At 41.0% G+C, this 144,179-nt stretch overlaps 2 protein-coding genes across 3 annotated transcripts; one reads left to right on the top strand and one right to left on the bottom strand.

Moving 5' to 3' along the window:
* Positions 1-4,179: 4,179 nt before the first annotated feature.
* On the bottom strand, positions 4,180-28,908 carry LINS1 (lines homolog 1). Of its 2 annotated transcripts, XM_060005513.1 has the most exons (7): positions 28,815-28,908; positions 13,041-13,535; positions 12,849-12,938; positions 11,872-12,013; positions 10,823-11,413; positions 9,441-9,612; positions 4,180-7,590 (listed from the first exon to the last, which is right to left on the bottom strand). In XM_060005513.1, the coding sequence occupies exons 2-7, from the start codon at positions 13,437-13,439 to the stop codon at positions 6,705-6,707; spliced, it is 2,280 nt and encodes a 759-aa protein (XP_059861496.1). In that variant the 5' UTR covers positions 13,440-13,535; positions 28,815-28,908; the 3' UTR covers positions 4,180-6,704. The 2 variants fall into 2 exon arrangements, with proteins under 2 accessions (XP_059861496.1, XP_059861497.1); XM_060005514.1 differs by lacking the exon at positions 28,815-28,908 and having other exon boundaries at positions 12,849-12,962; positions 13,041-13,145.
* Positions 28,909-29,298: 390 nt separating this feature from the next.
* Positions 29,299-78,288, top strand: ASB7 (ankyrin repeat and SOCS box containing 7). Its single transcript, XM_060005515.1, has 6 exons — positions 29,299-29,723; positions 29,894-29,988; positions 36,629-36,753; positions 38,660-38,921; positions 60,088-60,693; positions 74,960-78,288. Exons 4-6 carry the CDS (start codon positions 38,711-38,713, stop codon positions 75,097-75,099), a joined length of 957 nt encoding a protein of 318 aa, XP_059861498.1. The 5' UTR covers positions 29,299-29,723; positions 29,894-29,988; positions 36,629-36,753; positions 38,660-38,710; the 3' UTR covers positions 75,100-78,288.
* The last annotated feature ends 65,891 nt before the right edge of the window (positions 78,289-144,179 follow it).

Here is a 144,179-nt window from a genome sequence, read left to right on the forward strand (position 1 = left end):
TGTGTTCACTTTGTGGGCCTCAAGGGAGAAATGTGTCTGGCAGGAGGTCTAAAGCACTGTAAAAAAACCCCACATGCTATCATGATGCCACAGACAATCCCAATCCCCACTCCTAGACAATATCTTTAATGTAAACCCATGTTTTAAACTCTACGGCTTTCAATGATTAGGTAGACTCTTGTCTCAAACCAGACTAAAAACACCTGAACTTTTCTCACTGGAAAGGAAATCATACCCTGATCACATTCCATTTCTCAGTTCTTCTAAGTATTAGAAAACTGTACTTTCTTTGAAAAAATAGCTAAAGTTCCAAAGAGAAAAAAAACCCACAAGCGATCCAGGGTATATATAAACATGTATTTTACCCAACACAGTGAGTAACTGTACTACAGTTTAGTCAATCTACTTGAAAAGGTTAATGCCAATGGCAAATTTAGAAGGGGATCCCTGTTTTTTCTATATCTTAAAAAATACTAGTGAGCTGTATAGTTAGGAGGGGATACATGGGGTTAACTGTAAAGGCTTTGATCTGCTTTGTTCAGCTCCACTTTCCTTAGAATAATTAGAAAAACTTACAGTTGGTTTGCTAGTCTGACCTATAATAATATAGTCAGAAAGGGCATTTTATCAACCACAATTTTCAAATGAGTATTTTAATATAAAGCAAGACAACTCTATACGGTGTCACAAATGACAATTCATAAAAGACCAATTAAAGTTCAGTATTTAGGTCAAGTTTTTCCAAACCCCTGGGCAGCCCAGGTGGGCTAAATGCAGCATGAGTGGGCCACATGTGCCCTGAGGAGAGGTCAGGAGGCAGGTCAGAGTCCCAGCAGGTGCTTGGTGACCACAATGTTGCCTCTGGGGATGGCATTCAAGTCAGTGATGACACAGTCATGTCACAGGTGCCACAACAAATCCCAGTATTCAGATGGCACAGAGAACACAAATAAGTTGAAAATCACTGTCCTGGTGGTTTCTACCTCCTCTCTGTCTCCTCTCTCCGGGTCCAACTAAAGCTGGTTTGTCACAAGTGAACAACAGCTTCCTGATGGTCAAAACGCCCAGCGTCTTCTTCTCAGATACTAAACTCCATATACATTTCCCTTCTCAAAGCCCTACCTGACCTTAGTTTCTGCAAAGTATTTCTTGTTCTCTGGCCTCTGTAATTTTTTTCACTTTCCTTCTTCATCCAGATCTCTTTCCCTTCCTCTCCCTAGTCTCAGGGAAATCAGACCTTCTGTGATTTTCATAATGCATAGGCAAATGACTCCTATGTCTTGCTCTAACGCTGATCTTCTCATTTTCAACACAGGATTTCTGTCTGCTGGGCATGAATATGTGCTGAAGACAGTGCCCAAGTCACTCTGGTGAAGATGGAACTCATTTTCCTCGAGACTGTAACGATCTACTTCCCCTATTTCTGTGAACAGCAGCAGCTGCATCTCCACCGTGCATGTGCGAGTGAGAAAACACCTCCTGTCTCAGGCTGATCCTCTCCGTCCTTTGTAAAATTCAGGTGTATTTTTTTTCCAGTTATATATTCACACATTGTTGAAAGACTCAGTCTTTCAGTTCTGGAAATTTTTCCTGGATTACTTTAGTACTTTTCCCTCTCTGTTTCCACTTCTCTGTCTAGAACTTCTGCTATTCAGTTATTGAACCTCGTGAACTGTCCTCAAATTTTGTCATTTCTCTTTATTTTCCAATTTTTTTCGTCCTGCTGTTTTCCTCAACTTACATTTCTATTGAGTTTTTCATTTCTGCTATTGCATTATTCATTTATAAGAAGTTTGTTTCTCCTGAATATTTTTTTATGTATTATCTTTCATAACCATTTATCTCTGAGGATATTACTAGATTAATCTCCTCCTTGCCTAATCTGTCTTGTTTTGGCCTCTGTCATGTTAAGAGGCTTTCCGCAAACGCCTCGTGATCCTTGGCTGTTCACTCCTATGTAAGAGTTGGGCACATAAATGCCAACTAGAAACTCTGCCCATGGATGGTTTGTGACTGTGGGCTTCATAGTTGGGAGACTTGGCCGAGTAATTTCTTTGGGGAACCCCCCCTCCTCCACACACACACACAATGTATCTTTAGATCTTTCCTCTTAAATCTGTGTCTGATTCCACAGAACTCTCTTCTAATTTCCTGGGGGAAAAGGTTAGGGGTGGTGGTGGTTCTCAACATTCAGTATGTGTCTAATCAATCCCATTTCAGTGTGGTAGCCCTGTCCTCAGCTGTGCCTGCTGTTCCTCAGTCCAAAGACCTGCTAAGGATTTGGCTTTCTTGGACTGCTCAGTCAGTGCTTGTGTGTCTCACTGCTCCTTTACTCATGTCTTAGTGGGTCTATGGAGGGAGGGGGCCTGATGCAGGCATTCAGCAAGAAGGCCTTGCTCCCCCTCTTCCATTCCCATTGCCCCTGATGCCAGTGGGACTTCCCCAGGATTCTTTTCAATCTTTCTACTTGTCTGCCTAGCCAATATATTGCTACAGAAGTCACTTTCTTCAAACACAAAACTAGTCACTTACTTGAAAACCACACTGGCTCTCCACTGCCTACAAAACAGTCAAAACTCCTTAGCACAGCACACAAGGTCTTGGATGCTCTGACCCCAGCATAGCTTGCCAGCATGACTTCTCTTCATACCACTTACCACACATAGTACAACGTTAGTTTTAATAGTGCACGTGTACCACCCTCTGCTTGAAGACAGGCAGTTATGGAGAGAAGGTTGGAACTAGACTGACTAGATCCACTGTCTCGGCTCTGCCACTTTACCAAGTTAATCTCATCTGCAAAATAGGGATCATAATAGTACCTATTACTGTGAGGATTTATCAGAGCACTTGGAACAGCAACCGGCATATATGCGTTAAAGATTTTAGGTCTCTGCACACCTGTCTGCCCCAGAAGACTATCAAGTCCTTGGAGAGGATCTCTTCTCATTTGCTTAACATTTGTGGTGTGTTTATAATAATGGGGCAGACATGATGCTGTTCACAAGGGACAATGTAAAAAGAGCATGGCAAATGGAGACGGTTGGCAAATTATTAAAACATAATGTGACAAATGCTACAATACAGGAAAGAGCACAGTGAAGAGAACATAAAGCATGTAAGATCTAATGGTTCAAAACAGGTGGAGAAGGCTTCACAGGTCCAACATTTAAGATGGGGCTTGACCAAAAAAAAAAAAAAAAAAAGATGGAGCTTGATGAATGAATATCTAAGGCAAAAGGTGGTACTCCTAAGACAGTGAGTGGGGCGAGAACCACAGGTGAGACTAGAGGAACAGGTTGGGGCCAACTGCACAAGGCCCTGTATAACCTGTTTGAGTCTCTATTTTGTTTCAACCACTGTTTGTCAATTTCACCGTCCTAGCACACTGGGAGTGCCATAGACAATTTTGAGGAGTTATAAGTATTTTGTTACTAATAGCTGAAATGCAGCTACTTGGCAATTATTTAAAAAATAAATTAGAACACGCTTCCAAATAATGTTGAAGAAACCAGATATAAAAGAACACATACTCTATGATTCCATTTACATAAAAGACAAAGCTAGGCAAAATTAATCTATGTTGTCTCAATTTAGGGTATAGTTACCTTTACCGGTGGATAGTGACTGGATGGGGATCCAAGGGGGACCCCTGAGTGCCAGTAACGTTGTTTCTTGATCTGGATACTGGTTTCACAGGTATGTTGTTTGTGAAAATTCATCAAGTCGTATACACGTATTTTGCTGTATCTGTTGTATTTTAAGTTAAAACAATAAATTAGATTCATGACACTTAGTGGTCACTTGGACACACATGCGTTTACTTGAAGAAGAGGTGGAGTTACAGACTGGAAACTCATCGTGCAAATATCACTAGTTTTGTGTTCCTTTATGGACTACCTCAGGACAGCTCTGGTACTCTGAACAGCCAGGAAAGTTATCACATGGCCAGAGTCAAGTCACCTTCACCAACAGCAGGGCTTCAGTGAGGGTGGGAGGAATTGGCTTACACCTAAGGGTTAGTTATATTGAATATATGTAGTGTCTCTGAAATGCCAACATTCTGCATACATAGGAGACTGCCTTTTCCTAATTTTAGATATTATAACAAGGGACTGATGTTCCTTATTAACCTTATAGAGAAACACAGGTCAAAAACACATCTTTATAAGCATGACTTTTAATGCATTTAACATTTATGTACCCTTAGGAACATAAAGAATCAAGTTTGTTTTTTTCCTTTCCTTAAAAAAATTTTAACTAAAAAAAAAGGTACCCAATTAAAAACAAGTAAGAGTAGAAAGAGATATATAATGAGAAGTCAAATTTTCTACTTCAGATCTGTTTCCCAGGGCAACCACTATTAGTATTTTCTTATATGTTCCTACATAAATATTTTATAAACACACAAAGGCATATATAAATGTGTGTGTATTACTCCTTCCCCACCTTCTTTTCTTAAACAAATGGGAGCCCAGTATACTCACTTTTTTTAACTGTAGATGTTTCATTTCTGTAAACATGAATACAGCTCATTCTTTCCACAAGTATATATAACTGAGCATACATACTATGAATATATATATTATGACTTACTTAACCAGATTATTTCTAGTCTTTCGCTTTTATAAACAATGTGGCATTGAAAATCCTTGAAGATACATACTTTTTAATTTATGTAGAAGCTGCCCCAATGTATACCCCCAACTCTGTTACCAAACAGAGTTTTTGACCTCTGCATTTCTCTTTGGTTAACATTAGTATCTGTTATTTTGATTAGCCATCCTCTGTTTAGTTCCACTGATCTTCCCATTTCTACCTGAATGAGTACTACCCTGTTTTGATTAACACAGCCTTAAAATATATTTTAATGTCTGATAGGTTCAGTCTCCTTATATTTCTCTATAAAAGGATCATTTAAAACATATTTTAAGAACATTTCAGACTGTCTTAATGACAGACTGACCAGCGCAATATAGTTATGCTCTCAGTATATAAATCCATCACAGACCTTGGAGATATTGTGGATTCAGTTCCAGATCACCACAATAAAGCAAATATCACAAGGTGAGTCACACGGATTTTTTGGTTTTCCAGTGCATATGAAAGTTATGTTTACACTATACTGTAGTCTAGTAAGTGTGCAATGGCATTATGCCTATACATCTTAATAAAGAAATACTTTATTGCTAAAACATGCTAACCATCATCTAAGCCTTCAGCGAGGTGTAATCTTTTTGCTGGTGGAGAGTCTTGCCTCGATGTTGATGGCTGCTGACTGATCACGGTGGCCGTGGCAATTTCTTAAAATAAGACAGCCATGAAGTTTGCCCCACTGATGGACTCTGCCTTTCATGAACCATTCCTCTGTAGCAAGCAATGCATTTGACAGCAGTTTACCCATAGTAGAAGTGCTTTCAAAATTGGAGTCAATCCTCTCAATCCCTGCCGCTGCTTTATCAACTAAGTTTATATAATATTTTAAATCCTTTGTTGTCATTTCAACAACCTTCACAGAATCTTCACCGGGAGCAGATTCCATCTTAAGAAACCACTTTCTTTGCTCATCCATAAGAAGCAACTCCTCATCCATTAGTTTTATATTTGTAACAAATAATGAAAAAGTTTGAAATATTGCAATTACTAAAATGTGACACAAAGACACAAAGTGAGCAAATGTTGTTGGAAAAACGGCACCAAAAGACTTGTATGACACAGGATTGCCACAAACCTTCAATTTGTAAAAAATGCAGTATCTACAAAACACAATAAAGTGAAGCACAATAAAATGAGGTATGCCTGTAATGACGTGAAAACTTGAATTTACTGCCTCCTCTCAAAAAGACAGAATATAATTATCCATATCACAACAATTTTAAATAGGAAAATTACCTATTAAAACTCTTTTTAAAGAATACATTTGTGTTCGTAGACCACATATATACATATAGAGCTAATCACCTCTCTTTAAAAAACTGCTGAGATTCAAGTTTTTTACATATTACATTACACGTAAATACCTCAGGGGGAAATAATAGCCATACTGGCTTAAACAGCATCCCTCCCCAAATTCACATCTACCCAGAACCTGTGAATGTGGCCTTATTTGGAGATAGGGTACCTGCTGATATAATTAAGCTAAGATGCGGTCACACTGGATGAGAGTGGGCCCTAACCCAGTGACTGGTGTCCTTACAAGAGGGAAACTGGATACAGATAGACACACAGGGAAAATGTCATGTGACAACAGAGAAAGAGACTGGAGTGATGTCCAGGAAGTCCAGGAATACCAAGGATTGCCAGCAATGGCCAGAAGCTAGGAAGAGGCAGGGAAGGATTCTCCCCTAGAGCCTTGAGAGAAAGTGTGGCCCTGTAGCCATCTTGATTTTGAACTTCTAGCCTCCAGAACTGTGAAAGGATAAATCTCTGTTGTTTTAAGCCACCAAGTTTGTGGTAATTTTTACAGCAGCAATAAGAAAGTAATACAATAACTATCCCAAATTTGTGTAAGTTGAACTACCATAAATTTTGAGTGCTGTACTTGTATCAAGTGACTTATCATTTGATATATCTTTTTCAGTCACTAGGCAGCTTCCAAAAGGCAAAGGAAAAGCATGTTAGAAAACCCTTTTGAAGTTTTTTGTTTTTTTTTTTTTAGTTACCTCATTAAGGCACAATTATATTACGGAAAACCAGTTCCTGTTTTACAAAGGAGTCATACTTCTATTATATATTGTCTCAATATGTTTTAACAACTTCAAAAGTGCTGTTGGATTATATGGGAACAGATTTTTCTTCTGCAAACGATAAATGGCACCTTGTAGCTCTTCAAAGCACTTTACTGTTCTGTAAGATATTCCCACTTTAGAAACAATGTTATTTGGGCCTATGTCACAATCAACAGAGAAGGGAGTATTAGATTCCTTGGGAACCAGAGACCTCGACTGAGACTCCAGGATAAGTTCTTTTTTATCCCTACTTGTTCCAATTGTGTCCTGAATTTTCTTCATTGCTTCTTGGTGTAAAGATGTTAGTCTACTGTTTGCTAAACGCTGGTCTGTGGATTCTTCTTCAGAATCATCAGAGGTTTCATAATCTACCAGACTTTGAGAAGTTCGTTGGGGAGACAGATTATTAGCCTGGAGTGTGGCCTGGGCCTCCTCAGACATCACAGCATGGTTCAGTGGTTCAGAAGACGCTTCAGAAGCCCAGGAGACCCAAGCATGAGCATCTCTGTGATTACCAAGAACAGCCAAAGGACTAGGCTCTGTTTGGTTGCTGCTTCTGTCTTGGACAAGTGAGGAGATACAACAACAAATATTTACATTATCTTTAGATTCAGTTATATCAAAGTACTTGCAAATGGTGAAAAAATTATCCCAGTCTTTTTGCAATAATTTTAAATACCTAACAAAATACTCAAGAAAACAGGTTTCTGATGAAATCAAAAAATCAAGAAGAACTGTAGAATCAAATCCTATATTTTTTAATAAGAATAAAAAAATACAGTGTGGATTATAGCCATTTTCATGTGTGTGATGGTTCCACATTTCTTTTTCTTGGGTCAAGCTTTCAGTAGCTTCACATTCTCTGAAAACAAAGAGAGCAGAGACTTCAGATTAATGACTGTTTACAAATACAAGTTTTGACAGATGTAATTCACAAACCATAAATTCTCCTATCAGATTTCTTTTTAATGTATGCATTATTTTAAAAACAAAAAAAATTTCAAAACAATCTTTTTCCACAAACTCCATATAAATCTGATTCAGTAAAATAAATAAAATCCATTGACTTTGGTAGTTCTAGTTTTTACCTGCCCAATTAAAGTCCTCTGTCTTCCTGTCTCTTGACATCAGAATTCCTTGCTCCTACAGGTAACTAATTCCCTGTGGTAAGGTGGGAATTAACCTCCTTCCTTTCCTTCCACACTTGCCTCAACAGGGGTGGGAATGTGACCCAGAATGACCAATCAGAGTACCCAAGCTCCTGGCCACCATGATTCTAACATGAATCTGTGACCCACGTAGGCTAATCAGATCTCTCCAGGACTTCTGCTGGCACCATTAAAGATTATAACTGTAAGGCTGCTGTAAGCCTGGCACTGCTGGTGGCCCTGTCTGAGAATTAATTCAGAGCCGTGAGATAGAAACAAAGAGAAATAATCAATGACATGGTTTGAGTCATATACAGTTACACCTGATGCCAGTTTGACCCCTTAGAATTCCCAATTAAGAGCCAATAAATTCCATTTTTTTTCGCTTAGACTAACTTATGTTGATTTCTATCACTTATAGCCAGTCACTCTTAACTAATACAGTTACATTAAAAAAAATACATGTGACATGAGCACATGCCTCTGCGAGCACACTAAACTCAAGCTAAGAAAGTTAGAAATTCACATACAAAGTAAATTTAATTCAGAGGCTTCCTCTTTCTTGATGAGTAAGAAGTCAGCTTTGAATACAACTAAGATATACTCTACGAGGCATGTGCATTCAGACAGAATTTGTATTTGACCATTTCTAAGCCTAATTCAAATCGCATGCAGGAATTCTGTGTTCTTGATTAGAACCTTTTGAAAATTGGCCCCAAACTCTTACAGTCTGAAAGCAGCCACTGCCAGCAGTGTCATAATACAAGTAAGAACTGGCAGCACAACACTGCACCGACAGTCATTAGTAAGAAATCCCTTTCTCTGAAGCCAAGAAAGAAATGGAAATAAAGCAAATACTTTAAGGTTTTAATAAAGCAGAAGCAGAAACAGTGTAAAAGGTCTTCAGTTATTAACTTCATTACCAATTACAGATATTTGCCACAAGAAGATTGACCCAAGATTGACCAAGTACAGCTGTTTTAATAAACAGAAATAGGATCAGTATAAAATGTCATCAGTAACGTAAGTTCATAATCAATTTCAGATATCTGCCTCAAGATGATATCAATCCCAGTTCAACTGTACATTAAAATGAAAATTTACAACAGCTCCTTTGATTACTTACAAGATTGTACTCACCTTTAGAAAGGCAAAAATCACCTTACAGAAGTTCAATACAGACAAGTTAGTCTTAGAGGTGAAGAGAGTTCTTAAACATCAATTAAATTAAGACTTAGACAAGTGTATTAACTTATTCCTGATCACACAGGTAAAGCAAAGGTGGTGACTCAGCCAGAACCCATGCTGTCTAATATCAGTCTAGTTCTAATCCCTAGATCTGCCTAGCCAGCCAAGTTTTCATAATGAGAACTCAAATGTAATCTATTTTCATGTAGGGCAGGGTTAAAGAAAGGAATTGGAACTTATAAGGAAACCACAAGATTGTTAGGGATTTTTTTTTTCCCCTAATGATGGAAAGTAAATAGTATGTCCAACACATTATTAAAAATGTTTTCTGCTTTCCTGGGATGTAGTTAATAAAATTACTTTAAAATATACGAACCTGGTCAACTTCAGGTAGATGCCCATTGCTGTTTTGGCAGCCTCCAGCATGTCATCGTCTTGTTCTATGAAGACCCTAGACAACCACTCACAAAGATTGTGTGATTGCAGAGACGGCTGAAGGTGAGGCTTTAAGAAGGTCAGTAACTCAGACATGAACCTCTGTAAATCAACTTCAAAAAAATGCAAATTTCAAAGAGCAAGCAACAGTTTATGAATGCATTTATAATAACTTGCCTATATAAAAATTTATAATATCTAGAGTATTTTAAAATTCATTTTCATAATTCACACTTTCAAAAAGTTTGTGAGTTAGGGATTATCTCCACTCTGTATATTAGGAAACTGAGCTTCAGAGAAAAAAATGACCCAGTCAGTAGGATACAGTTAAAATGTATAGCCAGATCATCTACTTCCCACGCTGCCAAATAACTAATTATCTCTGAGAAATAAAAGTTACATAAATTCTTGCTAAAAGCATATAAATGAATGAGTGGTAGACAACAGAAATCACTTCACTGGATGTCACATGGTTTGTTACTAGAGGCAACAATGCACCCAAACAAAAATAATTTGCCCTCAAAATAACAGAAAAAAATTTTTTTGTTTGTTTAAAATTGTTTAAAGTATTAAAAGAAAGTACTACTATTAAGCACAAAAGTCAAAAAGGTTTTGAGGAGTTTTAACTGCAATTTAAAATTCTTGACATATAACACGCGCCATCTAGTGTTGTAAATGATAACTGCACAGGATTATATCTTGCAATGTTGTTACTACAAGTTAAATGTTACCTAAAGCAATTCAGGGAAGTCACTGCTTACAATTCAGACCTTTCACTGAAACTCTATGCTGCTTGCTTAGAGACGTTTACTATTCATTTTTCTCAAATGAAACAGAGCACCTACACTGAATACTTTAAATGGCTCTCTTTAGACTCTAAGTTAACATCCTGGAAATTTTATACAAAAATTTCTTCATCAATATAACTTCTGACATAATAGTTTCGATTCAACTCCTAATTGTCAAAAATCTGTATTAGTAGATATACCAATTTTATGAAGGAAAATATGAATAATATACTACAAGTATCTGAATATGAATTGACTTACATTGCTTACTTTGAAGTGACTCAACAGCATCTTTATTTTTTAAACACAATTATTAACTATACTATGCAAATTCAGTTTAGAGCACAAAACTGAAACTTTATTTCTTAAGGTAATTCTAGTTTTTTCTTTTTTTGAAGAAAATTAATAAATTATAACTAGAATAACATATAGCTTAAATTGTAAAATTACAGTCCTGAGATTTGATAATTACGAATAATTTTACTTCAGTAAATAATTCATTACTTTGCATACAAAAGGAGTTTGAGAGAGTTACCTTTCATTTCATTTGCTGAAGCACCATTTTGAAACTTGATTTCTAAGGATCTAATGATAAGTAAGCTCGCTGCTCTAAGGATCACATGATCTGGACCAGGGACACATTCACATCCAGGTTGGACTTCATCGCCTCCAAAGCAGGAAGGTTTTCCATAGACAGACAGTGTCCTCAAAAAGCCCAAATCCACAGCTTGCAGAACAGCATCAGCCAAAGCCAACAGGTCCACATCTAAAGGATGATCTGGTGCCATGAAGGTAGGGATGGATCCCCGACAAAGGTCTTCACCCACTTTGCAGAGAAGGCACTTTTTGATGAATATGATGAATTTCCTTTTGACAAAAGCCTGAATAGGCCAGGTAATAACGTTGAACACACAAGAAGGTTTCAAAAATAACATCCTCTGGCAAGTGAAATGTAACTTCAGGTGGATTCTGGAGGCTATAAGAAGTTCAAGCAATTCCAGGAAACATATCAAGCTGTTTATTAGTTTAGAAGTATCTTGGTGGTTTTCAAAATGCTGAGAAAATAAGGAATTGTAAAAGACTTCAAAAATAGTGTCAAAAGGAGTCAGGAACTGCTTTAGAATTTCTGTGATTAAAAAAATAGTAATTATAAGCAACAGGAAAAACAAAGACTTCTTAAAAAGCAATTTTACAATTCAATTTTTATAATTATTATCCTTTTATAAGATGAAAAAATGGATTGGATTGTTTATCTCTAACATGAACAAATGAAGATACACAGACTAAGTAAGAGCTAATAACCATGGCTAATACCCATTTTACAAATATCAGTAACATCAGATGATGCAAAGGATATATAAAAATGAAAAGCTTTAATTTCAATTTTTAATAATAGTGAAGTTTTACTTTTTTTCCTTTTAAAAAGGTATCCTCAATCAAAAAATATGGGGCAAAATTCTTTAGTTTTTCATACTTCAAGACAGATCAGACGTTGTAAAGTAAGTTTTACTCTTCATTATATAACTATAATGCTCCTTGGGAACAAGATAATGACCACTGTTTACAGGGAAACATAATTCATACCTGTTTTTTGTGAACATGTATCTTTAAAGATTTCTTTTATTACAAAGGTAAGCATCCAGAGGCAGTGTACTACTTTATCACTTTCAGTATATTCAGAAAGATTTTTTTGGCAAAAAGAAATCCAGGAATTACTCAATGTTATCTAGAAGTTAGAAAAAATTTAAAGAAGTTATAATACAATATTTTCTTTACAATTACAAATTACCTATTATATACAACTCAATACAACATTGCTTACTCCCTTCCAAAAAAAAGTATGATAATATTTGTTAAAACAAGGACACAAATATCCTAATATTCCTTAAATCAAGAAATTCAATATGCCATAGAAATAAAAGATCAAAGGGAACATGAAAATATTACCAGTGATTATTATCTCTGGTACCTGGAATGATATGTAATTTTTATTTTGGTCTTTATACATTTTCTCTTTTCCCAAATTTTCTACTGCAAATACTGCCTTTTTTAATTCAGGAAAGAATGTTATTTTAAGAAAGGAACAAGCAATTATAGCTGAAAGAAGTCAGTAAATTTAGATTTGTTTATTAACTAATTCAGAGATAAGAGAAAAATCTGATAATTTGTTCATATTTTTTCATTATGCTGAGGACCACTCTTAGAATTTATTTATATTAAACCTGTGAAAATGGTCTTAGTCTCAAGCAGGGGTTCCTAAACCTTTTTTTGGAGGGGAGAAAGGAGGCCCACCTACTTCTTTGACAATCTGAAGAAAGTTATGAACTCTCTGATGTGAAACCCATCTTTTGGGTTAAGAATCTGATTTGTGAATATTTACAACATATTTAAGACTCTAATCCTTGATATAAGCCATCATCATATTATTCTATTCTTACACTTTTGTGGATTTACACGTTATTGTGTGAGCAAATGTTTTATTGATAAAATATTGAATGCCAGAGAGCAATTTTAAAGAAACTATAAAAGAAACAGTAACATAATTTGATTACTTATCTTACCTTTTCCTTCAATTGGAAATACAGAAGTAGTGCAAGGCACTTTGCAGCCATGTGAGATAACAATTTATCCGAGTTTTGGAACATACAGGTCTATAAGAAAACAAATAAATTTACCTACTGTTACTGAATGTTAAAACTTATATTTTAAAAATCTAGATCTTAAAAAAAAAAACCAAAAGCAAATGGGCTTACTAATTTAGAATCGATGTCAGATGATTTTAAAAGCATTTTAATTATATCTCTATATTTCTCCTTTGCATGCAATTCAGTTTCGACAGATAATATTCTGGTCATCATCACTTTAATCACTGTTAACTGAAGGAGCATTATTTCTCGGGTACTGTTCATCTGAAAATGTCTCTGCAAACACACAGGTGCTACAGAAGGGGTAGCCAAATTGACAGAGGATGGCTGATGCTTGCCGTGAACATCAAGGATGTTTGAGCAGTCTGAGGAGGTGGTTGTAGAGCAATCTTGATCTGGAAATGCTGGGTTGAGATAAAAGATGTAATCATGGCTGTCATTTTCAAGTGTGGCTCCAAGAAGTACTTTCCTGTATAATTGTTCTAAAACTTCAAAGAAAGCTTTCATTTTGATTGCCAAATATATCTTACAAGAAGGTCGACAAATCCAAATTGTAAATATTAATCTTAGAAATGGGATGAATCTCTGTTTCTTCAATAAAACCTAAAATAGGAAAAATAATTTAAAAATATAAGTGTTATATACATTACATTACAAGGGAAAGGCATCTGTTTCCACTTAAACATTTAGTCTCTCAAGTTAAAGGTAATACTGATGGCTTAATTTCTAAAAATGGAAAATTGGTAATAAGATTATTTTAAAACAATAAAAATAAAATTTATGTTTTTCATATAGATTTAAGATCATAAAATTATTTTTAATTTTATTACAGTAAAACTTTAGCTTTCCTCTAACATTTTTCAATGGGCTGTCAGAGTTTCTCAACCTTGGCACTATTAACAGTAGGAACTGGGTAATTTTGCTTTGGGGGAGCTGTCTTGTGCATTGTAGGAAGTTTTAGCAGCATTCCTGGCCTCCACCCACTAGATGCCAGTAGCATGCCCTTGGGAGGCAAAATCATCCAGGTTGAGAACCATTTGGCTAATTACTCAAATTCATTAACTTTTACCTTCAACTTATAGATGAAAACCTAAAGTTAGATTGCTACGTGGTCAAACTATTATGGTTATTGCTGATTAACTCCCAACTTAAAATTATATGATAATATAAAGAAACCCTGGTTATCATTTATAACATTAAATTAAAAAATTTTAAATGCCATCCCAAGAAAAAGACAAGACGTTAAGCAAAACCAATCCAAACGTGAGCAAATTGTATTTTGTATTTGCAGCTGGATATAAATTTAGACATCCTGGTTGCCCCAGGCTCCTTTGACCTGATGGAGACCAGAAAGAGTGGGGAGAAAGGAAAGGATCAGACATGGCTTTTAAAGCAGAGAAATGGGCAATCAACTGATAACTGAATATTAGAGAAAGCATGTAGTTACTATACAGCAAGCGTGGCTAGGAAAAATGAAAGACTTTGGTGCAAGCAAAAGAGATTACTGAATATCCTTTCAATGGAATACTGGAGCCTCTGGGAATTATCGGATCCTACTAGGGCTTGGTCTTTTCACTGCCTTTGAGCTATTTTACACCTTGGTAAATTGTAGGTGACTGATAGCAATGCAAATAATTCTTGTCTGAGGACATGCTCATAATTGTCTGGTGAAGGGGCAACCCTTCCTGCAGTGGGAAAAGCCAGTTTTGCTTCCATCGGTAAACTCATTTCAACATTCCTTTACTCTATATAAAGTCAACTTTTCTTTTAAAATGGTTGTGACATTTGTCTAGTTCTTTCATTAATTAACTAGTTAAATAAAATCGTTGTTCCACGTTCATTTTATATGGGTCATGATTTTGTCCTTTTAAAATTTATATTTAACAAAATCCACAAAATTCCCTCCTTTACCCGGACCCACTTATAAATGCCCATCTTTAACCTCCTTCCTTCCTCACTGGAAGAGACCTCATAGGGAGGGCTGTCACTTTTATCGGGTCTCCCTTTTACTATAGGGCTACTGGCCTGCCCTTGGTCTTCAAACCTCCCTCTCCACTGGTTTCTTCCCCTTGCTTAGCTTGTGAGGAATTTCAATTCCTGGTCACCCCTACAAGACAAAGCCACCCTGTTCTAGTCCTCCAGTGCAGAAATAAATATTAAGAAACCTATAGATTTTAAGGTTACAAATGAAGCTTCTGTAAAGTTTTCACTGAATTCTATTTTCAAACCGTGGTGTGTATCTCACACAATTTATAAACATAACTTAATACGGTAATATCAGTAACCTTGTTCCATCTGATAATGTTAAAATTTACCTGAGCCCTGTGCTCCCAGAAAGCAGCCATGGTTAAGAAGCACTGAACCTTCTGTGTTCCAAGAAAGGGCTGACTGTATTTCCAGATAGGAGCCACCTTCACCCTTCCTTACTGACTCCCTAGTTTTATAAAACTCCCCATTTTTTCCTTCTTTGAGAGGTTTTCCATTAATATACATCCTCCCTGTTGCAATACTTGAATAAAATCATCTCCTTAATTGTCTGGTATATTTTGTCTGTCACATACTAGAAATTAGTTTTCATATTCTACTTCGAAGATGAATTCCATCATACTTATTTTACTTTATATTTTAGTTATAACATTTCTTCCCAATAAAACTACTGACATTTTTATATATATCCTATTACATAAAATAGTCTGTGACAATATTTTTTATTTTAAAACTAATTTAATCAGTAAATCTATCTAATTAGGTTTTAATATTATATGCTCAACTCTATTAATATAATTTTCAACCACAAATGGAATTATTTTTATTTCAATGTTATAGCAATAAAAATACTTCTAATAATATTCCTATACATCTTAAGTCCTTAAATTTCACCACAAATGAGAATAAAACTGCTATTTCAACTATTTTTCAACCTATAAAAAGACCCATTTCAAATGGTTCAATCATTTCAGCACACAAAACTAAAGTGAATGCCAATAAATAGGTAAACAAAAAAGCATTTTGGGGGTTTGGCGGGGGGGTTGGAGGGAAGGATGGGCTGTTTTCTATCACGGTGGGACCCAGGACCTTGATAAGAGTGGTTATGAGAAATCAGATTGAAAAGTTATAAACTTGAAGATACAAAGAGTCAAAATGATGCTTTATAGACAGAAAGAAAAACAAAAGCATCAGCTAGGGGTCACAAATGCCAGGCAGATAACAAATGAACGAAGACAATAGGTGCTAGGCTGCTTCTACTGTGACTATTATAAACCCTTCCTAATTACAGTGTCTTTTAAAATATTAATGCTGGCCAAAGAAACCTGCATTGAAACAAATGTCTATGGTAACCCACTGAGAATTGAGAACTGCAGTTGTTGTTTTAAAGCAATCATAGCACTAAAGGAAAGGACAAACTCTGAAAAAACGAACTAGGGGATTAACCAACCACACTTTTTTCCTCGTAGTGGCTGCTATGAGATTGGGACATCTCAACCTGCATTACCATGCTGGTCTGGAGGAAGGCATACCCCTCCGACACCAAGCTCTTACGAGACATCGCCAAAGCGAAGTGTCTGGAGAAGGATGCTCAGAATGCTGAGAGGCTGTGGAGCCAGCTATCCTGGATAAATGAGAGAGATCTGTCTAGCCTGTAAAGGACACAAACGTTAGGAGAGACCTAATTAGGAAAAGTGAATGAGCAGTGCTTCTCAGAGTTCTTTCAGAAAATGCCTCCTGGAAAAGGAAAGTGAATTCCCACGTCAGGGGGCCTAAGGGGGTGCCCATTACAAACACAAAATTTGTTTAAAGTCTCTCTTTTATTGTTTAAGGACTGTAAACTATCTGAATTTTGCAGTCAAATCCTAATAGAATCATGCTTAATATAAAAAATATATTCCCCACCCAGCTTCACATAAAATCAATGATTTAGGGATAATAATTACTGAAGTTTATCGAGCGCCCACTATGTATCAGAAACTGTTTTAAGTGAGTAATAGCTTCATAACAACTGTAATAGGTGGGTACTTAATTACCACACCCATTTTATGATAAGGAAACTAAGGCAAAAAGAGATCAAGTTACAGAGCCAGTTAAGTGGCAGAATCAGGATTTGAACCCAGAAAGTCTAATTTCACAGCCAGTGCCCCTTCTCAAATTTCCTCTGATGTTCCAAAGCCTCAGGGCAATGGGTGAATAGAAGTTCTCTAATAAACTTAAGTGTAAGGAGTAACTCGCACAGCCTAATCTTGAACAGTTTCTATAGGTACTCCCACAATAACTTAAAGCAGAATACTGATCCTCAGAATCATTTCTACATGCTGCACAAATTCTAAAATCAAGGGCAATTACTATACAACTTCCCAACTATGCAACTTCCCAGTGCAAACTACAATTAATTTTTTCAAATGATACTCAGCAACCAAAGGTTGAAACATTAATTAGGACACCCATTTGATTGATTTTTACATTAAATTACTTTTAGTAGCTACATCAAACCCAGGGTGAAAAGCCTAACTATCATACTTTGATATCAGTTCATCAACAGTTTAAAGGCAGTATAAATAGAAGTGACTAAGACTTTGATTTAACTTCATTTAAAATAATTTCAACCTTTTACAACAATTAACTCAAGATGGATCACAGGCTTAATACTTAAAATTAACCTTTTAGAAAAAAAAGGAGAAAATCTTTGGGATCCAACGCTAGGCAAACAGCTCTTAGACTTGGCCTTCAAAGCCCAATCCATAAAAGTAAAAACTGATAAACTGGACCTCAACAAAATTAAAAACTTTTGCTCTGTGAAAGACCCTATTAAGAGGACAAAAAGATAAGCACAGACTGAGAGAAAATATTTGCTAACCACATTTCCAACAATGGACTAGTATCTAGAATATATAAAGCACTCTCAAAACTCAACGTTAAAAAAGATAATAATAATTAGGAAATGGGCAAGAGACATGGACATGTTCACTAGAGAGGATACAGAGCAAGTAAGTACACAAAAAGATGTCCAACTACATTAGCCATTAGGGAAATGTAAATTAAAACCACAGTAAATACCACTATCAATATGATTGAAATAAAAATTAGTGACACCAAATTCTGGCCAGAACATGGAGAAAGTGGACCACTCTACATTGCTGGTGGGAACACAGAATGGTACAGTCACTGGAAGACAGTTTGGCTGTTTCTTAGAAAACTAAACATACTCTTACCACGTCGTTCCAGCAACTGCACTCCTCGGTGTTTCCCCAGAGGAGTTGAAAACTTATGCCCAGAAAAAAACCTGCACGTGCATAATTGCCAAAACTTGGCAGCAATGAAGATATCCTTAAGTAGGTGAATGAATATATATAAACCGTGGTACATCCACTCAATGGAATATTATTCATGCTAAAAAGAAAGTGCTATCAAGCCATGAAAAAGACATGGAGGAAACTTAAAAGCGTATTACTAAGTGAAAGAAGTCAATCTGAAAAGGCTACATAGTGTATGATTCCAATTATATGACACTCTGGAAAAGGCAAGACTATGGAGACGGTAAAAAGATCAGTGGTTGCCAGAAGTTGGGGGATGAGGGGAGGGATGAATACATGGAGCACAGGACTTTTAGGGCAGTGAAATTACTCTGAATGATACTACAATGATGTGATTATACATTTGTCTATTATAGTCTAAACCCATAGGATGTAAAACACCAAAAGTAAACCCTAATGTGAACTATGGATTTGGGTGATTATGACGTATCAATGTAGGCTTATCAACTGTAACACATGTACCACTGTGGTATCCCATCTGCAGATGCTGATAATGGAGGAGACTATGCATGTGGGGGGGGCAGAAGGTATACAGGAAATCTCTGTACCATCCTCTCAATTTTGCTGTGAACCTAAAACTGTTCTAAAAAATATAGTCTTTAAAACAAAACAAAAAAGCTAAACATGCTACCATATGACCCAGTAATTACACTCTTGGGCGCTTATTCCAGCAAAATAAAGACTTATTTTCACACAAATACCTGTATGTGAAAGTCCGTAGTAGGTTTATTCACAGCAGCCCCAAACTAGAGACAATCCAGTTGTCCTTCAACGGATGAATAAACTGTGGTACATCCATACTACTCAGTAATAAGAAGGAAAGAACTATTGATACATGCAATAATTTGGATGACCCTTAAGGGAATCATGCTAAGAGAAAAAAGCCAATGTCAAAAGGCTGCATACTGTATGGTTCAATTCTTGAAATGACAAAATTAGAGAGCTGGAGAGCACATCAGTGGTGCCAGAGGTTAGTGAGGGCCCCTCCCACTTGGTGGGTAGGGTCATAATGGCCTTGTGATAATAGAACTGATGGGGAACACGCTAACCTATATATGCGATAAAATTGCGTTGAACTAAATACACACACGTAAATTAACAGAAGTAAAAGGGGAATCTGAGTTGGAGCAGCAGATTGATTGTATCAATGTCAATATCCTGGTTGTGATACTGTACTACAGTTTTGCAAGATGCTACCATTGGAGGAAACTAGTTGAAGGGTACACGAGATCTCTCTGTATTATTTCTTACAACTTCACGTGAATTTACAATTAGCTCAAAATAAAAAGTTAAATTAAAAAAAAACAATTTCAGCTATAGGCATCAGCCTTCTGATCCTTAGCAACAATATGCATAAGACTTCATTAATATCAACTAAAATATAAATGTAAACTCATTAGAACTTTGATTTTAAAAATTTCTAGACTGAAAACTGAGAATGGTATTTAAAAATATTTTCTTAAAAAGTATTTCTAAGAAATAGAGCTTTTAAGTGCATAGTCTATTCACTAGAAGACATTCTCCCACAACTTAATTTTAAAATTATCAGAAAACAAGCTGCTAGTAATTTACTCCTTTGTCTAAAAAAAAAAAAAGATGACATTACTTTTAGGGAGTTTTTTTTTTTACATAAACTCTACATTAAATTCAGAATACAGAAAAATAATTACTTTCATGGTCAGTATGTAAAGTAAAAAACTGCTTTTCTTTCTATGAGAAGCTAATGGTTTGCTAAGTGACTAGAATCTCTCAATACTGGGCTTTGGCCTAATGGAACAATAGGTTCAAATCTGACCACAGCCAGACAGGTTACTTAATCTCTCTCTCCAATAACAAGGCTGCTGTGATTCTTGAGGCAGAAGTTGAAGCACTCTAAACAAAGGCTGCTTCTAAGATTCCAGTTCCTTCCCCCAACTGAGATGGCATTTACTTTGTCCAAAAAATTAAAGTGGGTCTGGTTAGACTCCACAGAAAGTTGGGAGGGGGCGGGGAACCTGGGTGGCAGTGCCAAGATTAGGAAAGTCTGAGAGGGCAGTGAAGGCACTGAGAAGGCCCAGAAGATGAAAGGACAGAGGTTCCCATCATCCATGTCCACCATCAGGGCCATCATAGCTGGCCAACTCTGATTTCAAGAGCACCTCTCTACCCTATTGACAAGAGGGGGAAGGATATGTTCCAACAGCACATCCTGTGTTAGGCACCTTCCCTTCGCTCTGCTAGTTCTACTCTTCCCCTTTCTCTGCGTCCCAACATGCTCCTGTAGTAGATGGGGGGGGGGGAAGGGGGGAGAGGGAGAGCAGGAGACTGTTCTTTCCAGTTTCAGGAATGGCTCCTTCTACTTACCTCCAGGCCTAGAGCAGGTACTGGCAGTTACCAGCCCCCAGGGTACACCATCCCTTGCTCATTTCCTTAAAACAAGTTTTAGCTGCCTCAGAATCACTTGCCAAGGCACGTAAAAGCAGACTGCAGGCCTTACCCCAGGAGTTTCAGATATAGCAGTTCTGGGATGGGGCCCCCAAATTTTTATTTCTAACAAGTTTCCAGGTTATTGCTAAAACACTAAGAACACTTAGACCCTGCCTCATGTTTGTAAATCGTCCTCCTATTAAACTCTTGTTGGCAGGACTCTGATCCAGGTCAGGCATTTTTTTTAGCATAAAGAAAAAACCTGATAATTAAGTTATAGATAAAAGATAAAATGTATGATTAAGACAATACTTAAAAGTGTTTTTCTGTCAACGTGGTATACTGGTAAGAACCTGGGATCTGGGATCTAGAGTCATATGTCTCTACCACATCAGGGTCACCATGGGGCAAGCTACCACCTCAGCTTCAGTCTCCTTCCATGTTCAAGGGCATAATGACGCTGGGAGGGTTAAGTTAAATGATTGTCTCCGTAATAATCCCCAGTGCACATCTGTCAGTGTTTCCTACGCCCCAGGTGGCCCTGCTAAACAAGATAACACACGGCAGGAATGACTCCAGGCCCTGCCCACCCCACTCCTTCCTTTTACTTCCTTTGCACTTCTATTTATGGTGTGAAATTGTTAAAAAAAATGAATGAACATGATTTATTTTGAGAAAAAACAATGCTCCTCCCCCATTTCTTAAAGGAGTGGCAAGTTAAGAAAGGCGCAAATAGAAGACACCGTTTACCAGATTCTTTTTTTAATTGAGGTATAATTGATATATAACATTATATTAGTTTCAGGTGTACAACATAATGACTCTCTCTCTCTCTCTCTATATATATATATATTGCAAAATGATCACTACAATAAATCCAGTTAACATCCATCAACATAGTTTCAAAAATTTTTTTGTGTGATGAGAACCGTTAAGATCTGCTCTCTTAGCAACTTTCAAATATGCAATACAGTATTATTAACCATAGTCACCATGCTGTACATGACATCCCCATGACTTATTTATTTTATAACTGGATGTTTGTAACTTTTGATCCCCTTCACTCATTTGCCCTCCACCTCCCCCCACCCCACCAATCTCTAACAAACACCGATCTGTTTTCTGTATCTATGAGCTTGGTGTTTTTGTTATTTTCTTTATCATCCATCGACACATACTTAGGTTGTTTCCATTAATTGCAAGCAAACGAATCAGGCAGCAAATGCAAAGGCAACCTACAAAATGGGAGAAAATATGTGCAAACCATATATCTGATAAGGGGTTAATATCCAAAATATATAAAGAACTCATATAACTTGATAGCAAAAACAAAAAAAAACTGATTAAAAAATGGGCAGAGGATCTGAATAGACATTTTTCCAAAGACATACAGATGGCCAACAGGTAACACTAAAAGATGCTCAACATCATTGATCATCAGGGAAATTCAAGTCAAAACCACAGTGAGATACCACCTCATACCTATTAGATTGGCTGTTTATCAAAAAGACAAGAAATAACAAGTGTTGGTGAGGATGTGGAGAAAAGGGAACCCTTGTGGGAATGTAAATTAGTGCAGCCACTATGGAAAACAGTATGAAGGTCCCTTAAAAAAATTAAAACTAGAACTATTATATGATCCAGCAATTCCACTTCTGGGTATTTATCCAAAGGAAGTGAAAACACTAACTTGAAAAGATATATACATCCCTATGTTCACTGCAGCATTATCCACAATAGCCAATACATGGAAGCAACCTAAAGTGTCCATCAATGGATGAATGGATAAAGAAAATGTGATATCTATATATTTATATATCTATAGATATAGATATTATTGTTCAGCCATAAAAAAAGAACAAAATCTTGCCATTTGTGACAATGTGGATGGACCCTGAGGGCATTATACTAAGTGAAATAAGTCAGATTAAAAAAGACAAATACCATATGATCTCTTTGATATGTGGAATCTAAAAAAAAACCCAAATTCATGGATACAGAGAACAGACTGGTGCTTACTAGAGGCAGGGGGTGGGGTGTGGGAAAAATGGTTGAAGGTGGTCAAAAATAAGTAAGTCATGGAATGGAATGTACAGCATGGTGACTATAGTTAACAATATTGTATATTTGAAAGTTGCTAAGGGAGTAGATCTTAAAAGTTCTCATCACACAAAAAATCTGTAACTATGTGAGAAGATGGATGTTAACTGGACTTATTGTGGTGATCATTTTGCAGTATATACAAATATTGAATCATTATGTTGCTCACCTGAAACTAATGACTTTCTCCATCAAGGTTGGGTCCTCCTGAGATACTCTCAGTCTCCCAGCACCACTGCTGTCTTACAGAATGTGTCACAATTGTACTTTAAGTTATCTGTGCAATAATTTGTAACACTCCTGCCTTAAGAGGAGTCTGGTTCATCACTTCTTCCCCAGCTCCTAGCACAATGCCAGGTACACAGTAGTATTAACAAATATTTATTGAATATGTTCATGGCTGAATATTCTGCTTCAGTCAAGTTCTCAGGGATTTATTAACTTCATTCATTTAGTGTCCATGAGTAGTGTGTATGTCCAAAATAATCCTAAAATCAGTTCCAAAGTTCATTTTAGTACTGTTTTGATCTCAAAAAAATTTTTAACTGCTGTGTAATTTTTAACTTATGAATTTTAAAATACAATAAAAATTTCATGTCAATAATTATAAATGCAGTACTATCTATAGCAGGGCTTGAGTTCTGAGCTCATTCAGTCTTTACTGTGTTACACACCTAACAATGTGCTCGAGCTGCACACGTTGAAGTCACAATAAAGTGCAAATTAAAACTACCCTTGAGGGAAAAAAATCCCTTAAATTAGCAGAATCAGGGCTACAAGAAGCTCAAGAGCCAGTAGTTAGCTTCCTTTCTTTCAGCATTTTTTTTTGCTGGGACCGTGAGGTCAAAGCGGAATTTCTCTATCCATCCCCATCCTCCTTTCCTGCCAGGTACTGCTGAACAAAGTTAGGCTAAAAGGCAGATGATGGGACTGCGTGTCTGATGGCCCTATTTACAACACACAGGTCCCGATCTCCCTGCAGTCCCAAGAATGGTGTCTGCTGTCATCAGGGCATAACCTGCTTACCCTCTCCACCAATACTGCGTGCTTTAAGACACAGCCTCCTGGGCAGTGATTCTTGACTTCAGTCACACACTGAACTCTCTGGGGCACTAGGAAAAATGCCTGAGCCCTAGGCACCAACTGAATCAGAGTTGCTGCAGTGGGGCTTGAGCATTTTTCCAACGATCAAGTCCGCTTCCATGCAGGGTATAAACTCAATTCAGGTTGAGTCAGGGTTTTATGAACTAAAACATCATAAGCGTTGATCATGAATTATTTCATTTATATGTTGTAAAATTAGTGTTTCCATTTGTGTGAATTTGATATCACCTAACTGAATGGAAAATGAAGTATGTCTGGTGAAATCTAATCAATTTTAACTTGTTAAAAAATATTATGCAATCTAAACTTTTAAATCAATGAAAAGTTATAATTTAAGAATTATCAAATTTGAGAGCACCAATACAAGAAAGCAACTTAGAATTATCTAGTAGCACATTCTGTGAAAGTGTGGTAATACCATGTTCCCTGGTTGTGATATAACTGTATCTGTCAGTAATCTTAAAAATTGTTGCAACCTGACCAAAGGATTTCAAGTGAAAAATAAAAGACCAGAGAAGTGGAAAAGCTAGGAAAAATTAGGATTCAACTCAGATACCAGTTTCTGTTAAGCAGCTCATAGACCTTCATGTCTTGGTTGAAGCAGCATTTTGCAAACACACTATCCAAACTGCGTGGGTGCTGAGGATGCTTTAAGACTGAATGTGTTCTCCATAACTATTCACATATTTATTCATTCCTTTCATTCCTTTTGGAATTCAAAACTGCCTGATTCTATAATCAGTAAACGTTATAAAACTGAACTTATAACTTACATTCATACTAGTAAAATACCACTTTTAATAGACTTTTTTACATTGGAGTCCCACTGCTACGAAAATTTGAAAATCACTGGACCAGGAGATTCCTAAAGCCTCTACGCAATTCCAGAAACCAAGAGTACTAGGGATGTCAGGTAGCAATCCAGGTTCCCAAGAAGGAAGCAGTAATTATTTACACAGAATGCACAGATAAAGTCTAGAAATTCATGGCATGAGGTTTTTTTTTTTGGCCACGCCATGTGGCTTGTGAGATTTTAGTTTCTCAACCAGGGATCGAACCTGGGCCCTCCGCAGTGACAGTGTGGGAGTCCCAACGACTGGACTGCCAGGGAATTCCCCATAGCACAAATACTGTTGGAACCGTGTGAAATGTCTGAAGACAAAAAGAGTATGCAAAACTACAGTTGGGGTCTTCCCTGGTGGCGCAGTGGTTGAGATTCCGCCTGCCGATGCAGGGGACACGGGTCCGTGCCCCGGTCCGGGAAGATCCCACATGCCGCGGAGCGGCTGGGCCCGTGAGCCATGGACGCTGAGCCTGCGCGTCCAGAGCCTGTGCTCCGCAACGGGAGAGGCCACAACAGTGACAGGTCCACGTACCGCCCCCCCCAAAAAAATACAGTTGGTGGTGGTACTGAAGTTGAGGTATTGTAAGTTGTTTTCCAAACTTTTTGTGATGTTATTTTGTTTTTATAATAAACCAGTAAGAAATCATGGCAGAATTGAAAGATCAGAAGTTGCTAATATGTAATATCATTTAATATGTCTGAATATAACTGGTTTCTAATTATAATTCAGCTATGTACTTCAAGGAGGAAGGGAAATTTAGAAATTCAAAGTTATGAAATATTGCTGAAAGTATAAAGATATAAAAAATAGCTTATTTTTATTTATTTATTTTATTTTTTTTTGCTGTATGCGGGCCTCTCCCGTTGTGGAGCACAGGCTCCGGACGCGCAGGCTCTGCGGCCATGGCTCACGGGCCCAGCTGCTCCACAGCATGTGGGATCTTCCCGGACCGGGGCACGAACCCGCGTCCCCTGCATCGGCAGGCGGACTCCCAACCACTGCGCCACCAGGGAAGCCCTAATTTTTTAAAAATTGGAAATTATACACCAAAAATATGTAGTAGCCTTCAAAGTAGTTTTTTTATGAAGTTACCTCCAAATAGAGTACCTCTGTTCCAGGCTCTTGTTGAAATCCCTTTGGAAACTGCTCGCAGAGTTTTGCACTGTATATTCTTTTGAATATACAGTTAGATATGATACTTTCTGGGTGGATTTGGTTTAAAGGAACAGCCAGAAGTAATTAAAAACTTTTCTTGTATAATTTGCAGCCTGGCTTTTAATAATACACAACTTTAATTTTTTCTAATCTAAGCAAATGTTTAGCAAGAATGTTCTTTTAAGAATTTGTATTTTCTGAAAAGCCTTACACAGGACAAAGGAAAGAAGTCTTTAGGGCTCACCAGATGTGAATATTAATTTAATCATCAATCCACAGAATTTCAGTGCCTTCTCTATCATGCATGAGGGTTCTCACTTTATAATACATCTTTTCATTCCCCTCCCCCTGCAAGTCTTCAAGTTTTCTTCTTAAAAGGGGCTTCTGCTTACAATTTCATCAGTAGACTTGCTGGCCAAACGGGTATATTCTTTAAAGGAAAAACGGGCACATGTTCACACAGATAATAATTGTGTAGTCCTTCCATTAAAAGTATTTTTGCCTTTTTCTAAACACACACTAATCCTTGACAAGTCAATTTCTCTTGGACTTCCTTCTTCCTCTCTGGAGATTCCTTCTCAGACACGCTTGCTGGACCCCTTTCCTTCTACAGTCATTTCTGGGTATGAGACTGGTTCTGGACCCCTCCGGGATACCAAAATCAGTGGATGCTCAAGTCCCTTACATAAAATGGCATTGTATTTGCATAGAACCTATGCACATCCTCCCTTATACTTTAAATCATCTCGTACTTACAATACCTAATACAACATAAATGGTATATAAATAGTTGCTAAGCTGGTGGCAAGTTCAAGTTTTGGTTTTTGGAACTTTCTGGAATGTTTTTCTTTTTACAAATATTTTTGATCTGAGGTTGGTTGAACGTGGAACCCTTGAATACAGAGGGTTGACTGTAGTCCCTTAAACGTTTCAGGGACTTTCAATGTCTTCAATTAATATCTACATGCTAACAACTCAGAACCCACAGTTAGGTCTAGCTCTCTTCTGGGCTCCACACTCATGTATCTAAATGCCAGTGGAGAGCTGTACTCGGAGTTTCCACAGCACCTTCAATACAAACTCAACTCAGTCTATGGCCTCTCAAACTTGCCATCTCAGTGTACGGCACCTGTATCTCACAGTCACCCAAGTGAGAAACCTGGCTATGTTCCTGGACCCTTCCTAACCTCACTTCTCTCTATCCTCACTGCCACTGTTACAGTACACCACTCCTACCCTGGACAACCACAACAGAGTCCGTGCTAAGCGGCTGTTTCTTCGCCCACCCTACACCAACTTCTTTCTGAAAGACATCTCAACTTTCATTCGGATAAAGTCCAAATCCTTGAACATGGCTTAGCATGTCCTTTGAGATCTGGCTCTTGGGGTCTTCTCACCTCTGTGCCCCACAAACTTAGCTCCAGGCTTTCTCTGAGGGCCTCAGAAACTCTGTGCACTTTAAGGATTCCCAAGCTTTCCTTGGCCCATTCTTTCTAAATCACACTCAACCATTTCCCTCCCACTCTCAACCTTCAACTAGGAAACCTCCAGTCTTGGGGAGCCCTCCACATATCCAAGTCAGGATTAGAGGGCCCTGCCAAGTGCTCCCTCAGCCTATACACAGTATTTCTCTCACTGAATTGTCCATAACTATTTTCTAGTTTGGTTCCCCTATGCTTGACTACGAGCTTCCCTGGGCAGGCCTGAACCCAGTTTGCCCACCTAAGCCAATAAGTAGCTCATGTAGAAGGCACCAAAACTAGTATTCTTGATAAATGAATGATAATGTACAATAAAATACGAGGATATCAATTTAAAGTGTTTGCAGTGACCCCATCTGCCACAAAACATCTTAATATATTTTATTAAACAAAAACAGCTGATACGTTGAAATGCATACTTCCTTTATACAATTAGGCCTTTCTTTGAGGACATCGGTGGTAGTCAAACGTCTGGTGTACTGGGTGGCTTAGTTTAAGATAATGTCAACTACTGCCTGGATTACTGCAACAGTCTTTCACATTTGCCTTAACCTCACTCCCCGCTGCAGTCTTCTCCACTGAGCAGCCAGTGATCTTTTCAAAACATAAACAGATACGATAACTTTCCGACCACCCGCTACAAGGTCTTGCAAGATCCGCAGCCTGTCGCACCCCCCCTCCCCCACCCTCAACTTCATTACTAACCATGCTCCCTCTTACGCTGCTTGACTACCTGGCCTTCTTTCTTGCAGCTCCTGTCAACAGCAAAGATTATTCCAGCGTCAGAAGCTTTGCCCTTTTGATGTCTCTGCCTGAAAAATTCTTCCCTCAGTTCTTGGCATGGCTAGCTCTTCCTCACTCAGATCGATACTCAAATGTCACTTCCTCAGAGACCTTTCCTATCTAAAATAGCCATCGCGCCCTAGCCAATCTCGATCCCATTATTCTGCTTTTCTTTACATAACCTATCCCTATCTGATAAATAATTTTGTGTTTGTCGGTCTCTCTGTTAAAGTGACGAGGGCAAATGATTGCATCTATCCTATCTCGTTCACCGTTGTCTCCCTAACGGCTAGAACAGTGACCGGAGGGTAAATACCGGCTAAACGAAAAAAATGCACTTAATAAACACGTCCATCTCCCATACTTTCCACTCTTTTCCCTTTCATTCACAGGAATTCGTGAGGGTCGCTGTTCTGGCAGGAAAGCCCTTGAAGCGTTACCGTCACCCCACAGAGAGTCCTCTTTGCCACGATAGGCGAGGCACGCCCAGCCTGGGAGCTAGCGGAGCCTCAGGGACCGAGAGAGGAGCCCAGGACCCGGCAGTCGCGTCTAAAAAGCTCTGAGGAGAGCGGCGGGACAAGGCGCCCCTCTCCTGGCTTCCTGGGGACTGACGCCTCCGCAATCCTAAGCCCTGGAACAGCCTCTCAGTCGGCCGCACACACGCCTCCCCCGCCGCCGAGGTCAGCGGCTGCGCCCACTTACCTGCCAGGGATCTGACTCAAGCCACTCTGCTTTTGCACCGCCATTCGAGCAAACCCCGGCCCCTACCGAGACACCGTAGTTCACGGAAAGTACAAGGCGTTTCCTCTTCCGCATGCGCAGAGGACCTGTTCGACCTACAGTGTTTCTTAGCAACCGCTTCGAGTCCATCCGCCAGGGGCGGAGCAGCGGAAGCCACGGGGAGGGGGAAGTGACTGAGGCCAATCGGAGACGAGTCCTAACCTCGATCGGCACGCCTCCTCTTATTGTCGCGAATGCACAGGCGGCTTTACGGCAGGCTAGGGGTGGGTGCTGCTGGGGTAAGGAGGAGGGAAGGAAGCAACCAACCAACCAAGTCGCCTCCACCCCCCACCCCCACCCACCCCGGACCTAGTTTACGGCTCCGGACTCAGGCTCCAGTGCGGCCGCTGATTGGCTGCTGAAGGCTTGGTCCCATCCCAGTGACCCCAAAGTGCTGGAGGGAGGGGGCGGGGGTGGATCAGTGCAAAGTGCATCCCGAAAGCCCCCTGCCTGGATCCCCCGCGGCTGGCACTTCGGACCCTGAATGACCTGGGACCTCGCTGCCCCGAGACCTCCTGTGTCCCCTCGTAGCTGGGAGCCTCCGGCCCGGAGCGCGGCAGCCCCCTGCTCCGAGCCCTCAGACGGGCACTGCCCCCCCCACCCGAGCCGGGACTTCCTCCCTGCACCCCTGCCCCGAGGCTGCCCGGCGGCCAGGACCGCCGCCTCCAGTCTTTTCGGCAGTCTGGATGCTAGCCGGGCTGGGGCCGTGAGGCATCGAGGAGGATCAAGAACACCCGTGTCCGGCCCTGCCTGGGCTGTTTCTTCAATGGAGAAGTTGGTGAGTGTGGAGGAGGCTGAAAGAAAGAAGAGAAGCAGCAGCTGAGGAGACAGGTAAAGTCAGTTACCTCCCCTGAGGGGAAGGGGGCTAGCCTGGGAGGGAGGAGAATCACTGCTTCTTCCTGCTTGCCTTTTACCAGTCTCTTCCTCTGCTCCCCCTTCCTCAGAGCCCCCTCCTCCTCGCCCCAGGGGTACTGCACCACTCACAGGTTTCTGATTTCCAGGTTTGAGCTGGCTAGGGGAGGCGAGAGAGCAGGAACGGGGCTGCCCACCCACCAGAGAAGCAGCAGAGAGCCTCTGACCAGCATCCTCCATAAAGGTAATAAGCCAGCCCTCCCCTCCCCCACTGTTTATTCCTGGCCCCAACTCATTAAGCCGTGCTTTATTTTCAGGATGGTTACCTGGGAATGCAACCCTTTCCTGGCTCCCAGTTTCCCAGCAAAAACAAAAACACTGTCCGTGCCCCAATCCTTAACATTTTAATAACTTTTCTTTCCCAGGAACATGTTTTCCCCCTTTCTCTCTGTACAGTGTGTTTCCGTGTTTTGCTTTATCTTTTGGTGCACTGTACCATTTACCCAGCTCAGAGACTTTGAGACCTTTTTGTAGCTCCCCCTGACCCTCTTACTCTCATAGGAATTCCTCAGTTCCTTGTTAATGGCTTGTTAGTTCTGAATGACTCTGCTTTTCAGTTAAACCACAATTTTCTGTTTTCCCCTGTCCTTTCCTATCATCTTTCCTCTACCTCCATCAGAAAATCTTTTGAGTTACCTAACTGACAGGGGTTTGGTAGAGGATGGTACAGTAATACCTTGAAATTTGTAAGTTTCAGAAAATAATGTGACTTTTTTTTCTCTAGTAAAAAGTGAATCTGTGTACCTTAGTAGTATGAATGGTATGAAAGCAATACTCCCTCCCGAAGCACTTATGTATAATTAATTCTTTGAGCTTTTGTGTGTTTCTGTGTGACAGATGTGGATGGGCTCTGAAACTCTTATAAAAAGATAAATCGTATTTGTTATACCTCATTTTCTAATACTTATAAAACTTTACAGAATGTCTTGTTAATCATTTGACAGTCAGGAATTTTAAAACAAAAGAATGTTTTGGTGTGTTTAGAATCTAGGGTTTTATTTTGGCACTCTTCATAAGATTTCTCATTTCAAAACCTTTACAGAGAATTTGTTAAATTGAAATTTAAGCATCTAATTCATGTGATCACATTTCTGCTGCTGTATTTCGTTGCTGCTTCTGAAAATGCACTAAAGGTAGGTTTAGGACATTCATGTAAGTCCTAAAGAGGGGATGTGAACAGGGAAATTATGTAAGAGTTAATTCAGAAATTAGCCAAATGAATAGCTTCTCCAACATCCAATAGCAGGAGTATAAAGTGACTTGTTAATCTCAGAGTTATTTTAATATCTCAGATTGTTTAGGGAATTTTAGGTACAAAGAAGTACTTAAAATAGCAGAAGTTGTTAGGAAATCTTTGACTTACTCTGTTCTACTGGACTTTCTGCCTTCCAGAAAAGGAAATTAATGTCTTTCCTGATTCTTCTAATTGTCAAGGTACAGCTAAAGAGACTTTTAAGGGGCTCTGAGGGTTTGCATATTCTTGAAACCTGGAACTGGACACCAAAATGAGAGCGTATGCTACTGAATGGGATTTAAAATCAGTATCTACCAATGACTATTACACAGTGAGCATTTAGGGCACCCTTTGTATGTATATGTAGGGTCCACTTCATTTCAGTAAAAGCTAGGTAGAATGCGTCTTTCATTATTTAAATATGTGAATCACTAGAGAAATGCCTAATGATTCCTTTAGAACTTTTAAAAAATGCTAAAATACTTGAAATATGTTTTTAAGGTAAAAATGAATTATGTATTTTTTATTCAGGCCTTCTCAGTTAAATATATTTCTGCTTTAGATTGAACTCTAGCATGTTTTCATTTCTGAGGGATATTATCACCTGTGCTGAGTCAAGTATGTAAGGTAAAGAGAGGAACACTGCTTTCCTCTGGTTTCCAGTGAGTTCATTCTCATTGCTTAAATAATGTTTCGTTGATCCTCTCAGCTTTTAATGATTTTTCTAAGATTACAGAATATATATAAATTGTCAGCATCTGTTCTTAATATTAGCATGATTGAGAGTATTTGGTCTAGGTTATGCCAGTCATGTAAAATATTTAATTTAGTACTTCGTTACCAACATCGCCAGTTAGGTAGTTTATCTTTTTCAATCTGGTAGTTAACTTTGTGTTAATTCTGTTGTCGGTCACATTGTTTTGAAAGGAAAAAAAATTTTAAATACCCAATTTTTTTGGTAACCAAGTAAGATTTATGGTCACATAGGAAGAATCACTGATTTTAATTGAAGTGTTGTATTTTGAGTATGCTATGGCCAGTATTTATTTTCTTCATACCTAAAGTGGTGCCATTCACAATTATGACACGTACAATATCTCTTTATTTGATAACACAGAAGTACATACTGTCCCTAAAAAGTCTAAAGTCAGGTAGTTTCTATAAGCATATCTAATACGTGACTTTTAGCCTTTCATTTCATTCTCAACAGAAGGCATGCCTTATGTGGAATGCTTGTCTCATTTCTTACAAACTTAGGTACCGACATGAGGTTGCTAAGGTGGTAATGCCAGACATGGGTTAATGAGATAAGATTGACAAGACTTCATCATTTATAATACTTGTGATTTATGCTTTGAATTGGGTCTGGGTAAGTGAATTACGAAATTTCCTCTATTGCCTTGTCCACGTTTCATGAAATTTGTTGGTCTTTCTGTTAGAACTTAGGAAACTTATAGATTAAGTCTTGCATGATAATAACTCCTTATGTTATTTGGAGGCCCAGTAATTTGAAGGGATACCCTCACTTGTTTTGGAACATAAACACTATGGTGCTTTGTTAAGTGTTACTAAAATAACACTTCTACTTCATTTTGGGTTCCAGGCTCTTAGTTATATGAGTAGACCTCGTTAACATCCATCTCACCCATGTTGCACACTTCGGACATTGTAGTGTTTCTGCACCCATCTTCCTTCTTAGGACTTGTGAACTATTGGTTTTTTTGTTTTTTGTTTTTTTTTCTCTCCTCAGGGCCAGTATCCTTGGAGTTGCTGATTTTCTTTCCTTTCCAGCCTGTATCTCTGTTTACTCTGCAAAGAAATGCTTATTTCTTCTTTTGAGTAGCAAGCTGTTATCTTGTTTCTAGTTTGTGTGAAATCTGAAAGCACAGTTCTAATGTGTGTCACTTAATCAAAAAAATGTGTGGCCTTTTAGTGAAAATAATATGTAAAAAGCCATTAATGACTAATCATTTATGCCAAAGGAAACTGGGGACACGTGGGCAAATTCGGTGGAAGTTATATAATTTTAGACAGATCTTAAATATATTTTGTTTTATAGCTATTTTATTCTTTATTCTGTGAATATAGATTTCTTTTAATTATATGAAGCAAGAAGCTTTGGTTTTAACTTAATGAGGTTCACTTGGCATCTATATAGAAATTAGATGGCAACATTTTAATTCCTAAATTTATAGTTTCTAATACAGTCAACAGTATAAAAGCTCGGATGCCTAGATTGTTTTCTTTTGTAAGAAAAGTGTAGAGTAGAAAAGATGAATTTGTAAAATTTAAACACACCATTAACATTGGGCAGTAAAATCTTATCTAAAAGTGATATACATTGGGAAGCAGCTCATTTTGATACATAATTCTGAAGTCTTCCTTGTTAGTATGTTTTTTTTTCTTTTTCTGACTGTGAAACCTAGAATGGGATTTCTAAAGATTGCACCCTCAGAGTTTTAGTCATTCTGAGTCAACTTACATTGTACATATGTTTATTTAGAAAATTGCCTCCTTTGCCATATTTTTTTATTTTATAGGTCACTACCATGAGCTATCAGACTTTCAAACTTGCACTTTTTGAGGGGGAATAGACTTTTTTCCATTCTCATCTCTGGGCTTCCTTTGTAGTTTTTAATAGGTAACTTTACCACTGGATATTATATTTACTAAGTTCAATAGTCTTTTTTCCCTGTACTTATACATACATGGATGGTTCTACTCTAGTAAGTACAAACTCTCATAAAATTACACCAGGATGAAATTAACTCATCTGATGCTTTGAACTATTAGGATGTTTTGCTAATAAGTCATTGGCCTTCATAATTTAAGGTATGCAGTTGACAGGGGTCATGTGTGCATGTTATGTGTGTGTCTGTGTTTTTTCCCATAGAGACCGAAGCGCTGTTTTGGTTTAAACCTATGGTTATTATTTATAGAGCTTGGTATTGTCAGAAAAGAGAAAAAGGATCTTAACCATTCTAGGAGTATTTGATTCATTTGAAGTATGCAGAACTCTCTATTAAAGTTCTACCCAGGAATAATACCAGTGGCCAAAGCCTAGTAGTATGCCAGGCATGTGTCAGGCACTCAGTAGACTTTCATTTGTCTAATTGAAGCAGACCATGTGGGATTATCACAAGTTACTATTGTTTGTGCATCTTTCTTATAAGAGAGAAATAGTTGAGTCACTTTGACTTTTAACAAAGCCTTTCTTGATATTATTAATAAATTAATACCATTTCATATTCTTCTCAACCCCCACCTCACATGTCCTCCCCACCACTCCACTGCATTCATGGAAGTGATGATAGCTATATGGAAAGCAACAACAAGAACAAGGACTCTTAAAGACTCAAGACCGTAGAGGGTCGTCTCCACTTTTCTTGGGAGGCAGGGCGCACTTAGAAGTAAGGCTTCAGTGGTGTTCATTCTTGCACTGTAGGTGTAGCTCACATGTGAAGTAATCACATGTTCCTTTGTGGAAATGCTGCAGGCTCATCATTGGAGACATTGGTTTGCATTTTTTATTTTAGTACAGTTCTAGATTTATGGAAAAATTGCAAAGGTAATACAGGATTCCCATATACTGCACACTCACCTTCCCCTAATTAACATCTTATATTAATAGATACGTTTGCCACAATTAATGAACCAGTAATGAACATTCTTATTAACTAAAACCCATACTGTATTCAGATTTCTTTAGTTTTTACCTAATATCTTTTTTTCTGTTCTAGGATCCCATCAAGGATATCACATTCCATTTAGTCGTTTCTTTAGGCTCCTCTTGGCTATGACTGTTTCTCAGACTTCTTTGTTTCCTTGCTTTTGATGACCTTGACATTTTGAAGAGTACTGGTCAGGTATTTTGTAGAATGCCCCTCAATTGGAATTAGTCTGATATTTTCCTCATGATTAGGCTAGGTCTATGGGTTTGGGGGAGAAAGAGCACAGAGGTAAATTGCCATTCTCATCATATCATACTAACAACATGACTTGGCACTCTTGATTTTGACCATGATCACCTGGCTGAGGCAGTGTTTTTCAGGTTTCCCACTGTAAAGTTTCTTCCCCCCTCCCCCATACTATCCTCTTTGAAAGGAAGTCACATTTAAGGAGAGAGGAGTTGTGCTCCACCTCCTTGAGGGGAGAGAATTTACACAAATTATTTGGAATTTTGCACAGGAGATTTGTTTCTTCTCCCCCTTTAAAAATTTAATTAGTTATTTATATCAATACAGACTTATTGATATTTATTCTGTACTTTGGGTTAGACTCTAATAGTACTTTGACTATCTTCTTGTTCGAATTGTTCCATCTTGGCTATTGAGAGCTCTTTTGGTTGGCTCCTGTGTCCCTTTGACATACCCCCATCATTGCATTTTTCTTGGAGCACTTCCTTGCTTTTTGGCACTGTGAGATGCTCTAGGCTCATCTTCTATATTTCTTGCCCAGTCTTAGAATCAGCCATTTCTGTAAGGATAACTGTGCATTTTTTACAGCTTGCCATGTAGGAGTTGTTCTGATCATGCCTAGTTCAGTTAGAAGTGTTAAGCAGAGTTTTAAACCAAATATTATTTATTTCCAAGTGCATGTTTGTAAAGTCTTTGGCCTTCCTTGAAGAAATTTGACAAGGAAAAATAAGGTGTGAAAAGAGGAAAGGTTCAAAGTAGACCATACTAATTTGGATTGGTTGAAAATTCTGGTCTGTAGCCACCACCACCTATGACTGTCACTTTTCTCCATAGCTCATCAGGTTGCCAGGCAGCTTGACCATTCCTTGTTTAAGTGATGGAGGGCTTATTAGCACATCCACCCCACTGGGATGGGGTGGCAGTTCTCCCAGTGAGTAATTCCTAGAGGGATTCTGGTGTAATGCATGGAAGTCACTTTGCCTGTGTTCTTAACCTTAATGGAATTCACAGATCTAGGATTTATCTGACATGGAGAAAGATCCCTATTCTTTTAGTTGTAGAGAATTTTTTCAGAATCCATATGGAGAAGCTGGCAAGACTGTTAATCTTTTACCTAGTTTGGTGTATGCATAAAGGAATAAAAAAGTTTCAAAATTATTAACGTGATGCCTTTTGCATGTATGAAGAACCAGCATTTAAAGAAAATCTCCTTTTAGTTGTCATAGATTTCATTTTGACCCTGGCCACCTATTGTATTGAATGCAAATATATTCTCATTTTAATTGTTTAGAAAGAGTAAGAAACTTGCGATGTCAATTAAAAAGTAATTCAGTACTGAAAATATATTTTGAATAGAGCAAAAAGAAGAATTTGTGTTTGCATCCAAATTCCAAGTGTGTGATTTATTATTTTCCTTATTCATTAAAAAAAAAAACCCTGCCTTTTTAGAAAAAAAAAAATTCCTGAAAATAAGTCATATCCTGTACCACCTTGCGGGTTAATGTAGATTTGAGATCATTTTTTCTAAGCATTGATTTAAGTTCTTTCTTTGCTCTGTAAGTTTGTTGTAAAGTGCTAAAATATAAGCTCATCAAAAGGTAGACTACTCAGGCAGCTATGTTTCTTTGTTTTTTTAGAAAATTTCCCGTGATTGTTATTTCATTCGTTTTTAGGTTAAGAAAGAGCTCATTGACACTGGAATCTGGACACACTCTGAGCCCCCTACTCACGATGCTGTATGTGCACAATGGTTATTAGGCAATCCACGTATCAGGAAAAGGGGCATTCTTCCCGTAAGGTAAGTGACTGAGGGTCATAGGTCATCTGTGCTGTTCTGGGGGAAAATCCATTTAGCTTTTATTTCTCCTTCAGATCACCTAATTCATACTAAACACAGCACTTGCTAAAAGAAAATCCAGGTTTGTTTTGATATTGTTTGAATCTTTTTCCTTGCATAGTATGCCTTAAGTGCCAAGGTGATCATCCCAATTAAAAAAGAAAAATCTGTTAAAGATGATTGTTTTGAGTATATGGTAGTAGTTTCTATTAACTCCTTCTAATGGTCTTCATCTTTCCTTATAATGCTAAAAATAAGCAAAAACCTATTCCAAAAGGATTCTTGGTTTCAAAATTTCTAAGACAAGAGACTTAATTTTAGTGTCAGTTGAAAAAGTAAGTGAAGAGATGGGGGAAATCACGTTTATTAAGAAAACAAATTGTCAGGAAATTTCTAATTTCCCAATTTTCCTTGAGGAGATAGCCTGATATTTTTAAATTATATTACTTAGTAGTGATACTTAGGAGTTTTGTAATAACCATTTTCTATGTATGAAACAAGGTAGGATATGTGATTATACTATTAAGCTGTGATAATATGACCTAAGTTATGACCTAAGTTAGGCTTAAGTTGACCTTTGTACAGTCTATAAGGAGAAGTTTTACAAGGTAAACTATTATTGGTAACAAGATTATCCCAAGATGTCTAACCTACATATGAGACCAGAATGTCTTTAAAGGACTTTCACATAATTTTTTATTTTTAGAAGTGGAAGCTACTAATTAGGAGGTGAGTTTAATCTATACCTTAAAGTTAGCCCAGATGGAATGGCTTCCTAGAATTACGTAGTTTAAGTTTCTGTATGTATTTAAAAGCTTAAAAATGCACTAAAAAAGTTTTTGTATACATACATATAAGATGTAACTTTTCACCAGTTCAGTTTGGACTTCCCTGTTTGCATGAAGGAGATCTCATTTTACATTGAGTTTGAGTACGCACCTCGTTTGTGACCTATTAGAGAGTGTTAGAATTCTATATACTGCTTTTACCTTTTTCATGTGGTTAATCAACAGATTGATTAGATTCCTTTAGTTTTTAAATATTTTGTATGATCTTGCTACTTTGAGTATTTGTAGAATAAAACTTCTGGAAAATGGAAATTAAAAAAGTGCAAAAGAAATGTGGCAGAAAAAGAGTAGTAGTAAATCGTGCCTCAGAGGACATAAAGTGGGGAGGATAGAAAGAGACAGAAACAAAAGGAAAGTAAATATAATCTACACGTTTTCCTCTAATTTACTTAAACCCCACCCACTTCCCCTTCCCCCCAACTTTCCACTCTTTGGGGCTAAAAATAAAATATCGTTGAAATACTTTAGGGGACCAGCCTAAAGGTTTTTGCTTTTTTAAAATTTTAGACTACTTCTCATAGCTGGAGGTCTTTAGTCCTAATCTATGAATTGTCCATTTGATACTCGATATGTACTCACTGATCTGTGATAGAATCCTTGAATGGTTTATAACTTAAATTTTCCGTGTGCATCAGGTAAATGCGAACTCCTAAGACAAGTACTCATTTGCTTCCTCTGTTGTCTCCATCTTCAGCTGCCTAGCATCACTTTCCATTTTACCTAAAATAAATGTTGTGTTCATTGGTGTTTGCTTTGAGTTTACAAAAGGCTGCAGAAGAAATTGCCTGTTTTGGCATTTTAGGGCTTTATGCCTCACTTTCTTTTTGAAATCTTTTATAATCTTAGGGAAATAACTGAAAGTTTCGGTCAAAACTGATACATGTTAATTTGTTATAGTAGTATGAACTGTCATCACTAAAGTTTACATGATTTAGCAATGGAAACTTCTGTGCTATTTAATGAACACACTGTCAGGTGTCAAGTATTCTAAATTTTATGTATTCTACCTACCCTTCAAGGCTGATCCCTGTGACCTAATGAATCCTTTGTAAAAAGTGGACTCAGCTAGGATGTTACACCACCATTGTCGAAGGAACCCTGAACTCCAGGAAGAGTTGCAGATTCAAGCTGCAGTGGCTGCCGGGGATGTTCACACGGTACGAAAGATGTTAGAACAAGGCTATTCTCCAAATGGCCGGGATGCTAATGGCTGGACCCTGCTTCATTTCTCTGCAGCAAGAGGAAAGGAAAGATGTGTTCGAGTATTTCTAGAACATGGAGGTGAGTTTATTAGAAGCAAACCCTTTTTTCCCAAGGAGAAACTTAAAATGAAATTCTATTTAGTTTAAAATATATGAGTGCTTGTGTATATAATTTCTAATGCTTCTTTTTGCTAATACTGTACTTCTTATTCTCTCCTTTGTGAAGATGTGTTAAAATTATGCTGAGTCTTGTTTAAAACCAGATTGTCTAAAAAATCAGTTTGTTGAATGTGCTTTTCTCCCCTTGTAACTCTAGTTTCTATACAGCCAGATTTCCCCAGATTATTTCAACCAAAAGCAGCCCTTCTTCAGGTTGTCAAGTTGCTTTGTTTCAGAAGCAGAAGTGGCTGTGGTCCCAACAACTGCTCAAGCTCCCCCTTTTGAGACTTGCTCAAGCTAACTGAGCTGACACAGGCCCCCTGATAATACCATGGCCTTCAGGATACCCTACCTTTTGAATTTACCTCTTCATAAAAAAATTTTAGTTGCTTTTATTACTGTTTTAGAGCACTTGCCTTTTCTAGAATTGTACATAGTTTCTAAGTATCCTACAAGATTGGTTAGCTGAGGTCTAATTTTGTGTAAACATATGCAGTTGGAAACTACATTTGACATTTAATGTTTTTGCTTGAAAAACTGTCCATTCCTGTAATTAATAGTAACTAATAATTGTCTTAAAGTAGTTTACTTTTTTCTCCCATTATATTTTCACTTAATTTATTTTCCTAAAGATGAACAAGTGTATTTTGTCATTTGTACCCATATTATTTTTGTAAATTATGGTGTAAAACAGCTTGGTTGGGACTCAGGATCCATTATGTACCATTCTAGGGCCTGGATTGCTTATTAACAGTCATTTAGTTCCATTTCTATGGTGTACTTTGTTACAAGACTAGTCAAACTTACTTGCAAACTAATTTGAAGTACAGAAAATGTTAGAAGTCACACAGCTCTCATTAGGGTCTTGTGAATTATGTGAAGATAGGAATACAAAGGCTATGAGCGTGGACTTACTGCAAAGTCCTGCTATACCTGAGACTAGGAATCATCACACATCCGAGTGGCCCTGAAATAAGAATTATATCCCCGAAATAGTTGACTGTTGACAGGACACCACCATTTGCTAGCCTGTGCCTCCTTTGTAGCCATCCTCCATCCCTCCCTGCCACCCTTGCTCATATCTCATTTCACCTTGAAACTTGAAAACCTCAGCTCTAAAGGCAACGAAGGAGAAATGTAAGAGGAATGCCAGGAGAAAGAGCTGAAAAAACTAAGAAGTGGGTGTAGGATCAGAATACTTAAAATTCTGGCAGTGCTTAGTAATATTAAGACCAAGATCAGAACTCACATTTTTAAATTCTACCTAGTCCTGTTACTTTTCTGTTTCTGCCAGCCTTGCTTTTAAAATATTTTAAATATTAATTAAGAAAGAAAGTTCAATTACTCAGGTAATGTATGAACTTGTCTCCTTAAAACAAATAAAATACATTTTCAAATAAATTACAAATAAAGCCAAAGTCCCCTTTGGCCAACTCCCAATCCTTATCTGCCTACCCCTGCCCAGACGTAACTCATGGGTATGAGTTTGGTTTGGTCCTTATCTTTCTAGATCATTTCCTAAATGTACTTATAGAAAATATGTCTTATTGTGTTGTGTGTGGTTTTTAGAACATAAATGATATCATACTGACTGTATTATTCTGCAATTGTTAGTTTTTGCTCAGCTGTATATAACTTAAGACTTTTTAAATATTGGGTTGGCAAACTTTTTCTGTAAAAGGCCAGATGGTAAAGATTTGGGGCTTTGCGAGCCCTCCTGTCTCTGTTGTTAACTACTCAACTCTGCCTTTGTAGCATGAAAGCAGCCATAGACAATATGTGGATGAATGAGTGTGGCCATGTGCTGATAAAACTATATTTATAAAAACCAGTGGTGTGCCAGATTCGGCCTCTGGTCCCAGTTTGCTGAATCCTATTTCCTCACCATCCCCCTCTCTCTTTTTGTGTATGTATGTGTGTATAGATATTTTTAACAGCTTTTATTGAGATAGAATTCACATACGTTACAATTCACCCTTTTAAAGTGTACAATTCAGTGGCTTTTAGTGTATTCATAGAGTTGGGCATCCATTACCACAGCCAATTTTAAAACATTTTCATTACCCCAAAAAGGAACCTTGTACCTATTCAGTATTAATACATATAGGTTTACTCTGTTCAACTGCTAGATATAGTATTTATTAGTATGGATATACTATCGTTTGTTTAAACCATTCTTTTTTATTTTTTGAGTGGATGAAATTTTCTCAGTAGGACATTTTATTAAGAAGGTAACACATACATATATATACATGGTTAAAAACAAAACGAAAGGTGATACGGACTGTTCAGTGAGGGGGAAATGTCTGCTCTTCAGCACTGGCCTCTCCTCTCCTTCCCAGAGGCAGTCACTCTTACTGGATTCTTTTGTGTCCCTGCAGAGATAGTCTGTGCATATAAGTGTGCATATTTTCCACCCTCCATCTTCTAGCCTGCTTCTCTTTTGTTAATGGTCTGTTCTGCATCTTGATTTTTTTTACAAAACAGTTTCTCTAAGTGATAGATCCTTGTCATTGATTCCATTGTATAGATGTAATTTATTTAAACTTATTCCCCATTGTTGGACATTCTAATTTTTCATTTTTCTGCTTCTAGAAACAGTATTACAGAGAATGTCCTTGACTAATCTTTTTACATATGTGAATTTATCTCTTGGATAATTCCAAGAAGTACAACTGCCACATCAAAGGGTTGTTAGGTTTTGTTGTTGTTGTTTTGATGGATATTGACAAATTGTCCTCCAAAGAAGGTTGTTAATGGCTCTGCCCTTAACCAGGTGGGAGGGTGCCCAGTCCCCTGCCTTTGCCAGGAGTGTATCACTAAGTGGTTTGCTCTTCCTCTGTGTGATTTGCTTGCCTCCTTTTTTCCCGAAAATGACATATGAGTAACAAAGCATTGCAAGACTGGGCTGCTTGCTTGTCTTTTTCTTATGACTTGTAGGAGTTGTTTATGTATTCTCTGCTGTTAGTTATATGTTGCAACAGTCTTCTCCCAGCTTGTAGCTTTTCCGCATTGTTGTTTTGCTTGTTTTTTGGGAGCAGAGTTTGCATTTTAAGTAGGTAAACTGTATTTTTCTTTTGGCTTATGGTTTGTGCTTTTTGTGTCTTGTACATCATACCACAGGGTCATTATTTGCCTATACTTTTTTCTAAAATGTTTCATGGCATTTAGGTCTTTAATCTATCCAGAATTGGTTTTGGTGTATAACATGAGGTGGTCAGGTACAATTGCATACATAAAGGTAGCCTAAATCATCCTTTCTTTCCTCATTGTTATGTCTTGCCAACTCAGGTATAAAGTTTTTATATACACATGGTTCCGTTAGTTCTATTGTCTGTTGTTATACCCCTGGGTCAGTATAATATTGTTGTAAATTATTATTATTCTCTAATACGTTTTAATATCTGGGGGAGCAAATCTCCTCTCCTCGTTCTTTAAGGATGTCTTGGCTATTCTTAGCACTTTACATTTCCATATAAAATTGTAAAACAACAAAATTACATATTTTGCAGAAGCCCCTCACTTATTCTTGTATAGCACCTTTTACTTCCTCCTTTTACCCTAGTACAATAAGAGATTCAGGGAGTAGTTTTTAATAGCACATTATGTATCAATTTGGAAACACAAATAGGAGAGGAGACTTCCTCCTCCTTGCTCCCGTTGGCCACATGTGATGCTTAGACTTGCTCTGTATTTAGTCTAGGCCTGGCTTCTGATTTCTAGACCAGTGTACCCAGCTGCCTGTTCAGCTTCTCCACAGTTGTGGCTCACAACACAGCGCAGCATGAGCTGCTGCTTTGACCGTGTTCTTTTGCAGTAGATGGCACTACAGCCTATGACTGCTGTGCCAGAAATCTAGAAACCATCCTTCTAAATAGTTGTCAGATCTTTTCACTTCCTTTCGTTGGAGGCACTGCCCCACCTTTGGGCAAGGAAACCTTGTTCCTCACCAGGACGGTTATGATGTCCCTGTCATCCCTGCTTCCAGTCCTGCCCCCTTCCAACCAGTCTCTAAATGGAGTGATCTGTTAAAAATGGCAATTAAAATATTTCCTTTTAAAATCCGTCGGTGGTTTCCCACTTCTCTTGGGACAATATTGAGTCCTTAATGTGACCTACACGGCCCTGCAGCGTCTGCTCCTCTGCGATATCTTTCCAGCTTGTCTTTGAGCCGCAGCCCATCTGCATTCTTTCAGACTCACTGAGCTCAGAGGCGTGTGCCCAGGACCTGCTGGGGTCCCTCTGCTCCCTGCACTGCTGCCACCTTCGCCTGGCTCCTGCCTGCCTCTCCCTCACCTCTCCCTACACTTTCTCAGGGAAGCCTTCCCTTACCATCTGGACTTGGTCAGATCCTTCTATCGTGTGATACTATCGGGCTCTGTACCTTTTTATTGTAGTTCCTATCACAAGCATAATAAATTATTTTTGTAGTATTCTATTTAATTCTATTCTTGTTAGTCTGAGGCTTCATGAGGACAGAACCTGTATCTGTACTGTTCTCAATGAGAGAGAGAAAGAGGAAACAAACACCAGTTATCTAAAATAATTGTTCCCCAGCCTTACAGAGACAAGGCTGATCCTTTTCTTTTTTCTTTTTTTTTTAAAGAAGATATTGGGGTAGGAGTTTATTAATTAATTAATTAATTTTGCTGTGTTGGGTCTTCGTCTGTGTGCGAGGGCTTTCTCTAGTTGTGGCAAGCGGGGGCCACTCTTCATCGCACTGCGCGGGCTTCTTACTATCACGGCCTCTCTCGTTGCGGAGCACAGGCTCCGGATGCGCAGGCTCAGTAGTTGTGGCTCACAGGCCCAGTTGCTCCACGGCATGTGGGATCTTCCCAGACCATGGCTCGAATCTGTGTCCCCTGCATTAGCAGGCAGACTCTCAACCACTGCGCCACCAGGGAAACCCCTGATCCTTTTCTTTTTATTAAAAAATATTGATTGAAAATGGGCCAGGTGGGATTAGAAAAGTCCCTGAATTCATCATACCTGCTCTTTTCCTTAAACCACAGTTTCTTTAAGAGCTTATAAACTTCCAGTTAGATTGATCCCCTCCTGTTAATACGTTTATTTTGTGATGGACATTAAGGTGAAATGCAGTCAAAGATTCAAATATGGGAAAGTGAGCAAAGAAATGCACAAGAAACAAGGGTTCACCTTCCTCTTTTCCTCTCTCTCCCCTCCCCCACCTCTGTGCCTGAGATAGAATTCATATAGATAGTTAGATGAGGATGAGGTGGCCAGTTGGTCACTTATTCTTATATTTATTCAGCAAATATTTATTGGGCACGTAACATATGCCATGCTCTGGCCAGGCCCTGAGATATGGACGTAATCATTGTGCTCGCCTTCTGGCACTTCATAGTTTAGTGGGTGGATGGATTTGTAGCCAACATTTGTTGAGCATTTAGTATCAGCCTAATTCTTCACAACTATTCTGTGAGGGTAAGTAGTAATTTTTCCACTGAGAAAACTGAGCCACAGGATGGTAAGTAATTTGCTCACAGTCATTCACTTCATAAATTGTAGAGCCAGGATTCAAACCCATTGTCTTAACCATGATTCTGTATGACCTGTAAGAAAACAATGCAGTCCCAGCAGAGTGAGCTAAGCGCCGTGTATAAAAGACCACCCCATTTGTTGGGGCAAAGGTGGTGGGAGTGGCATGGAAGGCTTACTAGAGAAGGCATGGTTTGCATCAAGTTCTTGAAAGGTGAGGCTGCATGGGGTGCTGGAAGGGTGGAGGTGTGGGGTTCTTTCAAACACAGAAGACACTGAGTAAAGGGCTGAAGAAGAAAGGGAGCATGTTTGGTTTTAGGAACTGAAGAAAATTCAGTATGATTGGAGCATATCTGGTCATTTCTTTGGGGGACAGTGGTGAGCCATTTGACAGAGAGGAGTGGGAGAAACAGCTGTGTGTTGTAGAAAGCTCACTGGGTGTAGTATTGGAAGCTTAGTGAAAGGGCCCAAGACCTCAGGCACTGCTGCCTGGTCAGGACTGCAGCCTCATTTCCTTGCACCCCACACGTATTTATTGAGCACTGCTATGTGCCAGGCACTGTTCTGGGGCTGGGAATACAGTAACAAAGTCCCTGCTGTCGTGGCATTTACATTTCAGTAGTTGACAGTAAATATATGATATCAAGTCATGAAGAAAAAGGAAGCAGAGAAGGGATAAAGAGGTACAGGCTTCTGTTTTAAATTAGGTATTCAGGGAATGCCTCTAATGTGACATGTTAGCTGAGGCCTGAAAGAAACGAAGACCAAACCATGTGTGTATCTGGGAGAAAAGTGTTAAAGTAAAAGTGTTAAAGTAAAAACTCTAGGCTGGGAACATGCTTAGCACTTTCAAGAAAAAGTCAGGAAGACGGTGGCTGGAGCAGAATAATGGGAGAGGGGGGCAAACAGGGCTAAAGAGAGTCAGCTGACATGTTCTGTAGCTCCTAGAAGGCATGGAAAAGACTTTGGACTTTGTTCTGAGTGAGAATGGGGGTGGCATTGACTACTTCTCAACTGAGCAACAATATGAACTTACTTAAGGGCTCACTCTGGCTGCTCTGAGGAAGATAGATTGTGGAGGAGCAGAGGAGAAGTAGGAAAACCTGTCCGGACGCTTTGGAATAGCTCAGGTGAGAGATGTTCGTGGCTTGGGCTACATGATAGCAGTGGATGTGTTGAGAAGTGGTCGGATTCTGGATATATTTTGAAAATGGAGTCAAGAGTATGTGCTGATAGATGGGCTATGAGGTGAGAGGGAAAGAAATTAAGAATAATAGGTTTGGGGGCTGAGGATCAGGAAGAAAAAAAAGAGTTGTCATTTACTGAATGAGCAGGGGAAAGATAGCCAAAGCAATTGAAAAGAAGAAAGGATATAGATATTTAATATCAGCCATTTACCCTACCAGAAATTTTTAATCTCAAGTACATTAAAGGAGCAGATCTTATAATTAAATGTGTACACCTGCACCATGAAACCACCAATGAGTGATCACACAGAGCTTTCAAAACTCAGAGCTAAGAGGTTGCCTGTCTCTGTGCTGTGGTGACAACCATGTGACCACAGAGGGAAGCCTGGTTGTGGAGCAGGTATGTGAAGTACGCTTGCTGCTGCTTGGGAGAAATCCAGTTTCATTGAGGAAATGAGCAAGTTTGACTTGAATCGCTAATACTGGCTATATTCCAAAAGGAAAAAAAAAAGGGAGGCTCTCTTTAGTTTAATCTAAACCTGTGCTGTCTATAGCACGTGTGGCAGCAGGCATACCTCAGAGATACTGAGGGTTGGTTCCAGACCACCACAATAAAGCGAATATTGCAACAGAGGGAGTCACATGAATTTTTTGGTTTCCCAGTGTCTAAAGAAACAATGTACATATCTTAGTTAAAAAATACTTTATAGCTAAAAAATTGCTAACCATCATCTGAGCCTTCAGTGAGTCATAATCTTTTTGCTGGTGGAGGATCTTCCCTCATGTTGATGGCTACTGAGTGACCAGGGTGGTGGTTGCTGAAGGCTGGAGTGGCAATTTCTTAAAATACGACAAAAATTAAGTTTGCCACCATTGATTAACTCTTCCTTTCACGAATGATTTCTCTGTAGCATGCAGTGTGTTTGATAGCATTTTATCCACAGCAGAACTGCTTTCAAGATTGGAGTCAATTCTCTTAAACCCTACTGCTACGTTATCAACTAAGTTTATGTAGTATTCTAAATCCTTTATTGTGATTTCAACAACCTCCACAGCATCTTCACTGAGAGTAAATTCCATCTCAAGAAATCACTTTCTTTGCTCATCCCTGAGAAGCAGCTCCTCACCTGTTAAAATTTTATCATGAGATTGCAGCAATTCAGTCATATCTTCAGGCTCCACTTCTAATTCTAGTTCTCTTGCTAAGTAATCTGCAGTTACTTCCTGCACTGAAGTCTTGAACCCCTCAGAGGCATCCATGAGGGTTGGAATCAACTTCTTCCAAACTCTTGTTAGTATTGATATTTTGTCCCCTTCCCATGAATTATGTATGTTCTTAATGGCATCTGGAATGGTGAATCCTTTCCAAAGAGTTTTCAATTTACTTTGCCCAAATCCATCAGAGGAATCACTAATTATGGCAGCTGTAGCCTTAGGAAATGTATTTCTTCAATAATAAAACTTCATAGTCGAAATTACTCCTTGATCCATGGACTGCAGAATGGATATTGTGTTAGGCATGAAAACAACATTAATCTCATTGTATATCTCTATCAGAGCTCTTGGATGACTAGGTGCATTGTCAATGAGGAGTAATATTTTGAAAGGAGTCTTTATTTCTGAGCAGTGGATCTCGACGTCGAACTTTATATATTCAGTAAACTGTGTTGTACACAGATGTGCTGTCATCCAGGCTTTGTTGTTCCATTTATAGAGCATAGGCAGAATAGATTTGGTAGAATTCTTAAGGGCACTAGGGTTTTGGGAATGGTAAATGTACACTGGCTTCAACTTAAAGTCACCAGCTACATTAACTCCTAACATTGAAACTTTGAAGCCGTGCTTTGACTTCTCTTCTCTAGCTATGAAGGTCCTAGGTAGCATCTTCTTCCAATATAACGCTGTTTCATCCATATTGAAACACTGTTGTTTAGTGTAGCCACCTTCATTAATTATCTTCTGGATAATTTGTTGCAGCTTCTACATCAGCACTTGCTGCTTCACCTTGCATTTTGATGTTATGGAGTTGGCTTCTTTCTTGGAACCTCGTGAATCAACCTCTGCTAGCTTCAGACTGCTCTTTGGATGTTTCCTCACCTCTCTCAGCTTTCACATAATTGAAGAGAGTTAGGGCCTTGCTTTGAATTAGACTTTGGCTAAATTAGGGAATGTCATGGCTGGTTTGATCTTCTATTCAGCCCACTCAGACTTTCTCCATATCAGCAAAAAGGGTGCTCTGCTTTCTTATTATTCCTGTGTTCACTGGATTAGCACTTTTAATTTCCTTTGAGAACATTTCCTTTGCATTCACAACTTGTCTACCTGTTTTGCACAAGAAGCCTAGCTTTTGGCCTATCTCAGTTTTCAACATGCCTTCCTCACTAAGTGTAATCATTTCTAGCTTTTGATTTAAAGTGAGAGACATGTGACTCTTCATTTGAACAGTTAAAGGCCTGATTTCAATATTGTTGTGTCCCAGGGGACAGGGAGGCCTGAGGAGAGGGAGAGAGACTGGGGAACGGCTGGTTGGTGGAGCAGTCAGAACACATAACAGCATGTATTGATTAAGTTCGCTGTCTTATTATGGGCGTGATTCATGGCAACCCTAAATAATTAAAATAGTCACATCTAAGATCACTGATCACCATAACAAGTAGAATAATGATGAAAAAGTTTGAAATATTTTGAGAATTATCCTAATGTGATACAGAGACAGAAAGTGAGCAAATGCTGTTGGAAAATGGCACCGATGGACTTGATCTAGGAGGGGTTGCCACAAACCTTCAATTTGTAAAAATTGCAGTCAGTATCTCTGAAGTGCAATAAAGTGAAGTGCAATAAAATATGTGCCTGTATTTACATTTAAAGTAAACAAAAAATTCAGTTCCGCAGTCACGCTAGCCACGTTTCAAGTGCTCAGTAGCCACACGTGACTAGTAGACATATTAGACCTTGTAGATACAAAATGTTGGCCTATGCAGATAAGTGATATTTTGCTGCTTTACTTTCAAGTATCCTGCTTCAAAATGATGAACACTTAGGGTTTTATAATGTCCAAAAATATTAGTGTTTCTAAACACAAATGTGATGCATATAATAGTACCTCTGTCCAAATCCTGGTAGTCCTTCTGACCAGGTTAGTGTGCTGTTGGAATTATGGGGAAGAGTCACTACTATAAGAGTGTGAATTTTAAGAAACCCACTATTACTATATTCATTTTCCCATTTTGAATCTTTCTGAAAATTCTAATACTACACTGGACATTTCAAGAGAGTAACATTAAGAGACCCTATATTAGCTAGTGTGTTTATTTATCTTCAGATTCAGTGTTTATGCAGACTGACCTGGAGGGCGGTCAGCTGAAGCTCTAGAAGTTAATTCCATAAAACACATCCCTGGAGGAACCTGAGATGAGACACCTGATAAGTGTCTCAGGTCTCCTCTTGGTACAGTAGGTAAAATCCTCTTGATGAAACACAAGAAAATAAATGAAAGAAATAAGTGATTAGAAAAATCCATAGCAGAATGGTGAGAAATTATTTTTAGCTTTTCAAAAATGAAAGATTTTACAAATGGTAATCCCAAATGTGATGAAACAGGAACATTGATGGTAGAAGTTTATTAAAGCAGTTGTGGGAAGAAGTTTAGTAGTATGTTAGATCCTGAGAAATGGGAGATTTTTTTGCCAATATATCTACTTCTATTAATTTATTCCAAGGAAGCAGTCTTAAGTACAGGAATTATTTTCTGTATGAAAATTTTACCCTTTATTATATATAATTTTAAAAATGGAGGCATTTTCAGTGCCCAAATATAGAGGAAAAATTAAGTAATTAGACTATGATTACAATTACGAGTAATTTTTTAAAATGTATAGAAGGAAAGCTGAAAGAAGTCTATCATCAGTGTTGACAGTAGTTATTAGAGAATGCTGGTTTTTGCTTTGATGCTTTTCTAAATTTTTAGTTTTTCATTAACAAAAAAGTAATATTACTTGGGGAAATTCTGTTTGGGAACATTATACCATCTGACTTTCTGGCTCTTTGTTCTGTGTTGAATTATTAGCCAAGTTTTAGGTTTTTGTCTAGATTTTTTATTTCCTCCATTGTTGCTTTTTTTTCCTATAAAAACATGGCACAATGCATAACTGGTTTTTAGAACTCCAAGCAGTGCCTGTGCCTGTGTAACTTAGCTAATTGCATTTGGTGCTTTCTAAAACTTTTAAGAAGAGTAATCACATAAATAGTAAATTATGGTATAATACTTATACATATATTTTGTAAAATTCTGACTTTCCTGCTTTTAGGATTTTGTAATGTCCAAAAGTATTTGAGCTTTTAGACACAAATGGGAAGCTTATAATAACCTCTGTACAAATCCTGGTAATGTTTTTGAACAGTTCAGTTTATATATTCCAAGCCTCAGAGTAACCAGTAAAAAAAAAAAAAAAGATAATGCAAAGAAGTATAGCTAAACTGTCAATGGAGACATTAAAATGGAATGTTAAAAAATGTTCTGATAGTACAAAGAAAAAAAATGGTAGTAAAGGGAAGAAGAGGGACAATAGAGGAGACAGATGGAAAACAAATAATAAAATGGTAAATCTAAACTCAACTATATCAATAATTATATTAAACATTAAGGGACTGAACAATCCAATTAAAATTTAGAAATTATCAGAAAGGTAAGTAGACAAAACTCAATTACATGCTGACTACAAAGATAATACTTTAAATATAAAGGTACAGGTAGGTTGAAAGTAGATGAATGGATGGGATATATCATGGAAATATGTCATGCAAATGGCAAGCATGTGAAGGCCCAAGTGGCTACATTAATATCATATAAAATAGATTGCAAGACATAGACTATTACCAGAACTAAGGAGAGACATTTCACAGGGACATATGGGGCACTTCATTAGGAGGAATAATAGTCATAAAATGTGCATACATCCAGGAAGAGAACTTCAAAATACGTGACGCAAAAAATTTGAAGGGAATTTCAAAATATGTGTTAAAGTGAGAAATGGACAGTTTCACAGTCTTGAATGTTGGAGATTTCAACATCTCTCAGCAATTGATAGAACATCTAGATATAAAAAATCAATAACTATAGAAAAATCTAAAAACCATTATCAAACACATTGACCTAATATTTTTGAAAATTGCATCCAGTACCTTCAGAATATACATTCTTTTGTGTGCATGCTGTGGACACTAGGATAAACCATATGCTGGCAATAAAATACGTGTCAGTAAATTTTAAAAGGCTGAAATCTTAAGGGTATATTCCCTAACTGCAATGGAATTCTGTTAGAAATCAACAACAATAACATGTCTAGGACAAACTCAGACATTTAGAAATTAAACAAATTTTGAACTGAATGATAGTGAAAATACAATATATCAGAATTTGTGGGATGTACTAGAGCAGTGCTTAGGAATTTATAGCTATAAATGTTTGAATAGCAGAGAAGAACCATCTTAAATCAATTACTGAAGTTTTTACCTTAAGAAACTTGAAAAAGAAGAAATTGAGCCCAAAGTGGCTGTTGCCATTTACCCTCTCTGCTCCCCAACAGTCTCTGTGTCACATTATCATGGGAGCTGGAATCCTCCTCGATGATGGAAGGGACTGACCTGATTTTGGAGCCCATGGAAATTCCCCATGCCTGGAGCATTGTTGAAAATAACTGTGGTCTTGATCTAGGTGGCAAACAAACTGGGAAGGCCAACAGTAGTTGGCCTTTCTTAGGCTGTAACTGAGGCTGTAACACCAGTTGGGGCAAGCAACAGAGCAGCCTCACATTTAACAGGAGACCTGGCAAATGAGACAGCCATGTGGGCTTTGATAAGCTACTACATATTTCTGGGAATTTGGAAGGCTGATACATACTTAAGAAAGGCCAGAGAGGGCCCCAGTTATCTACTCACCCCTGGCTGAACATGAGACCAGAAAATGGAAGCTGTAAATTGTAAATTGTCTGTTTATTGAATGTGTGTCTCAACCTATACACAGATCTCTTGGGCAAAGGGTGGAAGCCTTACTGGCTCAAATTGTTTAAGCACAACCTCTGACCAGTTACTGGTCAAACGTAAGTTATTCCTAGGAGCGGCCCCTAGAAGCCAGACTTTAATAATAACAACTGAGCAGAGACGTAAGTGGCTGTATACTATAAGGGAGACAGACTATGTAGAATTAGTCTAGGCAATTCACTAAAACAAATAGCAGCAACAGCCCACCTGGAAGAGGTGAGGTTCAAAATCCAGGGGTGCTATGATATAGTCTAAAATCTTCAATTTTCAGTAAAATTATGAGACATGCTAAGAAACAGGAATGTATTGCTCATACACAAGAAATGAAACTAGCTAATAGAAAGTGTTTATGAAGGGGCCCAGATGTTACACTTAGTTAACAAAACTTCAGAATAGCTATTATAAATGTATTCAAAGAACTAAGGACACCATGTTCAAAGAATTAAATGAAAACATGTGACAGTGACAAATCAAATAGGAATGATCAATAAAGAGATAGAATACATATAATTTTATATATGAAAATGGGAATGTATGTATATACATATATATAAATAGAAATTCTAGAGTTGAAAGTACAGTAACTAAAATGAATTCATTAGAGTGGTTAACAGCAGATTGGAGCTGGCAAAAGAAGGAATCAGTGACCTTGAAAATTTATCAATAGACATTATCTAGTCTGAGGAACATATAGAAAAAAGAATTTTTAAAAATATCAACAACAATAAGATATGTAAGACATCTTATGGCCAAAATAACTTATGTTTGACCGGTAACTGGTCAGAGGTTTTGCTTAAGCAATCTGAGCCGGTAAGGCTTCTACCCTTTGCCAAGGAGATCTGTGTATAGGATGAGACACATTTAATAATCAGACAATTTACAAGTATGCCCCAGCTTCCATTTTCTGGCCTCATGTTCAGCCAGGGATGAGTAGATAACTGGGGTCCTCTCTGGTCTTTCTTAAGCATGCATCTGCCTTCCCAATTCCCAGAAATATGTAGCAGCTTATCAAAGCCCACATGGCTGTCTCATTTGCCAGGTCTCCTGTTAAATGTGAGGCTGCTGTGTTGCTTGCTGCAAGCAGTATCACAGCCTCAACTCAGGGCCCCATAGACCTGTGGAACATTATCAAGCATACCAATATATGCATGAGGCATAATGGGAGCCAGAAAAGAGAGGGGAAAGCGAGAAAGGGAAAGAAAAAAATATTTGAAGAAGAAATGACTGAAAACTTCCTATATTTGATGAAAAATGCTAAACTATACATCTGAGACACTCAGTGTCTCCAAGTAGGATATTCATCTAAGAGATGTAATTGTCAAACTGGGGAATGTTAAAAACAAAGAGAAAATCTTGAAAGCACCTAGAGAAGTGATGCATTATGTACGAGGGATCCTCAATGATAAGATTAACAGCTGATTTCTCATAAGAAACAACAGTGGCCAGAAGACAATGGGATGACATCTTGTAATTACTGAAAACAAATAACAGTCAACCAGCAATTTTAAATCCAGCCAAATTGTCCTTCAGAAATGAAGGTGATAGGGCTTCCCTGGTGCCACAGTGGTTAAGAATCCGCCTGCCAACGAAGGGGATATGGGTTCGAGCCCTGGTCCAGGAAAATCCCACAGGCCACGGAACAACAAAGCCCGTGAACCACAACTACCGAACCTGCGCTCTAGAGTCTGTGAGCCACAACTTCTGAGCCCTCACACCTAGAGCCCGTGCTCCGCAACAAGAGAAGCCACCACAATGAGAAGCCTGCACACCACAACAAAGAGTAGCCCCCACTTGCCGCAACCAGAGAAAGCCCACGTGCAGCAACAAAGACCCAACTCAGCCAAAAATAAATTAATTAATTTAAAAAAAGTAAAAGCCAATAAGAATATTTTAAAAAAAAATTTTAAGTGAAGGTGATATAAAGATGTTCCCAGATAAAGCGAATTTGTTGCTCTCAGACCTGCCTTACGAGAAGTACTGAAAGAAGTCCTTCCAGCTGAAAGAAAAGGACCATGTGTAATCCAAATTCACAGAGCAAATAAAGATCACTGGTAAAGGTAATTATGCATGTAAAAAACAGTATATTTGTTTTCTATTGCTGTGTAACAAATTACACAAATATATGACAATACAAGATATTACCTCACAGTTTTAAGGTGTTGGCCAGACTGTTCTCATCTGTAGGCTTAAATGGAGAAGAATTTGCTTCCAAGCTCATTCAGGTTGTTAGCAGATGAATTCCCTTGGATGTACAGGACTGAGGGCCTCAGCTTCTTGCTGGCTACTGGCTGAAGGTTGCCAGTAGTTCCTAGAGATAACCTGCAGAGTCTTGGCCTGTGGGCTTTCCCATCAAGTCTCCTTAGTTCATCAAGGCAGCAGTGAAAGTTGCTACAGTGAGTCTGCTAGCAAGATGGAGTCTTGTGTATCATAACATAACCACAGTAGTGACATTCCGTCACCTTTGCCAGATTCTGTTGGTTAGAAGGAAGTCACAGTTCCTGCTCATACTCGAGGGGAGAGAATTACACAAAGGTATGAGCATCAAGAGGCAGGGATTATGGGAGGGGCCCCCTTAAAATTGTGCTGCCAGAGACAATGGAAATATATTCCCCCTTTTTCATCTCTTAAAAGACAACAACATAAAACAGTAATTATAAAACTATTGTTGGGCTTATATAAAGATGTAATATATATGACAATAATAGGACAAAGGAAGGGAGAGGAAAGGGGGCTATCTTGGAACAGTTTCTATATACTGCTACAATTAAATTCAAAGTAAGAATAGGAATGAAATAACAAAGAGAAGAAAAGAAATCCGTGGAATTGAAAATGGACAAATGATGGAGAAAATTTATGAAACAGAAAAAGCTGGTTCCTTGAAAAGATCAGTAAAATTGATAAAATCTCTAGCTAGACTGATGAAGAAAACAAAAGACACGTACCAATATCAAGTATGGAAAAAACTGTTTTCACTACAGATCTTATAGATACTAAAAGGATAATAAGGAATATAATGAATACCCTTCTGCCATTTAGAAGAAATGAACAGATTCCTCAAAAGACACATATGGCCACAACTGACCCAAGGGAAAAATAGAACAATCTAATAGTCCTACATCAAAGAAATTTAGTTCATAATTAAAACTTTACACTAAAAGTCTTTAGGTGGACCCAGCTGCCTTTTCTGTTGAAATATTTCAAATATTAAAGGAATAAACAATAACAGCACTACCCAAACTCTTTGAGGAAACACTTCCAAACTTATTGTATAAGGCATATAGTACCCTGAAACCAAATAAAGACATTGCAAGAAATGAAAACCACAGACCAGTTTCACTCATGACAAAAGTTAGAAATAACCTTAACAAAATACTATCAAATCTCATCCATCATTATATAAAAAAGAATATTACATCACGACCAAGTAGTGTTTATCCCAGGAATGCAAGCTTTGTTTAACATCTGAAAATATGATGAGTAATTTACCCTCTTAATAGAATAAAAGTAAATACCAAATGATCCTTTCAATAGATGCAGAAAATGCATGTGACAGTATAGTATACCCATTCATCATAAAGACTCTCAGCAAGCCAAAAGCAGAAGACAACTTCCAAACCCTAAGGAAAGACACCTGTGAAAAACTACAACTTACATCATAGTAAATGGTGAACTGCTGAATTCTTTCCCTCTGAGATTAGGAACATGGCAAGGGTATATGCTTTTACTACATTTTGTCAACATTTTATTGTTCAAATAAGGGTCCTGGGATTGGAAAGGAAGAAGTAAAGCTGTCTTTATTTGCAGAGAACATAATTGTATGTTTAGAAAATCATAAGAAATCTCAAAAACATTCTAGAACTAAAAAGTGAATTTAGCTAGATTACAGAATACACAAGTTGGTATACAAAAATCAATTTTATTTCTCTATACCAGTAATTAACATTTAGAAAATGAAATGTAAAAACAATTCATTATGATAGCAACAAAGTTTAGTAATAAATGTAATGAAAGATGTGCAGTACTTGTATGCTGAAAAGTACAAAACATTGCTGAGGGAAATTAAAGAAGACCTAAATAAATAGAGAGGTATTCTGTGCTCATGGTTTGGAAGAATAAATATTATTTAGATAATTTGGGGCAGATTTACATTTTTAGAGTTGGTAGAGTTCCAGTCAACATTGTAACAGGCTTGTTTGAAGAAATTGGTAGGTTGATTCTAAAATTTATTGCCCAAAACAGTTTAAAGAAGGTTTGAGAATGTTACCTGCTATCAAAACTTACTATAAAGCTGCAGTAATCAAGACAATCTAGTACTGGTATATGGATACACTTTTAGATCAGTGGAACAGAATAGAGTTCAGAAATAGATCCACACTTGTATGGTAAATTGTTTTGTGGCAAAGGCACCAGGATAAATCATCGAGGAAAGGTAGTTTTTTAAACAAATTGTGCTGGATTAAATAGATATTTATATGGAGAATAATGAACGTTGATCTGATCTTACGCTGTACACAGAAATCAGCTAGGAATGGACCATTGCCCTAAATATAAGAGTTAAAAGTATAAAACTTCTAGAAGAAAACAAAACCTATGTGACATTGTGTTGGGCAAAGATTTCTTAAACAGGACACAAAAAGCACAAACCATAGAAGAAAACAAATGACAGTAGATTTCATCAAAATTCAGAACTTTTGCTCTTCAAAAGACACAGTATAGGAAATGAAAAGGCAAGCCATAGACTAGGAGAAAATACAAAACATATCTGACAAAGGGGCTTGTATCCAGAATATATACACAATTGAGTTTTAAACTAATAATGAGAACAACTACACAATAAAAATGGGTAAATGATTTCAACAGACACTTCACAAAAGAAAGTATATGAATAAGCCCAGTATCAGAACAAGCCCAGTATCAGTAGTCATCAGGGTAATGTATATTAAAATCCCAATAAGTTACCACTTTATACTCAATAGAATTGATAAAATTAAAATTACTAATAATGCCAAGTATTAGTGAACATGTAGAACATTAGGAACTCTCATACATTGCTGGTGGGAGTGTAATATTGTATAGTCGCTTAGAAAAACAGTTTGGCCCTTTTTTAGGAGGTTAAATGTACATTTAACATATGACCAGCAATTCTCTCCTAGGTATTTAGCCAAGTGAACTGAAAACATATATCCACAAACAGACTTGTATATGAATGTTCACAGTAGCCTTATTCATTATAGCCTAGGAATAACCCATTTATCCATTTGCTACTGACTATATAAATAATAACTATATATCCATATTATGGAATACTGTTCAGCAATACAAAGGGATTAAAATTTTTTTTACATCTTTATTGGAGTATAATTGCTTCACAATGGTGTGTTAGTTTCTGCTTTATAACAAAGTGAATCAGTTATATATATACATATGTTCCCATATCTCTTACCTCTTGCGTCTCCCTCCCTCCCATCCTCCCTATCCCACCCCTCCAGGCAGTCACAAAGCACCGAGCTGCAAAGGGACGAACTTTTGATGAACCACAACAACATGTATGAATTTCAGAAACATTATGATAAGTGAAATAAGTCAAATACAAAAGCCTAATACTCTATGATTCCACTTATATCAAATTATAGAAAGGCAAAACATTAGTGGTTGCCTGAGGTCTAGAGTCTGGGCAGGAAATTGTCTATAAAGAGGCAGGAAGGAACTTTTTGAGATGATGGGAATATTTTGATTGTAGTGGTAGTCACATGACTGTATACAATTCGTCAGAGTTCATCAACCTGTATACTTAAAATGGTTCAGTTTTATTGCACCTCAGTAAAGCTGTTGGAAAGAAAGAACCATATTGGTAGGGAATGTTTGTCTGCTTTTATTTATATATGCTTTCAAACTTTTCAGATGGGTTTCTTGAGACTGATACAATTTGTATTAAATAGGTTGCACCTGGGGGGAGAAAGCTTGCTAAAGCAGACAAAGTTATGAGGTGATGGGGCTACCATGTTAGTGTTCAGCGAAGGATTTTCTGTTGAAGGAACATTTGAACAGACACAGATGAAGTGAATTCAGTTAAGTCAAAAAAGGTCTCTTCACATGTGCCCTGCACATTTCTTACAGAATTTATATCTAGGTGTTTTGTAGTTTCTGCTACTATTACAAATAAGATCTTTTTCTTATCTTATTGCGTTGGCTAATAATCCTTAAATTAATTTTTGTTTTCATCTTTGTCTTATATTTCCTATTTGTTAATTTCTTGAGGAAAGTAACTATACAGATTGTATATGTTGTTAACCTACAGTCTTCCTTCTGTGCTGTGTTTCCAGTGTGTGCTCAATTAATGGATTTTAGTGGTTTTTACTTAGACTAAGCAGATCATTGCTGTATTTGTTAATCTTTGTTTTTCCTAGCTCAGTATAGCACCAAGTTGTAAGTAGAATCTAAAAAAGACCTGAGGTGGAAAACTAAAGATGCCAGTGCAATTTTATGTAACATAATTTTAATTTTACTGTCAAACAAAGCGAGTATAGGATGCACATGAGACTGTTTGCTGGCAACTTTAAAGGCACCCATGGTGGATGAAAGGTGGGAGCAGTGAAAAAAGGTATTCTTGAATTTCACTAACAGATTAAAAGAGAATGTCTGGAAGCAGTTGATTGGTCAGGTATAGATTAGGGATGGCCATCTTGGCAAGATTTACGGTTTTATTTGAATAGAAGGGGTTCTTTTATATTTCATGCCTGTCTTAGTCTACTTTAGGTAAGTGAGGTATCTGAAAACAGATTTGAGGGCTCAGCATCATCTGTCAAAATGGCAACAGTAGCTCATGTTCATGCCTTACCAGTAGATGGCAGCAATGTGCATTGTTTAAATATTCTTGCTCCTTTTTTTTAAATTAAGTAGTGAATAGGTACTGTATATTTTTCTTTTAGTGAAGACCAAGGCAGATATGATACCCTCATTTTCTTTAAACACATAAAAGTCATATTAGTGTTGTGTAATATCAGTTTATATGAAATAATCTTAGAAATTCAACTGATATAGCTTACCTAAAAAGTGTTAACTTTTTATAACTTTTGTTGTAACTATTTCTTAATTGAAATTTGTATTCTCCACAGTATTATTACTATTTTAGATACAGTTTTCTGCCTCATAGGTTTTTCTAAGAGACCAAGCTGTCATAAAATGTTTTAGAACTAAGCAACATTTTACTAAACAAAATGCAAGTGTTTTGTTTAATCACATGACTGTGGAGGCTTTTTGTTTGTTTGTTTGAAGAACACTTATGAATTTTTCTCTTTCATGAACAAGCTAAAAATTAATGGTGACTTTTATAAGAAGAAAGTATTTTAATCCTTGGTAGTTAGGTCCAACCAGTTATCTTCACACAGAATTGCTGGCCTCCAGGAAGTGACCTCCCTATAGCATATGAGGGTTCTTGCCCCTTTTCTGCCCTTGTCCAGGAAGGCTAGTGGGATGAGAGCTGTGTAGAACTGACCCTCAGCTTTAGGAAAGACTGGGGGCAGGTGACAAAAGTCTGTGAGTTGAGGAGTCATACAGCAGATAAATCATTTTAGTTTCTTTTCTTCTCTTTTATTTCTTTTTTTTCTTCCAGAAATCTGTCGATTTAGGAGAGAGGTTTGGAACTGTTTTAGAAAATAATATTTATTCAGTGCTGAGGTTTCTCCCAATTTTTCACACAATGTGTACTGTTTAATTCTTAAAAACTGCAAAGTTCTTGTAAAACGAAGAATTCAGAATAGAGTTTTATCTTATAAAAACATGATTTATCAAGATCACTTAACATATATCTTACATGTTTTGGAATTCTTACAGATCACAGAAAACCTTTTTTTTTTTTAATTTTTACCTAATACACCCTAAAACAACACAGTCTGCCAGACCACAGTACATCCGTAATTTAGAGCAGCAGATGTTGCTACACATGCTTCTTTTTAAGACCAAGAAGCAGCAGAAGAGAAAATAAAACAAAAAGTTCAAAACAGAAGAGCAACATGAAACAGTACAGAGATGAGGGAGTTGGGAAGCCAAGGGCAATTGGTGAAATTAGCAAAGAGAGGGGATGTGGTGATCTGGACTCTGTGTTTTTTGTATATAGCTTTTAAATGCTTTGTAAGTCATATACTCATCCTATTAATCGAGGTTTGATAACTTTCTACTAAAATTTTTTTTCCATTAAAACGGTATTTCAATTAAGCTGAGGCAAGAAGGAATTAATATTCATTATAGTGTTTAATCATTTCACATTTCATATGAGAATTGGCTAAGATGTGCTGTGCCATGGCAGAGTTCGTTGCTTTGTCTCAGAGTCTGCTAATGTTTTCATTTTGGTTTTAACTCTAGCTGATCCCACAGTTAAGGACTTAATCGGAGGCTTCACTGCACTTCATTACGCAGCCATGCATGGCCGGGCTCGGATTGCACGCCTGATGTTAGAATCTGAATACAGGAGCGACATTATTAATGCAAAAAGCAATGATGGCTGGACTCCCCTTCATGTGGCTGCTCACTATGGTAGGGACTCATTTGTCCGACTCCTACTGGAGTTCAAGGCTGAGGTTGACCCGCTCAGTGATAAAGGTACAACGCCGCTTCAGCTCGCCATTATCCGAGAGAGGTCAAGCTGTGTGAAAATCCTCCTGGACCACAATGCCAACATCGACATTCAGAACGGTTTCCTGTTGCGATACGCTGTGATCAAAAGCAATCACTCTTATTGCCGAATGTTCCTTCAGAGAGGAGCAGACACAAACTTGGGTCGCTTAGAAGATGGACAAACTCCTTTACATTTGTCTGCCCTTAGGGATGACGTGCTTTGTGCACGGATGTTATATAATTATGGAGCGGACACGAACACAAGGAACTATGAAGGACAGACCCCACTGGCTGTTTCAATAAGCATTTCTGGAAGTAGTCGACCGTGTTTGGATTTCTTACAAGAAGTCACAAGTATGTAATTTAATTATTACTACTATTACATTTTTTTTAAATTTTGCATCTTCTGAGGAGCTTAAGGTATTTTTACAACTTAAAATGACCAGACATTAATGATTCTTATTAGCCTTGCTCATTCCATTCTTCTGAACTGAAAAGAAAGCTCTATATCACAGGATTTCATTAAAAATTCAGTTATGTTACTAGAAGTAAATGGGGGTAGATAGGGTGTTAGAACACCCTCGATGTTAGATGTTAAGATCGATGCTAGAACAAGGCAGTTCCTACTGGTCATAAACATAGTCTTTCCAGGCTTTCCTGGAATTGAGACTGAGGAATTAGGAGAATTTTGGATCTTAGCATCCATAGCTATGGAAGTGTCCTAGAATTTGTGCTTTATTGCTAAGCTGTTGCTCATGTTTTATTGTTGCTTTTCTTCTTCTTTACAATGTGAACACACATGAAATGGAACAGCAGTGTTATTTATCAGACATCCTAGTAATGCAGGTTAAGGATGATAGAAATCAGAAAGTGTTGTAAAGAAAAATTTGCTCCCAGTGGAAAATTTGGTGCCACTGTCTCTGGCCCACACAGGACTGTATAACTGACCTGTTTTTGTGTGGGCACTTTTTTTTAAAGCCAGGAAAAGTGTCTGACCCATTGTGTGTAGTGGTGCGTGTGTTCGTGTTGTTTTTCGGATAGAGGTATTAGTTTGTGTGGAGTAGCCACCCTCTCCTGTCCGACTTCCTTGTGACCAGTCGAGTATGTGTCTCAGAGCTTAACATCACACATGAAGCCACAGTCTATAAACAGAACATTTGTCTGCCACACTTTTTAATGAATTCCCCTTCCTTACCTAAGTTTTATGTTTCATTCATTGTTATGGAAGAAGAAACACATTCTGGGTACCAGGTACTGGAGGGTGAGGAGTTTACTTGACCTGCTTGTAAATAATCCACTGCCCCCCTGAGAGCTGAATTTGGGAGTAGAAAACTTATGAAGAAATGAAATGTAATTTGTATTTTGTTTATTCATAAGAAAGGAAGGATGAAATTATTACCACTAAGTATATTCAGACTCAAGCATAAAAAGAAATCACACTCAGGATCTAACTCATGCTGTCCAATAGAACTTTCTGTAATGATGGAAATGGTCTCTGTGCTGTTGACTGTGGTAGCCACTAGCCCCATGTGGCTGTTGAACACTTATTATGTGGCAAGTGCCACCCAGGAACTGAATTTTTAATTTTATTTAATTAATTTAAATTTAAACATCCACAAGTGCCTAGTGGCTGTCGACTTGTACAGCACAGATATGCCTGCCTTGGGAGAGATGTTTTGGGCTATCTGGTAGGTGGTCCCTTGCAGAAAGCTTTTGAGGCACACTGATGTACCCAGAGACAGGAGATGTTATGTGTGCTGATTCCTCCCCAGCTGACCCTTCAGATCCAGGCCACATTTTAGGAAAAGACTACAGCAAAAATTCAAATGCTGATTCTCTCAGCAAATGTTCTAGCAGTTTTCATTTATATAGACCAGTAGGGGTGTTGGTGTAGTGAAAGATAAGATTACTCTTGAACTTGAGGTTAGAATTCTGTCGTGGTATGTAGCCTATAACGTATATCTTATTCTTAATAAATTTTGAATATATATTTGTTGTTGCTGCTATTGTTGTTGTTTTAACTTAACACTAGAGGCTCATGGTTAAATTACCTTGTCTGTCTTCAGGAAGGCATGTTACACACATAAATGCCACAGCCTTGTTTGTTAAATACTTTGCTCCGTGGTTAATTGTGGTAGACTAGGGCTAGACTATGTTAGACCAGCCATGACTCTACCACATATTAGCTGTAACTTTGGGTGGGTTAGCTAACCACTTTGTGCCTCTGTGTCCTCATCTTAAAATTGGGGTAATTATATCTGTCTTACAGGCTTGTTGTGAGGATTGAATGAGTTAATATTTATAAAGCACTTAAAACAGTACCTGGCACATTTTAAGTGCTATATATGTTTTTTTTTTAATAAAATAATTAATTAAGTGAGGGTAGATGAACAGCAAGAGCTGGCTTGCTACCTACAGAGTGAACCCCTTAGATTCTTATTCTACCCTAGCCTCTATTTTCAAATCTATAAACTGTTGTGTGGTCTGCATCTGGAGACAGGCAGCCAGGGGGATGGGGGGAGCTGCCCCTTCATCCCCCGGCCCTTGGAGCTGCTCAGTTCCACCATGGAATGCTGCTGGTGAGCAAGAATGTTGAGTTAAAAAAGAGATTCACACATACCTTTAAAATTAGGACAGATAGAAAAATCGACGGGACTGCCTCTTTGTGTTTGAGTTCTCCACTGCACCTAGAGCAGAGCCATACACCTCAGTAAGTGTGGGTTGGCTGATTGGCTGCATCTGTAAGGATGGTAGCTGAGCAAACTTGGGATGCTTTTCAGAAGTGAAGGACCATCTGTCCTTGGAAGGCTGCAGTTATCCTCTGTCTTCAGGTGATGCAACATAATTCATTACTTCTTGACTTTGCTGTCAGTGGTGTTTCCTGCCAAAAGCAAATTAAGTGTTTCTGCTTCACCTGTGCATTATTTATTAGATTTTCTTTTCCTAGTGAATAATTATGTGCTAGAAGGACCAACTGTAGCTGATGCCCTCTGGAGGTCTGTACTGGCTCTCTTGGAAACCAGAGTGAGGACTTCCCTGGTGACGTAGTGGTTAAGGATCCACCTGCCAATGTAGGGGACATGGGTTCGAGCCCTGGTCCGGGAAGATCCCACATGCCGCGGAGCAGCTAAACCTGTGTGCTGCAACTACTGAGCCTGCGCTCTAGAGCCCGCAAGCCACAACTACTGAGCCCATTGCCACAACTACTGAAGCCCACACGCCTAGAGCCTGTGCTCCGTAACAAGAGAAGCCACCGCAATGAGAAGCCCATGCACTGCAACAAAGAGTAGCCCCCCACTCGCCACAACTAGAGGAAGCCCGCGTGCAGCAATGAAGACCAAATGCAGCCAAAAATAAATAAATTAATCAAATAATTTTTAAAAAAGAAAAGAAAACCAGAGTGAAAGATGGTTGGGTGGTTCAGGGAGCCATCAAGTCAAATCCCTGAGCTCCTTTCAGTCTTTACTGCTGCTGAGAGCTACCGCTCTCTAGGCCCCGAGTCCTTGGCCTCACATCTGAGAACTCAGACTCCTGAGGTGTAAGGACAGCAGAAATACCACTTGGTGGTCTTTATTCAGGGCCATTTTACTAGAGAGCAAGTTATTTAAATTGGAAGAACTCAAGACAATCATAATCCTAGAATCTAAAAGCTACTGTGGCTTTTTAGAAAAATTGCCAGAAAAACTCTGATACACACACTCCATAAAAACAGAGCAGGTCAAGTGGCTTAGTTATAAGGTAGTATCTGTGGGTGCCTTGTTGGTCACAGTAGAGGGAGAAGCCACAAAGAGGTGGTGTTAATTCTACAGACAGACTTCCAGAAACCTCTGCCTTCTAGAATGGCTGGAACTCAATGTGGTCACCTCCAGAAAGCCAGTCAACTGAAGGAGCAGCTTTTTTGTGCCCTGGAACGGTAAATACAGCTAAGAAGAGTCAAGGATCCTACCTGGAGAATGAGGATCACCTTGCTGAGGGAAAGGTGTTTCCTGCTTAGAGAAGCCAGTTTTTGGTCTTTTAGTTCTTTTACTAGATAAAAAAAGAGTGGCGCAAATAAACTAAAGGGACAACAACAGAGAGAGCAATGAAGATGTGACTGATGACAGGTAGAAATGGTGATGACAGACAGCAGCAGACGTTCTGATGGAGGTCCATTGATGGAGGATGATGGAGGTCCGTTGATGGAGGTCTATTGGAGACAGTCATTCTGAGGGTCATGCAAATGCATGCAGTTGATTAAAGTAGAATAATTTGTACGTAGCATTTGCACAGACACCATTTGGAGCTAAGAGGATTATGGAAACTCTGGCATATAGGAATGGGCAAAAATTCTCTAGCTGAAGATAAAGAGCAGAGATTGTAGGAATGTTTGCCCAATTCAAAAGAAAAAATTAACATTTATGCACAAGAAAGGGCACAAGAAAGAGCACAAGAAAATGTTGTTAAAAGAGGTGCAACGTTAAAACTTCAAGAAAGACTATTTCATAAGTAAAGCTTACCCTGAGAAATGGTTAAATAATAATAGAACTCTCCTTGAGCAATGGGATTTTAATCTAGTGCTCTTTTCCCCTTATCATCTCCCTGCCCTACAATGTAAACTTTCCGAGTCAAGGAGTTACTCAGAATATGAAAGTTTTTTAAGAAAGAGAGATTTCATGAGAAAGCAGTTTTGCCCTCTCTCCTGTTTCATGCCCTGCCCCCCACCCCCAAATACCCACACCTTGGTGAGCTAGGAGGACTGCAGTGACTGGAGTCAGAGAAACATTTATTCTCCAGGTGGGGTAAGACTCTGGTGAAGTCTCTTCTCTTGGAGAACAGACTTTGTTATGAAGTTTCTGAGTGTATGTCAGATAGTTATTCTCACCCTCCCCCTGGCAGAGCCATGAGGGGGTCTTTATTGGCTCTTCATGTGAGAACCTGATGGGGTTCCTGAAAGGAAAGCTCAGAACATCGGGTGTTTCCTAAGACTGTGGCTCTCCCTCTCAGGCTGGTCCATGCACAGCTCCTGGCAGTTTGTCACAATGACCATTTAAGTGTTCCTACCAGTTTGTGGCTCCAATAGCTACTGCTGCAGGTGCACAGATTTCAGCTGTGACTCTAGATCTGATTCTCTCTCCAGATTTTATGGTGGTTTGCCCTGTGACATCAGTTTACTGATGGGTCCTAGATAAGTCATTAATTTCAGTTTGTTTGGCTTTTTCTTCTTATAAGGACTGGAGCGAGGACTTCAAGTTCATTATATGTTGGAGCTGAAACCAGAAGTCTATTCATTATTTTTATCATTTTTACTTACAATGCGAAAATCATCCTATCCATGGTCCCTTGGGCTGAGTAGAATTTTGCCCACTTGTATTCAGAGGCATGTGTCTCCTTTATAGCGTCCTGAAGGTTTCTCAGCTGTGCCTGTGTCATGGGTGCTGTTGAATCAGCTGAGTCTGGTGGTGGAGAGAGCAGTTAATGGGCTCTTGACCCAGTGTCTGACTTACCTAATAAACTTGGGCAAGCTGATTAGCCTCCACCTGCCTCATGGGTCTGTTTCCTTCTCTGAAAGATGGGGGTATTAGACCATAGTCCGTGGAGTCCCTCCTTTTAAAAATTCTTGCCAATAAACACTCTTAAAGGGGATGATATCCTGCTGCTTGTGGTTTTATTTTATTTTGTTTCTGGATTCATGTAGAACAGTGTGGACTCTTGGGGGTCCTCAAGACAGTTTTAGGTGCCCATGAGGCCAAAACTAATTTCATAACAATACTAAGATATTATTTGCCTTTTCTTTTTTTTTTTATTGGAGTAAAATTGCTTTACAGTGTTGTGTTAGTTTCTGCTGTACAATGAAGTGAATCAGCTATATGTATACCTATATCCCCTCCCTCTTGGACCTCCCTCCCCCGTCCCCCCCCATCAAGGTCATCACAGAGCAGGGAGCTGAGCTCCCTGTGCTGCACAGCAGGTTCCCATGAGCTATCTGTTTTACACATAGTAGTGTATTTATGTCAAACCTAGTCTCCCAATTCATCCCACCCTCCCCTTCCCCCCCGTGCCCACATGTCCGTTCTCTGCATCTGTGTCTCTGCACTGACTTTTGCACTGATGGTGTAAGAGCTGTGGTGGGTAAAATGGCAGGTACCTCAGCATTAATCAAGACAGTAGTCCCAGAGGGTACTAGTAGTTGTGTTCTTCACCACAAGGCAATCTCAGTAAAGACTGTTCCAGTTCCATTTAGGAATCTCTTTGATTTAATTTTATTAAATCTTATCCCTTTCAGTATGTACCTTTTAAATATTCTGTGGGATGGAAATTGAAAGTATTCTTACTGTGTAATGAAGTGCTGTGATTGAATGGAGGAAAAGTACATCTGTGATTTGTTTGAGCTGAACCAGCAGCATTTTTGGTGGAATACCATTTTTACCTGAAGGATGGATGGACAGCCAAACTATAGCTGTTTAGGCTTTGGTATTTGGTAGACATTTTGTTGAAAATGAATAAAGTGCGTTTGTCACCTTAAGGAAAACAACTTACAGTATTTATGGGGAGTCATAAAATTTGAGCTTTCAAGTGAAAGTTAGAATTTTGAAAAGCCTGTATATTTGTATTTGCCACTGGGATATTGCCAGTTTCCCAACATGTAAAGACTTTTTTGAGATTAGTAGAGATAATAACAAAAGTAATTTTTTGATATCATGTAATAAATTGGGTCAACATTTGGAAGATCTGCATAATAACCCAGGTAACCAGTATTTTCCAAATGACTAATGCATGATGTTACAAAATCATGCATGGGTAAAAGATCCATTCAGAGGGCAAAACAGACCAATGGATTTTAATGTGAAAGAGTATAAAGAAGTTCATTGTTGTGGCTTCAGATTCCATATTGCATCTAACCTTTAAAAAAACAACTCTTGTTGAGTTTTGGTGAAGTATCAAAGAAGATCCATGATTATCTAAAAAGGCCATTAAAATATTACTTCCTTTTCCAACTACCTATGTGAGTCTGGATTTTCTTCATCTGCTTCAATCACGACAGCATATTACAACAGATGGTACGCAGAAGCAGATCTGTAAATCCAACAGTCTTCTCTGAAGCCAGACCTAAGAGATATTTGCAGAGATGTAAAACAGTGCCACTCTTCTCATGAAACCTTTCTTGTTTTGAAAAGCAGCTTTTTCTTCCCATAAAAACTTATTTCAACTGATAATAAATTTATTACTATTATTTTAAGTGAATCAATAAGTATTTTTAAAATTTCTGAAGTTTATTTTCTAGATATGATGAATATAGATGGATATAACACACATAAACAAAAATTCTTTGAGGTCCTATAATTTTAAGAGTGCAAGTCAGTTTAGAAGACTAGTACCCTGGATTCTAGATCCCAGTTTCAGAGATTCACCGTGCACAGCAGCATATCAGAGGTGCCAAGGAGTCCTTGAGTAAGTTAACCACTTAACTGTTCACTAAACACATTTTTTTTTTTTTTTTTTTTTTTTACATAGCATAGCAGGCTCTCGTATAAATTACTCTTAAGGCAGAGAATATGCCAATTGGGTTTGTGTTTAATATCCAGAGGAGTCTAAGGTAATGCACTGATCTGTGTTTCTAGTAGATGCTGTCCAAATACTTGAAGCAGCTGCTCAGTATGCTTCAGTGGTAGGTAAAAGGTAGTGCTGGGTTGTATCAATATTTTGATTTGTATGTTTTAAGGAATTAAAGGAGTTAATAAAAGGAATTAATTATTTAAATTAAATTTTAAATAATTTTAATGTATTTAATAATTTTAAAATATTTTATTTAAATAAAAACTTTTTAAATAAGTAAATTGACCAAAAGGAATTTGAAAAATAAAGGGCTCATACTTCTAAGAGAAAAAGATTAGGTAAATGGGAATGAGTTGGATAAACTGTTTTGCAGAAAATTAATCCATCAAGTACTTAAGATTGTTACTTTCTAGAACATCAGTTACGGGCATTTAAAAATACTATTTTATAAACACTACAGTAACTGAAATCACAGGCATTTAAAAATACTGTTTTATAAACACTATATGTTTTTATTTAAATATGTCTTTAAATTTTAGTCATAGTCAAGTAGTATGTTTTAGCTGCAAAGTTTTAAACTTTAAAAAAAGTAAGAATATAAATCATGACTTTAATTTTAAGAAAGTGAAGTTTAGGCTGTGGCTTTCTCAGCTAAGTCCAGCACAGCAGCAGGTAGGTATGTAAGCAGATGACCCCATACAACCCCTCGGCATCAGGTGACCTTACTCCTGTGTTCCTTTCAAATGCTTCTTTAATCAATTTCTTCGCACTTTTTTTTTCTTTTTTTTTTTTTTTTAGTATGACTTACCAAAATAGTGTTACCTTAGTATAACTCTTTGGGGAAATAATTTGTGTAACACATTTTAACTAAGGTTATTTTTGATTATTGATTTTTCTTCTCATTGGGGATTTTGCTACACATCTACATTGTAGTCTTATTAGGTTATTTAGTCCCAATGATTAAAATCACTTTTAGAAATAAATAAATAGTACACAGTTTTAAGTCAAATTACACCACATTTTAAGGTTCTTTGATATGGAAAGTATTACCTTATTCTGTACTATTTCTGTCATATTTGTATTACTTTCTATTTTTTGTGTAGGTTTCTAGGGATTTCTGTTATTTGTTAGGAAGCAATATATGCTTTTGTTTGGCTTAGTGCAAATGAGAAAAATAGGTCAAAGCTCGTGTGCCTGTGAAGAAAAATGTAACAAGTGGACAAATGTCATCAAGGCTGACATTGTGTACTTTTGGATTCTATTTAAGAGTTAAATCAGAGTAGCCTTTTATTTTACAATACCATGATTTTTATTTTGAGGTGAGCTCGCAACTACCTTTGTCCTGTAAAATAAGATTTAACACATTTCATACTAAGTCTTTGTGAAGGGAATTCAGAGGCAAGAGCAAAGGAATAAAACGTGTTTATGGTAGGGTCTTAAAATGGGAAACTGAAATAAAACAAAGAGGTATTGGGAGACCATTCCAGATGTTGGCCAAAGATGGAGAGTGCTAAATAAATAAGTTTAGCCTATTATAAATGCAGTGGTGGTCATGTCAAAAGGAGGTGCTTTAGGATATTTAATTTTCAAAATTATGCTGCTGCCCTGGTTTTGTAATTATACTAGACCAGACCCTTCAAAAGCTGATTTCCTATTTTATACCAGCCCAATTATTACTAATGATGGGCTTCTTTACCAAATGGAAAGACTAATAACCCTTTGAAGTATTATGTAATCCCATTGTAGTTCATTAGTATGAATAATAGTTTGTAGTGTTTCTGCATCCCCCATAGTGTTTATAATTCCTTAAATTATACTCTTTTTGTGAGATGTCCCCCAAGGTCTCCCCTGTCATCCCATGGACAAGGCAGTTGCTATTTAAGAGGACAGGAGTAATTTTCTAAGACGCCTGGTAAACAGCATGCACATGTGTTGGTTTTTTGCTTTTGTTCCCTTTATTCTCTTTCTCTGCCGCCTTTTCCTCTGCCACCACCTCCTTCTTTTTCTTGCCCCTTTAATCTCTGGGACAGTGCATTTTAAAGTACATAGTAGGTGCTCAGTAAATACTTTTGAGTGATATATTGACAAGAAAATAAATAAGAGGCACATCTCAGAGATACTGCAGGTTCTGTTCCAGACCACTGCAATAAAGTGACTGTTGCAATAAAGCAAGTCATACAAATTGTTTGGTTTCCCAGTGCATGGAAAAGTTATGTTTAGACTATATTGTAGTATATCAAATGTGCAATAGCATTATGTCTAAAAAAACAATGTGCGTATCTTAATTTTAAAAATACTTTATTGCTAGAAAATGCTAATCATCATCTGAGCCTTTAGCCTAGTAGTAACTTCAAGAAAAGGATCACTGATCACAGATCACCATAATAATATAATAATGGCAATGTTTGAAATATTGCAAGAACTACCAAAATGTGACACAGAGACATGAAGTGAGCAAATGCTGCTGGAAAAATGGCACTGATAGACTTCCTCAATTCAGGGTTGCCACAGACCTTCAATTTGTAAAAAATGCAGTATCTGCAAAACACAATAAAACGAGGTATGGCTGTACTTCTTTTTCAGTCATAATCTTCTATTCCTAAAATGATATTCTTGAAAAAATGGGTCCTTAAATAGTCTTAGAAATAACAGTCATTACAATTAGTCTTTATTACTCTTTATTATGTAGCCCGCTTTTCACTCAGTGCTACTACCTGGCAAGGTGAGGGAATATCTGTATATTTGTGGAGCAGTAGTATAACGACACAACCTCACTTCATCACTGCACAGCTTTTTTATACTAAGTTCTCACATCTCTGCCGAATCCAGGTCATGTAGTGATTTCCAGAATATGATTTCCATCAGTTTGCTCAGCACTGTTTCCCAGGACTAGATTACGAGTTGTTCTTTTACTGTTAAGTTGTCAGCTAGTTTTCTTACCGTCTTAACACCAGGAAGCTTCATCTTCCAAAAAGGAGCCCTCTACTTTTCTGAGAAGGGGAAGCAAAACATATCCTTACAAGTATTTAAAATTACTATTTTAACATTTATTTACCAAATACTCTATAGCTCTTACTATATGCCTGGGAACTATTGTAAGCACTTTACCAAAACTAATTCTTTTTGTGCTTGTAAGGCCTATTATGTAGATGGTGTTATCCTTAGTTCATAGATGCAGAAACCAAGGCAGGAGGCTAAGTAGCTCACCCAGGAGCTACTGGGGCCAGCACTTGATGCTGGCTGCAGAGTTGATGCTTTTAACCACTCTGGCCTTTACCGTTCAAGGTCTTTCTGCAGACAGGAATTATACATGGTCAGGAAATCTTCAAAAGATCACATTCTCCCCAAACATTAAAAGACTGCCACAACACACTGCTTAAGAAGATTCGGTAGCAAACTGAGTAAAACTTTCTGATATTTAGGCATAGAAAGTGCATTTTTCCCTGGGAAAGGCTAATGCACCAATAGCTTCTGAGTGTGGTAGTATTTCTGTAGCTGCCTCCCTTGAACTTATTAAACAATTAAAAGTCTCCCCTTTCCTCCAGCTTCTAGTAACATTTTTAAAACTTTCCTTTAAGCCCTGACCAACAGCCTCGTCAAAGCTTTTCCCCCCTGCCTGGTCCCAATGACAAAGCCATCTATTTTAGATTTTTTTTTAATGACAACCCCCTACTTCCACGTCCCAGAATCTCACTTGGTTATCTAATGCTGCAAATTTTAGTGGCTTAAAATAATAATAATTGATTATTTTACTTCTCTACTCCAAGCAGTGTCATCTGGAGCCACTTGACTGGGGCCTCTCCACTGTCAAAAGGGCTCACCCTGATGGCTGGCTAGTTGTGCAGGCACTTGGCTGGGAGCTCAGCCTGGATGTTGGGCAATGACCTCAGTTCCTTTTTGTAGACTGCTGAGACTTCTTCATGGCGTGGTGATAGCTGTGCGCCAAGAGTGAATGTCCCAAGAGCCAAGTGAAAGCTATGATCTGAGTTCCACCATAGTCATGAGCCCACCCAGTTTCAAGGAGAGGGAACCTAGATACTGTCTCTTAATGATGGGGTATCCAGTCACATTGTAAAAAAAAGAGCATGAGGCATAGGAGGTACTGCGGTCGTTTTTGGAGAGTATAATCTGCCACAAAACGAGACCATCAGAAGATCCCCTATTTGGAACCTATTGTCTCCATCTTTTCTATCTTAGCTAAGCAAATTCCAATAATACAGGTTTTCCACATTGTTAGATGATATGTTTTCATTTAAGTACACATGTATATTTATATATGTCAATTCTATGTCATCTGTTTTTTGCCTGAATACATCGTGGTTGTTCTTTTCATTAATATTATACTTGAAAAGAACCTGCCATCTATTAGGAAAATCAAATTCTTTAAAAAAAGAAGATTCAAATCTGATACATATTCTGGTTTGCATTTGCAGATCAAATACTATAAGCATTTATTGAAAAATGACAGTGATAATTTATTCTTTTCCTAAAGGTAGCCCGTGAATGGTGATGAAAAATAATTCAAAACAGGTTAGAAAATGATTTGCTGTTGACATGGGTGTGTTTTGCAATGAGCTGTTTTATACATTAAGGACAAGCCTATTAAGTGTTCATTTGTTCAACTAGTATTTGTTGAGTATTGTGTTAGGCATTGGACTTTTGCATTGGCAGCCAGAAATCATCTTACCCTCATGGAACATGTGAGGAAGATGGACATTAATGGGTAATCACCAAGTAAATGTAAAATCATAGCCTTGTTAAGTACTGTAGAGAAAAGGAGCTCGGAGAGAATCTGATGGGGAACCTGACCTCATCTCCCTTTCAGCAGTGCCCTTTTAGTAGAGATCTGGACGATGAGGGGGACGTACCTCACCAAGAGACTCATGAGTGAGTGCTACAGCCTCACAGGGATCCTTATGCAGACATCCACGGATACACATGCCCCTAGCTTACAGCCATTTTTAGGAAAGCAGTAGCTTCAGCTGTGATTCTGTTAAGAGACCATGTATTAAGTACCTCTTGGAAAGCACAGGGCTTACAGAGCAGAGGTCTAAGTTTTAAGGACTCTTTTTCGTTTATAAAGAATTACTTAATTTTGAATAATGGTGATCCCTGTAAATGAGTACTATTCAAGTAAGTACTAAGTATAGCAGTAGTACTCCATGTATGGCCTGGGGACCCCTGGAGTTAGCCAGACCCTTTCAGGATATCGAGGTCAAAGCAATTTCCATAATAATACTAAGACATTATTTGTCTTTTCCATATTCCTTCTTTTATGAGAGTAAGTGGACTTCCCCAGAGACTGGATGATGTGGTTTCATCACAACAGATTGGGTGTAGGAGCATATATGAGAGTTCAGCTATCATCTGTTAAGCCAGACCTTTAAAAGGTTTTCAGAAATGTGGAAGAATGCCATTCTTCTCATTTATTTTTGAGAATATTGTTACCTTCATAACAATGGTATTTATGCTAACTAACATATAATGGGTTTATCTTTGTTATTTTTAAATGAATTAAGTATTTCTGAAATTTCTGTTTTAACTTCTAATATGGTGAAGTGTAAAGAGTTTTTTTTTTTAATTATTTATTTATTATTTATTTATGGCTGCGTTGGGTCCTCACTGCTAAGCACGGGCCCCCTCCAGTTGTGGCGAGCGGGGACCACTCTCTGCTGCGGTGCGCGGGCCTCTCATTGCGGTGCCCCCCCTGTTGCGGAGCCTGGCTCCAGGCGCACGGGCCCAGCAGTCGCGGCCCACAGGCTCTAGATCGCAGGCTCAGTAGTTGTGGCTGGTAGCTCTAGAGCGCAGGCTCAGCAGTTGTAGCTCACAGGCTCTAGAGCCCTGGCTCAGCAGCCGTGGTGCACAGACTTAGCCACTCCGCGGCACGTGGGATCCTCCCGGACCAGGGATCGAATCCGTGTCCTTTGCATTGGCAGGCGGATTCCCATCCACTGTGCCACCAAGGAAGTCCCTGTAAAGAGGTTTCGAGGCCAAGAAGTTTGAGAATCGCTGAAGTATAGCATCCTGCTTGACTTTGAGCATGTTACTTAGAGATGCAAGCAGTCTGTAAAATGGGGATGATGATCAAAGTACTTCCCTTGTAAAAGGATTAAACGAGTTAGTATATGTCGGGAGCTTATAAGACTACATGGCACAGAGTACACATTCAACATATGTTAGTTTGTATTATTATTACCATTTAACATGAAAGTAGAATTTATGTGAATCCAAACACTTCTGAGGCTCTGTGGCAAAGAATTTTTGCTTGTGTTTGTGGTCATCTGTATTGATTCGGTAAAACGAAGTATTCAAAAGTGAAAGAAATTGCATTTTGTAATTTTTCTTTTGAGTTGGGTTATAGCAGAGGTTTTTATTGGCAGATGGTCAGGGTGGCATGTCTGAAGAGGTGGGGATTCAGAATAGCTTGGGGTGCTTTTTCCGTGCCCCGCCCCCCTGCCCTCCCAGTCCACGCTCTCCCCACAGCCAAGTTCTACTGTGTCCAGAATCATGGTGAACAGCGGGGCAGATGTCATTTGGGAGAGCTCCCCGGGATTGTGTTCTGTGCCCTGGACAGTGAGCTGACAGGAGGAGCCATGTTAGAAAGCATCTCTTTTAGTTCTCTCACTTTTCACGTTGAGAAACTGAGGCCCAGAAGAGTGATTTGCCTCACACTGGTTCACCCAGCATATTAGAGGCCTACCTGGGACAAGAACTGACATTTCAGTTTGTACTGGTAGGCATACCAGGCTTAGAGTCAGAAGATATAGTTTTAGCCTCTGTCTAAAAAGCTTTAATTGGTCGTCTGACATTGAGCAATTGACTAAAATCCCTGATCTTTAGTGTCCCTATTTGTAAAATGGAGGTGAAAATATCGACCATCCCAGGGATGTGAAAAGGATCAAATGAGACGCCGTATGAAGGTACCCAGGACATGTCCTCTTAGCTAGAGTCTCTCTGATCCTTTGCATGTAAAGTCCACAGAGAGACACTTCCCAGTGAAATAAACTATTCTTTCCAGAACCTTAAAGCCCGCCTTAAATGTTGTGCTTTTCAGCTTTGTAACATTTTCTTTTTTGTGTCTTTATAGGACAGCCCAGAAACTTGCAGGACCTGTGCCGAATTAAAATTCGACAATGTATAGGCCTTCAAAACCTAAAGCTACTTGATGAACTACCAATTGCCAAGGTCATGAAAGACTACTTAAAACACAAATTTGATGATATCTGATATACACAGAACTGTGAGCAAGATTAGGAGTTATATTCCAGATACTTAAAAGGCTTTTTGCCTTGCACAAAGTATATCCTATGCAATTTCTGATTTGCTGTGAAATCAGAAAGCAGGTATACACTTTTAGGTTTTGTTTGTTTGTTTGTTTGGTTTTCATTGTAGGGGAGGGATGTTTTTATATATATAAACACACACACACACCCCCCACATGCTTGAAGGTCTTAATTTGGTTTCTTGGTCCAAGTTTACGAGGTTCAAGCTTTCTATACAATATTGCATTTAAAACAATTGTTTTTCCAAAATGACACAAGCAGGTTAGGAGTGGAGAATTTACCCTTTCCAAATTTATGGTTTCGTTGACGTGCACAATATTATAAACCAGCAGAGCACTTGTTACAGTTTGGAGGCACAGTTTTACCCGGGGCATCCTGGGTTCTACTGGAAAATGCTCTAAGAAAATTTTAAAGTAACGCTGTCACCTCAGTCATTTTTAATGAGTACAAATTGGCTGTTTCAAACTGTTCTTTTCCTAATTAATGTAGCTTTGGATGACATAAATCCATTACCTCTGCTTTCCTGTTGGTGTGCTCTTGTTTTAAACTTATTTTTTTAACAACTGTAGTACACTACCCAGAGACATTGCATCTCAACTTCTGTCTCTAGTTGAATTGTGCTTTTAAAAAAACTAATGGGAAAGAAAATAACTTTGTAAAGCCCGTGTATTCTGTTTTTAAAACAGTGCCTCCAGTGCAGTACTCTTTCTGGTGTATTTTATCCATTATTTCACTTGATGTTCCTCATTCCACAGCTGGCTTTGACATGCCTGTGAGAACAGGAACCACCACTAATTTTAATTGCAGAACCATAGTATGTCAGTTGCAATTTCCATTTTAAGCTTTGTCTTTTACTTCACTTTAAGCCGAAAATTTCATGTCCTGGTGGTAGAGTATTCCCTAAAAATAGCCCCAAATATTGTTAAACCATTTGGCTTTAATGGTTAAATAATTTGGGGTGGTTTCATGGTGTTTTTTTCCTCCCAGTTGAAATAAAATTTCTAAAGGGTAAAATTTCTAATGGGTGCACATTTGTAAATCTGGTTAATTCCTAATATGCTAATTAAGCATTTCTTATCTATTTTAAAGTTATGCACAGTGACGCTCTTCAGAACAGTTATTTTCTGGGTTGATTGGCATATGTTTGCAGTGTAAACATAAATATGATAAAGTGTCAATAACAGTGGTTCTAGAGGCATTAGAGATCTATGGTGATGCCCTTGGAAATGAGTTCTGTGCTTGATTTGTCATCATATTAGTTTCAGAAGAAACTTTAAAAATATCCCAGTATTGTTCTTAGTGCTTTAGGAAATTTCAGAATAGTTACATACCAGTAATAAATTCGTTATCAGAAGTTTACAAGATGAAGGGCTTCTCTTGTCTGAATTTCACCTGAAAAGTATAACTAAGCAGAATTAGGAGTCTACTCTGGCTTTACCCTTTTCAGAGCCAGCAGTGTTATTTCCTCAAGCACAGAGTTTATTCTCTTGGATGCAGAGTAGCTGTGGCATCAGATGTCTGATCTGCTGGGCCTAGGCTGGGTACAGGTTTCTGAAGAACGGGCAGCTTCGGGAAGAGGTTGTTGTGGGGGATCACGGATGGGCTACATAGCCTCTTCTACAGGGAGCCACTAAGAGTGTGGCCAGTTTTGTAACCATCCCAAAACTGTAACTGGAACATGATGGATAGAAATGGGTGGTCTGTCTTTTTTTTTTTCGTAAAAATATCTCCAAAAAGTTATCTTCTGAGAGAGAGTCCTTTATGAAGCTAGGAGCTGAGCTGTGTTCTCATTCTGGAAACCAATAGCCAGGTCAGAGCTAGGACACATTTGCGGCATCAGGGACCTGGCATGGCCAGAAATGAATTGTGTTACTTCTCCCTGAAACCCTGGGCCCAGGGAGACGAGGAGATGGGAGGGCTTGTGGGGTCCTGCACTCTGAGCAGTGGTGTTAATGTTACATTTGCACAGGACTTATTTCCTCATGTGTCTATTAATTTATTCAGTTAGTTCAAAATGATTTTCTTTCCCCAGCCAGTCAAAGGTTTCCAAATTAAGTTAGCCACTGCGTTTGAGTCAGGGAATTCCAAGTAAAAAGGTCAGATGAAGGTAAATTCTTTGTTCTGTATTGCTGCTGCGACTTCAGAAAAAAATTATGAATGCTCTTCCTGGAATCAAAATTTCTATTTAATGAAGAAGTGTATAATTCCATTATTTATTGTTTGAGGTTTCATTTTTCTGGAAGTTTAAAAAGAATGTTTTTGTTGTTGTTGTTAATAGAATCCCAATCACATATCATATTTAACAGTAACTAAAATGTCTCCAAGTTGGTAACTGGTGGAATATAGGGATGAACATGCCGGTCTGCACTTGAATTTGATTGGCAGAGAAGCTTTCTGTAGTAACATAATGAGAACAAATATTTTCAGAAAATCAACTGATTGGTTTTTCCAGAATCTTGACTGAAATGTTCAGAATAGTATCAAATTTGTCACTGATCCTTCTATGTTTCTTTTGAAATTTATTATTTAAGCCTATTACTAAACCTTTATAGACATATATTTGGCAAGTACACCAAAGAAACCAGCTCATAAAAGATTATGATCATTAATGAACTTCAAACCTCATCTTTTAAAAACAGACTTTTTTGTGTGTAAATATTTGTGTTTATAAATGTACAGCAGAGTAAGTTTTTTAGATTATTTAATTCCCATATTTCTAAACTATTTACCACAGAATAATCCATGCTTGTTAGTTTGGAGGACTTGACTATTTTGTTTTTTTAATTCATTATCAGTCATGCTTGGAACAGCATTTCCGCTAGAGAATTCAGTGTTCTGGCAGTAGCAAGAGTACACATCTGGAGCGTGAGGGAGTCTAGCTTGATTTGTCAGATACACACCCTATGAGACGAAAATGTGTAGTTTAATTACCAGAGTGGACCATACAAAAACTGAGATTCTAACTTTCTTGCAGAATTGCTCATCAGCCCAGAATGTGATTGGGATGAGGCCCTTTGCCCACAAATTTAGCTTTCATGTAACTCCTAGTGTGTTATATCATAATGTATTTTGTTCTTCCTTTGTAATGTAAGTTTTGCTTTGGGTCAATTTGAATTAAAAAAAAAAACTTAAATCTGGTTTAAAACATATTGGAATTGTGTTTTATTTCTAGTCTACCTTAACTTTTTAATACTTCCAGCTATTTGGTCAAAAGAAACAGAACGCTGTCTTTCATTCCTCAGCATTTTAGATAATTGGGAATTGTGTAAGAATGTGATACAGAAAACAGCACCATTTTGGATCAGATAAGGAAGCCCCCCTCCCTTTTTTAAGGTATTCTGCAAATACCTACCAACAAAAGACTATCTATCCCATTCTTGAGTGTGTTGATCCAGCACTGAGCCTTTTGGGGCCGTATTCACCTCTGCCTCACCTTGACTGAGGACAGAGTTTGGACCACAGCATCTCTAAGCACAGAACAGTATATTCAGTTAAACAATGAATTTGAGGTAGTTTATTAGCTTACAAGAGATAGAAGGAAGATAACTTTGCTTTCATATTTCCTCTGTATATAAGCACAGCTTGATTTAGGAGAGACCTCAGACTAATGTGAATGATGCTGTGCTAAGAAGAAGGGAGGACAGACGACTTAGCACCCCGTGCAGAAACACAGTGTTTTGCTACCATAACCTTGTTACAGACTTGTCCAGGGTTTGGCACAAATGAAAGCCAAGAATGGGACATCTGAAACTGTTCCTAATGATCAGCAGGGGAGTTCAGATGTGAAAAAGAGCTGTGTTCCTTGGAAATCTTGAGGTCATTCCTTTTCCAATATGATGTAAGTAGTGTATTGTTTTTTCAGCTGAAAGACAACTTAACAAAAATGGCTTTCTAGCTATTGATAAAACAGATTATCTACTTGATAAAAAAATATTTCCACATCCCATGTAGTTGGGTTTCAAAGGTAAAAGAAAGTGGATTTTTGTATCATCTTTGTATTTATGTAACAATGTAGCTTTGTGTTCTCTTAACACGTCTGACAAACTTTGATGTTAGCATTTATATTAGCTTAAATACCAGTAAAGATTTTAAATATCCACTGCCAGATACTGTTATTTAGGTTGATGTAGACTCCTAAGATACCAAGGCAAATTTGTCTTTATTTTATCATTGGTTACTCGGTCATTACCTATAAGGTCTCTTAAGTCTTAGATGAAAAGCAAAGGGTCAGCCAGCATATGGCTCTACTGGAGCCCATGACTCTTCTCGTATGCTGCTGATAAATAGTGTTCAAAATCTTGTACTATATTTCTCTAAGATCATTGTACATTTTATAGATACTTCTTTATCTTCCAGAAAAACTCTTGATTCCTGAGTGACAGTTAACATGCTCAATCCCATATGAAAAAAGACTGAGATGCTTTGCACAAGGTCCTATGAGAGATCATCATTGTGTGAATAAAACCTGGTAATAGCTCTGTTGCTGCAGAGCGTGGTCTCTTGTCCTGCAGGGGGGGAGTGTCTTCCACCAAGTGTTGCTCTTTCCATTTCTCACTCACCTGTGCCCAGAGTGCCTTGTGCTGGGTTTCAGTTGTGCTAAAATGCTTTATCAATTCTGAAGACCCATAAACCATTAGAAGTAAAGGATCAGATTAAAGCAAAATATTTCTCTTCTGTTGCAGATATGACCTTTAAGAAAAAATCATGTAATTGTTTGTAGTTATTATATATTTTAAATTAAATCTTGGTTTGTTCCGGCATCTTAAAAATCACACTCAGAACCTTTTTTTTATGTTTTCTTGTAATTAGGAAATTGTTTTAAATGAATGCAAATGTAATTTATGTTACATTAGGTAGTAACTAAGTGACTCACTTTTCTGTGAAATAGTATTTTATGAATCAGAAATGAGATGGCTTAATTTGGATGAGGGGATTCAGTTGAAGCTGAGAAACTTGGTTATGTGCTGAGTAGACTGACCCTTTGTGACTGACACAGAGGTAATCCAGCTGCAGATATTTCCTATTTTATCTGGCAAACAGAGTCTTATTTTTCTTGCTGCTCAGTCTTGAGCTGATGTTGCTTTTCTTCCTCTGATAGTTTTGGGTCAGGTCACTGCTCAGTTTTCTTTTTCTTTACTGAAAAAGAAGAACACTTGTAGGGGTAGACTTACTGTACATGACCATTTTATATTTCTCTAGAGGTTTTCTAGATTTTCCCTCTCTTACTTCTGTCCACTTAACCCTTTTGTGAAGTACCCACACATGCACAAATCATGGCCTCGCCAAGTTGCTTTTTTGACTTGAGTTCCCTGATTGCTTTCTTTCTCTGCCTTACCTGGATGGAAATACAGCTTAATATCATTAGGAAATATAGCATAATATCATTTAAGAAGCCTAATAAGTCTGGGCCACATCCATTTCCCATCTTGGGTAGCACCAGAGAGGAACAAATTGCATTTCTTCCTGGTTTATTACGTGTTCTTAAGAAATCATTTTCTGTGAGTCCATTGCCCAGTGGGCTCCTTGAGGATGGACCCTGGGTCTTATTTGCCTGAATCTCAAACAGTATTTGCTGAAAGAATCAGTTTTCCAGAGCCATAGGTACATGTGGCAGTTGGTCCTCAGCCAGTAACTTTATTCCTTCAAGCTTCCAAGGAACCCAGGGCCATGTGGATGACAGCATCAGCATTTCCCAGCTCCAAATCTCAGGTAAGTATTGTCCTCCTAATTCCTGCCAGTGTTGTCTTTTGCTGTTCCTTCCTCCCTTCTGCCCCCACCTCTCTGCCCTCCCCTCCATCATGGTCACTGAGCAGTGGACCCATATGATCAATGGTGTGTGGACACTGGGATGGCAGACTTCCAAAGAGATGCCACAGGGCTCTGGTCATGGGGAATTCTGCCTACTTGGAGTCTCCCTCCCTGCGCTCCCACAGTGTGTTGAGCCTCTGAAGGATCACACTTCTCCTGAGGACCCTCCATGCGTGTCTAGCTCAGAGCTTCCCAGCAGTGACCCCAGCTCACTGATGTGTCTCTATGGGTTACGCTGTGCTCTCCTCACATCTCAGGGCAGCTAGGTGGGGACTGAAGTAGAGCCCCTGGTTCATCACCCCCGGCTGTGCTCTTCCCCACTTTCCCACGGGCAGCACGAACGATGTCACTGTTTACGTAGCAGGGGAGCACTGCATAGCTGGCTCCTGCGTCTAACTGTTGCTCCTCTCCATGGTGCCTGCCACACAGTACCTTTCACATAGTGGGTGCTCAGTTGTTATTCTTCAAATGAATTAATCTAGTCCAAGCCCTTTCTTTTACAGGCAGGGAAGCCCTTTTTTATGGGTCGAGAATTGAGGTGACTCAGTAACTGTGGCCCTGCCTGTAGTGGCTGGCAGTGAAGGGCACAGCAGCCAGCACTCCTCAACCTCTGGTTCTTCAGCGATCCCAGCTTTGGGTGGCTTGGCCCTCACTTGCATCCGGTGTTTTCTGTGGAACAGAAACTGACCCCTTGTTAACAGAGCAATGATGGAATGAGTTACATTTTGGCAAGAGTTGGCAAGGTTCAGGACTCTATACGTATAGTTCCTGGATTAAAGCCCACACATCCATAAAACTGCCTCTAATTTCCTACAGAATGCTTCCTGAGGGTTCCATCTTGGTCTCCATTGTGCCTTTTTGAAAAATCATGACTGGGGCTTCCCTGGTGGCGCAGTGGTTGAGAGTCCGCCTGCCGATGCAGGGGACACACGTTCGTGCCCTGGTCTGGGAGGATCCCACATGCCGTGGAGCGGCTGGGCCCGTGAGCCATGGCCGCTGAGCCTGCATGTCCAGAGCCTGTGCTCCGCAACGGGAGAGGCCACAACAGTGAGAGGCCTGCGTACCGCAAAAAAAAAAAAAAAAAAAAAAAAAATCATGACTGAAAGGGCTTAGGTTCTGGGGGCGACCTTAGGAACGGCATCGCCAGCCTCCTGAGCGTGGGGATAGGAATTCTCATTGTGCTGTGCTTTTGTTTTGCTCTGTGTTTACAAGGCGAGTTGAATAACTGCATATATGAGGCTGCTCAACGATGCCAGTGGCGTTTATACTCAGCATTTTTTCCCTTTAAGTTTTCATTACAGGCAGCTAAGAGATTGATCCACCAGTCTTTTCATCATATTTTATGATCCCTCACATTCACAGTATGTATTTCCATTGAGAGTTAAAGACACTTGTAGAGGAGTAGAGAGGAACTTGGACATTTTGACTTAGAATTAAAGTTGAACTGAAACAAATTGCACAAATCCTTGTATCACATAGCAATTGTTGTGTACACTTTAAAGTAAGCATTTCTTACCTGGAGGCCTCAACTGAAATTTTTCTGTAAGAAGCTGATTGATAAATTTTTCTGTCAGGTATTTATCTCTAACAAATAGAAAATAAGACTTGTCAATTTAGATGTGGTTGGCTGAGTGGAGCTGCCGACTTGGAGGATGTCACCTTATTAGTTTACCCTAATTCATCAGTCCTTGAGACTAAAGTTATAATGCTTTTATTACAGAAAGTACTGTCGACTCAAATATACTATCCATAGAACATTTTGAGGTCCCATGGTTAAAATTACAGTGGACATGTCAGCAACAAGGTGGTCATTTCTGTTCCAGCTTCCTGTTAAACCCAATGAAAGTCACCACCACCTCTCCACCCCTGGCAGGTGTTTCTAGAGCATGAGGTGTAGGGAGTTAGGGCCTCCACCTACTGATGTAATATCAGTGGTGGAGAGATGGAAGTCCCTTGCCTCATGCCTCTCCTTTTGGGGAGAGTGGACCCTGCGAGAAATGGGCCAGGTACACAGCTACAGTCTGATGACAAACAAGGTGCACCAGGAACCTAGTTCTGAGCCAGGCAGAACTGGTAGCAATAATAGCCTTGCCTTGGCTCCTTAAAGAATGAGGGACACTGCCTTGCCTGGACCTGCACAGCGTTGCCACTGCCTCCTACACCTAGTATGGCCTAGGAAGCAGCAACTTTGCTGCAGCCTGTTCAGAACACTTGTCTTTAGTCCTGATTCCTATTAAATCTGTCCTTAGGCATATCTGCTCCGTAACGTGTTACTCTCCTCGCCAGGGAGTGGGGCGGGCCTGTGGTGCCTCTGCAGAGAGGTCAGCTGTGGTTGTGTGCTGTGAGCAGGGCTTCTGTGTTGAGAGTCGCCTGTGGACTTACAGTAATGGGCTGGTCAAGTCTGGAAGGGGATGGGAAACTAAGGAGGTGAGGGAGGGGGCTGGTACTCAGGTGTGAGTACCTGGTAGCTGGTAGTCCTGTGGCTGGGGAGAGCAAGGGATGGGTCCCATCCTGCTGGGCTGGTAGTCGGGCTGCCCTTGAGACTGCTTCTCCAAGGCATTCGTGTCCCAGCCATGAGGATGCCCTTCCCTCCCAGCCTCCCACCTCTTGGCCCTGCCCCTTCCTCTGGGAAGTCCTAGTTGGAGGCTTTGCCTTGCAGTTCCTCTTTCTAGGGGGGAAAGTGGTCTGCACGTTGGTGTCCACCTGCCATGCCAAGAAGCCTCTGGAAGGCAGGGATCTGGCCTTAGGCTTTGTGGCCCAACAACAAGACCAGCACCTGCGAGTAGACAGTCAGTTGCCTCCCATATGTTTGGGGAGTGAGGAGGTGGGTGTGATAGCCCCTTCAAAGCCCTGGTAGCAGGTAAGAAAGCCGGAAGGGAACCAACACTAGATTCACTGTGTGGACTCTAAGCTGTGTGGACTTATACTTATTCTAACTTACTTATCACCCCCATACTGCCAGGTAGGTGTTTTGGTCATCTTCACAATGAAGAGACTGAGGTTGAGTCTTCCCCACTCCAATTTTCCTGTCTGGCTCTGCCCGGCCCTGGCCCAGCCTTTCATGCCTCCTCACCAGGGGTGCTTCCCTAAGCCTCCCACCTGGGCTTACTCCCCCTTCCCCAGGCTCCCCAGAGTCTTTACTCCCTGTGTTATCACAGGTACCAGCCACTCGCTGTCTTGTTCTCTGTGTACCTCTGCTCCTCAGGTTCTTAATACAGAGCTAGGAACCCCGCACAAGGCTGTGCAAATGTGTGCTCGCACACGTGGCTTTTCCTGGGAGGAGAGTCTGGGCCATCAAGTCGTCAGAGGAGTCTGTAGCCCCCTAGTGTCAGAAACAGCACATTGACCGACCCCTGAAGCAGTTCCCGAGCATCTGTCTCCCTGCCAGCCCAATGCCAAGGGCAGCTGGCCCACCACCTTGGGGGCCCTGTCCATGTCCTTTGCCCAAGTTCCACGCTGAGCGTGGTGAGAGGTGTAGCACACACCTCCTGCCTCCTGGACATGGAGTCCCCATCTGGCCCTGACTGGGCTGGGGCTTGGGGTCTGCTTCCTTGGCCCTCTTCTCCCCGACCTTACCATTTCCTCGCTTAACTGTTTCCACATGGGTCCTGGACGTCCTTCTTCAGTGAGAAGGTTTTAGGGGGTAGAGAGACTTGTTAAGCTGGAGGAGACCTGCGGGATCCCACGCCGCAGATCAGGGATAGGAGAGGCTGGTGGGCTTTGCCCGCAGCCTGGCAGCAGGTGATGCTGCTAGACCAGCCTCCAGGTCATCGCACCATCAGTCTGTCCCCTGCAGGCTCCCGTGTTACCTTGAAAGGAAGACTCGCAGAGCTGGGAGGGGGACAGTAGCAACCTTGAGTGTCCTGGATGATGAGGCTTCATGTTACTCACCTGCCTGAGACAACCTGGAGGGTCACTATATCACCAGAGTAGGCCCTGCAGTGGCCCACAGTGAGCAGGGCCAGTGGCTGGAAACTAGGTTCCCAGTCTTGAGCCAGGCTGGCTCCCCAAAGTATGTAACCCCTCGTTGCATCCTCTTCTGGACACTTTTGTGCATTAAGATAAAAGGGTGAGTATACAGGCTCCAAGTATGGAACATCTAAACCCTGTTATATGAGGATCCTGGCTATTCCTTTGAGAATTCTGTAGAAGTGCTTACTCATAAATCCTGTAATTAATTGGCTAGCTTCATGGAAATGCTTGATGTTTAAGAAGTTATTAGGTGGGCTTCCCTGGTGGCAGAGTGGTTGAGAGTCTGCCTGCCGATGCAGGGGACACGGGTTCGTGCCCCGGTCCGGGAAGATCCCACATGCCGTGGAGTGGCTAGGCGCGTGAGCCATGGCCGCTGAGCCTGCGTGTCCGGAGCCTGTGCTCCGCAACGGGAGAGGCCACAGCGGTGAGAGGCCCATGTACCGCAAAATAAATAAATAAATAAATACTTCTGCCTAAAATGTACTACTTAAAAGAAGTTATTAGGAGCTTCCAAAAAAACCTGACCTGAGATTAACTGATACCATTACTACCTTCTTCATTTAAAATTTTTATAAATTAAAAAGTGCTTGAATCACCTTCTGTTTTAATGGACAGAAATAAAAATCTTGCTTAGTAGAAGCTCATCATCACATGATAGACAAGTTGAATTGTTCCTCCAGTCAGACTGGACCCCTGGTAATGATAATAAAGCTCCTGAGAGCAGTCCCTTGGTCTTCCTGATGCAGTAGAACCCCAGCTTAGTGTTTCTGGGAGGTTCCTGATACAACCTTCATAGATTCCACCCTCGTGTCGTTTACTGAGATGTTCACAAAATTGGGGAAAGTTTGGAAATGATCAGTTGAGGATTGGTTGCCCCTTAAATACATATTTTTGGAACACCTGTGCTGAGGTGCCAGCATCGTGCCAGCACTCATAGCCAGCAGCACCTGGGAAAAGAAGGAGGCAGGGCTGGTGTGGGGAGACCAGGTGTGTGGAGATCGGGTAGGGTTATGCTTGACCGAGGACTCCCACGTTCTAAATTCAAAATGTGTACAATTCCCGAGTGTGGAATTATGGTGCTCCACTGTATACATTGCCGGGTGTGGGTCTTAAACTTGAGTGGGCATCAGAATCCCCTGGAGAGCTTGTTAAAATATTGCTGAGCCTCCCAGAGTTTCTGATGCAGCAGGGCTAGGGTGGAGCCTGAGAATCTGCATTTCTAATGCAGATGATGTGGACGGTGCTGGTCTGGAGACCGTCTTAGAACCACTGCATTTGGGTATTTAGGTTCTTCCATGGCAAATGGAAGAGAGAGAAAAAGAGAAAAATCCAACAGTTACTATGAGATGTTTCAGAAACCACCTACCTACTTGTCCATGAGTTGTGTGTATAGTATTTCTAGTGATTCTCAGAAGCCACATGTGAAATGAGCCTTATTCTATGGGCAGCCTTGAATAGTTCTGTATGTGTTATGTGAACAAAGACTACAAATCTATCTTGCCATATTACAAGCTGACTCTACATCTGGGCCTTTATATCTCCAATTATCTTTTGCAACTGCTTAATTTAAGTTGGGCACAGACAAAACTGGTAGCCTGTAGTTCTGTTATCCTGCTGTTAGTATTCTTCAGCCTAGTTTAGCAGCTCGTAAATAATATGTCTGCCCAACATTAATAATGACAGCCCTGGGTGGGGGAGACAATGACTCTGGCTGCTCCAGCCAGCATGTGCCTTGGTACTGCTGACAAGTCAGGCTGCCAATGGCGTGTCCTGAAGATGGGAGAAGCATCAGCAGCCTTGCCCCAAGCGCTGATGGCAGATGGGAGACACCTTGCCAGGTCAGGCTGGGTGCAGCCTGAGCTCCCAGAGGGGCCCAAGGGAACAACAGCACCCACGAATCCTAACCCAGCCCATGGATGCAGCCTGGGTTTCTTGGGAGCTAAGCTGGTGTTACCTGCTTTAAGAAAGAAAAACTAATCAGCTAGGAAATGAGTGTAGATTTGCACCCGCTGCTGCTGCTACCGGTCCAGGAGCCACTCTGAGAGCCACTGACATGGAGTCGTCCCTGGATGGAATCTGCCTGCTAAAAGGAAGAACCAGTTACTTAAGGAAAAAAAAAAAAAAAAAGTTTTATTGAGGTGTAATTATTATAGAAAAAATTGCACATTTTAATGTTTACAATGTGATGGGTTTGATTGTTCTCACTGGAAAGTGGTAAAACAGACAACTTGAAGGAAAGGGAATGTCCCAAGTTCCTCCTCATGGTAGGATAGGCTACTGCACATAATCCAAGGCCTCAGACAGGTAATGAGTGGCACAAGTTTCTAGTCTCCAGGGGCAGGTGGCCTTGGGGTAGAGGAGCAGGTTGGAACTCATGTGGCAAGGACAGTACATAGTGGTGTCCCAAATGTTCTGAGGGAACTCCCCAAGGGAGGCTCAGCCTATCCCTCGTTCCAAAGCCTGGCCTGGCAGGTCTTGGGAGGTGGCTGCAGGCAGCCCGCCCTGCCCCTGTCAGCCATGTGGCCTCCTTACAAGGGTACAGCTGGCTGAGGTGGAGGTACAGGGGGCCAGAAATCCTTTGTCAGGTAAACGTGCTTAATGAAATATTTAGGGTCTTTGGATTCTTGGAAGGATTTTAACAGTCCTATTCTCCAACCCCTGTATCTCCTAAATTACCTAATCGAGTAGTTTTCTAAAGGGAAATGTAGCGGAATCCCCAGCCTGGAAGTCCAGGGTCATGAGCAATCCCTGGCCTGCTGTAATATTGGTTTTATTTGTTTGGTTTTTGGCTTGGGGAGAGACCACGTGAATATGACAAAATTTATATGTCTGGGTTGTGAGTAAATGGGTGTTTGTGCTATTATTCTCTGAGCCTTCATTTAATATTTTACCCAAAAATGAAAAGAAAAATTGTCTTCTTGCCCACTTGACTGTAAGTTCTTTGCAGACTGGGTCTGTTTTTTCCTTTTTGGATTCCAGCACAGAGGCTGGCACATTGCAAACAACCACTCATTAGGTGGAAATTTTGGTCTATTTGAGTAGAGGAAAGTGATTCCTAAAATTCATTAGTTATTAGCATAGAGAGGTTTCTTTCTTTCAACACAGCTGTACCTAGTGCCTACTAACTGCTGCAGTTGACCCTCCGGTAATCGAAGAGAGATGGGGTCAGGAACCTGTCTTCCAAATGTTTAGAGCTTTGGGGAGAAGAGGAGGTAAACAGAAGTTACTAATGCAGTAGGAAAGCAGGGAGGGCCACAGAAGAGCACCAGACAGAAAGCTGCAGAGCAACACTTCTGATTTTGCCTCCTGAGATGCTGCTCCCTGTTTTTTCTTTCTTTTTTTTTTTTATTCAAACAGAAAGTCACAAAAATTATAATCATCCTCATCAGTTCACTCAGTCCCATGTAATTAATTATTTTTTTCATCTTAATCTTTTGTTAGCACTTTTATGAATTCATCAGTTTTCCATTAGAGTTCTGAAAATGCTTATTCGTTCAGTTCGGCAGTATAGTCAGTTACCAGAAACCTGTACTTGTCAGAGTCTTTTCCATGAATTCCTTGAAGATGAAACCCTTTTACAGGAACATTTTTGCGAAAGCATCAGAGTACACCCAGAACTGTCTGTAAATGACAAAAGACTTAAAAATGACCATGGTTAAAGATTTGATGAAAGTTCATAATAATGCAGTTGACAAGGAAATTTAGCTATTTCTGAGATATACATTTTAAAGTAATAACTAGAATTATGACTTATAACATTATACCAGAACATATAAGACTTTTAGAAATTTCATGTAATGTCTGAAACATTTATATTAACATATTTCCATACAAATAACCCAAAGAAAGTTTAGTATTAGTTGGGTTTTTTTGTTTGTTTGTTTATACTGCAGGTTCTTATTAGTCATCAATTTTATACACATCAGTGTATACATGTCAATCCCAATTGCCCAATTCAGCACACCACCATCCCCAGCCCACTGCAGTTTTCCCCCCTTGGTGACTATACGTTTGTTCTCTACATCCGGGTCTCAACTTCTGCCCTGCAAACCAGTTCATCCGTACCATTTTTCTAGGTTACACATACATGCGTTAATATACGATATTTGTTTTTCTCTTTCTGACTTACTTCACTCTGTATGACAGTCTCTAGATCCATCCACGTCTCAACAAATGACTCAATTTTGTTCCTTTTTATGGCTGAGTAATATTCCATTGTATATATGTACCACAACTTCTTTATCCATTCATCTGTCGATGGGCATTTAGGTTGCTTCCATGACCTGTCTATTGTAAATAGTGCTGCAATGAACATTGGGGTGCATGTGTCTTTTTGAATTATGGTTTTCTCTGGGTATATGCCCAGTAGTGGGATTGCTGGATCACATGGTAATTCTATTTTTAGTTTTTTAAAGAACCTGCATACTGTTCTCCATAGTGGCTGTTATCAATTTACATTCCCACCAACAGTGCAAGAGTGTTCCCTTTTCTCCACACCCTCTCCAGCATTTGTTTTTTGTATCCCTGTTCTTTCTGATTGGCTTGCTGAAGACAGAAAAGGTCTGTGACATGGATGTCACATGGCCTGGGTTTAATTGGCTTTGCTGGTAAATGGCCGTGTGCCCCTGGGCAAGTGCTTTGCCAAGGATTAGAGGATCTGAGCTAAGGGCTCCTTCACCCACCATCACTGTCTGATTCAAAAGTGACAGAGAAGACAGGAAGGGGAAGAATGGGTACCTAGGACAACAGACCAAACTGTGAGCTCCAGTGGGGGCGTGGGGATGTTCGTTACTCTCCTCCCCTCCCCTCCCCTCCCCACCCATCCTATTACAGCAGCTTATTAGAGGTGGTTTATGAAAACACTGGAATCCATGCTCCGGGGTCTGTACTGCTCTGGCGGAGGGTTTAGCACCGTAAAACTCACTTTGTAAAAGTGCAGCAGCTGTGATAAATAAGCTTAAGTCTCGGTAATCACTTTTTCACTTTTACCAATTACGCTAGGCTGCTTTGTGACAGAAGTTAATACCAAGTAAGAATTTTAAAGAAGCCTCATTTTCCTTGTCTAATTAAATTAAATACTTGAAAGGTGATTCACATGTTGATTTTCCCACCATTAGTCAACTGAAAATTACAGGGTTTTTTAGGAGTTTGAGCCCCGTGATTCTCCTGCTCAGCCTGTAGGGTCAGGGAACCCTCACCCCTGGATGCTCTCCTGCCGGCATCCCACCCACCCGTTTTTTGTGTGCAGCTGTCCACGGTGGGGCTTTTTGGCCGCCACTGCCCAGGAGAATTTATGGAGGGCATGCTTGTTAGTTTTTTAATCCTTCCACAAAAATCTGCACAGGATGCCTTTGTTTCCAGGTGTTTGATATTCCCACCATGCGTCAGGTCTCTCTAGACTGAGAAACAAGGATAGGCTCGTCCTTCCTGGTTGGTCTTTTTTCACCTGGAGAGTTCATCCACTCAGAGTCTCTAATCTTCCTCCAAGGTGACGATCTGGGTTATTTAAATACCCGTAGGTCCTGACAATTTTATTTCAACAGTGTCACCTGGATGCTATAATTTGAAACGTGAAATACTTTTCTCTATTTTCTGTTTTTACACTTGCTTTCTGCTCCTTGTTTCTGAGATAACACATATGCATGCGTTAGAAAATGTAGCATGCTCCATACAGGTATTTCCTGGACACGTGCCAGGCCCGGAGGAGCATCAGGGAGCCTGGCTGATGGATGGCACTGAGTGTGAGTGAGCTTGCTTTGCCCAAACGTTTGAAGAGTCATCACCTGTGGAGTGACTATCTGGTATAAGTTTTCATGATTGGATCAAATTATTCACCAGTTTTCATGCTCCATTTCCAGGTCGCCCCTCTTGAAGCATATAATCATTGTGTGCATATTTCTTTTTTTTTTTAACATCTTTATTGGAATATAATTGCTTTACAATGGTGTGTTAGTTTCTGCTTTATAACAAAGTGAATCAGTTATACATATACATATGTTCCCATATCTCTTCCCTCTTGCATATCCCTCCCTCCCACCCTCCCTATCCCACCCTTCTAGGTGGTCACAAACCACCGAGCTGATCTCCCTGTGCTATGTGGCTGCTTCCCACTAGCTATTTTATGTTTGGTAGTGTATATATTTCCATGCTACTCTCTCACTTTGTCACAGCTTACCCTTCCCCCTCCCCATATCCTCAAGTCCATTCTCTAGTAGGTCTGTGTCTTTATTCCTGTCTTACCCCTAGGTTCTTCATGACCTTTTTTTCTTTTCTTAGATTCCATATATATGTGTTAGCATACGGTATTTGTTTTTCTCTTTCTGACTTAATTCACTCTGTATGACAGACTCTAAGTCCATCCACCTCACTACAAATAACTCAATTTCGTTTCTTTTTATGGCTGAGTAATATTCCATTGTATATATGTGCCACATCTTCTTTATCCATTCATCCAATGATGGACACTTGGGTTGCTTCCATCTCCTGGCTATTGTAAATAGAGCTGCAATGAACATTTTGGTACATGACTCTTTTTGAATTATGGTTTTCTCAGGGTATATGCCCAGTAGTGGGATTGCTGGGTCATATGGTAGTTCTATTTGTAGTTTTTTAAGGAACCTCCATCCTGTTCTCCATAGTGGCTGCATCAATTTACATTCCCACCAACAGTGCAAGAGTGTTCCCTTTTCTCCACACCCTCTCCAGCATTTATTGTTTCTAGATTTTTTTATGATGGCCATTCTGACTGGTGTAAAATGATATCTCATTGTAGTTTTGATTTGCATTTCTCTAATGATTAATGATGTTGAGCATTCTTCCATGTATTTGTTGGCAATCTGTATATCTTCTTTGGAGAAATGTCTATTTAGCTCTTCTGCCCATTTTTGAATTGGTTTGTTTGTTTGTTTGTTATTGAGCTGCATGAGCTGCTTGTAAATTTTGGAGATTAATCCTTTGTCAGTTGCTTCATTTGAAAATATTTTCTCCCATTCTGAGGGTTGTCTTTTGGTCTTGTTTATGGTTTCCTTTGCTGTGCAAAAGCTTTTAAGTTTCATTAGGTCCCATTTGTTTATTTTTGTTTTTATTTCCATTTCTCTAGGAGATGGATCAAAAAGGATCTTGCTGTGATTTATGTCATAGAGTGTTCTGCCTATGTTTTCCTCTAAGAGTTTGATCGTTTCTGGCCTTACATTTAGGTCTTTAATCCATTTTGAGTTTATTTTTGTGTATGGTGTTAGGGAGTGTTCTAATTTCATACTTTTACATGTACCTGTCCAGTTTTCCCAGCACCACTTATTGAAGAGGCTGTCCTTTCTCCATTGTATATTCCTGCCTCCTTTATCAAAGATAAGGTGACCATATGTGTGTGGGTTTATCTCTGGACTTTCTGTCCTGTTCCATTGATCTATCTTTCTGTTTTTGTGCCAGTACCATACTGTCTTGATTACTGTAGCTTTGTAGTATAGTTTATACTATAGTATAGTTTGTAGTATAGAAGTCAGGGAGCCTGATTCCTCCAGCTCCATTTTTCATTCTCAAGATTGCTTTGGCTATTCGGGGTCTTTTGTGTTTCCATACAAATTGTGAAATGTTTTGTTCTAGTTCTGTGAAAAATGCCAGTGGTAGTTTGATAGGGATGGCATTCAATCTGTAGATTGCTTTGGGTAGTAGAGTCATTTTCACAATGTTGATTCTTCCAATCCAAGAACATGGTATATCTCTCCATCTATTTGTGTCATCTTTAATTTCTTTGATCAGTGTCTTATAATTTTCTGCATACAAGTCTTTTGTTTCCTTAGGTAGGTTTATTCCTAGATATTTTATTCCTTATGTTGCAACGGTAAATGGGAGTGTTTTCTTAATTTCACTTTCAGATTTTTCATCATTAGTGTATAGGAATGCCAGAGATTTCTGTGCATTAATTTTGTATCCTGCTACTTTACCAAATTCTTTGATTAGCTCTAGTAGTTTTCTGGTAGCATCTTTAGGATTCTCTATGTATAGTATCATATCATCTGCAAACAGTGACAGCTTTACTTCTTCTTTTCTGATTTGGATTCCTTTTATTTCTTTTTCTTCTCCGATTGCTGTGGCTAAAACTTCCAAAACTATGTTGAATAATAGTGGTGAGAGTGGGCAACCTTGTCTTGTTCCTGATCTTAGTGGAAATGGTTTCAGTTTTTCACCATTGAGGATGATGCTGGCTGTGGGTTTGTCATATATGGCCTTTATTATGTTGAGGAAAGTTCCCTCTATGCCTAATTTCTGCAGGGTTTTTATCATAAATGGGTGTTGAATTTGTCAAAAGCTTTCTCTGTATCTATTGAGATGATCATATGGTTTTTCCCCTTCAATTTGTTAATATGGTGTATCACATTGATTGACTTGTGTATATTGAAGAATCCTTGCATTCCTGGAATAAACCCCACTTGATCATGGTGTATGATCCTTTTAATGTGCTCTTGGATTCTGTTTGCTAGTACTTTGTTGAGGAGTTTTGCATCTGTGTTCATCAGTGATATTGGCCTGTAGGTTTCTTTCTTTGTGACATCTTTGTCTGGTTTTGGTATCAGGGTGATGGTGGCCTTGTATAACGAGTTTGAGAGTGTTCCACCCTCTGCTATATTTTGGAAGCGTTTGAGAAGGATAGGTGTTAGCTCTTCTCTAAATGTTTGATAGAATTCATCTGTGAAGCCATCTGGTCCTGGGCTTTTGTTTGTTGGAAGATTTTTAATCACAGTTTCAATTTCATTGCTTGTGATTGGTCTGTTCATATTTTCTATTTCTTCCTGGTTCAGTCTCGGCAGGTTGTGCATTTCTAAGAATTTGTCCATTTCTTCCAGGTTGTCCATTTTATTGGCATAGAGTTGCTTGTAGTAATCTCTCATGATCGTTTGTATTTCTGCAGTGTCAGTTGTTACTTCTCCTTTTTGATTTCTAATTCTATTGATTTGAGTCTTCTCCTTTTTTTCTTGTTGAGTCTGGCTAATGGTTTATCAATTTTGTTTATCTTCTCAAAGAACCAGCTTTTAGTTTTACTGATCTTTGCTATCGTTTCCTTCATCTCTTTTTCATTTATTTCTGATCTGATCTTTATGATTTCTTTCCTTCTGCTAACTTTGGGGTTTTTTTGTTCTTCTTTCTCTAATTGCTTTAGGTGCAAGGTTAGGTTGTTTATTTGAGATGTTTCCTGTTTCTTAAGGTAGGATTGTATTGCTATAAACTTCCCTCTTAGAACTGCTTTTGCTGCATCCCATAGGTTTTGGGTTGTCGTGTCTCCATTGTCATTTGTTTCTAGGTATTTTTCGATTTCCTCTTTGATTTCTTCAGTGATCACTTCATTATTAAGTAGTGTATTGTTTAGCCTCCATGTATGCATATTTCAAAAAGTCCTTGGTATTTCAAAATGAGTGTGTACCCTTTAAATGTAAACAATAAATATATATTAAGTAAAAAGTGGAAGTCCCTTCTCTTTTCCTCCCAGTGTTAACCATGTAGTGTATATTCTAACAGCTCTTTCTCTGTGAATTTAGTTTTACATTTAGTTTTACAAAAATGAACTCTCTGCAGCTTACCTCTACTCATAGAGACCCTTTTGTGTTACCATGTGTAGATGTGTAAATGTACCTAATTCTAGTTAATGGCTAAATAATATTCCATGTTCTTTTTTTTTTCTTTCATGTCTATTAAGCATTGTCCATGTGCCAGGCGCTTCTCTAGGGACTAGTGATATTGCAGGAACTAGTTATTTTGTATTGTCTGTTTCTTGCTAATTTGTTTCTAGAATCTAAAGTATCCAACATGATTCTCAATCGCTATATCATCAAGAGCTTTTATTTTCTCAGGCTGAAATGTGCTTAATATGTATATTTTAATTGTCTACATTAAAATATAAACTCCACAAAATCGATGATGTTGCCTATCTTATTCACTGATACATCCCCAGCACTGAAAACAGTATTTGACAAGTAAATACCAGCAGCTCAAAACCTATTGAGTCTCTGCATAGCTGGATGGACATGTGGATGGACACACAGGTGAATGGATGATTCTTGTATTTCCCATGAATAAAGGGATTAGGGGAAGAAGTAGAACTGCTCATTGATCACCTTGCTTGGGTTTCCTTCAACTTCCACCACAATCCTAGCTACTTTAGACAGAGATATGATTTAGTCTTATTTCTATTCATTATATCTTTATACAAGCATGTATTTACCCATTCTTTTGTTAAAATATTGACCACTTCTATATTTGGGCATCAGGTATTCCCTGAGCCCTCCAATGTCCCCTGCCCCCACTGCCCCTGCCCTCCTCGACATCGGAGACCTCACCCAGATCCCGCAGCTTCAGAACTGGCCACCTGCCCTAGCAGGGGCTTACCAGCACGTGGCCCTTTTGCAGGACCAGTGTCAGTTCTGATTGGTCAGGACCCTTGTCTTGAAAGTTGCTCAGTGCTTTGGATATTACCCGTGCCTTTGTGGACACAATAACGTTCTGGTTCACTTGTTCAAGAGAATCATTCAGCTTTAACCTTTAAAAACACAAATCAGGTATATCACTTCCCTGCTCAAAACCACTGATTGCTTTGAATGTACTGAATCTGAAGTGTTTATGATGGCCTCAGCACCTTCTCTGACCCTCATCACTTCTCTGGAACTGCTCTGACCTCCTGTGTTCCCTGACACAGGGCATGCTCCTGCCGCAGAACCTTCCTCTGCACTTACTGTTCCTCTGCCAGGAATACTGCTGCCCAGAGAACACACAGCAGCTCACTCAGTCATTCCAGGCCTGCCCAAAGAGCCCCTTCTCAGACAGCTTGCCCTTGGCCGCTTGGCAAAAAATTCAGGCTCTCTGCTCCCAAGCCCCTTTATACACTTTATGCTGTCTTCATAACCTTTGATTTATGCAGACCCTCTGTAAATATATATCATGCATTTATATATAACATCTATATAATACAATATACCTAGAATATAGCAGACCCTCAAAAAATTATGTATATGTTTATATACATACTATACACCTGGAATATAGCAGACGCTTAATAAATATTTGTGGACTGAATAAAGGAGTGGATAAATAGAAACATCACGTAATGAGTATAATTGTTTGCTTCAGTATTCAGAGGACTGAAGACTCCTACATGAGGAAATTTCTCATTATTCACATAGCCAAGTACAGGAACTGGACAATGATTTTACAAGATATTTGAGCTACCATCTTCGTTTGTGCATGGCCCACTCCCATTTTATTTATTCATTTATTAATAATATGTTATAGATATCAAGCTTCCACAGAATCTAAGAACTAGAATACTGATAACAATGTTCACTGACATCTGTGCTCCTCCTTCCTCCTGAGACATCACCACTAACCTGCATTGGGATTTTATAATGCTGCTCTTTCCTTGTCTCACTAGTATGGTCGGCCCTCTATATCCATGGGTTCCAAATCTGCACATTAGACCAACCACAGATGAAAACTATTTGGAAAAAAAATTCCAGAAAGTTTCAAAAAGCAAAACTTGAATTTGCTGCCCACCAGCAACTATGTACATTAGCATTTACATTGTATTGATAACTATGTCCATAGCACTTACATTGTATTAGATATTACAAGTAATCTAGAGATGATTTAAAGTATAGGGGAGGATGTGCAGTAGGTTATATGCAAATACCATGCCATTTTATACAAAGGACTTGAGCATTCGTGGATTTTGGTTTCTTCTAGATCTTGGGACCAATACCCCACAGATACTAAGAGATGACTGTAGTAGTGCAATCTTGTGTATGTGCTTGCTGGCAATATTTTCTCCACTATGCTTCTCAGAAGGCAAAGCAATGGAATGTGTGTCTTCTAATTACAACAAATTCCCCTTCCCTTTTTTTTTTTGCGGTCCACGGGCCTCTCACTGCTGTGGCCTCTCCCGTTGAGGAGCACAGGCTCCGGATGCGCAGGCTCGGCGCCCATGGCTCGCGGGCCTAGCCGCTCTGCGGCATGTGGGATCTTCCCAGACCGGGGCACAAACCTGTGTCCCCTGCATCGGCAGGTGGACTCCCAACCACTGCACCACCAGGGAAGCCCTCCCCTTCCTTTTTTAAAATTTTTAATTTTTAAAATATTTTTCCTTTTATTTATTTTTATTCTCTTGGATTTCTCTTTATTTTTATTTTGCTTGTTTTTTCCCCCAGCTTTTTAACATGAATATCTTCACATGAAAAAGTAGAAAAAAATTATACACTGAATACCTCCATGTAGATCCAACAACTGTGAAGATTTTAACATCATTGCTTTATCCCTGTGTGTACACACATAGGGATCTTTTTTGTGCCATTCAAAAGTAAGTTGTAGACATCATGACACTTCACCCCTAAACACTCTACGCTGTATCCAAAAATAAAGACATTCTTCAATATAAACATGATGCCAACATCATTCCTAAGAAAATAATGGTAATTCCATATTCTAATGTAATATCCAGTCCATATTCAGATTTCCTCAATTGCCACAAGAATGTCTGTTATAACTATTTTGATACTTTTAATCAGGATTTAATATAGGTTTATATATTACATTCAGTGTGTCTCTTCCAGTCTCTTTTAGCCTAGAACACTGCCTCCTACCTTTATCTATCTATCTATCTATCTGTCTTCTATCTATTTAATTTTTATTTTCATGAGATTGAGTAAAGAGTCTAGAAGAGTTGCCTTGGAGAATATCCCATAATCTGGATTTGTGTGACTGTTTATTCCTCATGTCATTTAGCTTGTTCATCATCTACTGTTGGTATTTCCTGTTAAGCTGGAGGTCAATCTGGCAGCTAGGCTGTATTCAGGGTAAACATTTTATAGATGATGCTGTGTATTAGAATACATATTAAGAGTTTCATCTTTAAAGGCAGTTGAAAGTAGACAGTTCCTAGGCCTTGCCAAAGGACTACTAATCTTGCATTAAAAAAGGCAAGAATCATTTCTACCCTAGGAAAGCCTTAATGAGGAAAACATCTGGCCACTTAGCAGAGGCTGGGAATGGCTTATGTCCCTTCCAGGAATAGCTAGTGGTTGGTGATGCACAGCACTGCATCCGAGTTGCATTTCCCTTCCCTACACGTTTACGCTAAGCTAAAGTGAGGTGAGGAAACAGGCCAGCCGATGGAGGGCAAGGCCTGGCCAGGCCTGTTTGTTTTGGTTTGGATGGAGGATTTTGTTCCTCATTTCTTTACACATGGTGTTTCTTTTTTCCCCCTCTCTTTCTCTAATCTTGTGTTTCATCTCTCAGGCCAAAAACCAAATAACAAAGTAAATAGATGGCCCAAGCTTGTTGGTCCCACAGAGTTGGAGCTGAAGAGACTCACTTGAAAATTCCCTTCCTTAGGTTTTAAATTCTGTGGCTCAGACTTGCTTGTGTTTAAACACACACACACACACACACACACACACACACACACACACACACACACACACACACACACACACACACAATCCTCCCAGAGATGTACTGCGCTGCATTTGGTCTGAGCCCTTGGATGATGTTCCTGGGGCGTTTCTAACTGTTCACCCAGAGCCCCGTTGATGTGGCACCATGGATTGGGTTTTGATGGAAGACACCTGGGCACGTTTCGCTGTGAATAGTTTTCTCCACTTAGACAAAGGTCACTGGGGCTTTTGGTCAACACTCTGGCGTTGCTCACATTGCCAGAGTGTTGGGGTCCTTGTCAGCCCATCTGGGGAAGGACAGGCAACAATGTCCCCTCTAAAGCAAGCAGCACCACCCAACCAAAAACCCATGGCTTTCTGGCTCGAGAAGCTTAATGGTGCATAAAAACCATCCTCCCATCCTCCAAGAAAACTTGGTAGTTGGTTTTACTAGAATCATCTTAATTGTGTCACTGTGGTGGATTGGGTCACTGGCAGCAGGACTGAGACGTGTTCAAGCACAGACAGGCAGTGACGTACAATAAGGAGCCCATCGGCTGGGCTGGCCTCCTGCGCACTCAGCAGGAGAGCAGGGCAGTGAGAGCAGGAGCTGGTACCGCAAGCCGGGAGCATCACTGTGCATGCTGGCTCACTCTCACAGAGCTTGTCTGAGAAGAGTCTGTTGGTCTGTGCGGGCACCACAGGGGCTTGCATGGATGGAGCTACACATGTGGTGTGCATGTTTTCTGAACCCTAAATCAAGATTTATGGTCCTTCAGTGGGTTTTTGCTGCTTTTAGGGAGTCTGGGAGGCAGCTTGGGAAAGAATATTTTCTAGCTGAAATTTGAATTTCTGGAATATTTTGACAGCTTATGAGGACTCAGGTTTAGAACATTTGGAATTGTAACTTTTCTGGAGAATCCAGGATGTCGGTCACTGTGTTAGTGTGTGAGGGCTGCCACAGACTGGGTGGCATAAACAACAGAAATATATTGTCTTCCAGTTCTGAAGGCCAGAAGTCTGAGATCCAGGGGTCAGGAGGGTTGGTTCCTTCTGGAGGCTGTGAGGGAGCATCTGTCCAGGCCTCTTCCCCAGATTCTGGTGGTTTGCTGGCCATCTCTGGAGTTCCTTAGCTGGATGAAGCATCGTCCTGATTTCTACCTTCATCTTCATATGGCAATCTCCCTGTATGCATGTTTTTCTGCATCCAAATTTTCACATGTATAAGGACACCAGTCATATTGGATTAGGGCTCACCCTAATGACCTCATCTTGGTTCAATCTGCAAAGACACTGTTTCCTAATAAGTCACATTCTGGGGTACTGGGGGTTAGAACCTCAACATAGGAATTTGGGTGGGGGACACGACTCAGCCCATAACACTCACTGTGTTAAACCACAACTGTCTGAGGCCTCTTTGGTCTAATCAAGCTCCCAGTATCTTTGGACTCCAGATTTAGATGGGAAAGTTGAGCACTCACCTTTCAACATTTGCTCAGTAAAGTGATGGGAGGCTGTGAAAAAGTGGGACTGCAGTACTAGCAGTAATGGGCACGCACCTGTGTTTCAGGGCAATAAGAAGGAGAAGACGGGAAGGTTTGGACACATAAACTACTGCCTGAGGAGAGTCAGCTCTGCTCCCTAGCTACCGAACTCCCTTTTTTTAGCAGCTCAGGCTGGGCTCGGCACAAGGCCACACCTGTAAATGGAAGGCCCAAGTACTCCATGTTGGAAAAGAAGCACCCTGAAGGCTTCCTAAGAGTGGCCAGAATTGCCCGGCCACCATCAGCATCCTGGCACTCGGTCCCCACCAGCCCTGCCCCTCAGTCTGAGGGAGGATAGGATTGGTGGTGGGGGTGGGGGGAGGCAAAGGCTAAGTTTGCACTGGCAGCACCAGGTTCTGCAGCAGGGAGGTGAATCGTGCACACCAGTTTCTCCCGGGAAGAGCATTAAGGAAACTGATTTGCATCATGGGTTAAAGCACCGAGGACGCTGTGCCCCTTGGAATCTCTGTGGCTCTGTGGAATGAGATGTATCTGCATTCAAGCCCTGACTACATGCCTCTGTGGTGTCAGGCAGCCCCCTCTGTCGCCAAGACTCAGTTTCCACATCTGAACAGTAGTCACAGGGCTAAGCATCTACTAAGATGCTCTGTGTCATTCAGCACCATCAAATGACAGCCAGCAAGCAGAGCAAATTGCAGCCAGCCAAATGCCCAGCCTTGCTTTGCTGTGGTAATTTCTCCCTCTGTAAAACAGTACTATTAGGTGTGAGTGCAAAAGGCACCCCCGCAAAATATTTGGGACTCTAATGCCTGTAACCATCCAGATATTCCTCAATTTAAGAGGAATTACCCAATAGATGTTGGAATTTGTTTATAAGTGGCTCTTGTGCACATCTGCAAAAAGGGGAGATGAGTTGGAGATAGCAATATTAAAAAAAAAAAAGAGTGCCCTATTTTTTTTTTTTAAGTAAATCACACAGTCCCTACAGCATAATGTGTTGGGCCTGTGGATTACTGAATATTTTAGGGTCTAAGGCTAGGTTCTAAATGACTCTAAGATGCACCATCAGTTTAACAGCTTTTCAGGGAGAGAAACACATTCAATGTCCACATCGATTGTTAGAGATATTGTGATTTTGAAACATTAAAATGTGGGTAAAATGCAAACAGGGGAATATGGGTGAGTGCTGAGTGTCAGTGTGGGGGGCCACTGCCTCACTGTTGGGGGTGGTGGGAAGCAGAGCTGGGGAGCCTTTGGGGGTGCTGTGAGTTGGGGGTCAGAAAGGTAGCTCTGCGGTGTGAGCAGCCCCCTAAGGAAGGACATGGGCTCTCTTTGTCCTCATACCCCACTTGTGGACACTTTCTGGACTTTTAAAAATTTTAAGTCAGGACTTGAGGCTTATACTTCTCATCTTCGAATATGTACAGTTTATATACTTTAACATTTCTGAAATGGCTTAAAATTGATGGTATCTGGGAGTCAATGACATCCATAGCTGACCCACCAGCAGTCGCATGACGTTCAAACTCCCATTGGCCGGTGCTTAGCTCTCTTCTCGGCCACATCCTGGCGGCCTCCCAGGGTATGGCACCCTCTCTCACTCACCCTCTCTGCTTCTGGCATTGCTGCGGTCTCGTGTGGCCTGGGCCCCCCATTCCACTTCAAACTCTCTTCCCCTGCTCCTATCCTGCCCGAAGCCTTCTCTGACCCCCAGACTAGGTGGAGTCCCTTTAGTCCCTTTCTGCTCTTTAGTCCATGCTTGTGGGACTCTCTGCAGACTGTGACCCTCATGCACAGGGGCCCGTGTGTCTTGCTCATCCAGCTTAACACCAAGTTCTTAAGACAGTGGGTGGTCAGTGACCATTGTGTTATAACACTTGGTGAAGAGACAGTGATTAAAATGTTGCAACGGCAACTCCTGCTAGTACAATCCATTCTCTAGAAGCCCTCACACACCATCCTCTGATCAGGGGGACAGAGATGAAAAGATTTTCCAGGAGGCAGAGATAAGGATGGTGTCCTGGGATCAAAGGATTGCACGGCACTTTCCTCCCAACTGCCACGCCTCATACAGCGTGTGTGCCCAGAGGACAACCCTCCTCCCAGCCTCTTTCACAAACCACATGGCATGTCCTTTCAGAATGCCCTCTCTGTGTCATTTGCAAATTGAGAAACTGGAGGCACAAGACCAAACCTTGCACACAAGAACACAGAGAACCATCTGGGATGTGAATTCCTACTCCTAACTGAGGGCATCTCAGACATGTCCTGCCTTCAAGGGCTGATGTGTGCCTCCTGGGGGGAGGAGCAGGCCAGGGGCAATGGTGGAGCTGCTCGCTCAAGTTCAGTTCCCCCAAAGCCAAACTTTTCTCTTTCACTGGTGTTTGGGGATGAAGCAGTTGATGTCATTGAACTACTTAGGTACCACCTGAGAATTTTGCCTTTGTCAAAATACTCTGAAGTCTGATGGTTTTGCAGCATCAACAAATCAAAAGTGCTTTATATACTTGCTAACATTTTATCATCAGGAAGGAAAGGATATTTTAATGAAAGATTGGGTCTGTCATTTTAGAAGCAACTGGCAATTCTACCCTAAATATTGCACTAGCCTCAAAAGCCAAATGTCACTTCTTTGTAGAATGTTTTATTGTGGATTCTACTAGAGTCTTCTTTAAATATCTAGGGCCCTTGGGGGCCATCTGGGCAGGCAGGGGTCAGATTCCTGTGGACCCTGCTGCAACTGAGATTTTACCAAAACCTAGTACGTGGCCATGGGAGAGCGGGTCCTCGTTCTATTCCTGAATCCCTTTCTGTCCCCACCCTGCCACACAGAGCTACAGTCTACACATGTTTTCCTCTCCCTTTTCCCTGCTTAAGACATGAGCAGCCCCTTTAATTTTGGAGGCATTGGGGCACTGGTGACAGTCTCTCCATTTGTAGAGAAGAGAGGACAGGAAGGGTTTCCTCTATTCCATCCTCAGCAAATGCTCATGTTTTGCCATGCAGATCTGGAAGAGAATCCAGGTTCTTTGTTCCACGAAGGAGACAGTCAGGCCTTGCCATCAGAGGTCGGCTTCTCCCTTTTTATTTTGGAACCTGGCTTCAGGAGGCTCTCAGGTCCTGGCCGCAGAGTGATCCCAGGCCAGTCTTTTGGGGAAGAACTGCCTTGGTGAAGCACCTCTTTAGGGCAAGAATGGAGGTGATATCCTTATTCTCCCCTTACTCCTGGACCCTGACCCTCCTGAGAAGAAGGGAGGCCACCTTGAGCCCCCCCAGCTGCCTCTTTACAGAAAGAAATGGTGATTCTGCTGATGAGCTCCACAGCTTCAGAACCTAACCAGCTTTCCTGTAAATGGAGCTTCCCTTGGCTGACATTTGGAAGCTCAGGGTTTGTTGGAGGGTAGAGGTCCAACATAACTGTACAGTATCTGATTCCATTTTAAAGGAAATTCTGTGGCTGTGTTTCACTGACAGCTGACCTTCTGGTGTAGTGAGAGGACTTCCCGGAAACAGCATTCAGGTGGAAGGACTTCAACAAAGACCAGAGCCTTGAAACAACAACAGATGACAAGCAGGCACCTGAGCCTGGGTTCCAGTGGGTACTCCTGCTGAGTTCAGGGCATATGGTGCACATACTAGGACACCCCAGTGGGCTGCCCAGGTGCAGGGAAGGATGGGGGGCGAAGCCGGGAAGGGGAGGGCCAGGCCCGGAGGATGGAGAGCTGGAGCCCGTCCAGGAAGAGCCAGCACGTCCCCTCCTTGGCAGACAGCTGTGGGGAAGTAGTGGTGGGGCTTCCAGAGCCAAGCCTTGGACAGCATTCATGTAAGTAAAGGGTCAGCACTGATTCTGCATCCCAGACTGGAGGAGGCCACACCCCTGCAGGGCTGTGTTAAAGAGCTCTGGGACAGCTTCTTCCTGTTACCAGGTGGGCCTAGGTGTGGCGAGAGGGGTCCCAAGCTCTCACACACCACCAGTGGCCCCTTCTGAGGCTCCTGGGGGTGTTGGGAGGTTGATGAATGGTCAGGACGGGCCTGGAGTGGCCTTTGTGACAAGGCCCAGGTCTCTGACCTCCTTGGAACATGAGAGGCCTGCTGAGCTCCCTGACCAGGGAATGATGTGCCCTGTCTGGCTTGGCCAGCTTTGGTTTTTAGAAAGATTTCCCCGCTTTGCTTCTCCAGGTGATTTTCAGGCAGACAGCTAAGGTTTTGTGTGTGAATTTCTTCCTCAGGGAGGGAGGCGGGTGTTGGGGAGGGAGCTAACACTTCCTGAGCCCTCACTCTGCTCCAGGTACTTTGTGGGGGGGCTTATGCTTTGAAAGCCTCACAGTTTCCCTGTGGGTTAGAGGCCATTACCTTGTTTAACAGGTGCAAGAACTAACACAGAGACAGGCTGGGCCACTGTGCAGTCACCTAGGGAGCTGACCCCAAGATAGCCTCCCCTCTACTGTGAGCAAACCCTACCTCCACACCGTGCCCTGGGAGCACCCCGCATGTCTCTGTGGGGAGAGAGAACTGGCTGGAGATAACTCTCAAGGGACAGGAGAGGTCACCTGGACAGGAGAGGTCACCTGGACAGGAAATTTGGAGGTTCCAGACTGCCACTGCCACTGGCCCTTAGGGTGCTGGTCTCAACGGTTGTGGGGAAGTTAGCCCCTTGGGAGAGTGGGCAGCAGCCCCAGAGAGGAATGGGCCAAAGATGGCCATTGGAGGATGGGTGGGAACACTGGCTGCTGTAACAAATGACCCCCACTTGGCGGTGATTTTGCACAACCGACCTCATGTCTCACCCACGTAAGAGTCCAAGGCAGGCATTCTTGGTCAAGGGGCAAATTTTCTCCCATGTGTTTTGCCAGGGGCCAGTACTCTTCCATCTTGTATCTTTGGCAACCCCCAGGCTCTTGATCTACTCTTTGTCCACCCAGCAAATGGAAAGGAGAGGACAGGCAAGTCACATCTGCTCCTTAAGAACTCCAGCCTAGAGATGACTCTGGCACATCTGCTTACAGTCCACTGACACAAGAACTAGTAACACGGCCTCACCTGGGTGCAAGGGAAGTGGAAAAGGTAGTCCTGGTGGGGATCCCTCCCAGGGACCACCGGGCAGGGCAGGGGAGCATGGGTTTTTTTGCACATAGCCCTCTCTGCCACAGCAGAGACACGGCCTGGAGGGAAGCAGGTGACAGGAGGAGAGGGCTGCTCTCTGAGGGCCACTTACTCAGGAGTGAGAGGAGAAAGAGAAGAGAGAGCCATCAGGATCCCATGGGGAGACAGGTCAACCACATAGGCAAGAGCATGGACCCTCGGCATTGTAGACTGTCTCCCGGCTGCAGGCTTCTGGGCTGGTGCCTATATCCTGGGGAGCAAACTTAGAGCAGGGGACCCTGGTGGGGATTGGTGGTGAGCAAAAGAGAGAGGGAGTGTGTTAGGGAATGGTGGCTACAGCAGAGCCAAACGTGGGGGTCCTTTCAGAACAGGGCAACCCAGTGGTAAGAGAGCCCTGGGAGGTAGCAGCACAGATCCTCCTCTGGATCTGGGTGGGAAAGTGGGCAGGCCTGAGGTTGTCAAGGAGGGTCATCCACAGCTCCTCTACTGTCTTCCCTGGCCAGTGGCTTGGAAACAGTCCACATAAATGCAAATGCACCAAGGACGGCATATATAACAGGTGAAGTTGATTTGAATTTTGGGAATAACTGGCAGTATGAAAACTCTGGAAATCTGGACGAGTTGGATTTTAATCCTTCACTGTGTTTCATGAGTGAGTAAAGCAGATGACTAATATTTTATTTTCCAGAGCTGAGATTCAATCTTTCTGCTGTCTGTCTGGGATATTCAAAAGACATCATTTTAGACCAGTGGTGAAACAAAAACTATCTATGACCCCAGTAGGAAGTGATTGAGCGTGAGTAAGACTTGAGGAGAGCAGAAACAGTGGAAGGGACTTTTTGATGGAAACAAAAGAAAATTGATTTAAAGAAAAGAATATTTGCTTAGTGCCATGGACAGTTCTTAGATAGCTGTCCTTGGGAGAAAATGAATGTTTAAGTACACAGCATGAGAGTCAAGAGCAGCAAATTACATCTTTTTATCCTTTCATACACCACCCCCCAGCCACGCACACTCAGCCAAAAATGATATAATACGTAAAGCCAAAAATTTGAGTGGGAGAGAAACTTAATAATGATAATTAAATGGATAAACATATGTTCTGCCAAAAGTTCAGCAATGTTGTAATCAGCTGAGTGAGTTTCTCAGAGATTCTCAACATGAAGCTTCTTGGTTTGTCAGGAAACGTAGCGAGCTTTCGGCTGGAGCATTTTAAGCCAGAGTTCGCTGCCCTGGTTTTCTTCAGAAGGTCTCAGGATGGACCAAAAGGGTGATGGAAAAGGAGAAATGGAAGGAACAAAATGGAAACGTTCTGGTGGACCTCAGGCTGCCACATGGCCTGCCAAAGAAATCCTTGCAGCAGTGGACAGAGAGGCATTCATTACATCACTCAGCCCAGGGTTGCAAGAGCGGGAAGAGCAAATTACAGGAAAAGTGGGCTGTGCAGCCTCTTAATGCTGATGCAAGTGAAGAAGGTGGCCCTGTTACCAACAGAAGCTTCCGGCTTCTCCCCGCAAGCCAGCCAGTCTGGCAGGAATGATCCACCCTGCCAGCCGGATTCCCAGGGCTGATGTCACAGCAGCAGTGAGGGAGGGAGCGTAGGTGAGAGAGAGGATTCAGGGAAATAAGGGGGATCCCTGGGACAGTGAGGTGCTCAGGCCCTCTGACTGTAAATGAACCCTCAGAATCAATCAAGCAAAGCCCAAACAAGGTGTAGAAGAGAGGCAGCTGGCCCCATGAGCCTGAGCCAGAGGCTCAACTCCAAACCCTTCTTAGGTAGTGTTGCAGGCTCCCTCCCAGGCCCTAGCTCAGCCGCTGCCACAAGCCTCAGGTGCTGCTGTGTGATGTGTTCCTGCCGAGACGCTGCCCCGGGGAACAGTCCCGGCTCTACTCTCTGGCCCAGAACAGGAAGCCTGTGCCATGCAGGCCTGCACTCCAGCTGTGGGCAAGGTGTCAGCATGGAAGCTCAGGGTCTTATGTCTAAAGTCGACAAACCTCAAAACTAAAGCCAGCCTCCCTTCCCCAGCCCTCACTGACTCCCTGCCTTTCTGACTCTTCCCAGGAAGCCACAGGAAATGGGTCCTGCACTATTTGCCTCCCTGGCCAGAGCAGATTTGGGACAGTAGGAAGATGTGTTCTGGGCACCCCAGTGACACCAGTGCCACAGAACCTGAACGTTTGTTTTGGCCTGAATGTTTGTGTCCTCCGCAAATTCATATGATGAGGCCAGAACCCACAATGTGATGGCATTAGGGGGTGGGCCTTTGGGAGCTGATTAGGTTAAGATGAGGTCAGGAGGGTGAGGCCCTCAAGATGGTATTAGAGCTCTTATAAGAATAGGAAGAGCCCCCAGAGAACTTGCTCTCTCTCCACCACGTGGGGACACATCGGGAAGGCAGCTGGTGCAAGCCAGGAGTGGGCTCCCAACAAGAACCAAGTGCCAGCACCTTGACCTTGGGCTTCCGGCCTCCAGAACTTCGAGAAATAACTGTCTTGCGTTTGAGCCCCCAGTCTGTGGTATTTTGTCATGGCAGCCCAGGCTGACTGAGACCTTGTACCATGAGCCTCAAGCCCACCATGTGGCTCCTGGGGCACGTGGTCGCCCTAGCGTGTTACCAGGTCAGATTCCGGTGAAAATCCACCTATTTTATGGCCAGTATTCCAAGACATGGGTGACATCAGGCAAGGGGAGATGTTGACGTGCCTGCTCCCAGAGGAGGATGGGGGAGGGGTCTCCCATCATGCAGAGAGTTCCCAGCATGCAGACAGCTGCACCTTATGCAGAGCAGGGACCTGCTGTGTTTATATTGTCCCTTTCCAGATCCCTGCCTTGTGCTGACTGTGATTTGGGACATAGCCACTGAGTACCACAGAGACAGGCTGGAATCCCGGCATAGCCCTCTACATAGGTGACCTTGAACATATCAATCTACCTAGTGTGTGGAGGAGACTCCCAAGCTTGTCTGGATCCAGCGCTCCACTCTCTCAGACCACACAGAGGCTCCATTTTTCTTCCTCCTTAGGCAGGGCCATAGGCCTCCTCTGAGCCCAAGGGCTGTGAGAGAGGTGACATGGGTCACTTCTGAGCTGAATCACTGAGTTGCTGGTTCTATTGGTCTCTTTCACAATTCATTTGGGGAAATGCTCCAAAGTGAGGAATTGGTCCAGGTGTAGACCTGAGCCTAGATAAACCCAGCTGGCCACTGAGACTGCCTGAGGTTGCTGTATGTGCACACACACCCACACATGCACACCAGTTACAGGATAAAACCTAATGGGGGCAGTCTAGATTTGACTACTGCTAGGTTGTCTTGACTTAAACCCACCTGGCTAGTCATGCCAGTTAGTATTTTTTAAATACCTGAAAACCCCTGGGAGGAATGGCCTTGGGTGGGTTAAGATGGATGCCTACACAATAACCAGGGACATTGTGGGCCCACAGGGCAAACTGGAGAGCTGCAAGGTCCTTCTCTTGTGATCAGAATTGTCCATCAGCTCTCGGAGAAGATTGGTTCCTGGCAGTGAAGCTGTCTGGAAATGGACCTGTACCCACCCTTAGTTCACAGGTCACAAATGGAGCCCACTTTAGCACAGAGGTTCCAGGCCAGGGTCTATGGATTGACTTTGGGGTCCTTTCAAATTCATTGTAAATTGTGTGCAAGAGGGAATTTTTGGTCATTGTATTCGCAAAGGAATCTATGACCTCCTCAGTTTTAAGAACAAGTAGAACAAGAGGTTAATGCATTCTAGGGAAGAAGGATTTTTTTGTCAACTATGCAAATAAACAGAAAGACATCCTTTGCCAATTGCTGCATAGACAGCCTGTGCGAAGCCAATTCTAGTCACTTGATTAACATTATTGTTACTTTCCTTGTAATTCCTGGACCAAAAACCTCCCTTGGTACCACTTTTCCTGGCCAAATGGTGCTTTCTTCCAAATGCCTTGAGGTGCCTCTCAAATTTTGGAGGGTAGCCAATGCCACAACTCTGAGAACACTCTTAACCTTTCCAGGACTCCACAGGGCTACAAAAGAGTAGCTTATCACAATGTCCCCTTTTCTTTCCACATTGTTTTGTGGATTTTTATACTTTATTCTCTATCTCATTTCCAAAAAGATTTGAGGTATCTGATTTTGTCAAGATGCAGGGTGTGAATACTCTGCATATCTCACCAATGTCATTTCAGCACAATATTCAAGGGGCCCGAGACACTCAAGAATCGGTTAACAAAATTGTTTAATTCACTGAGGATTAATGAGAGAAAAGTTTCCGTTTGCTTCATTCTCAACAGTCTGAAATGCATGTATTTGGTCTCTGCTGTAGAAACCAGCAAGAGTCTCTGGAATTAATTCTCTCTTCAGATGGTTAGGGTGGTTCCTTTGGGCTTTGATGGGTTTAGGGCCACCATCCTAAGTTTGCCTCCCAGCTGGTGACAAGAGCTAGGACCATTTTGGTTTGTGATTGTTGGTGTTGCTGTGCTCTAATTATATCCTTGATGTGAGTTTGTGTTATTGTGATTTCTTTTTCTGTTACAAGACAGTCTTTCCAAAATAACCTGATGAATTTAGAGTTTTGATTATGCTCCAGTTTATTAAGGTTTTTTTTTTTCTGTAGTAAAACCTCTAAGTTGAAGAGGCCAGAAGCATGAAGGCCTACAGGTTGTGTCCAGCTGGCCCCTGACATGAACACACTTGGATGTGTGGCTGGAGATGGCTTTGAGAAGGATTGTTTTTTCTCCACGTTGAAGGCAGGGCTTCCCCTGCTCCTAGGGAGGGAGGCTGTGTTAGTCCTTGGCCAGGGAATTCTGCTCAGCCTTTCTCTTTTGGATGTCATTCCCGGGAGTACAAATGATCGTGGTTCTTCCGGGACCTTGTATTGAGAGAGGCATCTACAAACGTGTGCCGTACAACAAATGTCTCCATCCCCAGTGCCACCAGGGGCAGCCACAGAGCCTTCTCTCCAAGAACAGGAGCACAAACTGGTGCTTGTCACTTCTCACTTGTCTGTTCTGGCTGGACACCAGCCACTACCCAGTGGAGTGTGGGTAGTGGAAGTCATTAAAGTTCTTGATTCTGGCCTTTGGGTCACAGGTACCATCTGACCCATCCCCCCAGAGCCCTGATGAAACTGGTCCTGCCCCGGTGCTGGGAGAAGAATCAGTGGAGACACAAAGAAGGGGTGGTCCAAAGGGTTAATTGACAGATGACTGGAGTCAGAGGCAGAATCTGACCAGGAACATATAAACTGGTCAGATGGAGGCCCCTCTCTCTGGTTGACCAGAGAGAGCTGGGTGTCCTCATGGTGGCTTTGTGGATGGTGGGTGAGAAGTCTTCTGTGGGAAGGGCCAGCAGCCAAATAAACAACCAACAGATCATTGCAACTACTTATCAATCCTTTGGGTAAAATTCTATAGGTTGTTTAATTGGATCATCATCATCATTAGAAACAGCCTTTAGAGACCAATGGTCTCATGGGACAGATAAGACAGACACCCAGAGAAGCTGTGTGAGGTGCCCAGAGCCAGGTCACAGGCCCAGGCCTCACTCCTCCCCCCACAAAGGATGGTGCTGTCTGCTCCATCAGTCCATTGACCCACATCTGGTTGGGACCACTTCCTTGTCTTCAGAGCATAGGAAATCCAGTGCCTTGTGGCTGAGCTACTTCTATAGGAGTTTTGGAATACTCCTGATGGGTCTTCTTAAACTTTTGGGGTGTTGCTAACTTTGGAAGTAGAAAATCATAAGGAGGGATTGGATAGAGCTCCCTGAGTTGCAATAACACTCTTGGTCCTCCCTTACCAGGAATTTCACCGGTAACATCCTGAGCTGTCATCCTGAGCCAGTGACATCCTGAGCTGTCATCAGCTAGCCCTTGAGTGCTTGCTAAGAGCTCATGCACAGTCTGTGGGGACCTTGGGCTTCTGACTCAGGCCAGGGAGCCTGGACTGGCCTGGCCAAGGCCCTTGCACACTCCCTGGATATCTGTGTCACCCTACGTTGTTGGATAAATGCAGTGAAACTGTTCTCTGACTCCATATCTGCCATTTCTTGACTAGGAGACAATGACGTTTCTTGGGACATAGAGCAAAGCCAAGCTGGGAGGACTCAAAGGTAACTGGGGGTGTCTGTAGTGCAGAACCAGAGCAAGGAAAGAGCAGCCAAGAGAAGCTGGGGAGGCAGCATGGCAGTGGCATTCTGTGTCAGAGGGGCAGCGACTCACTCCCGTTCAGTGAAAAGTCAGGATTCAGCAGGTACTGAATCCTGACTCTTCCTTTGCCCTTTCTCAATGGCTCACATGCTAAGACACTTTATGTGGCTGAATAAGAGTCTGCCTACACAGTCTCTGTCTAGAATGACAGGACCTAGCACTTCAACTTCACAGTCTTAGGGGTGAATGGTGACTCCACAGGTGTTTATTGAATACATATATTGTGTTGAAAGGAATTAAAAATATGTAGCATGAATGGAGTTCCTACCACATGCCAGATGGTGTTGGGCACTTTACTACTGTGTGGCATCTAATCCTCACAAAACCTTCTAAGGAGGTGCTGTTATCACCTCTACCTCAGACATGCGGAAACTAGACTTGGCCTGGGGTGACTCTCCCCAGGCCATGTGGGTAGAGCAGCAGAATGAGACTCAAACTCAGGTCTGTGCTACTCCAGGGTCCTATCTTTCATGTGGCCTGACAGCCTCTCAGTCATAGATGATGGTGGCTTTGAGGCATCAGAGGGCACGATGGCTTCAGGAGGACATTTAAGAAGGGCAGTTCTTGAAAATGGGTAGAACTCAGATAAGCAGAGAAGAAAGGAGGTAAATTCCAGGTAGGATGTAACAGCAGGGACAAACACATATAACTGGTTTGATAGATGGAGAATAAACAAGTTTGGTCAGAATCAAGCAGTGTTTCTCAACAGGGGCACTGCTGGCGTCAGGATGGGACAACTGCGTGGGACCGTCCTGGGCATCAGAGGGCAATTTGCATGCTTGGACCCTGCCCACCAAATGCCAGTTGCCACCCCCGTCCTTGGGACAGCCAAAAGGCTTCCATGCATTTCCAAACACCCTCTAGGGCACCTCTGGTTGAGAACCACTAGAGCAGATGAGAGTTGGAAATCAGAGTGAGATTTGGTATCAGACTAAAGAAGGCCTTGGAAGCCAGAGGAACAAGCTTGGTCTTGATCCTTAAGAAGAAGGGAAATCACTGAAGGCTTATGGGCAAGGAAGAGTGTTGGGGGAAGTACAGGGGAGGAACTGGTGTGGAGGAGAAATTGGGGAAGGGGAGACCTCATACTCAAACGAGAGAAGACTGTCAAGATAGCTGAGAATACCTGTGAGTCACCTGCTGCCTTTCCTACTGTGGTCAGTCTTGTATGCACATGGGAAAGGGTCTAACACCACAACCAGAAGGGGTGATAACAAGACAGATGTGAAGGATGATCTCTAATCCACCTCCAGAGGAATCAGGAGCTCTGTGCTCAGGGTACTAGGGATCAAGACTATATAATAAAGAGATACACTACTCTGATATTATTAACGAAGGGAAAATAAGAAAGGGTGTGAGGGAAACTAGAAGAAAGTTGGCTGGCGAAGGGGTGGCTGGCAAAGATTATTTCTTCTGTGTTTTATTCAGATCTATTTAAACTATCTCTGAGCCTGCATCCCTTTATCCAAGAGGTCATCAAACTTTATCTTGTAAACTTCACCCCAGAATTAATTTACAAATAAGAAACATGATGTACCAGGACATGTGCACTTGATACAGTGATCACAGGGATATCATGTCCACACTAATGGGTCCTCAGAAAACTTAGCCCTTTATCGCCAGGCAGAGAAAATCGCAGGCTCTGTGGGGTAGAGGAAGAAGCCCTCTGAGATCCATGCATGAGATGCCTGGGACAGATTGGAGAGGTCTGAGGAGATAGCTGTCTTGATACGTGTCCTGAAAGGGGGAAGTTCCACTGGGGAGTGAAAAGTGAAACCCAAACCCCTTGTTGTCACTTGGGACCACCGGGCATCACACTTTGGCCTGAAAAAGATGCTGCAATTGCTTGCATTCCAGTTATCAGACAGCTTCAAGAATGATATGTAGTTTTGTTTATAACGAAAAATACCAAGCCTCTGAGAAATTTCCCAGAATAATGATTGTAACTCATGACAAGACAGAGCATGTAACATTTTTCTGGCGCCTTGGTCTTGATTGCTGATGTAGAACCTTATGGGATTTTCTTTGTCCTCCTCTGAGGAAGTTATGCTTTTTTTCACCAATAATACTGATTTTAAAAAGTGAAACTTCATGGCTCTTTGGGGAGAATTCAAAGGAATCCTAACCTGAGATCAGTGCTCTAAAGAGCCTACTCTGCTCTATTTCAGCTAGGCTGTAAATCATTACTTCCCATGCAGGGTGGGGGCTGATTTTGCAGTGTGTTATCACACCGATACTGGATTTTAACTCAGGGGATGGGGTGAAGTGATCCTGATTTAATAAAATTTAAAAATTTCCCAAGTCCTACCAACACCCACCACAATATGATAACAGAGCAAATTTTGCTATGTATTTATTGAGGAATACCACCCAGGGATATATTCCATACTTTCATCAGTTCTGAAAATTGCTGGCCATTATCTTTTCAAATACTGACTTTGCCTTGTTCTATCTCTCCTTTACTCTGACTCTACCTAAATGCGTGTTTATCTACTAACTCTATCTTCCATATCTCTTAATCTCTCTTTCATATTTTCCATTTTTAAATGTGTCTCTGTGTTTCATTCTGGATAATATCTACTAACTTAACTTCCAGTTCTCAAATTCTTTCTTTAGCTTTTTCTAACCTTTTGTTAAAAGATCTGAGTTTAGAGGAGAACTCTGTGAAGATGGTGTAGTAGGAAATGCCAGAAATCTATCTCTTTACTAACAATTGTGCTGCAGAATCTGTCTGGCATACAGTTTTGGAACTCTGGAATCTGTTGAAGGCTTACAACTTCCAGGGGAAGACTTAGATCATAAATTGTGGTTAATTTTGGTCAATTTCAGCTCTTAGCACAGCAGCTGCTTACCCATCACCCACCCCCAGCCATGTGTCAGGCAGTGTGTCTGAGTTCCTGGAACAGCCTGCACACTTCTTGGAGGAGGCAGGGAGGGCAAAAAGGACTTTGTTCTCCTGTCCTCCAAGTATCAGGATCTGTACTCCAAATGTGATCATTGATTGTTGCTTTTGATCACAGAGATGCAGTCAAAGAGGCATGCAGCCATTGTTTTTGCACCTCTTCCCACTGTTGGGAGCTCTTTCTCCTCTGGCCAAAGTGACTTCCAGGGGATTTAAAAGGCTGCCATCTCTTTTTTCTCCAGTTTATTTTTTTCTTTTGCCCCCTTTTGGGAATCAGACATTAAAGAGTAGGACACTCAAAAAACAGCTGCACTTACAGGGAAAATTTAGAAGTGACCAGGCATTAGGGAAAGGCTCAGAAAAGACCTGAGAAGACCTTAAGTGTACAATTCAGCCTGATCTTCTACACAGCTATGGCCTACAACAATTTAAAAAATGAACAAATAAACAAAAACAGTAACAAAAAGCAGCAAACCCTGGGGAAGGGGGAGATTCTACTTTCCAGAGTTCCCACATTATTAGATTCAAATATCCATTGTTCAACAAAAAATTATAAGGTACACAAAGAAACAAAAAAGTATGACCCATTCAAAGGAAAAAATAATTCATCAGACTCTGTCCCTGAGAAAGACTTAATGGCAGATATAGTAGTCAAAAACTTTAAAACAGCCATCTTAAAGATGCTCCAAGAGCTAAAGGAAGATGTGGAGAAAGTGAAGAAAATGATGTGTGAACAAAATGTATATATCAATAAAGAGTTAAGAAATGCTCAAGAGATAGAAAACCTAAAAATAGACCAAATTCTGGAGCTGAAAATTACAATAACTGAAATGAAAAATTCACTAGAGATTCAAAGCCAGATTGAGTAGTCAAAAGAAAGAATCCACAGGGCTTCCCTGGTGGCATAGTGGTTAAGAATCTGCCTGCCAATGCAGGGGTCATGGATTTGAGCCCTGGTCCGGGAAGATCCCCCATACTGCAGAGCAACTAAGCCTATCAACCACAACTACTGAGCCTGCACTCTAGAGCCCGTGAGTCACAACTACTGAAGCTCACGTGCCACAACTACCGAAGCTTGTGTGCCTAGAGGCCGTGCTCCACAACAAGAGAAGCCACCGTTCACTGCAACTAAAGAAAGCCCACGCGCAGCAATGAAGACCCAACATGGGCAAAAACAATATAAATAAACAAATAAATTTATTTAAAAAATAAAGAGAGAATCCACAACCTTGCAGATGAGACAATGGAAATTATTGAATCTGAGGAACAGAAGAATAAAGATAGAAGAAAAGTGAACAGAGACTAAGGGACCAGGGTTTGAGTCCTGGTCCGGGAAGATCCCACATGCCGCAGAGCAACTAAGCCTATCTGCCACAACTACTGAGCCTGCACTCTAGAGCCCACGAGCCACAACTACTGAAGCTCATGTGTCACAACTACCGAAGCTCGTGTGCCACAACTACCGAAGCTTATGTGCCTAGAGCCTGTGCTCCACAACAAGAGAAGCCACCGCTCACCGCAACTAAAGAAAGCCCATGCGCAGCAATGAAGACCCAACACAGGCAAAAACAATATAAATAAACAAATAAATTTATTAAAAAAAATAAAAAGAGAATCCACAACCTTGAAGATGAGACAATGGAACTTGAGCAGTATGGAGAAATAAAGATCTCAATAAAGGTAAATACAGGGGCAATTATAAAAGCAAATATTATTGTAAAAATGGTTTTTAACTGAACCTTTTGTTTTCTACATGATTTAAGAGACTAGTACATTTAAAGAATAAAACTATTACTAGTGTAAAAAAGCTAGTACTACTGTAACTTTTGTTTAGAACTATAAATCTTGTTTTCCACACAATTTAAAAGACCTATGCATTTAAAATAATTATTAGTTTGTGTTTTGGGGCAACATATATAAAGACGTAATTTTGTGACATCAACTGCACATTAGCCCAATTAGATGTAACAGGCATGTAGAACACTCTACTCAACAAACACAGTATATACATTCTTCTCAAGTGCACGTTGGACATATTCCAGGATAGACCATGTGTTAGGCCACAAATTAAGCCTCAATAGATTTTAAAAGATAGATATTATACAAAGTATCTTTTGTAATCACAATTTTATGATGTTAGAAAACAATAACAAAAGGAAAAATGGAAAATTCACAAAATTCTGGAAATTAAACAACACATTTTTAAATAACCAATGAATCAAAGAATAAATCTCAAGGGAAATTAGAAAATACTTAAAGATGAATGAAAATGAAAACACAACATACTAAAACTTATGGGCAAACGTGAAAGTTCCTAATGGGAATGTTTATAGATATAAACATTTACATTAAAAAAGAAAGATCTCAAATCCACAACTTAACTTTACAACTTAAGGAAATTAAAAAAGAAGAACAAATTAAACCTAAAGCTAGCAGAATGAAGGAAATAATAAAAATTGGAACAGATATAAATTAAATAGATAACAATAGAGGAAACAATGAAACCAAAAGTTGACTCTTTGAAAAAAATCAACAAAACTGACAAATCTTTAGATAGATGGATCAAGAAAAAAGAGAAAACTCAAATTACTAAAATCAGAAATGAAAGTTGGGACATTACTACCAATTCTATAGAAATAAAAAGGATTGGAAGAGAGTACTATGAACAATTGCATGCCAACAAATTTGGCATAATCTAAATGCAATGAGCAAATTCCTAGAAACACAAAACATACAAACACTAAATCAGGAAGAAATAGAAAAATCTGATTAGGTATATAACTAGTAAGAGTACTGAATCAGTAACCAAAAATCTCCCAACAAAGAAAAGTCAGTGACTTGATGGTTTCATTAGTGAATTCTACCAAACATAGAAAAGAACTATACCAATTTTTCTCAAACTTTCCCCCAAAAAATTGAAAAGGAGAGAACACTTCCTAACTCATTCTGAGACCAGCATTACCTTGATACCAAAGCCAAACGAAGACACTACAAGAAAAGAAAACTACAGACCAATATCCCTTATGAACATTGATGCAAAAATCCTCAACAAAATACAGCAAACAGAATTCAGCAGCATATTAAAAGATTACACACCATGACCAAACAAGTGGGATTTGTTCAAAGTGGGATTCTTCCAAATGGGAATGCAAGGATGGTTAAACATAAATTAATGACAATGTAATATGTCACACCAACAGAATGAAAGAAAAAGCTCAAGTAATATCACAATTGATGCAGGAAAAGCATTTGACAAAATTCAATATGCTTTCATTATAAAAACACTCAAAAAACTAGGACTAGAAGGAAACTATCTCCACATCATAAAAGCCATATATGAAAAACCCACAGCAAACATCATACTAAATTGGTGAAAAACTGAAAGCTTTTATTCTAAGATCAGGAACAAGGCAAGAATGCTTGCTTTCATGACCTCTATTTAACATAGTACTGGAACTTTTAGCCAGAGCAATTAGGCAAGATAAAGAAATAAAAGGAATCCAAACTGGAAAAGAAGTAAAATTACCTATGTTTGTGGGTGATATGATCTTATATGTAGAAAACCCTAAAGATTTTACCAAAAAAACTGTTAGAACTAATAAATGACTTCGACAAAGTAGCAGGATACAAAGTCAACACACCAAAATCAGTAACATTTCTATACATGAACAATGAACAATCTGAAAAGGGAGTTACAAAAACAATTTTATTTACAATTAGTATCAAAAAGAACAAAATACTTAGGAATTAGCTTAACCAAGGATGTAAAACACTTGTACAATGAAAACTACAAAATACTGCTGAAAGTTAAAGAATACATAAACAAATAGAAACACATCCCCTGAATAGCCAAAACAATCTTTGAGAAGAACACAATCAGAGGACTCACACTTCTCAATTTCAAAAATTACTACCAAACTACAGTAATCAAAATAGTGTGGTATTGGAATAAAGACATTCATAAAGATCAATAGAATAGAATAGAAACCCCATAAATAAACACTTGTATATATGGTCAAGTGATTTTTTGACAAGGGTGCCAAGACTGTCATTTAACGGGGAAATGACAGTCTTTTCAAAAAACAGTGCTGGGAAAACTGGATATCCACATGCAAAAGAATAAAGTTGGATACCTACCTTAAAACTATATACAAAAATTAACTCAAAATGGATCAAGGACCTAGATGTAAGCTCTACAATAAAACTCTTAGAAGAAAACATAGGACAAAAGATTCATGACATTGGATTTGGCAACAAATTTTTGGATATGATAACATATCCATGGTAACAAAAGGAAAAATAGACAAATTGGACTTTATGAAAACTAAAAATTTTGTGCATCAAAAGACACCATCAACACAGCCTAAAGGCAACCCACAGAACGGGAGAAAATATTTGCAAATCATATATCTAACTGGTAATTGATTTATATCTGGAACATATAGAGAACTCCTAAAATTCAAAACAAAAAATAAACAATCCAGTTTAAAAATAGGCAAAGGTCTTGAATAGACATTTCACCAAAGAAGATATACAAATAAGCAACATACACATTAAAAGATGCTCAACATCACTAATCATTAGGGAAATGTAAATCAAAACTACAATGAGATACCACCTTACACCCATTAGGATGGCTACTTTTAAAAGAACAGAAAACAACAAATGTTGGTGAAGATATGATGACATTGGAATACTTGTACACTATTAGTGGGAATGTAAAATGGTATAGCTACTGTGGGAAAAAATGGTGGTTCCTCAAAGATTTAAAGATAGAATTACCATATGATTCAGTAATTCCACTTCTGGATATTTACCCAAAAGAATTGAAAACTGGATCTTGAAGAGATATTTGTACACCCATGTTCATAGCAGCATTGTTCACAATAGCGCAAATGTAGAAGCAACCCAACTGTCCATAGACAGATGATGAGCAAAATGTGGTATATATATACAACGGAATATTATCTAGCCTTGAAAAAGAAGGAAATTCTGCAATGTGTGACAACATGTATGAATCTTGAGGACATTATGCTAAGTGAAATAAGCCAGTCACAGAAGGACAAATACTGTATGGTTCCACTTATATAAGATACTTAGAGTAGTTAAATTGATAGGGCCAGAAAGTAGAATGGTGGTTGCCAGGAGCTGGGGAAAGGGGAGAATGGGGAGTTATTGTTTAATGAGTTTCAGTTTTACAAGATGAAAAGAGTTATTGGGATGGATGTTGGTGATGGCTTCGCAAGAATGTCAATCTATTCAAACCACTGAATGGTACACTTAAAAATGGTTAAGATAGTGAACTTTATGTTATGTGTATATACCACAATAAACTTCTTTAAAAGGAAGGAAATGTTGATACTATGACATGGGTGAACCTTGAAGACATTATGCTAAGTGATTTAAGCCATACGCAAAAGGGAAAATACTGTACGGTTTCACTCATATGAGGTACCTAGAGTATTCAAATCCATAGAGACACAAAGTAGAATGTTGGTTGCCAGGGGCTGGGGAGGAGGGAACGGGGAGTTAGTATTTAAAGGTACAGAGTTGCAGTTTGGGAAGATGGAAATGTTCAGGAGATGGATGGTAGTTATGGCTACCCAGCAATAAGAATATATTTAATGCCACTGAATTGTACACTTAAAAATGACTTAAATGGTAAGTTTCATGTTTTGTTATATTTTACCAAATAAAAAACAAGTTAAGAAAAGATAAGAGTTTTAAATTTTGATGATTCTTTTAAAAATTATTCCTAGAAGTTCTATTTGGTTCTATTTCAAATTTTCTGTCACTTTTTATAGATTCTTATTCTCTGCAGATATTTTTTAAGCTTTAAATATCTTTTAACATCATAAATTACAGTTATTTTGTAATCTATGTCTTATGTTTCTAATACAGGACTTTTTTGTAGGTCTGTTTCTGCTGTCTATTGTTTCCGCTGGATCTCACCATGGTGCCTTTTTCCTTATGGGCTTGGTTATTTTTTATTGCATGCTGCTCATTTTCCTTGAAAAAGTATTTGTGGGACGAAATGCTTCCTTTCAGGATTTGCATTTGTTTCTGCAAGTTGTCTGGGATGACTCCCACCAAGCCCACTTTAAACCAAACTCACATTTGAGCTTACTTTGGGACCCTTCTAGAAATGTGAACTTGGGTTACAAATCTCCATAAAGGTCAACTTATGATTACAAATTTTTAGGGGATTCCCTCCTCCCATTCTGCTCAGTGTCTCAGCAACTCTCATTTAGTTCCCTGATTCATCTTTTTTTCTAAGAGTATAGCTTTTCAGGTTCATAGAATATTGTGGGAGATTCTCCTATTACACTTTTGACTTTTGCCCCACCATCAAGAGGCCAATCAAAGTTCAGGTTTGCTTAGATCAACAAATGCACTTGGACAGAAATAGAGACACAGATGTAGAGAACAAACGTATGGGCACCAAGAGGGGAAAGTAGGGGGGTGGTGATGGGATGAATTGGGAGATTGGGATTGACATATATACACTAGTAAGTATAAAATAGATCATTAATAAGAAACTGCTGTATAGTACAGGGAATAACTTCACTTCGCTGTACAGTAGAAACTAACACAACATTGTAAAACAACTTTACCTCAACTAACTAACTAAATAAATAAACAAAAACAAATGCCCTTGGAGCAAAAGCAGCTCCAGTACTGCTGTTACAATTCTAGGGATCCTTCTTTCCCTTAGATTTTTGTCCTGTTACTTTACTACTAGATTCTTTACTACCAGATTGAAACATATGGAATTATTATCAGTTGGCCATTTTTGGCTGTCAAAAGGCAAATCTAATAAATCTAATATTTAGCCAGCCTTTGGATATTTCTTCTATTTTTATCTAGCATTTTAAATTGTTTTCAGCAGGAGAGTTGGCCAAGTAATCTTGTCTGCCAAGTTCCCAGAAATGGAGTCTATCTTTCAGCTGTCCCTGATGATGGTTGTGGGAAGACTTCCCTTTCCAAAGCCAGCTCATTCATGTGTAATATCTGGAAACTTTCTCCTACAGATTATCTCCTTATCTCGGGTGATCACAGTTTCTCTCTTTTAGCTAATTCCTTCTCATCTGCCTTTTTTGGTTAACAATTTATGTTTCTCTCTTTACTAGAAAACATTTTAAGCAAGTGAGAATGACCTTCTCTTTCTCACAATTTACCTTCTATTTACCACAGAGAGTAAAGCAGGGAAAAGAAAGATGAGGAAAAACCAGAAATAAATGAAAAGGAAACACAGTTGAAAGGCAAATGGGTGTTGTGAATGGCTAATGTGAATGACAGTCCAGGATTACAGCCACATTGTTGGCTAACCACAGCCAGTTTCATTTGGAGCAGGAAGATAGAGAGCCACAGGAAAAAGATATCCAAAAAAGAAACAAAACTGATAGATTATTGGATGTGTTTAAGTGTTTTGAGAGGAGAATGTATCAGAAGTGATGCTAGTGAATAACTAAGCAAAACAAAATAATAATGACAACATACATATACACACATCTAAAACAAAGAAACAAACAGAAAAGTAAAGCCATTATTAACTCTGGGAAAAAGAAAAGCTGTGGGGCTTCCCTGGTGGCACAGTGGTTGAGAGTCTGGCTGCCAATGCAGGGGACACGAGTTCGTGCCCCAGTCCAGGAAGATCCCACATGCTGCAGAGTGGCTAGGCCTGTGAGCCATGGCCGTTGAGCCTGTGTGTCCGGAGCCTGTGCTCCACAACGGGAGAGGCCACAACAGTGAGAGGCCCACATACCACAAAAAAAAAGAAAAAAAGAAGAAAAAGAAAAGCTGTAAGTAAAGGAAAGATGGTCATAGTCATTGGGTGCATGGCTCATCTATAGATAATATTTACAAAGCCATGACTTTATGAATATGGAAAATTGGTTTATTGTGAAAAAACTATATTAAGAGATGTGGAATATATATGTGGGTGAGGGGTGGTGTAAGAGACTTAAATTCTTGTTTTCCATTTGGGGAAGTGAATAGGTAGTATCTAAACCTAAAAAATAAAAAGATACTAGTATAAGCATGTCATTTAGAAATATGGCACTGTGAAAAAGTCAGAAAAAATAGCTAAAAGAGATAAAAGTGGCTTTGTCTGAGGATATGGAAACAAGAGTGTGGCAAGAAACTGCTGCTTTTAAATTTTAAGTCTTCTAGTATTATATGGTTTTTAAATATATGCTTTTATTACTAAGATAAAAAATAAAAATTAATTAAAAATATAAATATTAGTAATAAAGGTGAAATTAACTTTATATGCAGTTGTAATTGATTGGACATCTTGAAAACTCAAGAGACTAAAAAAATAGTATTGGTAAGAAAATTAAGTGAGCTTGCTGGATACAAGGTAAATACATAAAAATCAGTAGCCTTTCTTCATATTAATAAAATTTAGTTAGAAATGAAAATAGAAAGATCCTATTCATGTTTGTGACAAAAATTCAACAATATTCATAGAAATAAATCTAGCAAAAAGGATATAACACCTATTGAAGAAAATTATATAACTTTATTAAATAAAGCAAAACAATGATGGAGAGACATACTGTGTTCCTAGATATAAACACCAATTTGTATAAAAACAAAAATAAAATATAGTTCTAAATGGAATTCCAATGTTATACATTGGGGTTGAACAAATATTTATATGTTGGGGTAATATGAAAGAATAAAGTCTGAGAATAACTCAGAACACTTTATAAGAGAATGGTGGCAGGGGAGTGGTTTGCCTCCCCAGATTTTTACAACTCACTTTAAAACAGCTTTAACAATTGGCATAAAAATAATCACATAAATCAGAAACAAATGAAACAAAATAAAGTCCATAAATATTAACATTTTTATTGTCTTTGCATTGTTTCACTTATTATAGACATGTATTACTTCATAATTTCAAAAATCTAATAAAGATAATTAAATAAAAATCTAATGAAGTATTTTTATTTAAATGTGTTTTTAATATCTTTTTAGAAAAACAATGGTATTTTTGTCAGATGACTTTCTCTTTTTCTGCATGTCTTACTTCTTTTTAAAATTCCAAGGATCATTGTCAAGTATTCAATAACACAGAAGTATATTGAGAAAAATGTGTATGTCCCTCTTCAAGACCCAGTCCCAGTTCCTTCCCCAGAGGAATTTTAGAGTGTACCCTCTCCATTGATTATTAAGATCTCTTTGCATGCTTTCAGATAGCACAGTCAGTTTTTGGTCCACACTACCATGCAAAGTGAGGGCCACTATATGTGTATTTAAGTACTTGTCTTTTAAAAACTAGAATGGAATAATTCTGTACTTATTGTTTTAAAAAAATCCTTTTAAAATATCAAATTCAAAAGAAGTATAGATTGTAGAAAATATTTACTTGTTGCTTTATTCATTCACTTGTGTGTACATTCAACAAAAACATTTTGTTAGTCAATATAACAATTTATTGTTAAATAATTCTACTTTAAATAACTCTGGGCAATTAGTTTTTATGGATGAGTATCTTATGGAGTTTTTTTTATTGAAGTATAGTTAATGTACAATAGTATATAAGTTACAGGTGTAAAATATAGTGATTCACAAATTTTAGAGGTTATACTCCATTTATAGTTACTATAAAATATTAGCTATATTCCCCTGTTATACAATATATATTTGTAGCTTATTTTATAACTAATAGTTTACTTCTTAATTTTCTACCCCTACATTGCCCCTCCCCCCTTCCCTCTCCCTACTGGTAATCACTAGTTTGTTCTCTATATCTGTGAGTCTGAAAAGTATAGATTATTAAAACTAATGAACATTGGGGTCCATGTGTCTTTTATATACAGTAACCAAGGCATGGAAGCAACCTAAATGTCCATCAACAGATGAATGGATAAAGAAGATGTGGTACATATATATATATAATGGAATATTACTCAGTCATAAAAAGGAACGAAATTGGGTCATTTGTAAAGACGTGGGTGGAGCTAGAGTCTGTCATACAGAGTGAAGTAAGTCAGAAAAACAAATAGTGTATGTTAACACATATATACTGAATCTAGAAAAATGGTACAGATGAACCTATTTCCAGGGCAGGATTAGAGACACAGACATAGAGAAGAGATGTGTGGACATGTGGGGGGGAAAGGGGGGTGGGATGAACTGGGAGATTAGGATTGACATATATACACTACCACGTGTAAAACAGATAGCTGAACCTGTTATATAGAGCAGTGAGCTCAGCTCGGTGCTCTGTGGTGACCTCAATGGGTGGGATGGGGGGGGGTGAGGGAGGTCCAAGAGGAAGGCAATATATGTATACATATAGCTGATTTACTTCGTTGTACAGCAGAAACTAACACAACATTGTAAAGCAACTATACCCAATTAAAAAAAAAAAGTAAATGTTCTTCATTTCAAATCCAATATCTCCACCTCACCTCCAATCTCATTTTTCTTGCTAGAGTAATATAAATAGTTTTGTGAGGACCATTTAAATTTTTTGTTTTATAATACATTTTTTTTGCACTTGCACAAAAGGGTCATAATAAAGGTGTTGTTTTGAGGCTCTATGTCTTGCATTTAAGAATAGATCTTTGGTCTCTTTCCACTTCTGGACATCTAGAACCACCTCCTTTTTGAGAAAGGCTGCATGATATTTCATAGTAGGAATATACCATCATTTACTTTGCAAGCCCCATCCTGACATGTTTAAATTTCTCCAATTTTAGCTATTACCAACAATGCTGTAGAGAATGTTCCTGAATGCATGGCCCTGTGCATGGCATAAAGATTTAGGTCAGTTATATTCTTTTTTTTTTTTTTTTTTTTTTTTGCGGTATGCGGGCCTCTCACTGCTGCGGCCTCTCCCGCTGCGGAGCACAGGCTCCGGACGCGCAGGCTCAGCGGCCATGGCTCACGGGCCCAGCCGCTCCGCGGCATGTGGGATCCTCCCGGACCAGGGCACGAACGCATGTCCCCTGCACCGGCAGGCGGACTCTCAACCACTGCGCCACCAGGGGAGCCCAGGTCAGTTATATTCTTAACTGTGAGATTGTTTGTCCAGAGAGTGGCCCATTGACAGGCACCACTGAATGCCCTCCACAACAGAGTCCATGTTCCACAATCCCACCAAAAGCGTGTGATGGATCTCTTTCTCCCACACTCTAACCCACATTATCAATCTTAAAAAAATTTTTGCCATTCTGATAGAGTTTAAAATGTCCTCTTGTTAGAATTTGCATTTCCATGTGCAATACTTCATGACTTAACTAACATTTGTAGTTCTTCTGTGGATTGTTTTTAAATATATTTTGCCTATTTATTTTTACTAGGATGTTCCTTTTTCTTTTATAAATTTTTAGAAATTTATATAATTTGTAAGTTAAACACTGTTTTTTATACATATGACAAGTATTTTTCCCCTAATTTTCTCTCATCAATAAGCTTTACAAATGATGTCATTAATGTACAGAAGTTTTAAAAATTATAGATAGTAGTTAAATCTGTTAGTGTTTTCTTTTATGGCTAATGGATTTGGGATCACACTTAGAAAAACTTTTTGCATATCAAATTTGAAGATATGTCCATATATATATTTTAATACTTTTATGATTTTATTTTTTGGCATTTGATTCATTAATCCAGTTGGATTCTATTTTTGTAAATAGTGATATATTAAGGATCTATGTAATTTATTTTAATACTAATTAGTCATCCTATCTTCATTTATGGGACTAGAACATTCTAGTCTGTCTCTGTTGGTTTAAAATGACACCTCCATCATGTACTACATTCCTAAATAATCATGAGTCTGTTCCAAGACTTGCTGTTCTTTTCCATCCATCTACTTGTCTATTCTGGTACCAGTACCATAATATTTTAATTACTCTAACTTTATAGACTATTTTGATATCTAGTATATCAGACTTTTCCTTTTTCTTATTTTTTAATCACTTATGGCTATACTATCAGATATTTTTAAAACAGAATCATTTTGCAAATTTCAAGGACTCCTTTAGGATTTTGGTTGGGATTTTTTTCAGTTTGTGTATCATTTCAGGGAAACTTTATAAAATTGAGCATTTCCAATGAAAATTATGGAGTTATTCAGGCTTTTAAAAATGTTCTTTAATAAATATATTTTTTTCACATAGAATTTATAATTTTTTTCCTATGGGGGTTTAAAAAATATTATTTCATGTTCTTTTAAATGGAATTTCCCCTCTATTATAATTATAAAGGTTATTGCTGAAGTGTAGGAAGTCAATGACGTTTTGTATGGTGGGGTTGGGAGGGAGAGTTCCTGGGGAAAGAAAGGGATGGCACTAAAATTTATTTCCTCACTTGCTTTCATGGAAGCATTTGGACCTCATCTTCCTCACCACCATTTTTTTTCAAAATATGGTGAGTCACGTATACTACTTATAATTCTTCCATTCTTCAAATTTTGTTTTATTAATCATTTCCTATTTCAGTGATTCATAACTAGAGATGGGGTAGATACACCTTCCTGAGAGGGATATCAATATACCTCAGGGGCTTTAAAAGGTATTAAGAACTTTTTTATACATACAAAAAATAAGTATAATGTCTATCTAAGGAATAAAAAATAATATAATAAACCCGCATCTACCCAACACTCAACTTAATAAATAGAACATCACCAAATCTTTGGAGGCCCTTTGAAGGTCATTCTGACCTCATTCTCTTCCTTCTCTTGAAGAAGTAAGGGATGTCTTGAATTGCTTATTATTCTCTTGCATTTTCTCATCACTTTACTACGTATGTACATACAGGGACAATTTTTCAAAGTCACACACACACACACACACACACACACACACACACACACATGCACATTCTAAATGATTCCCTTTCCATCTCAGGCCCTTCCAGTGAGCATCTTTGTCATGGTGAGTACTGTTACCCTGGGAATGTGTGCAGTACTTCAGAGTTTGGGGATTTGAAAATAATTAAACTCTTGTCACTTATGTCTTTGGAGTTTATCTTCTATTACTGAAATACCTGGGTTTCCTTGGGGGCTTTTTATTATATTTCATTGATATGTTTATTTCTCCACCAGTACCATGCTTTCTCAATGATTATGGCTTGAAGATAGGCTTTTATTATCTACTCGTGCATTTGTACTTTTCCCGCCAAATTTTCTCCTCTCTTACCTTTTCATTCTCCAGGAGGAACTTTATATTAATGCTCTCAAGTCTCTCAAACAGTCATCTTGGTATTTTGATTGGAAGTACATAACACTTACAAGCTGATTTGGGAAGAGTTTTCATCTTTACAATGTTGATCTTTCTAATAAAAAACTAAATATCTTTCTCCATTTATTAAAGTTTTATCTTGTTTCCCTCAGTAGAGTTCATAGCTTTCTTAACAAATCCTGCTTTTCTCCTGGTAACTTTGTTCCTATGTATATGTTAACTTTTGATAGTGTGGTAAAGAAGTCTTCTTTTCCACTTTGTTTTCTACAGAGGAAAGCCACTGATTTCTCTATGGTTGCTTTTTTTCAACTGGTCAGAAGGTGTCCATTTGAAGATGTTCAAAGGGAACTACCAAGTTCATGGAATAGGTGAGTATCAAATGAAAGTAAGCAAAAGTTCTTTTAAACTATGAGGTAGTTTGGGAATATTACTAATCTTGTTATTGTTTAAATTGGTTCCAAAGTCTTTGGTCAGTGGTATTCATCAGAGAAAGCTATGCCATGCGGTCACAATAAATTAACCCTGTAATAAACAGAAGTTTATTTCTTGCTCACATAAGGTCCAATGAAGTCTGGTAGTAGTTCTTTCCACCTAGTGACTCAGGGAACCAGGCTGCCTCCGTTTTTTCCCAGGTCACTGGAGCAGGGGAAGAGAGGCATGGAGGACACATACTGCCTCTTATTGCTTATCCTGGGAGGAAATCATATCACCTGTGCTAACAGTCCATTGGCCAGAGTTAGTCATGTGACATGACCTAATAGTAAGGGAGGCTGGGAAATGTAGGGGAGCTCATGGATAGTAGGTAGGTGAGCATCAACTGTTTCCACAAGACCAGCAGAGTTGTGGTAAAAGGAATGATGTGTGTGGTCTGATGCCTTCACTGAGAAGTTTCAGCCACAGAGTTGAAGAATGGCCTTACAGTTGCTGACAGTGTGTGGGAAAATGTGCTGAATCCTAATAAGCTCCTGGGTCTATTTCCTGGATTTCTCATTCACACCCTTTGTTCTTTCTGACTTCAGGCTTCTATGTGTAAACACAGCCCAGCTCACTCAATCCCTTGGCTTAGTCATCACCTCTAATTCCTCACAGGGCAATGGGTGGTTTCTGAGCCAGTGTCTTGCCAGGTCTTGAGCCCAGTGGAAAGGTGGGCTTGAGAAAGCCCACCTTGAGAGTTCTGGTGAAAGCAAAGGGGACCAGTTTCAGGACTCACCTCTTTAGGCTGCAAGCAACAGAAACCCACTCAAACTCAACCTTTCTCTTCTATCACAGCCCACATCCAATCTGTCAGGAAACCTTGTTGGTCTTCCTGAAAGATAGATCCAGAACTGCCCAATGCTCAGCAGGTTTCCTGCTCCCACATTTGTCAGAGCATCATTGATTCACATCTGAAGTATGCGATAGCATCCAAACTAGTCTTCCTGTTCTACTCCCCATCAAGTCTCAAATAACAGTCAGAGTGATCATTTTAGAGTGAAACTCAGATGCTGACATTCTTCGGCTCACTTCTTCCAGTGGCTGCCCCCAGCCTCAGGCCCCCTCACCTCTCCTGTCTCCTTTCCCACAGCTCTGCCTTTCCCTCACTCTGCTCCAGGCCCCGGTCACCTTGCTGATCCTCAAACATTCCAGGAGCACTCCCACATAGGGTTTTGCACTTGCTGTGCCTTCTGCCAGGAGCACTCTTCCCTCAGATACCCTGACAGTGTCTCCTTCACCTTCTCAAAGCCTTCTCATTTCACCTGCTCAGCAAGGCCTCACCTGACCAGCCTATACCCTATTTAATGTTGCAATTTGCTCCCATACTCGCGAGACCCCCAATTCCCTCACTCTATTCTGCTTTCTTCTTCCTGCACCTACAACTTTTTACATACTATATAATTGACCTATTTGTTATGCTTATTGTTTATTGTCTGTTTTCCCCTTCTAGAACACACACTCCATGAAAACATGGGTCTTTGTTAAAATTGTTCTCTGATATAACTCAAGCATCTAGCATTACACCTGGCACCTGGTCTATGCTTAGTAAATACTTTTTTGAATAAACAAATGAACAAAACTGGTTCATGTAAAATGTTTCCTTAAATAAGACTACAAAGGGCTCACAAGAATCCCAGAAGACTCAGCCCCAAATAGTTAGGCACTACAAGAATTAGCACAGGGAATCTGTGTCTGGGTGGCAGGGTTCCCATCTCAGATTCTCGACAAGCCTGCTCCTCCGGGTTCTTTCTGCCCTCTCTGCTTGGTCCTTCTGGCCAGCCCCAGCACCCCTGCAGGCCTGTGGACTCAGGGGTCAGTGGGTGAGGTTACAGAGGTCATGGGCTACACTGGGAGAAGTAGGACAGCATGTGGTGCCCAGACAGGCCTTGATTCTGATACAGGAGGCATTGGCCTCTTCTATCCCAATTCACAGGTAAAGGCCAGACTCCATCTTTGTAGTCCTTCTCTCTCCAGAACTTTCTATTTACTTTTATCCCAGCATTACCATCTTGCCTTGCTCCTGCTTGCTTATCTGTCCCCCACCCAATATTGTAAATCCTTTTGTGGAGAGGATTATCTTATCACCTCTGTATCTCCAGGTCTAGCACAGTGCTAGCATGGAGCAGGCACTCAATAAATATTTGCTGCATGAATGAATGACTTACTGTGAGGGTGAGACAGAGCCCAGAGGTGGGTGCAGGGTCAAACCCAACTGGACAAGGGTGCTGAATTCCAGGCAGGCCCTGGCCCTTCGCCACCTGCACTTCCGTTGGTCAGCATGTCAGGCCCAGGGCCACTGCTGCACCCTGTGGTTCTCACATCAGGGCCCATCTCCATCATACAGCATGCTGGAAACACTCTCACCTTTTGTCTTCTTGGGAAATGCTGGTGCCTTCATCTCTGTGCATTAATATCCACCCTCCTAAAACTTGACAAGAGACCTAGGCAAACTCAGGACAGGATTTAAACTCTATTGATTCCAAAGAAGGGAGGAGATATTTCCTCCCAGTAGAATTTCCATCTACTTCTTTGCAATAGATATCCCCTGATAGGGCTGGAGTGAGGCCTCAGCACTTCTGGGAAATCTTATGACGTACAGGTTGCCATAGGTTCAGCCTTGTTCAAGGATGGTGTATTGGGTTCAAAGCCGTGCTGAGGTTTGTTTGTCCTCCAGTTCTCCTCACAGCTCTGTGAGCCAGGCCTAGTATCCTCCTTTTTCCAGAGGAAGCCCAGAGCCAGCCTCAGAGAGGCTGAGGAGCTTGGCATAGTCCCTGAGCTGGTGGAAGGGGGCAGCCACGATGTGAGCCAAGGCCCCCACTAGGGCTCTCCTGTGATGGGCACTGAGCTGGAGCTGGGGACACTCACCCATGAACAAGACCAGACCCCCCAGCCTGTAACTCACAGGAGCAGCAGGTCTCAGTGTGGTACCCAAGGACCACCCGTAACAAGACCACCTGGTGTGTTGCTAAAATGCACATTCCTGGGCCCCACAATCAGAATCTTTGGCTTGGAGCCAGACAACCTACCTTTTTTGTGATGCTGCCTTGTGGTTTTGTGCACTTTGGGACTCTTATGGGAGAGAGTGACTAACTGACAGAGGATCACAATATGGAGGGACAAACACCACAGTGGACGTGTGTCCAACCTGTCTTGGGAGGAAGGATGAAGGAGTGGCATGATCAGGGCTGAGTCACAGGTGATGTTGGAGTTGGTTCTCACAGTGTGTGGGTTGGAGTGGCTGAGGCAGAGGGTGACGTGGGGAAGCTGGCAGGGGACGATGACCAGATAAGTGGAGGACAGACTGTGTACATCCAGATGGTACAGAGTTGGATGCAGGGTCCCAAGCTGTCCTGGGGCTCTGGAGGCAGAGGGGCAGATGGATAGGATGGAAGGAGACCACGAGAGTGGAGCCCAGGGAGAAGACAGTCATCAAGCTGGAAGCAAGACAAGTGTGGGCCTGATGGGAGGTTGTGTGGGTGGAGAGATGAGGCTGGGCTTGAGGGAAACGGAGACAGATGCTGGAGGCCTTTAATGAGAGGGCTTCTAGCTGAGGCAACTGGACAGCTGTGGTGCTGGTGCCCTGCCTGGCAGGGGACAACGAGGAGGAGTTGGGAGAGAGCTTGGCTAAAGATAGTTCCACTTAGAAGCTGGAAATGCCGGTGGAGCGCATGGGAAGCATCAGGGAAATATTTATCAAGCACCTACTATGTGCTTGGGCTGTCGCTCACCAGCTTTAGGTCCCATCTTAAAACTGAGGAGCTGGGGTGTGTGAGAGGGAGAGGGGGTGAGGGGGAAATCATGATGGTGACCACACAGCCTCAGGGGGTAGCTTCAGTGGGAATCCCTCTGCCACCTTTAAAGTAGACAAAACGCTGAGTGCAAAAGGCCTGCCATGCCTTCCAGCTGCTGAGGGTCACACAGACTGTGGGGTCTGGACAGCCAAGTGTAGCTGTGGTGGGCGCACCCTGGGGACCCCTGTGGGCGGAGAAGCCCTTCCCATGAAGCCCACCTAGCAGTCTCTGGGACAGAGCCGAGGCCCAGCAATGCTTGCTCACTCCCATTCAGTCTGCAAGTTCTGGGGAGGCTCCAGCTTGCCTCAGTTCTTGGTAATGGGGTGAAAGGGGAGGGGAGGGCGGGCTCCCTCCTCTGCGAGGCAAGAAGCTGTGGGGGCCAAGGCCTCCTGCAGTCAGGGGGAACCCACCAGTGAGGCCCCTGGGCAAGGGGTCTCAGGAGAGCGCCGGAGAAGCCCTTTCTCAAGCCCTCACCAGAGACATGGTGGGGCTACCTGCCTGCCCTGGAGGTGAGAGAAATCCCCTTCATTCCGAAGGGATATTCCAAGCCCAGGCAGTCTGAGGGCACATCATGCTGGCTACGCAGCCTCGTACCTGCCACACCTTGCGGGTAGCCCAGCCTGCCTGAGAGCCACCAAGCACAGAGGACCCCACCCACACCAAGTCACCCCATCCAGGGCAGCGGGGGCTCCTCTTCAGACCCGGTGGACAGGTTCTATTATGGTTTGGACTGTATCCCTCCCAAACTGAAGCTGATGTCATAACCCCTAGTACCTTACAATGTGACTTGATTTGGAAATAGGATTGTTGCACATGTAATTAGTTAAGATGCCATTATACTGGAGTAGGAAAGGCCCCTAATAACTAGTGTCTTTATAAAAAGGGGAAATTTGGATACACTCGTACCCACAGGGAGAATGCTATATGAGGATGGAGGCAGAGATGGGGGTGATGCCTCTACAAGCTAAGGAACGCAAAGATTGCCACAAACCACCAGAACCTGTGGAAGAGGCCTGGAACAGACCTTCCCTCCTGGTCAGTCAGAAGGAACCAATGCTGCTGACACCTTGGTCTTAGACTTCCAGCCTCCTGAACCGTGAGACAGTGCATTTCTGTTGCTTAAGCCCCCAGCCTGTGGTACTTTGTTATCGTAACCCTAGGAAACTACTTAATACAGCCTCCGTTCTGTGTTCAGTGAGAAAAATGTCTCCTTCAGGAGGCAAGAATAGAGATTTTTTGTTGCTCTGGCCTTGCACCATAGCTGCTGAAATTCGCTGAACTCAGACTCCAGGCCAGATCCCCCACACAGTCATCCCTCTTTACCAATGAGGAAACTGAGTCTCAGGGTCCCAGAGCTGGCGAGAGGCTGAGCCGTGTGTGTCTGACTCCAAGACCTTTGCTTTCAACACAGAGAAGCTGCCTCTGAATAAGCAAAGCTCCTCAAGCATTAACTGCAGAAGTACTGGCTGAGTCCTGAATGTGCTAGGCTGTTTCTAGGCACTGGGGACACAGTGAGGACAATATGCACATGGAAGTTTGCATTGTAGTTTGCATTCTGGCAGTGGAAACAGATCCTAATATAGTTACGGATTTAATCACAATCATAGTGAATTTAGGAAGAAGAAGCACATGGTGTCACATGAATGTGTATGCGGATGTACGGCAGGTGTCTGGCATGAAGGGATATTTGAACTGAGCTCCAAAGGACATGAGGAGTTACATGTAGGAGTTTGTGTAAGTGATGCAGGAAGGGAGAAGCACCCCTTCCACTAAAGCTGGTGTAGTTGACCTGCAGGAAGCTGGAGTTGCAACTAGGAACCCTGCTGATGAGGTGAGGGAACCACACTAGGGATGCTCAGTTTTATCCTGAGAGTAATGCGGAAACAGAGGGTTTCAGCAAGGGAATGGTTTGTGTTTGGAAAGATTTCTCTGCTTGTGTAGAGTGAATGGGGGTGCAGGTGGGTGAGGTTGGGTGAGGTGAGAACTGTTTGGAGGCTCCTGCAAGAATCCTAGCAAGAGAGGATGGCATCTGGATTGGGTGGCAGCCAAGAGAAATGGGTGGACTAAGAAAGATGCTCAAGAAAGATTTGTCCTTCTGACAAATACTGTATGATTCCACTTATATGAAGTATCTAAAATTGTCAAACTCATAGAAAGAGAGTAGAAAGTTGGTTGTCAGAGGCTGGAGGCAGTGGGCTGGGCAGTGAGCTATGGAATCAATGAGCATAAAGACTCAGTTATTCAAGATGAAGACATCCTGGTGATCTGATGTACAACACTGTGCCTTTAGTTAACAATACCATATTGTGCACTTGAAAATTTAAGAAGGTAGATCCCGTGTCAAATGTTCCTTTACAACAAAATAAATTTTAAAAAATTTAAAAAATATATTTGGGAGACTAACTATTGGCAAAGCTGTGGAGCTGAGGGAAACAAGTGGTGGTTGTGTCGTCTATGGAGATGGGAAAACGCTGGAGGCAGATTAGGTTTGAGGGGGAGGAACAAGAGTTAACATGTTGGCCACAGAGAATTTGAGGCGCCAGTGAGACATCAAAGTATATTTGTCAAGTGGGCCGCTGGTGAAATCAGACTGGAAGCTCTGCGCCGAGGACCGGGGTAGACACAACATGAGAGAGTTACTAAAGGGCTCGGAGTGGCTGAGGCCATGGGGGCAGCTGCAAGGGACATGGCTGAAGGAGCGCCCAGAGCAGGAGAGGGCAGCCAGGCATGCCTGGAGGAACGCAGCACTGAGGGAAGCCTGGAGAGCCTGGGCCCAAAGGACACCAAGACAGAGTGGTCGAGGTAGGGGGGTGCCTGTGCGTGAGACTGGCCCAGAAAGACAGAGGGGAAACTGTAGATTCTGCCTAGAGGTTGAGGCAGCTGAAAACTGACACACAGCAGGGCGAGTTTAGTGATTTGCATCATTGGTGACACGAGTAAGAGCTACTTTGATAGAGGGACAGAAACAGATTCCAGAGGCCAGTGGGCTGAGCAGTTGCGGGGGGGGGGGGGGGGGGAGGGAAGGAGATGCATGGTGCAGGCAAGTCGTGCAGACACTGCTCGGTTTCCTTCCAATTTTCTTGCCCAGACCAGTGAGCATTCGACAGCTGCTCCACAAACACTGATGGCACCACCATTTCTCAGGCGCTGTGTTAGCTGAGGGGATCCCCATTACTCCCTGCCTTTAGGGAGCTCCTGGACCAGTGGGGAAATCAGAGATGTAAACAATTATAGTGTTAGAAAGGGAGTGAGGAAGTAGGTGGGGGGTGGTTATGTCTACCTTGGAAGAAGTGGAGGAGGGACATTTCTGAGGATACTTACCAGCAGGGAGAGAATCATGAGAAGGGGAAACCAGGGCCAAATGGGTGCCTTGGTTTCCCTTCCTCCTCCCTGAGAAGCTCCAGCCAAAGTTACATGATTAGGGAAATTCAGGAAGCTCTTCACAGTGCATCTACTTTCTTCCCCTGGAGCTGTCTCCATGCTCATTCGTATTAAAGACTGCCAAATCTTGCAATAACGAAACACATTTAAGTTTTTAGTCCAGCACCCCCGAAATTTGATCAAAACTCTCTTTTAAAGGGCATGTTTGAGAAAGTCTGGGAGCAGGTGGAAGGGAGTCACTGCAGGGCTTTGAGCACTCTAGAAGTTTCCTCTTACAGCTGTGTGTAAGCAAAGGGGAGGGGGAGGAGCTGAAGAACGGAGAGCTGGTTAGGGCAACATTAACACGGACTAGTCCTAAGCTCAGGTGGTGTTTGGATGGGTGCAGGGAAGGGAGAGACTCCAGGGGAATTTGGAAGAAAGAATCACTAGGACTGGATGACACATTATGAGTGTGTGTCTGTGTGTGTGTGTGTGTGTGTGGTGGGGGAGGGGAGGTGGTGGAGTTGGTGGTGGAGGTAGAGGTGTTAGTGGAGGTGAATGTGGAGGTGGTGGTGATGATCATGGTTATGGTGGTTGCAGTGGAGGTGGAGGTGATGGTGATGAAGGTGGTAGCAATGGTCATGGTGGAGGTGGAGGTGGTGATGGTGGGGAGTAGTAGAAAGTTCTGACTGGGTGTCTGGATGGATTTATCAAGATAGGGAATGTAAAAAGAAGGTAGGTTTGGGACCAGGATGGGATATGAGAAAATAAAGTCAGCTCATCTTGGACTTAGTGAGTTTGAAGAATCTGCAGAGCATACGCAGGGTGTCCTGAAGAACTGCTGTTTTGTGAGCTGGGGCTCAGGAGAGGGCTCCGGACTGCAGGTATAGATTTGGGTCAACAGCCACAGAAGTAGATGGAACCATAGGAAAAGCAAGCAGAGATGAACATAAGGGGTCTGGACGGTGTCTGCTTGGGTCACGGTCTCCTAGATAAGCTCCAATGGGAAGGGGCAGCTATGTCCCTGGTGTGCCACATCTACCAGAAAATTCCTGAGCATAAGATCCAGTGGTCCAATGCAGGTCCTGCTTTTACAGGAAGGAGGGTCAATACAGCTCCATCTGAACCAGGATGGCCCTGCCCTATTTGTCATGGACCTAAGGGAGTAGGTTCGTGCTTTTGGCCCAGTTTCTCACAGGCAGCCTGTTGGCAGGGAAGGGTCTGTGTGCCATTTGGAAGTGACAGGCCCTAGTCTCATTCCCTTGGCTGGGCTTGGGTTGGCAGATTAAGGGAGCTGGGCTTGGCACAGGAGTGAACAATGGCTCTGCAGATGGGTGTCTTGCTTGCATGTCAACTGGGTGTGTGTTCAGAGCACACAGATTCCTTTCCTTCAAGCCCTTCAGGCTGCACTGTGTCAGTGGCCTCTGCCATCTTGGGTTGTTTGACAAATGTCTTGGCAATTCTAGTGGAGCTGAAGGCCAAAGGCCCCGGCAGCGTGCCTGGCACTTATTTGGCCTCTTTAAACTTTGATGAAGTGCCCACATATCATCACAGACTGGGTGCCAATGTCAGGAAGGAAGGCTGGGGGTGGGAGATGGGGATCCTTGCTGTGGGTTTGGGTTTGGCTTGTGAATCTGGGTTCCTGTACTCAGAGGCATTATAGGAAAGTAGCCCCCAAGTACACAGACATTGCACGATATTTCACTGAAATATTCATTCAAAGAGAGCCAGTTTTTGAGGTTTTACTTGTTGAGTTCAAAGTCCATTTTAACCTAAACCAGTTGTTCTTGGTTCTGACTTGTGTGTAAGATGTCCAGGGTTTGAGGAAGCCACAGGTCTTGAAAATCCCTGGTAGGAAGAACCCTGAGGCCTGGCTTAGGAATTATGTCATCCTATGGTATTGAGGAAAAGGCAAGGGCTTCCAGTGGTGTCTCTGGGGGTAGCCTGTGTGTCCAGGCTGCTGCCAGCTCCATGCGGATTTCTACTGTGGGAGGGACCTTCTCAGACAACCCAGATCTGCTGACACCCAGGCAGACTTGGCCCCCTTTCCTTCCTCCCTAAAATGCGTCCCCCACTAAGAGCTTTCACATGTAGCTTTAGGGAAGATTTGGAAGGGGAGGAGAGATGGGTGTCTGGTGCTGATGCAAAAAACAAAAATATGCAAACCAACCTCCCTCCCAACTTGCATTAATGGAGCTGCGATGTGCCCTTCTAACCTTGCCAGTGTAGACCGAGTTTGACCTGCTCCAGCTCTGGGCCTGTAATGCCTAGGGAGCAGGCAAACTTCCCCATACTCCAACCCCAGCAGACTCAGGAGTCCAGGACCAACCAGGAGGAGGCTCTGATGATGTTTGCCCCCGAGGGTCCAGGTCCCAGGCAGCTCAGGAATGTGAGTACCCCTGCATGTTGAGCCTGAGGCTCAAGGAACTGGGTGGGGTCCCAATCAAACCACATCTTGGTTATCTGAGGCCTCTGATGCCCACCTAGGCAGGCCCAGTCTTGTTCTATCCCAGGGGCATTTGGGAGGAGCAGGCGTGGTGTGATAGCTCAGGAATTGCTAGAATGGTCTCTGGACCTCTTGTGGGGACAGGGATCTGACCCTCACTGGCAATGAAAGCAGGATGACCTTGTAACAAAGAACAGGTTTTGCTTAGTTCCTATCGGAAGACTTTCCTGGCCCTGCCCTTTATTTAATGTTTTTAAGGGAAATAAAGATGAAAAAAATGTAATAGATCTATACCTGCTTAAAAGGATTTCCAACCACTCCTCTCCATGGGTGACATTTCCCACAGCTGGCTTTGCACTCAAGTCTCAGTGGATTCTTTGGCTTGGTCACTTTGGGGTTCCTGGGCCTGCCCTTGGGAGCTCCATGGCCTGGCTGAAGGAGCAGAAGCCTCATTGCAGGCAGACCTGGGTTACAACACTGACTCAACCATGAACATGGGCAGGGAACCTCTCTGATCTGTTGATCCATCTCTAAATTGAGGATAAGCATACTTATCTCCTGGTTTGATATCCTGATCGATTAAATGCCATCATATAGGTACAGCCCCAGCATGCTTCCAGGCACCTAGTATCATCAACAGTGCTGGTGCCTCACAAGGAAGGGGCTCTGGGGCTATCTGTAGACTCAGTTCCCTCAAAGGGATTATTCATGGTTTTGTGACAACCTATCAGGAAGGACAATGGTCCTTCATTGTTCTCCCTCCCATCACTGCCAGCCAGGCCTATTTATAATGCAGAGGATTCCTCAGGAGTGACTCACCTGCCAAGCTGCTCTCCCAAGGATACCTCATCACACGCTACCTGCCTCACCTGCCTGTGTCTGGCCTGGGCTCCCCTGGTCTCACCTCAGCCAGCCCAGCCCAGGGGTGTCTATTTGTGCCCTCAGCCCTGGCATGATAGGACATTACCAGTTAGAGAGGCCGACAGAGGCCAGGGGTCAGAGATAGAGGAGAAACCAAGTCCCAAGGTGAGGCCCTAGTCAGGAGCTGGGTCACCATTTAAATGCAAATCAACCCAAGCCATAGGGGGCAGTTTGGGGGAGGGCCAGCATGAACAAGTGACTTCTGGGGAACTTTTCAGACTTACTGACCCAACTGGACAGTCCAGTCAGCACAGCGGGGCACCAGTCTGGGTTCAGGAAGAGGGGTTTAAGGACAGGTGCATCCCAGCCCTCCTGGGAGCATGTGTGGGGATGATCTCAGGGTCTCAGGTGGCTGTGTGGAGAAAGGCCCTCAGGGGGCTTCCCCCTCCCTGAAAATGGGCAGGGACTGGACACCAGGATGACTACAGAGAGGAGGGCTCTGAGGACCCCTCACGCCAAGCCAGACCCCCTTACCCCTCGGTCATGTGGTGGGCAGCAATTTCCAGTAGGAGATTGTAGCTGGGGGTCCTCCCCTTCCCTTCCCACCTCCAGCCTACAGGCTTCAGCTCAGGGGCCCTGGACAATTTTCTTCCTTCCTTCACAAAAATGTCTGGGAAAGGCAACAAGAAAAGCTTGTATTCTGGGAGGACTAAGCATTTTTAAGCTCATCTCTTCCAGGCAGCACTCACCTTCCCTCCCTGCAAAAGGTGAAGGTTCTGTTCCAGGGAGAGGATTTCCTGGCATCTGCCCCCAGGGTCATGGGCAGGGGTGACCTGGGCTCCACCCTGACACTCCCCTGGACCCACAGCTGGCTGGCCACTGCCGTCAGCTTCTCCCACTTCTCTGCCTTCCTGCTTCTTTTTTAAAAATCTACCTTTTAAAAACAGTGTGTAAGTATTAAGGTGAACTTATATGGATATTTTCTCAAGAACTTCACAGCCCCTTTAGAAGACTTGGGGCTACCCTCCCAAGGGGCAGCAGGAGCAGCCCCTGGACATTCGCATCTACAGCAGGCCTCTGCTCCCTGGGTTGGTGGGGAGGGCAGATTCTGCCTTCCACCCGCTCTTTATCTTATCAAAAAAATGTATGACGGCTTCCCTGGTGGCGCAGTGGTTGAGAGTCTGCCTGCCGATGCAGGGGACATGGGTTCGTGCCCCGATCCGGGAAGATCCCACATGCCGTGGAGCGGCTCGGCCCGTGAGCCATGGCCGCTGAGCCTGCGCGTCCGGAGCCTGTGCCCTGCAACGGGAGAGGCCACAACGGTGGGAGGCCCGTGTACAGCAAAAAAAAAAAAAAAAAAAAAAAAAAAAAAAAAAAGCATAAAAAAAATGTATGAGAAAGGACAGTAATATTTGTCAGGCACCTATTCAATATTTTGAGTGATTAGCCCATTTAGTTTGTTCAGTATCCCTGTGAGTTGGTGTAATAACTGTAGCTAACAATAACTAACATACAATAAATAACATAGCTAACAATAACGAAGTGCTTATGGTTAGCTTGGCTCTGTTTAGCACTTTACATGAATTCACTCACTCAGTCCCACTGATCACTCCATGGCAGGTACTACAGTGATTCTCCACTTTATGGGGAAGGAAATTGAGGCACAGGAATGTTAAGTGACACAGTGTGACACAGCTAGTGCTGGAATTTGGCCTCAGGTAGTCTGGCTCAGAGTCTGGCTCTCAACCACTTTACATCATCCTCGCAAAGTGACCAGGCTAGGATTTGAACCCAGATCTTCCTGAGGTCAAAGACCAGCTTCCTGATCCTGCTATGCTGCCTCTCAGGATAGAGAAGGAGCATTATCCTCCTAACAGCCTCTCAGTGTCTGCTGGGAAAGTGACAGATTCCGGCCCAGAGCATCAGGTTCCTGCTATGAGAAAGAATGGCGGGTGGAAAAGGGGCCAGAGGAGGGGGAGGATTTAGCAGGGGCCCCTTGGCCCAGTTCCAGTTCCTTAGGTACAGACCCCAGGTTTTCCTTCGTTTGTTAACTGGGGGGCCCCCTGGAAAGATCTGGTGCCAAGAATGGGCTGGACCAGGTGAGGGCAAAGGCAGCTCCCTGCAGCTTCCCACGGCACAGAACCGGAGACCTGCTCCGGGCTCTCTGTCGCTCCTCTCCTTCGCTGTCCCCCCATCCATGACTGTCCGCCTGAACTCTTATCTAGGCGTCTGTCCCCCGACTAGCAGGAGACATGGTTTGGTTCTATCTTGAATGCTGGCGCAGAGCCTGGCAATCAATAAACATTTGTTGAAAGAATGAATGAAACTTGGAGCATTTACTGGACAGAGGCCATTAACCTCTGGTTCAAGGGCCATCGGCCTGACGTCTCTCTTCAAGTGGTCTGATCGGTCCTTCTGAGGAGACCCAACAGCCTTTGGTGCTGAACCCGAGGTTTCTCGCTGGTCTGTGACAGAGCTGACCTCCGGGAGCTGGGGGCTGAGCAGCGCTGCTTTCCCCTCTGCTGTCTCAGCAGTGCCCCTGCCCAGGGTCCCGCTCTGCCTGGTGTCTCCTCCAGGCTGGCTCCCTGCCTCCCTGCTCAGCTCTCTGGTCATGTGGACTCCAGGCTCAGATGCAGCTGCCCACAAGGGACAGGGTTGAGGAGGAAAGGTTGGAGAGAAAGGCACCAGGCTCCCCTGAAAAGCAGTGGCTGGATTTGCTGCCTGAAACCTTATCTGCTGTTTGTTGCTGGAGTGTGAGGCTACGAATACAGGTGCTGAGCGGAAGCATTTCGACACGTTTAGAGCAGTGTGTCCTGGCCGCAAGCGCCAAACATGTGATCCGTGGACTCCTCTTCTTGGACCAACTGGGCAGAGATGGGTTCAAGTTTGTTCTTCACCACAGATGGCAGGACAGGCGCTGGGTGGGAAAAAGTGGCCTCAGAAATGCATTTTCTTCTCTCTTCCCCTTCCTCACTGAGAAAGTGTCCACTCCTGCCCAGGGAATCCTAAGGCAGATCCACGTTCCTACTCTGGCCCAACACCTTCCAGCTGGGTGACGCTGGGTGGGTTTCTGAGCACCTCAGTTTCTCAACTGTTGATTACTGTGAGAGTTAGCAGAATTCATGTGGAACCGGGCCTGGCCAATGCTAAACCCTGTTATTAATGAGGATGTCCAATTCTGTCCCAGACACTCTGGGGTCTGAAAGGAGTATGAGACCCAGGCCTGCCTTCATGTTGCCCTTTGGGAAGCAAGACACATGTTCATTGAGACCAGGGAGGCTGAGTTCCAGTGGGGTGGGGGGGGGTGAGGGGATGTGGTCCAGGAGCTGCTGGAGAGGATCTGTGATGTGTAAGCCAGAGTCACATGGGCAACTCCTCAAAGGGGCTGTGCCTGGGAGATGAGTCTGGAAGATGAATCAGATGAGGAGCATGCAAGGAAAGGGTTTGGGAGTGGAATACATGTGTGTGGGGTTTTTTAAAAATAAATTTATTTATTTATTTATTTTTGGCTGAGTTGAGTCTTTGTTGCTGCACGCAGGCTTTCTCTAGTTGCAGCGAGCAGGGGCTACTCTTCGGTGCGGTGTGTGGGCTTCTCATTGTGGTAGCTTCTCTTGCTGTGGAGCATGGGCTGTAGGTCTGCAGGCTTCAGTAGTTGAGGCTCACGAGCTCTAGAGCGCAGGCTCAGTAGTTGTGGCGCACGGGCTTAGTTGCTCTGCGACATGTGGGGTCTTCTTGGACCAGGGCTTGAACACGCGTCCCCTGCATTGGCCGGAAGATTCTCAACCACTGCGCCACCAGGGAAGCCCTAAATGTGGTTTTTGAAGGGGACTACATTTGACCTTCTTGGTGTAGTGGGTTCATTTAAGGAGAGTCTTGAGAAATGAGATCGGATGGGACCCAATTAAGGAATTATAAATGCCAGAGCTTGACCCCATAGGCAATGGGGCAGAGAGAGGGGGATATCTGTGGTTTCAGTGACATGATTTGGACAAGTCACTAGCAGAGGGATTAGTGCCTGTTACCTAGTAGGGGGATGAGTGAGTAAATAAGTGAATGAATTGATGCATTAATTAGAGCTCTTTGGGTTGTGAGCAAAATCATCCTATTCAAACTGGTTTAAGTAAAAATAAAGGAGGGGTGTTTATTTGCTCCCATAACTGACAAGTGCAGAAATAACTTGGGGCTTAGCTGGATCCGGGGACTCAAATAATGGCATCAGGACTCTCTCAGCTGGAGGAGAGCTTTACTCTTCTAGTAAGCCCAAAGTCCTAGAATTTGGTCTTTTTGTCCTGGCTTGGGTCATGTTCCCAGGGAAATGGGATAGATTGGTTGGCCACATTTGGGTCACCTGCTCATTGTCATGGGTCTGGGGCGTAGTGTCATCTTGCACTGAGACAGGCAAACTGAGCTTGGAGGAGAGATGGGTTCCTCCCAGGGACTATGGGAATATAGGGACATAGATTTCCCTATGAGGGTGCTGCTGACAGCAAAGGGTGGAGGGTTGCTGGGCAAGGCAAGATATCAGATCCACACAGCAGTGGATGGGGAGCTGGAGGCTGAACCAGGGAGATGCTGAAGGCTTGAATGAGAGTAAAGCTGAGTATGGCACCTGAATGGACCACAGCTGCTTTTCCTCTCAAACTCTCCCATCAAAGGCCATAACGACTTGAGATCAGTCTGGCTCAGGCAGGCTGCTGGGGCCGAGCAACCAGGTGTGTCCTCTGGGCGGCAGGCACCAGTGGACATTCAGGCTGAGATAGGGATTGTAGAAGGCCAGAGAATAAATGTGTTTGTTTTGCTTTGTTTTCCCAGAGGGAAGAGGGGATCAAATGTTCCATTTTGGTTGTATTGAATATTTCATTTCAGATGCCTCCTAGACACCCAAGTGGGGACTTCAAGGAGGCAGTGGGGATTTCAAGGAGGATTTCAGATGCCTCCTAGACACCCAGATGGGGATTTCAAGGGGGCAGTTCTTACATTTCAGGATATAAGAACACTGGGATCAGGGGCAAGGCCTGGAGAGGTCCTCTTGTAGTCTTCAGCAAATAGAAATTGTTTAAAACCATGAGACCAGATGTGGTCACCAAGGAAGAGAATGTGGACAGGGAAGAGGAGAGGGCCCAGTGCCAGGCCTATGGTGCTGGAATGTTGAGTGTTGGTCAGAAAATGAGGAGCCAGAAAATGGTGTCAAGACACGGGTGGGAAATGCAGCAAGAGGAGACTAGGTGGATGGGGTGGAGGGTTTGGAAAGCCGAGCAAGGAGGGCACTTCAGTTGGGGGTATGGATAAATGTGTGCAACACTGATGGGGTGAAGGAAGCATCTTTTGGATTTGTCCACAAGAACACACTTGTGACCCTAATAAAGGAAGTCTCAGTGAAGCAAGGGGACAACAGCTAGATTGGAGAGCGTAGAAGCGCCGTGGATTGTGGAGGTGCAGAAGTGGAGACAGCGAGCTGAGACAGCAATCTGGAGACGGTGGTGAGGAGAGCAGAGTAATGAGACAGGAGAAATGAGGCAGAGGGACTCTGTGTCCTGGTTGAGTGTTGTTTCAGGTTGGAAGGTGCTAGAGTGTGTGTGTACTCTGTGGGGAATGTTCCAGTGGTGAGGTGGAAGGTGGCAGTGAGGGAGAGGGACAGTCAGCGGATGAGGAAGCAGGACCCCCACGAGGTTGAGGGGCAGAGCAGGACACATCCCCGCTGCACCAGGGGGAGGATGGGGAGTTGGGGACCATGTAGGTATGCGCTCCCATGGAGTGGTGGGAAGTTGAGGGATATCCCCTATGATGGCTTCAGTTTCTCACACGTAAGATATGAGGTGAGGGCACCCCTGGAAGTGGGGCGTGGGATGGGAAAGAGCAAGAAACTGCTTCAAGAGAAGGAAAATCAACCCCAGGGGAATGAGTCTGGGTATTGAGCATCCCTGAGACTTGTGCTAATGGACTGAAGTGAAACCAGTCAGCTTGGTTGGGAGATTTTC

This window comes from Delphinus delphis, chromosome 2, assembly GCF_949987515.2.
Source record: "Delphinus delphis chromosome 2, mDelDel1.2, whole genome shotgun sequence".
NCBI classification, from domain to species: Eukaryota; Metazoa; Chordata; class Mammalia; order Artiodactyla; family Delphinidae; genus Delphinus; species Delphinus delphis.

Bases quoted from the DNA above. Each gene is read 5' to 3' on its own strand.
- LINS1 (XM_060005513.1), bottom strand. From the start codon at position 13,439: ATGAAAGCTTTCTTTGAAGTTTTAGAACAATTATACAGGAAAGTACTT. The intron at 12,014-12,848 runs GTAAGATAAGTA...TCTAACTTCTAG, and splicing joins ATTTCCAATTGAAGGAAAAG to ATAACATTGAGTAATTCCTG. The intron at 7,591-9,440 runs GTTCGTATATTT...CTTTGTTTTCAG, and splicing joins ATCTACCTGAAGTTGACCAG to AGAATGTGAAGCTACTGAAA.
- ASB7 (XM_060005515.1), top strand. From the start codon at position 38,711: ATGTTACACCACCATTGTCGAAGGAACCCTGAACTCCAGGAAGAGTTG. The intron at 38,922-60,087 runs GTGAGTTTATTA...TTTTAACTCTAG, and splicing joins AGTATTTCTAGAACATGGAG to CTGATCCCACAGTTAAGGAC. The intron at 60,694-74,959 runs GTATGTAATTTA...GTGTCTTTATAG, and splicing joins TTTCTTACAAGAAGTCACAA to GACAGCCCAGAAACTTGCAG.